Source organism: Manduca sexta, chromosome 11 (assembly GCF_014839805.1).
Source record: "Manduca sexta isolate Smith_Timp_Sample1 chromosome 11, JHU_Msex_v1.0, whole genome shotgun sequence".
NCBI classification, from domain to species: domain Eukaryota; kingdom Metazoa; phylum Arthropoda; class Insecta; order Lepidoptera; family Sphingidae; genus Manduca; species Manduca sexta.
The window spans coordinates 12,771,357-12,905,450 of record NC_051125.1 but is presented as its reverse complement, the minus strand read 5'-3'; the positions used below and the strand labels follow the sequence as shown (position 1 = coordinate 12,905,450).

The 134,094-nt window shown below is 35.6% G+C and overlaps 7 protein-coding genes across 9 annotated transcripts in view; 6 read left to right on the top strand and 1 right to left on the bottom strand.

Annotated features, from left to right (window-relative positions):
• Positions 1-14,757: 14,757 nt before the first annotated feature.
• LOC115445874 (neuroglobin) lies at positions 14,758-47,175 on the top strand. Its single transcript, XM_037437467.1, has 3 exons — positions 14,758-15,152; positions 43,217-43,448; positions 43,736-47,175. The coding sequence occupies exons 1-3, from the start codon at positions 14,959-14,961 to the stop codon at positions 43,889-43,891; spliced, it is 582 nt and encodes a 193-aa protein (XP_037293364.1). The 5' UTR covers positions 14,758-14,958; the 3' UTR covers positions 43,892-47,175.
• A 3,539-nt stretch (positions 47,176-50,714) lies between these two features.
• LOC115445877 (neuroglobin) lies at positions 50,715-71,241 on the top strand. Its single transcript, XM_030172358.2, has 4 exons — positions 50,715-50,944; positions 51,341-51,592; positions 68,099-68,330; positions 69,875-71,241. The coding sequence occupies exons 2-4, from the start codon at positions 51,414-51,416 to the stop codon at positions 70,037-70,039; spliced, it is 576 nt and encodes a 191-aa protein (XP_030028218.1). The 5' UTR covers positions 50,715-50,944; positions 51,341-51,413; the 3' UTR covers positions 70,040-71,241.
• Positions 71,242-71,761: 520 nt separating this feature from the next.
• Positions 71,762-72,492, top strand: LOC119189045 (plexin-B2-like). Its single transcript, XM_037437692.1, has 2 exons — positions 71,762-71,781; positions 72,129-72,492. Exons 1-2 carry the CDS (start codon positions 71,762-71,764, stop codon positions 72,490-72,492), a joined length of 384 nt encoding a protein of 127 aa, XP_037293589.1.
• On the top strand, positions 72,089-80,197 carry LOC115445873 (plexin A3). The gene is made up of 2 exons (XM_030172352.2): positions 72,089-72,487; positions 78,044-80,197. The coding sequence occupies exon 2, from the start codon at positions 78,061-78,063 to the stop codon at positions 80,056-80,058; it is 1,998 nt and encodes a 665-aa protein (XP_030028212.2). The 5' UTR covers positions 72,089-72,487; positions 78,044-78,060; the 3' UTR covers positions 80,059-80,197.
• Positions 80,198-87,476: 7,279 nt separating this feature from the next.
• LOC115445879 (RUN domain-containing protein 1) lies at positions 87,477-88,831 on the top strand. Its single transcript, XM_030172359.2, has one exon. The coding sequence runs from the start codon at positions 87,613-87,615 to the stop codon at positions 88,408-88,410; it is 798 nt and encodes a 265-aa protein (XP_030028219.2). The 5' UTR covers positions 87,477-87,612; the 3' UTR covers positions 88,411-88,831.
• A 2,190-nt stretch (positions 88,832-91,021) lies between these two features.
• On the bottom strand, positions 91,022-122,954 carry LOC115445880 (fumarate hydratase, mitochondrial). 2 transcript variants are annotated; one of them, XM_030172360.2, is made up of 10 exons: positions 122,719-122,954; positions 113,807-113,923; positions 110,795-110,876; positions 110,159-110,280; positions 109,413-109,645; positions 107,925-108,130; positions 107,308-107,511; positions 106,658-106,819; positions 105,456-105,586; positions 91,022-92,081 (listed from the first exon to the last, which is right to left on the bottom strand). In XM_030172360.2, the coding sequence occupies exons 1-10, from the start codon at positions 122,830-122,832 to the stop codon at positions 91,950-91,952; spliced, it is 1,503 nt and encodes a 500-aa protein (XP_030028220.2). In that variant the 5' UTR covers positions 122,833-122,954; the 3' UTR covers positions 91,022-91,949. The 2 variants fall into 2 exon arrangements, with proteins under 2 accessions (XP_030028220.2, XP_030028221.2); XM_030172361.2 differs by lacking the exon at positions 122,719-122,954 and adding an exon at positions 117,513-117,860.
• A 5,401-nt stretch (positions 122,955-128,355) lies between these two features.
• Positions 128,356-134,094, top strand: part of LOC115445871 (acyl-CoA:lysophosphatidylglycerol acyltransferase 1-like) — a 292,070-nt gene continuing 286,331 nt past the window's right edge. For both annotated transcript variants that reach the window (XM_037437404.1, XM_030172348.2), the window contains exon 1: positions 128,356-128,692. The gene's annotated coding sequence lies outside the window, so the exon portion shown is untranslated. The remainder of the gene's footprint in view (positions 128,693-134,094) is intronic.

Genomic DNA, 134,094 nt, shown 5'->3' with positions numbered 1-134,094 from the left:
CCTGGAAATAAATTATCCAGCGGTACAAATATTTGTAAGAACGCAATCATCGCTTGTTATAAATCTGTCAAGATATATACGTTATTTTAATTTAAAACGAAACACGAACATTAAAATATAGTATACAGTATGGATTTGGGATTTTAGTATTGTTTGGCGTTGAAGATAATACGTTAATTCGAGCGAAGCCACGAGCAAAAGCTAGTAACAAGCTAAACTAAGCAAAACTAGTAGTTCAAACGTAACTTCAAGCTGGTCATTTAAGATTGTCTATATCCAATTGAATACTCTACCAAGACTTGTTGGTAGATAGAAATTACAACGATACAAATATCCAAACCATAAACTATTTTGGTGGTGGTAGGGTATTTTTATATCCGCCCGTTATATATAGCTCCAAAATAGAGACTACAGTACACAAGGTGTTATAACCCGCCATAGTGGCCCACGTAAGTGTGTCGCGTTTTGAAACCAGCCTGTGTATATTCGGTTCCAACAGGCCGGCATAATTGTGTCGACTGCTGAGGTATAATCTCTCGTCAGTCGACATTCTATTGGACTCCACCCATTTACCTTCAGGTGTAGTGGGATCACATTGTCGTGATCATATATAAAAAACTTAAAGTTAAAATAAAGAATATGTCTTTGTTTCATATCACCTAACACGTAGTTATTTTAACAGTTTCCCTGAAATGTTTGCTTGGGTATCGCGAGGGCCCGCTTAAATAAACTCGTAATGTTATGTGTTGAGAGGTAAATGTACTATAAGGTTTAAAAGAAAGTACGATTTAATTTCAGGAAATGTAAATCCTACTAGTACTATAAATGCGAAAGTTTGTGAGGATGGATGTATGTTTGTTCTTCTTTCACGAAAAAACTACTGAACGGATATGGATGAAACTTTACAGTAATATTGCTTATAAATCAGAATAAATACATAGGCTACAATTTATAATGATTTTGTGCAATTTGGTCATAATATAACGGTAAATATCCTTAACAAGGGGCGAAGCCGCGAGCAAAAAGCTAGTCAAACATAATGCCATCCTGCCAAGCAACATTGTGCAAACATTGTTAAGTCCCGGTAAGGATATAGCCGATGTTATTACTAAGCTCTATGAGACTTAACATCTCATGTCTCAGGGTGACGAGAACAGGGTTAATTAAATGTTCTGACTTGGAGTGGCTGTACAAATTGTTTTTTCACTCAAGCTAGGGATATTCTTGTTCATCATTAAATTTAAAATATATCTCTATTTATTTCTTTATCTACAGCTTAGTTTTCACAAAGCTATCTCACACTAGACTTGGTCTGTATCGAGAGATCTTTACAAAATATATCTTAATCAATTGTAATAACGAGTTATTTAAAGCGTTCATTATGTGCAATCGTGTCTATAAATCTTTCAAACATTTAATAAGTTGGTAAAATCAGGCATTATTAAAATCTACAAATAAATCCAATTAGTTTCAACAAATTTTCAAAGTTATTTTCGCCATCTTAAACACGTTAATAAATTGACTCCATTAATCTTGTTATACTATTTGTCATCAACAAAAAGGCACATTATTCCTTCGAGTAATTAAGGCAAGTTTAATTGTCTGTTGTCATGGCGACGGGTCCTTCAGACGTCGAACCCTTGTATTAATATATTTCGGAAGCCATTAACATTTGATATAAGATCCATACGAAATCTGCTTTGACTTGGAATTATGGGTTATTGTTTGGGCATGTGTATATAATTGTTTTTCCTTGTTAACAAATTCGACGTGTATTTTTGGTTATGTTTCTTCAGAACTTGGTTATTTGTGAACCGATTTGGAAAATTGATTTTTTATTCGAAAGAATATACTTCCAGATTGGTCCCACAGAATATTTTTCAAAATAGATTTAATAGTATGGTTTAATTTTTTTTTGTGTATGCTACTAATTAAGGCAGCCATTCGCTCATCTGATGGTATGCACCACGGCTTCCCTTACAATGTACATTACTTCTGGTAAACTACGTTTCTACTATATAAATAGCATTAAAATGTTTTTTATTACAATTTAGTGATAGAATAATATCACCAGAGATAAGGATGAAATCCTGTGTTAATTAATTAGTACTTTTTGAGGAGTTTATTTTTTAGAAGACCTATGTTTAACAGCGGACTGTCAAAGACTAAAGAAGAGGAAGAAAAAAAAGGATCTTCTTTTACCTCTTTGGTTAAATAATTTCATCGTAAAGAAATTATAGGAAATAATTTCGTTAAAATGTTAACAGAAATTTCTTCCGCCTTTTCCCAATTATCTCCAACCGGTTCAAACGTAATTACTCTTCATTAAAACCATTTTAATTATAATTAATGAAGTCGGTAATGCTTGAATATTATCACAGCGACAGATAACGAACCATTCAAAGCCTTTTTTATCAATAAAGCACTACATTAATTTACTAAGCCGACAATTATATGTTCATTTGCTAACGGTAGGATATATGTATCCACCGTGATAGTTCTCGATTTATATATGTCGCGTTCCGGCTTCAGCCTGTGTATATCCGGTTTCAGACAGGCCAGCACAATTATGTCGACTGGCGAGCGGTAATTTTTCGTCAGTCGACCCTCTATCTAGATCCTACTCCACTTACCATCAGCTGTAGTGGGGTAATGTTGCCGAGCCAAAGCCCGAGCCCTGCATATTTTCGATCCATTTGACCGGAGACGAATTATTAACTGTGAACCAAACGTCTACAAAAACTGAATCCCATCAAAGCCCTCACATTAAAAACAAAAATAAAACAACTGCTATTAAAAATGACGTTACTTCATTAAATTCTACAGGAGATGAATAATCTAATCGCATTACTCCACTCTATTTGATTGGCCGTAATACAATGCGCGTTATGTATGGTACGGTTAACGGGGCGTGTGTGTTGCACAATCAGTGAAACGGCTTACAGAACGTAATCTCATAAGTAGGTACGTACATAGTATCGATTTAACGCCCTGCCGTATGGTAATCCCGATTCTACCTCTACTATCGATTGTCACTTCGTTCAAAATAGTTTTATATTTTTATCTAAAATTAAATATTGGTGCGGCAAGTGACATAAATTATGCCAAGTTTTTACCAACATGCTTAAAGAAGTATGATGCTTCGACAGCACATGATTTGCTTACTGTCCCATGATGTGAACAATGGCAGAAACTTTTCCATATGCGATACAATTTCCAATCTTAGGCATCTTGAATGAATTTATTCGAATCAAAAATGTTACAGATTTGGCTTGATAAGAGAACAAAACTGACGGTTCACTCCAGCTATATATCGAGATTTACATTATCGAAATTATATTGCCTAAAACCAAAACTATCAAATCAAACTACACTTAATACTATCGAGTGCTATAAACACGAGTTCAAATCGAGTTCCACTAGGTTTCAAGTGGGGTGCGATACGTGTGAAGGGGTGAGCACTATTATAAGTTGATAGTATGTTATCGCGCGGCGCAGTCGGCTCCCGCCGCCCAACTTCGATTAAACGGTACAACTGCGCTTCATTACGGCAAACACTGCATGCTTACCAAAGTTTACTACTAATTGGATAGGCTTGTGGTATTCTAAATTGAAATTATTAATAGACCGTATGTGAGGAGAGAGAAGCCGCTGTTCACTTGCTAGCAAATTGCAGAATGTAGACATTTTGTATAGAGAATTCTTAGGTATGCAGGTTTTCTTAAGTTTTTTTTAAGTAAAAACTCACTTATCTTTGAATTAAAGTATAATTAAGTGTTCAAACTGAGGCTGTTTTACGATTATTCATATGAAAAAAAAATTCAACCACTGAATTGAGAATAAATATTATAAAACAACGTCCCCTTTTCTGTCTGTCTGTATGTTATCCATTTTCTCAACATCTACTAAGCGGGTTTTTATAAAATTTGGTATGGAGATAGTTTAAGACTGGGAAGGTTATAGGCTTTTATCCCGGAAAACTCTTTCACGCTGGGGAAACCGCGAGCAAAAGTAAGCTGAAAATAATTTCATGCTGAAACGTTAATAACATTGAATGGTAAGTATGCTGAAGACCAAATATAATGTTGGGTTCTCAGATACCCTCCGGCGGTACTTCCTTAATTACTACCGACATCGACCGTAAAAATACGTAGCTTTATAATATGCGTAGACTACAAGCAAATAAGGCAATATCCGATAAGAGATATCTTCAGAATACAAGATAAGGTCAAACAGAGAGATAAAAACCTAGTATAAATTTAGATTTCGTTTCCCAAGTTCTACTTTTAGATATTATTTTTTAATTGACCAACCCATTGGTTTGGTTAGGATTACACAAATTATGTTATTTTTTGTTTTTATAATTTGAGAATGAAAGAGAATAATAACTAGATACTGTTATAATAGGTATTATTTCATAACTTAATTTAAGTTAATAATTATATAAAGCTGAAGAGATTGTTGTTTATTTGAACAAGCTAATAGCAGGAAATACTTGTGCGAATTGAAAATATCTTTTAGAGTTACATAGCTCGTTTATCGAGGAAAGCCATAGGCTTTATAACATCATGCTATAACCAATAAAAGCGGAGTATCAATGAAAAATGTTGCAAAAACACGGAAAAGTTATTTTAGAGAACATTCGATGCGTGCACTGCGTAAACGGTAAAAGTTACGCAACAATCATGTACGACGGAATGTTTTAAAAAAATATATTTTGTAACAAACTCCCCCGTCGCATCTGTCTGCTTGTCTGAACGCAATAAAGTCAAAAACTATCCAACGAATTTCGATAGAAATTGGTATAGAGATAGTTTGACACCCTGGGAAGGTCATAGGCTACTTTCTATCCCGGAAAAATAAATGCCAGAACTATTATCCCGAAAAACTCAGACGCAGGGAACCCGCAAGCAAAGATCAAATATTAATGGAAATTTATATTAAAATAATACCTTTAATACAAATACGTGACCTTCTTGCTTCTTAATAATGCAACAATTTTTTTTTTGTCATTTACACCAGTTTACCATTGCAACATTAGGCCGAAGGACCCCTGCTCAAGTAACCTTACGAATAAAACATCTGGTACTAAAACGCAACCCGACGACGTGATAAATTAAGGAATAATTACAGTGACCCTTAGGAGATGTTTATGCTTGTTTGTGTAGTTTTTTCATTACGCTGTAGGTATCCTTCTTTACTTTAAGTGTGACATAACTTAAAAAGTAAAAAAACAGTGTAAGTATTAATTGAAAAGAAAATAAACTTAAATTGCGAGTAACAGGGTTATTTAATGTTGCCTTATTAAATGAAACGACATATTTGTCTTCAAAAATAACACGTATACCATATTCGCATTAAACTACAAAGTGATGAAAATATTAGAAAACTCAAACCGGTATTTTTGGTGGAAATATTCTTTATTCATGGATCATTTTTGACAGTGTTAGCAGAAATAAAGACGATTATGTAGTTTCATTTATAAATGCACTGTCATAATGACCCTGTATATGCAGACCCCGACTGAATATCCATTTTAAAATTTAAACTTATTTTATAACTAGCTTCCGCTCGCAGCTTCGCCCGCGTGGATTTCGGATTTCAAAAATGGAGCCAGTCGCGAACGTTCGAGAATGTTCGTTTTACGAAGCTACTCGCTAGGTGATTCGCTAGCCTCTAGGTGCCAAGCAAGCCGCCTGCCTGTGCGTTCGCGACCTTATATATATACAAAAATAATCTTTATAGCATGATTCAGTATTCACGCATGATGGCTTATTATTAGCGTATTTCATGGATAACTTTGGTGTTTCTATACCGATTTCTATGATTCTTTTTAAGGAATATTTAATAATGTTAACTTTTTAATTAGGGATGACTGAGAGTGTTATAAACGTAAGAGTAGACAAATATAATGAGAAAGCTTCGAACTGCTAAGCTATCGGGAGTTACACGTGTTATTGTGAGTCAACCATAAAAGATAGACATATGCTGTCGTGGGATATTTTTACATAATTTTAAGGAGAACATTTCCGTCATACATGATTTCTGTGTAGCTTTAACCTTTAAGGTTGCACACGCGATGGAAGCTTAAAAAATGGTGTAACTTCTTCCGTTTTCCCAACATTTCCCTTCACTGCTCTGCTCCTATTAATTGTAGCGTGATGAAAAGTATACTATAACCCGCACAGGAGTATGACAAATAATTGTACCAAGTTTCGTTAAAATCCGTCGAGTAGCTTTTGTTTCTATAACGGTTATACAGACAGACAGACAGACAGACAGACAAAAATTTTACTAATTGCATTTTTGGCATCAGTATCGATCCCTAATCACCCCCTGATAGTTATTTTGGAAATATATTTCATGTACAGAATTGACCTCTCTACAGATTTATTATAAGTATAGAAGATAGTGAACCTTTTAAGATACAATTCATCATGTTTCTGTATTTTTTGCTCTTTTGTCTTATTCTCTCCGTTACATACAATTTTATGCTTTGTTATCTTGGTCGGTGCCCAAGGATACGCTACAGCTCTTACATCAAATAGACCCCAAATCCTAAAAAAGGCTAAGGAAAAAGCCTTTATCAATTTTCTAATCAATTCTATAACATCACAATCCATGAAAAAATCCATCATCACACATGAAGTTCGCGAAAGCATTAATTAATACAAGAGTAAAGAAAATGATCTTAGTAAGTGAACTCCAAGTGAAAATTAAGTGAAGACTTAGTTACGATAAAACTCAACTTGGTGCCGAGTTTGTGTCGTAATTTGAAACTTTGCCTTCATAAAGTAACGGCAAGTTATTTCTTAGGTACTTAGTGCGTGGAGAGGGTTAGTTTTACCAAGTTCCTGTTCTTTTATGCGAGTTTATTCTTATAGTAGTCCAACAAAGGCTATTATGCTAGTATCATCTTTCTTCCCTTATTTTGCTTCATTAGTTATACGTATGTAGGATAACACAAAACACCGCAATACTTATGTAGTTTTAATTATGCATTTTTAATTTACATTTATGGTTTATCGTCTTCCGCGTCTTAACTACCAAACTACTTAGTCTGAGAATTGTCATCTCGCATTTCCTGCCTTCCTTTCTCATACGCTCTATCATTCATATTTCCAGTCCGTTCAGCCCTTTTTCTTTTTACCATATGTATGGTCTCTGTCCAGTCAGATCCAAGGCTTCTTCGCCCTATACAATTTCAACAAATTACGACCTTTAAACGTTTACAACACAATTCATTCTTTACCCTTCATGTTCCATCACGTCTAAAACGTCTAAGATCCCATATATCCATACTAAGTTTCCAGACAGAAACTCAAGTTCTAAACATTACACGTGATCGATTGAATTATTCATCCTCGGTAATGGCTAGAGTGGCGTGTCTGACGGCCAGAATGGATCCGCTCTATGTTAAAGGCTTGTTAAAGGCGCTCTATGTTAAAAAGCGACGATAGCCTAGTTGGGTGTGGAACGGACTGCCGAGACGAATGTCCGCAGGTTCAAATCCCAAGGGCATACACCTCTGACTTTTCTGAATAATCATGTGTGTATTCTTTGTGAATTTATCGTTCGCTTTAACGGTGAAGGAAAACATCGTGAGGAAACCTGCACATCTGAGAAGTTCTCTATAGGAATTTCGAAGGTGTGTGAAGTCTACCAATCCGCACTAGGCCAGCGTGGTGGACTAAGGCCTAACCCCTCTCAGTAGTAGAGGAGGCCCGTGCTCAGCAGTGGGCAAGTATATAATACAGGGCTGATATTATTATTATTTATTATTATGTTAAAGGCTAGTGTTTTAACATTTTGTCTTTTTATAATGTTGCTTCGGCGTTTTCTTTAGCGGATAAAAAATTCATTGTCGCTTACATCACTTGTGAGGTGAGTGGAACGGTTATGTTGGTTTCACTGGTCTTACGGACCAATGTCGACATTCAGGATTATAAATCTCGACGCAGTTGTAGGCTTTAGACTGGGTGGTTTTTCGTTTCGAAACAAAACCCTGCAACAATTTGCGAGGATTTTGTAGAATAGATCCCTACATGAGGTTGGCTTTAGTCGGCCATGTATCAGAATTAAACTGAATCGCTTCGTTGCATTACAACAGCCACAAACAATATAATTTTGAATTACAAACTATTGTAAAGCGTTGCACTGCACTCGTCACTTTGAGACAGATCTTATTTTATGTATAAGCAACTGTACAATATATCTTATTTTATTTTATTTTGGGATATTCGGGGAGCTTACGGCTAATTTTACAAAATAAGTTGTAACTTAAATAACTATACGCCAATTACAAGCTTCCACATGCAGAAAAGAAAATAAATAAATAATAATAACAATTACAATCTAAATTAAGTTTAATTAGTTACATATGCAATTCAATTTGGACAATAGGCTTGGCTCAGTATATAATTTGTTTTTTAGTTTGCGTGTGCTACCAAAAAACAAATCTATGTCATTACTATGATTTAATTCATTAAATAAACGTAAAACTCTTGGCAAGTAGCCATTGGAGCGATAAACACTGTGGCAGAATGGAACGTGGAGTAGACTGCAGTGGTTGGAACGCATGCTTCTAATGGGGGTGATAAGTTTGACACTGCTGAGAAGTTCCGGACAATCTAATTTGTTCTGTGCTATATTCCTAGCATTGCTTATAAATCTAATAACTTGTTAATCTATATTAATATATAAAGGTATAGAGTTTGTTTGTTTGAACGCGCAAATCTCAGGAATTACTAAGCCGATTTTGATATGTTTCATTGATAGAAAGCTACATTACTTCCGAGTGATATAGGTTACTTTTTATCCTGAAAAAATACAAAGGGACTTTAACTCGGAAAAACTTTTACACATGGGCGGAGACGCGAATTATTATTAAATAACCAATCATTATTGTACAATCCACACTATAGTCCACATATAAATTGCAAAAGAAACTATGATCCATAAATTCACTTTTAGATTCTAAGCAATCTTAAATGCGCAGTATATTTTAAGTAACTAGTGAGCCAAGTAATTATGAATTGATATTAAATCAAATCCCGTATTTGATGTTGTGGTCATCATGATGAAGATGATGATGACCGCATTTGCTGGTGGTAGGATATATTTTATAGCCGCTCGGCTAGCGACCACCGTACATTAAAACACACCGTTAAAACCCGCCATAGTGGCCCACGAAGAGACGTAGGTGTGCCGCGTTCCGGGATCAGCTTATGTATATCCGTTTCCAACAAGCTACCATAATTGTGTCAACTGCCGAGGGATAATCATCTCTCGTCAATCGACATTCTATTGGACCCCACTCCTTACCATCAGGTGCAGTGGGGTCACTTTGCCTTGCAAATACAAAAAAGTCTGGTTTAAAAACTGTGCTTATTCGAGTTCAGACATATATCAACAGACAACTCTGAATATATAAGTAGACGAAACAAAACGATTTTAAATTCAATGTCACTGAATACTCGTTTTGTTAGTACAATGCTATTTAGATGTTGACTGTGAACCAACGCATTGTCAAATGTTAAAATAAACCTACAGTCTCTGACATAACTGCTAAGTCAAATATTTTATTAGAGAAGGTTACGCAATGTGCTACCACATAAATATATATACTAATAAACATACCGCGTATTTCGGGAAATTTGAGAATATTTCTGTACATATTAGGACTACAAAAATAGTTCTTATACAAGAGTGTAAATTTACTATATTCATGTATACACTTGTGTGCAAATATTAGTCTGTTGTGAATTTAACGTCATAAATAAAACCAACACTCACATAAGTCCATAACTACGCTACATAGTTTCTGTTTGCAAATCGGCGCCATGCAGGCGACGTCAACCCGTACGAGACACGATCAAAAATGGCGGATAGAACTGTCAATATTCAGTTTACAATTGCTTTGAAACCGAGTTGTTTCAGCTAATTGGTAAACAAGTCCACTCTTGCGTCACCCTACTCATTTTTATGGTATATACCTAATTCCTACATCAAAATGTATGAAGAGAACTATAAATGTGGGAGAGGTAAAAGATATATGGCAAGATGAGAGCATGTGGCGTTAAGTAATGTGTAAAAGAATATACAACATAAAACATAACATATTTCACATACTTTCCTATGGAGTGAACTGGACAGTTAATATTTCCAATTCCTCCCTCTCTTTCTATTTGATTAATTTCGTTGCGGGATAAAGACAAATGAGTATCCCAGAGACTAGAACTTCACCGCTCGGTGTCATAAAATGCGTGCCACTGCTGATCCTGGTGTACAGGAGTTGTAGGGGTGAGTGTGAAGGCAGGAAAGTCTAATATTTCACATATTCAGACACAGGATCGAAAATACTAAGCAAGGCTCGCTGAGCTTCATCGCTCGCTGTTAGAACATGGGATGCCACTGCTGATTCTGGCTTACAGGAGTTGTAGTGGTGGGTGTGAGGATGGGAAAGTCTAATGTTCCACATATTCGTATATACGATTGAAAATAAACGACAATTTTGCCACAAATTACCTAGTTACGGCAAAACCTATTACAATCAAATGCATTATGTAGTTGACGGTACGTTCTCTTCACGGCTGTCACAGCATCACGTTACCACAAACAAATGGTAAATTTCAGTTGCTGTCCACAGTATTACGTGGCGAGTCCGCTGGAACAAGCGTTCTGTCCACGACGTGTTTGCAGTTGTATCTAGGCCATGATTATTTATATTTAACCATTGCAAATGTACTGATGTTTATTGGGAAAAGACTTGACTGCCGAAATGTAGGTTTTAATTCGATCCTGGCGTGACTTCTTTTGAAATATGTGTGTTTTTGTTATAAATTATAGCATTTTTTTATAACTTACACTAACAACATACATAAAATTATCCTAAGCCTAGAGAACACATGAAGTAATAAATTCAGAGTTCTATAACTAGATGTATAGTTTAATGTCTTTGAATGAATTAAACACAACACTCATTCGTGTCTCAGCAGGAGACCATGACTAACAGTTGTACATAAGAATTTCAAAAATATAGTTTTATAAAATTCTGCCAACCAACCTTCTGCGATAAACGAAACCCTCCTTTAAATCATAAAGATTACTGTCCAACAACAAGACAACACACACATAAATATACACCGCTCGGAACTAATATGTGTACAAATCTGAGCTAATCTCTTTATTCGTGCCGAACAGCGGCTAAAGACTCGCTTGACAGCCGAAGATCAAGTAGATGGATGAGGCAGCTCAACGGGCTTAGCAAATGGCATTGCATGACTTGGATAAATGGTGCCTACCATATATCAAATGGTAAAAAAATGGATGGCAATTTATTCATTTTAGTGTGTTAGGGACATTTGTAGCGGACAACCATTTTTCTATGCATGAAGCCGCGAGCAAAACCTAGTAGATTATAATTTATTCACACAACACATAAAAATTAAACGAATTCCGATGCAAACTTCACCATTATTAACGAAACTAGTAAACATAGGCTAAAAAAGGGTAAATAATGCAAATAAAAGTCCACGCGAACTCACTGGCACGGCTTCTAAGAAATAAAAAACTGAAAAACTCCAGCTACGCCGAGGCTCGGAAACAAGGTCCGCAAGCTAGCTCAGTTTAAGTCTATAGAGGTCAAATTATATATCAGTCACTGGCGCGAAGTTTATTCTATTTCTATGTAGTCAAATGGGCAAGGGGATCATTTCACAGGACACAGGAATATCTATGAGTTGATATGGAGTACTCTCCACGGTACATATCCCACAATTCCAGAACAATGGAAGTTCTGTCGGAAAAAAAGATACTAAACAGGAGAGGAGGTAGTTTGAGTCTTAGGAAATATCTTTCCAGTAGAGATCAACGGCAACCGTCTGGGTCTCGCGAATACCCGAAGTAACTCGCGCGGAACGTTAGAATCTTTAGGTACCTATCCTTCAAATTAACAAAGCATCTTATCTACAAAAAGTTGACCATTTTTGGTCCTCATCTGGAGAATCATATCTGCTAAGGTAGCCAATGTCTCACTCATCATTCGAAACAAAACAGTAAGCTGTCACGCCACTTTAATTTTCTGAGTCCGACGCAATATGGCGGTCGAGGCGGTCCTATCATGCTGTAGACAACTTGGTCTACAGTGTAACTCTACCACTTTTAAAATCTTATTTTTTACTACGTTCGTGAAATTATTTGTATGTATGGACGTTTAGAAAAAAAGCGACGATAGCCTAGTTTGGTGTGGAACGGACTGGCAAGACAATGTCCGCAGGTTCAAATCCCAAGGGCACACACCTCTGACTTTTCTAAAAAAAATCATGTGTGTATTCTTTGTGAATTTATCGTTCGCTTTAACGGTGAAGGAAAACATCGTGAGGAAACCTGCACATCTGAGAAGTTCTCTATAGGAATTTCCAAGGTGTGTGAAGTCTACCAATCCGCACTAGGCCACCGTGGTGGACTAAGGCCTAATTTCTCTCAGTAGTAGAGGAGGCCCGTAGTCAGCAGTGGGCAAGTATATAATACAGGGCTGATATTATTATTATTATGTTGTATCTTTCCTGCGGGAAATCACGGCATAAAGGCCGGTCCTTTTGGAAGGCTTGCGTGGGGACATGGATCCAACACGTAGAGGCCCCTTTAAGATACATTACTCTAGTTAGGGGTTTATACACCTTGCGAGTACTCTCTCTGTCTATACTTATGGAGGAAATACAGCCAAAGACAGCGCTTGCAAGGTGCAGGGACTATTGCAGAAAAGATGGGAATTATACTGGGTCTATGGATGGGATCTAGCTGGACTGGTTGCTGGGCTATTGATTGAGACAACGGGACGCCTGCCAAGTAAAATGTCTCAATCTTATGTATTCAAGGCAGGCGGTGACTTGCCCCCCAATAGATGGGCATCCCATAAGTGGCGTAAGCCAAGGACGCAACACCGGTGTGGGTGGCTTAAGGGTGTCGAGAGGTGTGCACCGATTTCACCATCGCGGGTCGCTATCGCGTCCCGGAGCGGGTTTCCTCGCTATTACGCAGATTGAGCACTTCCACCCTGGAGCTGAGGTTCTTAGCTCTTGCGACTTCCACCCCCTAGCCGGCCAGTTAAGGCAAGCCAAGGGTCAGGGGGTCTCATTTAGCCCCCACGGAATCAGGGAACGCGGTGTCGCCACTCACCGTCGGCTCGCCACAAAGCCGCCCCTGCGGGCGTCCATATAATAATAATAATATTATTATTATTATATGGACGTTTAGATGATTGTTAGAAGTTAACGCAGAAATAGCCGAAAGTATTTAAAAGAAATTTAGCACACAGATAGGCAGAAATATGCCATAAATACATAACACATAGGCTACTTTTTTCTCCGGTAATTTGCTCCAATGGGAATTAATGGAATCTTTAATTTGATTTTTTTAATACGACGTTTGTAGCAAGAAAGGCTTTACACGTGGACGAAGCTGCGAGCAACAGATGACAAATAAATTTAAATTCGCTATACAAATCAACAGGAATTGCGCAGAACGTAATAAAAGCCGCTTTAAAAAAGTTTTGAATATTTCGCCAGCTCGGATTGTATAATTTTCACTAATAAATACATTTTTTGATTTGTCTTTCCTTTGTCCACTAATGCGTGAACATTGTTTTATATATAATCTCTAGACGGTTAAGGTGCGATTGGTCTAGGAGTTTGACTTAGAATGCGATATAATTATTATTATACCTTTTATCCTAAAACATACGACAAACTTGGATCCTCATTTAAAAAGGCTTTTACAAAGGCGGAACTACGTGCATAAGCTAGCCAAAATTCATTAAAATGTAAAATAAATATCAAATAAAAATAACATTGTTCCCAAAATCAACAATTTAATGAATATTATTTTGGTTAGTATTTTCAATTTTCGCTTTCATAATCCTCTTACATTTAAGTCGTTATTTCATTTTCCACGGTTGACCTCATTTTCATACGTTTTTTAATTACGTTTACTCTAGAGTTAAACAAGCAGCGTGGGTCTAGCGGGGAGTGAAACTGTCCGAATGCGGAGGTCGGGGGTTCGACCCCAGTACACAACTGTGTTACGTGCGTATACATTGTTAATTATCGCTCTAAGTATAGTGGGGAGTGAAACGGTCTATTAAACCGGAGGTCGAGGGTTCAACCCTTATGGTACGCAACCCTGGTTTTTCAGTTGCGTGTGTAATGTGTATGCTTGGTAATTATCGTTCCCTTTTATAGTGAAAGAAAATATCGAGAGGAAACCTTGAGTTGAAGGTTCTGGAAAGAACCATGAAGATGTGGAAGTAAATTAAATAGATATCACATGGTCACCATCGTGTTCACGGGGTGTAGGCACCTTACAGCCATAAAGGATTAAGCCTTCGAGGACTGGAGTATATAAACAAATTTGTTGCGGAAAATCCATTAAATCTTTTATTCGATTGTCCAACATTCGTGTAAACATAAGAAATATTTTTTTACCTTGAGTTTTACTTTTACTGACTTCTATAAGTACCTGTAATTATATAAGAAATATAGATCTTATAATTCAAATTTAATAAAATTATTCGTTTCTTATCCAAAGATTAAAAATAATAATGATATTACAGATATTTGTACAAGGCTTTACTGAATAAAGATTCAGAGGAATGAATAATTTTATATAAAATGTCTTTTAACAAATCTTTACCAATTTGTCACGCGAATGAAATCATATGAAATGCCGAGATTTAATTATATAAAATTCTCCTTACAGGTAGCGCAGCGCGGATCAGATAAGATAAGCCGGCACAAGGCCGTCGGCTTCGAATAAATCATCATAATGTATCCGAAATACCGTGAAAACGTGAGATAAGCCAGATATAAAATGATCAGTTCTAGTGATATGACAAATGTGAATGAAGTGAAACTGAGTGAAACGGCTTGAGTTTTGTGTGATGGTGTGTTAGCTGCCGCGATGGGTTGCCAGTTGGGAAAGTTGGCGGCTTCGGAGAGGCGCGCCAACATTGCAGCGGCGGCGCTGAGTGACGGACCTCCTCCGGCGACCGATCCACGTCTGCCGCTCACCGCCAAGCAGAAGTACTCCATGCTCGCGTCATGGAAGGGCATCTCCAGAGCCATGGAGAAGACCGGCATTTGTATGTTTATAAAGTGAGTAATTAGAATTATGTTTATCTAATAAACTAGTTTCGCTCGGAAATATGATCAGCTGAGACGTTATGAAATTAAAGTCAGCATCTTAAGATATAGGCTATTTAATAAACCTATATGAACGTCAGCTCAAATAATATCTTAAGTCATGATATGTGACGAGTTTTGACAGTTGTTTTGTTTATTTATCAGTTCCAACTCAGCTGAAAACAAGCTCTTGAATAGCAGCTTAAGCTTAGTTTATTTATCATATTAAATATGTACTTGATATTTATTCAAACTTCGAAATTGGTAGACTAAGAACTAAACCCTCTCAGCAGTACTTACTTAGTTACTGGACTGGAATTATTATTATTATTTAAAGTCCTAAACATCGATTATAATAAATGCTGAATTAAGTTACAATCCCATCCTGTCTATTTACACCTTGATATTCCTCTCACGACGCAATATTGCTTCACAACATCCAAACAAGAAACAAATATTTCCGGAGCAAACATTTGTTGTTGCACGGAGATCGATCGTGGCCTCTCCAACTGCTGGCCAACTGCGCCACAAACTTTTAGAGCTACAAATATAAAATACTTGATCTGTACAACGTCTGACAAGGCAGCCTTTTCTTGCAGATTCAGGGTTGATTGTTTTTGATAATACATGATGATATAACTAAAATGTTTACTTTCATTCAATCAGGTTACTATAACCATTTAATAATTATAGTTTAATAATTATAAAGTTATATCGACTATGGTTTGATGGGCAAATAATTTTGGAAAAACGCGAGCACATACCGAAAAATTAGAGGAACATAAATCAAGAGATCGATTACACATACGCGATAAAAGATTCGGTATAACGGCTTGTTCTGGAGCGTCGCAGTCAAGGATCAAGTATTCAGGATAGTATTAACTATACTTAAGGTTATAGCTTAAGGTCCATTTTTCATACATTTTGTTTCACCTTTAATCTGGGTAACTAAACAAGTATTGTCAAGTAAAGAATTTAAATTCACGTCTAGTTAGTGATTAGTGAAATTTCGTCGTATTAAATTTTGAAGGCCGAAATATCCATGCATATTAATTATTTTTACGTTTTTCTTTCAATTGCGAGAACTAATCACTAACTAGACGTGAATTTAAATTCTTTACTTGTCAATACTTGTTTAGTTACCCAGATTAAAGGTGAAACAAAATGTATGAAAAATGGACCTTAAGCTATAACCTTAAACAGGATATTTCAATAAAATTCGTAATATATCAAAAGACATGGAAAAAAATACATAGATTCCATGGACAATTGATGACAAAAAAAAAGCGATTCTTTCTGCCTTTCTTCTTCGGGTAGTCATCACTTAGGTAGTTAGTAAAAGGCTGGTAGGTTAGCTAGGCTAGGGCTTTTATCATCCTCACCGGTGTGGATCGCGACACGTTCCTCCCTGTATCTTTATTAAGATTATATACATCTTTTTTATTTCTTTCCTGCCAGCCCAAGTGTCTTCTTTGTTCACTTTATAGTCTTTCATTTATTTTATGTCTAATATAAAATATATTTAGATATATAAACGACTTTATTTAAAACATAATTAAATATTCTCACGTACCTTGACTTATTATAAGGGCAACTATTTTCGCCTACGTGATGAATAAAGCATTTTATTTTAATGCAGTTTGTAGTTCAGGATAAACCGCAATTAAATTAACCAAATCCAAAATGCCAAAAAGATCTGCTTGAAATTCGCCTCAAATTCTGCAATTATATCTAAACTAAACGCTAAAGCTAACCGTGGTACAGACAGACTAACCGCAAATGTAATATGCATATAAACCACAGCAGCAGACCTTCGGGAAATATTGTGTGGCTCCAGGGAAATCACATAGTCAAAGACAAACGGACAATTAGTGTTGTGTTTAGGTGTTTGTAGTTTCGCTTGCCAAGGATGTGATGAATGAACTCTCCTTTATAAAAATGCCAGAGGAATTGATCTTTATGTAGGTTTTTTTTATTGCTTTAAATGATGAGATGAGCTTGCCATTCGCCTGGTGGTTAGCGATACGACCGCCCATAAATAGTAGAAATACCATCCAACATCTTGAATTACAAAGTATTGTTTGGTATTCCATTACGCTCGCTATCCTGAGACATGAGATGTTAAGTCTTATTATGTCCATTAGTTATACTGGCTATAACGTTCTTCTAACCAGAACACATCAGTGACTACACACAGTTGCTTGGCGGCAGAAATAAACATTGCGGTGGTACCTACCCAGGCAGACTCTCACATATGAGAGACCTACCACCAGTTCAGAGCCTCGCTGAGCTTCTACGCTTGGTGACATAAAATGCGGGCTACTGCCAATCTTGCTGTATAGGAGTTGCAGTGGTGGATGTGAGGGCTTGATAGTCTCTTAAAAAACTCTATACCACGATAAAGCAGATAATGTAGTTATTAAAACAACTATAATTTTACAGTATTGTTCATCGGAAACAAATGAAAACCGTCTATGCAACGTCTCAGTTAGATATGTCCCATTATCAAAACCAAATCATGCTACAAATAACTGAAATGAATTAAAACGCACCGACAATTCTAAACAAACAACCAATTTAAACTTTAATGCTCTCAGGTTTGAATACTCGAACTAAAACTAACACGGATAACCGGGCACGGATTCCGACTTATAAACAAGTATTTACTCTGAAGTTGTTTTCCACTTATTATGAACTTGGCTTAGGATTGTGGTTAAAAAGTTAAGCCTTTAACTTTACTAAGTTAAACAGGTCATGGTGGCGAAGGAATATAACTCGATTCCAGCCGGCTTCCTTTTATGTAGAATCTAATTATCACCAAACGATTTGGATACCGCGTTGAAGCGATAGCATACTCTTTGAGTATGCTAGCTCCTATCTAGGAGGATACAAAGTATCACCAGCTAATATTTCCAAGTCTAATGGTACTTTAAAAATACAAATACAAATAATTTATTCGCACACCATTACACGAACAAATTACAAACAAAATAAGGAAATTATAAAAAAAAAACAAATATTATATGAGCATGAGTACACATAAAAGAAATAACAATTAAAAACTAAATTAAAAATAAAAACAGGAATTGTAAAGTTATTAGTGTATCTTTGCAAACGTCATGGTACTTTAGCCGAATTAGTTTTATAATATTTTTAGTATCGTGAATTAAACGAGATTCGAATTTGTATACCATGAGCATTGAGCATATAACAAATAGCGAACAGTAAGTATTCAACAGACCCCTACACTTCCCTCTAATGATAAATAAACATACTCATAACTATTTTAGACGCGGCGTGTTACACTTTATCGCAAACTCTCACCTGCTTCTCGGTATTTCAAATATTCCCCTTTAATATAGCTGGGAAAATGACGTGCGGTTCTAAAACTTGGTGCTCGTTTATAGCCCCCGGGAAATATAATACGTTCAACCGGGACAGGTTGTCGCATTAGAGATCTAGAGGCTATGATATGATAAAATGGGTGGCCCGAGATTTAATATTATTAATACATTTTTAGACGTCAGAGAAATAATATTTGAGTGAAAGGCGCCGTACAGATGTTAACTTGTTATACCACAATATACGCAAACTAATTGTCAATCTAGTTAACTCAATATTAGATAACAGTTTCTTTAATTTAAACAGTTTATACTATTGCAGTTATTATGATTACTATGGTGTAATATTGTAAACTTGTTACTTTTCTAAATAAATAATGATCATTTTCTATTAAAATTATTAGATTAGCAATGTAAAGGCTTAAGATATCCCCGCAGGATATTAGAACACATCGATGATATTCTTAAGATTTAAAAGTACTAAACCTTAAGGATTAAATTAATTTTAAACATTACGAAATTAACGATGAATTATAAAACATCATTCCAAAAATATCTTGATATAATGCACTCATTTTGAACTGGGACATATATTGTGGAGTAGATATTACTTATATATTAAATTTTTATATGTTAGTATTAGTATCCTGTCGTAACACAGTATTAACTAGCACGGAGGGTAAGATTTTTAAAATTTATACGTACCGTTTTAATTATGTGAACTAATTTAACACACAAATTTCTTTGTTTTGTACTTTACCGTCAAACGCAGTGAACCATTGTACGAAAAACTGTTTCAATAAATTTCTTTCTTTCTTTCTTCTTTCTAGTAATTGCAACTCAGTTTCGCTCTAAAGGGCGATATCAGCTAAGACACTGTCGAATTAAAGTTAACATTTTAAGGTTCTCGCTATTTAATAAACAGATATCAACATCTTACATGATATCTTAAGTCACATTTGACGGCTTTAAAAGCTGAGTTTTATTTATTAGGCAACGCCGACTCAGATGAGAGCAAGCTCTCAAGTGACGTCTTAAGCTATGTTTGTTCATAGTTCAATACATTAAAATTCTACATGAGATCGTACTCAAAGATGAGATTAATTTATTAAGAGGGCCCATACAGCGGTAAGCAAAGAATAAACTTGAGATTTATTTTATTATAAAGCAACAAGTAGTGAATATCAAATTATGATACTGAGAAATTTGAAACTCTACAGTGCTAGCAGTCTGTGTAATTTTATTTGCGTTATGAAACTCTTTGATAAAGTAATCGAATTCTCATATGCTTTTAATCGTATCAATAAACGTTAATCAATTTAATCAATGAATTACTTAATCAGGCTCTGGATGCTTAGTAACATTTCACCGCCAAATTTATTGGAAGCTTATGGAATGGCAATGAATATTATTCATTAATCTAATCAATGTTTGGTCACAAAATGTTCAAAATTCTAATAATTTGAGAACATTGCAATTGTTCTCTTTATATGTATAAATGCATATTATTATTCTCCATTAAATTGTTTTTAGGCAAACTTTCAGATAAGCAAATAGCGTTCCAACTTACATAGAATAATATTATTTATACCTTTCATAAAAAAAAATATACATTATCTCATGAAAACTTTCCCCGTAAAGGGTAAAGAAAAACTTATCCGATTGACAAGAAAATAATTTTGTTTCTTGGGAAAATTCGTAAACATTTTCATCTTCCAGCGGCTGTTATTTCTATCTTCAACGGAAAATTAACTTTCCAACTGGCTGTCAGTATTCGATTTTTATATTTTTTCTAACTTTTAATGGAAAAAGACAGTCTTCAATGTCTTATAAAGTTTAATACGCAACTTCTGAGTAATTTACTTGGATTTAATATTTTATACTATATATTTTTTTATATAGTTGTACAACCACACAAAATTAAGTGCATATGACGACTTAAATCAATATAGAATTATGTAATTATCATAAAGTATTGATCTTAAAAAAAAATATATATAACATCGCTTTCTTAAAGCCTCTTTAATCCTCTTAAGAGTACATAATATATTTAACAAAACTCCAACATAAACAAATACATTCATTCACAATATTTCAAATTTCAAAACACAATCCCATTGTCTTTAATCATTCAAATGTTTTAATAAAATATTGAATTCCTTGAGGTTTCTGGAAGGCCTCTCTTCACACCGGACGCAGCCCGGCCCTTTTTCGTATAATTGAAACTCCAGATTACTTTTAAATAATAACCAGGGAAATCGAATTTATATTTCTGATTTGAACGCTGGCTTTTGTCTGTTTATTTAGTACGGTCGTCATCTTTTGAGTTGTCATCGCTTTGCCTTTTAGGCAAGACACAGACCTCGTTAACTTGTTGCATAACAACAACATCAAAAAGGACTTCAATGAGTTTTTATATGTAATTTTTATGCATAAAAACAGACAGTTCAGAAAATTGCGCATTGTTTGCGCGAAGCCTTTTAGTTGTAATCAGGCGCTTGATGGTAGTCAATTACCACCGCCTATAAATAAGCAAAATCTTACTTTTCAATCTAAGAAGTCACACCTCTTGTTCCTCAACTGTGTTCCAGTATCGTTCTCTTTATTTTAGGTTATGTAATAATATTTAATAACAATAAAAAATACTGGGCATTTGATGATGGGTAAGATTTGGCATTTGATGTATTAGGAAAATGAACGAAGCTGCGGCGGTTTTGGACGCCAATTAGCCTCGCCTAAGATATTCGGAGCCGCCGCTTAGTCGGAGAGGACTAGAATACTCTATGCCATGTTTATATCGACAAGACTATTTGACTCCACTGCACCTGATGTTAAGCGGAGTGGGATGTCTAGAATGCCTTCTGATGTTAGATGATCACCGTTCGCCAGTCGACAGAATCATGCCGCCTAGAATGCATAGGCTGATATTGAAACGCAAGATACTTAGATGCGCCACTATGGCGGGCTTTGCACTATGTGTTGAATTTGAGTACTATCTAGTCTGGCGAGAATGCTGTCAAACGAGGGATATAACCAACTCGTTATTCATGTATGAATCCCTCTTAGCCGAATTTCGGCGACGGGGGCCAATCTCAATGGAGATCAGCCAGGTACGCAGGAGATTATAGTTCACAAGTGTGTGCGCAATACACAGGCATTCTCAGTTCCTTTACTCTCATAGTTGGGTGAGAGGGCAATCCGACATTACCGGAGAGAGTTCCAACGGCTTTATTCGTGTATACCACATACATTTAAACATTTCATATTGAGGGAAGGCTATGCGTCTATATCTCCTTCAAATTTCCTTCTGTTAATTGTTTCAATTGTTAGCGTTTAAAACTCGTAATCTCCCCTTTTTCAATGCTCAGTTTTTTGTGGGTGAAAATCTTCGCAGAATTTAGTAGGAATTAGAAACTATTTTTTTCGTTAGTAAGAAATATTGGCTCAAAGAAATAGAATTGATCAAGATTCAGTACTTACCTTAGAGATTTTTAAATAACCGGATTTTGTTCGCACCTGCTATATCCCGGAAATACTGTCCAACATAAAAATTCACGTATTTTGGGCGGATGAAATTGAATCTTAAAAATTAAAATTATTAATGTATTTTTTGGGAATGTCGATCTGTTTCCCTTATTCATTCAAATCCAAAAATTTATGCGTGATTGACTAACATTGAAATATTTTAGCAATACTTCATAGGATTCCTTGTTTCGAAAACGCGGGGAATCCATGCCGGTTGCCAAACTTATAATCCAAGAAATTGAGTTGTTGAGTTGAGTATAATCCAAGAAAAACCCCCGCCGAGCCACTCTAATTATCGCACAATTTGTGTACAGTAACTGAGCAAAACTTCCTGATTACATTTGTTCAAAGAACATGAAACGTATCTTAAAAATTGTTAGATTCAAAGAAACGAGATCGCGCTGTTTGCTATTTACTTACAAGCGTTTCGTAAATAGGGTGTGTTCAGACTGGCGAACGCGTTTCATAAAGGCAACATTAAATATAAGTACAGGTAAATAAATTATACTTTGTATTTTTACTTATTGATATTTGTACGCTACACAGGCCAAAAATGATGGGACGGTAGATTTAAATTTGAACAACTTGCGTATTATCTTATATGTATACTCTTTTTTTGACAAATAAAGAATTTGAAATTGAAGAAAACAAAATATTCTCCGACACTCCTATACACTGAATCACAGAAATTAAACTATAATAGAAAGTTAATGTCGCTGTATCTTTGGTAACGCATTGATTTAAAAATTTTATACATCACACATATATTCCCGAAAAGATAGGTATGCATAGGCGCAACCATGGTACCCACTTTTCGCCAAGTGTGTTCCGTCGCAAAATATTATAGGCGGGCTTATCGTCATATCAGGCACATATTTCAGACTGCTGGGCTGATACTGAACAGAAAACCCAAATATCACCTTGCCCGACCCGGGATTCCAGACCTCAGTGCGCTGCCGTACCACGCATGCAGTACAACTACGCAACCGAGATAGTATAAGTTTCATGGATAAAAGAAAAAAGCAATCGATTTCATTATTCTTACATAATGTAAGGAATATCGGAGCGATATACAAACGATGCTTAATTATCATCACTTTTGCCAGATATTGTGCTAACAAAGTACGAAAAGCGCCAGTAACTGGCAAAGGAGTAATTAATGCCAGTCATTTTCGATGCTATTCAGATTCGTAGTTTTACATTTCCCGCATTAATAAAGCCTTGGTTTGATCGCACCAGTTTGAACACACCCTTACATGATATTGCGAGCGTATTATTCGTAATTTCGTTTCCGAGTACGCCAATTACATGCTCCCTATATATAAAGTGGGCGTCTGTTTGTTTGTAAACCGTAACGATTGCTTCAAGATGTTTATCCAAACAACGCAACGGCAAGAGCCTAGTTGGAGTTGGACTGCCAAGACGAATGTCGGCGGATTCAAAACCCAAGGACACGCACCTCTGACTGCTAAAATTATGTGTACTTTGTGAATTATCGCTTGCTTTAACGGTGAAGGAAAACATCGTGGAAATCTGCATACCTGAGAAGTTCCGTGCCTAGCAATTAGACAATATATAATATAGGGTTGATATTGTAATTATATTATATAGGTATATATATCTTGAGCCAATGGATTCAATTACGTAGATACGCTGTATGATTTCAATAAACTACACCAACCGGTAATTACAAGTTAGTGCTAATCATAAACCAATTGATAGGTTATTGGAAATTAATAATTTATAAATATGTCAAACTTCATTTTGATTGGTAATTTTTATAATGGTAGCGGTTAAGATCGCTGAAATCGGTCATAGACGAGTAGAAGGAACTAATAACTATTAAGATCATAGTAGGTAATCATTTATAATCATACCAGCTCTGTATTACATACTGTCCATTGCCGGGTACGGGCCTCCTCTGAGAGGGTTTTGGCCTTAGTCCACCACGCTAATCTAGTACGGGTTGGCAGACTTCACATACATTCGAAAATCTTATGACAATTTTTCCGGTAGATATGTAGGTTCTTACGATGTTTTCGTTCACCGTTAAAACGAGCGATAAATGTCAATCAAAAGACACGTAACTTCGCAAAGTCAGAATTTGTGCCTTGGATTTTGATCCTTTTTTATAACACGGGGTAATCCGATTACGGATTTCTGCCGAAATTCGCCGGTATAAACTGTCCTACGGACTAAAACCCCTACATTCAACTCTCTCTCTCCAATATCGAAGATTGCAGGGTGCGCAAGTGCATGCAACCGCACCCTCGCAGGAGTCGGCTTTTGGGCACAGCCTCTCGCCGCGGCCTTCGGCTCGGCAGACCGTTTCATTGCCTTGCCTTTTAAATAGGTTAAATAAGAGTATCGTACAACTTGTTCTAAGTATCTGAGCAACGCCTAAAGATCTTTAAATTGCTTTCAGGTAATTAAAATATGACAAAAACCATCATAAACACCTTCCAAGTTATATATATCTAGAACTTTCTTCACGCCCGAAGAATACTCAAAGAACTGGACGAGAAACATTCTGAACGGTTTAAAATCCAATCTGTGGAACTTGAAGCGGTAAAGTTAACCAATTTGGCGCCGATCCAAACAATGGACAAATATTAGATCAACACTTTGTGTATTGAGCGAAGAATATTAACGTAGAACGTACGGACAAATTTGTTGGTAGGATATAAATTATATCCAGCCAGATAACCACCACCGTACACGGTACACATGGTTATTAAAACCCGCGATAGTGGCCTACGTAATGATTCCGCCTGGGTAGGTACCACTACAATGTCTATTTTTACCGCCAAGCAGCAGTGTGTAGTCACTGTTATGTTCCGGTTTGACGCACATTGTAGCCAGTGTAACTACTGGAGATAATGAAACTTAACATCTCACGTCTCAGGATGGCCGTAGAATACCAAACCAGCGCAGTAGAATACCAAACAATACTTTGTATTTCAAGGTGTTGGATGATGTTTCTACTGTTTATGGGCGATCGTATCGCTTACCATCAGGCGAACGGCAAGCGTGTCTCGTCATTCGAAGCAATAAAAAAAACCCTATAACTCAGGTATAGACAAAAATATTGTATTATTTAAAACGAACCCAGAATCTCACAAATGTCACATTCAACACTATGGAGCAGGAAAGATATTACTCTCGTAAAGTGCACGCATTACTGCAAGATGTAATGGCAATTCAGCTAAGATTAGAGCTTTATTGTTGTGAGGGTACGGACCGCCACAGATGATACAAATACTGCAGACCCGTCCAAACGTTCATTCATTTAACTCGATTACCGTACAAAGGTATTAAAATCTATCATAGTCACTCACGTAAGCGCGTCGCGTTCGCGATCAGCCTGTGTACTAACGCAGCTTAGTTTGGGTGCCACTAGCAAATACTATATGAAAGAAAGAAATGTGTATACATATTGTCTCTATGTTTCAAATAAATAAATAAACTTATAATATGAATGAGAAAGTTTGAAAAGGTTTGGATTTCGAAATAAACGCAGAAACCGTTGAGCAGGTTTGTATAAAATTTAACACAAGGCTATCGGTTATTAAGACATGGTCTATGCCACGTCTTGGAGTAACACATAGGCTACTTTTTATCTCAGCAATTTGCTCCTGTAGGAAATGCTTGGATTTTAACACCTGATTACCAAATAGGTGGCACTATGAATTGTTATACAGATTTAGAAACTTTTGTAGCGGGAAATGCATTTCACACCGTCAAAACCGCAAGCAACACCTAGTAAAATATATTGTAAAAAATAGAAAAAAATCTATTTCATATAGTTAATTGTTTATTAGCAATACAAAGTTTTGTTTTCGACTCTATTCCCCCATGTTACAACAAAGCAAACGAGTGACTCGAGCAGCGCGTGTGGCACGTCTTGTACACGAGATTAAATTGTTGTGGGGCAGCGTAACCCGAGGAACAAACATAAAGAGCCGGAACACCGCTCTGAGTTGATTACAGACCTTGGCATTTGACTATAAACAGAACGAGCTACTGCATTTAACGTGAAATAGTTGTATTATGTTAGGACCAGGACGTTTATTCATTTCTCAGCAGAATTCCGTATGTACCGGAAAGGGAATAGTAAATGTATAATATTATTAATAAGCTTTATTCTGCAGCTCATTAGGCGTGAATTTTTTTCCGGAATAAAAGTCATCCTTTACATTTTCCAGGAATAAAAAGTATCTACCTTATAGAATTCTGGAGTAATGTAGTCCTTTTAATAAAAGAATTTTTAAATTTCGGTTTGCTTATTCCAGAGATTAGCCCTTATAAACCTACAAACAAAAAAACAAACTCAAACTTTTCCTCTTCATAATATTAATATAGATTATTAAACCTACCTACATTGCTCTATCTCTGCATCACCCGAAGATGGACTGGTTTAGAATGCCTTAGACATTAAATCCACCTTTATACATTAATGTGTATAAATAAATTAATTATTCAAAAAGACAAAATACATCCGAATAGTTAATACATCCTTCATTTCTGAACCTATTATTTTACCCGTCATATAGTCCGCCATAGTGGCCCACGTAAATGTGTTGCGTTCCGGGATCAGCATGCGTACATCCGGTTCCAACAGGCCGGCATAATTGTGTCGACTGTCGAGGGTTAATCAATAATCATCTCTCGTCAGTCGACATTCTATTGGACCCCACTCCCCTCCAATCAGGTGCAGTCGGATCACTTCACAGTGCCCGTACAACAAAGTCTAGTAAAAATGGCCACCTTTAGAAAACTAAATATAAACGGACACAAAAAACCCTCTGCGAATTACAACCCTCCACCCCCAATGTGTAAAACCCGTCCATTATGCAAGTGAAACGTGCATTGAATAGTACCCATCAAACGACAATGAGTTATGTCTGCGGAGGCCTCTTATTGTTCCTTTTGAAAATGCTATCTGCACCAGCAGGCAACATTGTATTGTACTTGTTGTTAATTAAAAACTAGTGATTGTTATTTTGCAACTGAAGGGAACAAGTCGCTTGCAAGCGCCACGATCACCTATATATGTACAAAAATAATATGAACATCTGCTTGCCATTGAAATGCTCTTGACACTCATAAACTTGATACGAAACTTCATAACCATTAAATTATAGTAATTAAAAGGTTATGTACATACATAGCATCATCCCTCGATCCCATAGTGGCAAGCAGAGACTATGGATTGCCACTTTGCAAGTTATGTACTCTGTTATTAAAATTCTATTAATTTTTTTAGATGATGGCTCCATGGTTGACGATGATTTTACCCTACTATGAGCATTATAATCTGACGCATAAAACGCTTTTTGTGACGAGTTTTCTAGCGACATAATTACGTTACTTTCCACTCTAGAGTCTTAACTTTATATTTAGCTAAGTAACGTACTAATGACTGCAATCCATTTGGAAAGAAGAAAGACATGATATACGACTTAAGATTCCCGCGGGCGGTCTAATGAGGACGCTTGTTCCAGACATTTTTCATAGGAGGGCGTGGGAGGGACGTAATCACTGTTATCCAAGATATTTTGTCTGTGCTTACGACCTGCAAACATAAATTTTGAAATAACAATTAAATATCCTAAGAAATAAATGGGACTTTGTTAGAAAACGACGATGATTATTCTGTTTTAATATTAATAATATCTGCCCTGTATTGTATACTGTCCCACTGCTGAGCATGGGCCTCCTCTGAGAGGGATTAGGCCTTAAACCACCACGGTTGCCTAGTGCGTATTGGCAAAATTGAGATACCTTCAAAATTCTTATAGAAAACTTCTCATGTATGCACGTTTCTTCATGATGACTCGTTACCATTGCAGCAAGATAATTCATAATGAATACAAACAAAACTTGAGAAAAGTCGGACTTGCGTGCCCTTGGGTTTTCACCGCAGACATTTGTGTCGGCAATTTTTTTCGTCCGTTGTTTTGTTTCATTCGTTTCGTTTTCCCTCGTCCGTTCGACTGCCAACTAGGCTATAGCCGCTAAAACGTTTAATGCCTAGCAGTTACAATAGCAATGTTCTTCAAACTAGCATAAAAAGTATAAACAAACTATTCCTTGTTGACAGAAGTACGCAATTCAATAGTACCTATCCAGGCTTTTTAAACAATGAACAAATAAGTTAGATTGACATTATGCAGTTGTGAAAGCATTAAAATAAAGTGAGTAAAATAATGTGTGGATACTAAAGAACCTCGACAAACATCTTCTGAAGCTCTCAATTGGCTGTTTGGTTAAAAGCCAAATGCAGAGAGCAGTATTGCTGGAGAGGAAGAGAGCAGTATTGCTTGACACGGAACGCATCATGAAGAGATTTCTAACTTTGAATCTCTATCCACCGGTGGTATGGGCCTTGAGCCGCACCATTGGAGTGTAATTATTTTTTAAAATATTTTTATATGCATCGATAATTTCAAAATAAATATAGAAATTACAAAAAAATACTTTACTTTCAAAATAATAATATAATTATTTACTTCTATGGATGAAAACATTTCGCTTAAAATAACAAATGATATGAAACTTTGCGCCGAGATTCGGGCAGACCTTGACGACTTTTGTTATAAAAACATTTGCAGCCGAATTTAGAAGGGTAAGGAATTTTTTCTTAAGGTTTAAATTATAAACGCGTAATTAGAACAGCGTTTCTTTTAATTAAACCCGTAAGATAAAAGGAAATTATTTAATAAAAACCTTATCTGCTGAAGCGTGCTTAATTTGTTGCTGCAATATTTTAGGTAGATCTGACGTATTATTCAGAGTTTGCTTGCAGCTGTGCTCATGTTATATATACTTCATATTATAAGAAGGAAAAGTTTGTGACTTTGTTTGTAATTTTGTAAGGCCTAATCTCTAAATCTACTGAACCTTTTTAAGAAATTCTTTCACTAATAGAAAGCTACATTACTCCAAAGTGTTGTAAGCTGCTTTAGCTAGCTGTAATTTTGTGTAAATACGGTTTGTGGGTGAGTGTATTTCTGACTGCAACTGGGATTGTGACGAATTGTATTCATTACTCTATTTCTAAGTAGTACCATTAAGGCGCGTAAATATAAAAAGAATACTTTAATTTAATATTTATTTGTTTCGAAATTTACACTTTGTTATTTTCCACGAACGCCTTGAGTGACGAGTTGTAATTTTTTTATTTTCAAGAATACTAGTATACGTATACGTATAATATGCATATGTAAGCAGTGTTGTTTGAATTTGAAATATATTTTAGACTGTGTAATCGTGCATCAAACGGAACGTGATGGGCTCTCTGTAGGGCCACGCAGTATTCTGTACTATAAATATAGGTGCAGCTTTGAAGAGGCAATCTGCGCTTAAAGTAAAACCAGGGTCTTGCCGTTTAACCAATGGTTGGTAAAAATATTGGTTGAAAATTGATAATTGGAAATTTAGTAAGGTATTCTTGGAAGAATTGGTATCGGATATATCGTGTACTCCACTGTGCAAATACTTTTGCATGATAATTGGATTGCAGTGCATGTTATTCTGGTTTTATTTGGTGTAAATGCCAATCAGATAAACCTTTAATTCTGGCGATGGTTATAGACGCAACGTCACTCGTTAGGCAAATTACATTGGGAGTGCACTGCCCATCAACACTAACCTTGCTGAGCGAAAAAAAGTGTGCAATTGAAACGCGGCAGAATTGAAACTTCTAAAAATATCCTACGAGAGATTGAGATGTTTGTAGACTATAGAGTGTCAGGAGTTACGAGAGATTGAAATGGATATAGAGTATCCGGAATATTAAGGTACTAAAACATACTTGCAAGATTTATTTATTTGTAGGTGTTGGCGACGCAAATACTTTTTGGTGAATTTGATTTTGTTTTTTAATTATTTAAATTCCGATCCTTCGATATAATGTTTTTAAGTACTGGCTTGTCACTTGAGAGTTTTTCGTCGTATGTGAATAAATATTTCTCTTATAATGCCTATTTTTAATTTTACGTGGTTGAGTACTGGCTGATCGTCAACAGGAGGATTAAAATATTCCAATAAATAAAAATACATAAATAATACACGCTTGCTTTATACTAGAGCTTTACACAAGCGCAATCATGTATTAAATATTTACTAACAAAAGAATAGGATACAAAAATGTAGCATGCAAACTGATTAAACGCTGTTCCTTTTCAAATATCGTGGTGATTTTTCGTTTCATCGATTTTCAAAGCACTACGAGTATAAAGAAGTGTCACTTCAAAAATCACCGAAGTCAAGTAAATGGAGGTGTACAAGAACTATTATATGACAGCAACCATCTCGAAATTAAAAATACCAATACAAATAATTTATATAAAACTTAATTTACTGGAACAACTATAGAATGCTGGTAACGTATCACACACGCTTTACGGAAGTATGGCCTTTAAAAGGATTATAATAAACCTTAATTTTGCATATATTTCATCACGATATTCCGCAATTTTCCGCCAAAGAGTACGGTTATTATTTCAGTGGCCAGTTCAGGCAATATTCGATAAAGCAAATATTAGCTTGCCGGTGCAAAATTAATATCGAGCTTCACAGCACACGGCTTGTTTTAAATATGAATTGTGTAAAATTATATACATTTAAGTTGCATAATAAATAATAATATCAGCTCTGTATTATATACTGTCTCACTGCTGCACGAGCCTCCTCTACTACTAAGAGGGATTAGGCCTTTGTCCAACACGCTGGCCTAGTGCGGGCAGACTTCACATACCTTAAAACTTTTTTAAGTTGTATTCGGTTCTTTTCTAAGTTGTATGCGGTTGAGTAAATAGCCTTTAATGATCGTTTTTCCGAAGAGCTCGTTAAGATTGTTGTTAGTTTTTAAAAGAAATCGGTAAAAAATGTAGATTGAAAAGAGTGCTTAACGTTCTAGCAAACTTACTGACAGCATGGAAGGCCTGGGATAAGTCTCTTGGAAACTAGTAAAATAACTATTTTGTGGTTAAGTTTCTTTTATGTACAGCCTACCACAAAAATAAAATTGCTTTTATACTTTTATGTCGTTGCAACACTCTTTGTTTCCTTTAGTAAAATAAATTTAAAAGGGTCGGCTTCATCTTAAATTAAATGTTTTGGTTGAAGTTAATGTGCAAGCGTTTAGAAGTTTTGAATTTGTTCTACTTTTGTGGATGACTATACGTTAACAGCTGGCCTACGAAATCGTTTTTGTAGAATTTTATTGAATTTATTCACCTATCCTTCTTAAAAGTTAAATTAATAGCCAACATATTATCATTCACTAGTTATATTGGCAACACTGATCAGTGTTTATTGTATATGTGTCAACATAGTTACGTTGGACTTGTCAAAATGTAAGAAAGAAATATAGACGTCGATTGCATTATTATATGGTTTTATTAATACAATCCAACAAGAATGTAACAATTAGTTATAACACTTAATTATCTCATGCAATTTACGTAAAAATTCAGCCATATTCAAATCAAATAAGCAGAGGCCTAATGTTCCATTGTAATCTTTATTTTAGCTTTATTAGCTAACTTTGTCTATGAAATTGGGCCCCTACAAACACTTTCATACCAAAATTACGTTAGAGATTTTTTTACGAGCGGCAGGCGCTGCTAACCTAGTTTCTTCTAATTACTAAGCTATCTGAAAATACGCACATTTCCTCAGATTTGGTCTATTTTTAACCCACGTTTGGGAAAGTCTGGAGTTTTTCAATCAATCAAATCGTAAAATTCATTGCCAACTCTTTGTACGTCGCACTTAATAACATTTTTATTAAATGTGCCAAAAACGACAGCTGCTAATTCTATCGACTTGTTATTCAATGCAAAAACCCATCTAAACGGATACTTACTCTGCCCGCCTATTTGTAGTATCTGAGTTAAAATTCGTTTCATCCCGTCCTCGCTAATCACTAGGCATTGAAATAAAACTAGCCGCCAGCAAAAAGTAATTATTCAATAATAGTGTTTATAAATCAATTTAAACAAATTTCTAAACAAGGGGAGGAGATGCTCAATTCGCACTTAGTACTTTTTTAACTATTATAATAATAATATCAGCCCTGTATTATATACTGTCCCACTGCTGGGCACAGGCCTCCTCTTCTACTGAGAGGGAAACTATTACTTCGCTACAAACTCTACTTTAGTTAGATGAATTGACTACAGAAAACACATTACAAATTTACGATTTCGTTCCAGATCCACTTATCTCAACGAGTATTAAAGATTAGGTCACGATATGCATTAAGAGTTGATGTGCGATAAATTTTATACGGGTCGTTTCTATATCCCGGAGGGATGGGGTTGAATATTTTACGGTTTGATCCCATTTTAAGGGATATGTGACCGAGGCTTTATTCAAATGGTGTGGCTGTTTCAGTAATGAGTTTATGGATAGGAAACTTAATAATTTTTTCTTTAATTCAATATTTATCAAAAACCATTTGTGTGTTTACAAGTTACAAATCTTTCAAAAAATTATCCTTTGCGTTATCCTATGTTTCTAAAGAAAACGACACTAATAATAGAAAAAAGGTATTCAAAACATTGACAGAGAGTTTTATTATAACCCATTATCTATTTAAAATCCTATTTAAATATGAAAAATAATTAAATTATTATTTGTATATGTATATTATTTATTTATAAATTTATTTGTACACATCTTACATATTTAATAATAATGTAATAATTTAACTAATGACTAGCTAATTTCATGGTTTCGGTTTTACCTGACGGTGTGCGCGCGCATCGTCAAAAATTATCCTAACGCGCCCAAAAAAGTATAACTTCAAAAATAGAGTCATTATACATTAAACCTCACATTTCTCGAAACTATCCACTAGTTTTATCCCGAGATACGTCATTCACGTGGACGAATCGCGAGCAAAACCTAGTAGCTAATATAATTTAACTCCCCCTGAGGCAATTCTTGTGCGTTTGGTCCATACACCAAATGTAGTGCAGGTGCAGTGTGTTTACCTCTTGTTTGTATCACATTGAGGCCTATATAGGGCACGCGATCATTTCCCTTCCCTTTCCGCTCCGCCCATCCCAGTATGGTTCCTCTTCCTTCCCTTTTCTTCCTCTCCCACTTTCCTCTAGGACCCTGCAGTCACAAAGCCGGGAGAATCTAGTATGCCATTCAACGTTTTCCCCCGGTATTGAATGTGGGGTCTGTATCGAAAATAAATACAATTTAACTTACCTATTTTGTACAAACTGTTATAGTTAGAGAGGTGAATAAATACGAGCTTACTAAGGGTTGGGTATCTTTGCCGCTAAACTAAGAGCCTATATATTTGCCCGGCCAGATGTAGGTCAAGAACGCTCTGTGGTCGCCACAAGGCTGTATTTTGGAGGACGGTTTGTTAATTACTCATCCGTTTCGTGGAAGTGTAAAAGTGATATTGCTTTAAAAGTTGAATTTTCGTTATGTCTAATACGTAGATTATGATATGGAATGGGTAATATTTTTTTAAATTTCTAGGTCCATTTATTAAATATTGAATAATCGTATTTGTTATCTAAGTGTGTAAATAGTAGCGGCGAAAGGTCAAATTGTCTAAAAGGGAATCCGACACAAAATCTAGTTACTAATATGCATAAATGCGGTCTGAAAATCGTTCTAAAGATAATTAGATTTGACATAAATTCTATATAAAGGAAAGCCGGCAGGAATACGAACCGTCCGGCACTATAAGGTAGATTTTATTAATAAAAAAATGTTGAAATATCAAAGTAAATACAATTTAAAATGTTTTAATTTAATTGATTATCATTTACACCTTATAATCATTTATTTCCGTCTTTATAACTCTAAATATTTACGTTCAATAAGAACTTAGATAACATCTACTTGGTATCTTTCCATAGAATTTGAATTATATCATTAAGTAGGGTTATTGACACCTATTTAACATAAAACTATAGTTATGCATACGAAAATATTAAAAAAAAAAAATTTACAATATTTGTCTCCCATTTCTCTAAATAAGCAGCACTCTACACTCCGCTTCGTAGCACAGGTAGAGTCGCAAATTATCGGCTACGTAAAAGTAGCCCGAAAAGGACTCGTAGCAAGCGGCCCGTCCGTAGCGCAGGTAGCGATTGTGAGCCGGAAGTTGGAAAATGAGGCTTTGTTTACGAATCCAGTAGGTGGAAAAATACGTTGTTCAGTGTAGCTAAATGTGGGTAGATTTACAATTATTTATTGTTTGTACCTTAAACGACAGAGGTCTTATATGTAGTTTTGTTTTGAAAGTATTTGTTTCAGCGACTTTCAAAGGAAAGAGGAGTATCTTACTCGTATTTATTTATGTATATTATATAATTTCTCGTCTACAAAAATGTTATAGAGATACCATGTCTGTCAGTAACTTTATTTTAAAGGACCAGGATATAAATTTCTACGAGGACTGAATAGACTTATTTCTTTATGCAATAGTAAGTTGTTAAATACATTATTCCTGACTTTCTAAGTTCGTTTTTATTATTGTTAATGCAATCTTAGCTTACGTTTATTGTTATAAAATGAAAATCCTAGAGAATTCGTGGGTGCTTTGCTAATTGGAAGAGGAATAAGTTTTAGGAACGAGCGTATTCATAGATTTTTGGGGCGTTTGGGCTTTGTTTAAGATATCTCACTAACCAATCATATAAAAGCCACAGCCTTACTGTCACTTTTTTCGTTATTTTAATTTTTTAATCTATTAACTGTTGTCTCATATATTTTTACTATGTATAGTTTGTGTTGTATTTAGGTGTCTGAACTCTAACGTGAAATTTAACTCCAATACTAGATGATAATAGTAACAAACCAGACGAAGTTAACAAAGGCGCACGTCGCTTTTGTATGGCAGGCATGGTGTGACAGTTCCCGCACAATGTACGTGCACTTACATAGCTGCGCAAATGTGTGTCCCTACATCATAGATTTCAGCGATCTTTAATTCAGTATATCCTTAATAAAAATTGTTTTATTATACCAAAATTTACTATACTATTATGAATAAACGTATTAATAAACTCCAAAAACACTATGATATTAAATAAATATTACTGGCCACGTAATAAGTGCGTCGTAAAACCGTGTCGTGGGAGTTTGTACAATGAGCTATTACGTAAAACGCCTAGGAGGTTCGGACTGTTTATTATATAGCCTAGTTTTATAAGTTATGTCAACTTATATAATTTATCGAGCAGTGGCGAGGGATGAAAGTTTCTGAAAGGGATTTTGATACAAAATATAAGGACTAAAACTTGACACAATATAAGTAATAATAGTATGTATAAAGGCGGTCTCCAATCGGCCTAATGTTTAAATTTTATATAAATTACGAAAGGGAAGCCGACAGGAATGCTCTTGATACTGTATATCCATCTCAATCTCTCGTAGACTATTTTCCAGAATTTTTACTTCTACCGTGTTTGAATTACACATACAGACTTTTTCTTAATCATTCTTTCCTGTTTCACACACACAACATCACGCATTTATCCCCGAAGGGGTATGCAGAGGCACAACCAAGGCACCCACTTTTTGCCAAGTGTGTTCCCTCTCATAATGTGATAGGGGGCGAATCTATCACCATTTCGGGCACAAATTCCAGACTCCAAGCTGATACTGAGCAGAATACCCAAATATCACTTTACCCGACCTAGGATTCGAATCCAAGACGTCAGAGCGCTGTTGTACCGCGCATGCAGTATAACTACGCCACCGAGGCAGTAATTTCATGTTTCATTGGTTATATTCATTACTCTTAACCACACATCCAGTAAACTCTCCGCCTTACAAGTAAAATCCAGATATCTAATATAGTTATACTGAATTTCAGCACATATATTGAGCACTCGACGAACGCCTTGTAACCAATTTAACCTTGTTAGAAGGCTAAGCCGGAACTCTCAAGAAATTCGCTTTGATCCAATTCCACTGAAAACCAACTTCGATAAAGTTCATTGGACTAACAAGCTGAGGGTATAAGTATTTATTTACCCTAATAGATGTAAGATGGAGGTTCGTTATGTATAGGATTGTAAATTTCGAAAACAGGTTTTATCTATTGCTTTGGCCAAGCAACAGTGCCGCGGTATTTTCCAGTTTGAAGATCATTTTTTGCTATGTAAATTTGTATTTAAAGTGCTGGATGCTATTGTTACTAATACTAATACTTTAGGAGCAGTAAACTCGTCATTCAGTCGTATTGATGAAGGTATTAAACAGACGACTATATTTAAGTTTTTCGTCAGTAGATAATACAAATAACATGAATTAATTTAGTTGACCAGGAAATAGAGACTATAATGTAAATGAACGACAAGAAATTCAGCGAAATATTTTTATTTTATTTTTCACTTTATATGTACGGTATGCAGGCGGACTTAATGCCATGGGCATTCTCTTCCAGTCAACCTTGGGGTGGTGTAGATAACGGAGGCAGGTGTATAATAAAAAAGAAAAACACAAAATAAGAGTAGGAATAAAACAAATATTGTGTAACATAATTATAAAATGATGTCCATATATTTGTTTATATGCATGTATTATAAAATATGCGCGTACTTATTGCATTTCTGCCTACCCATCCGGTGCAAAGAACGAATGATTACCAATCAAACCGATTAAACCATATCCTATATTTGGACAGAATAGACGTTTAAATAAACAAACAGTTCTGCATTGAACATTGACCAAGAGTAAACTGTGCTTCAAACGCTCCAGTACCTTTGTATTTGGATCGAATACACGAGACTAGTAATTATGAAACTTTTGCCAGCGGCCTGTGTTGATTAATTGGCAGTTTTTGCGACTTCATTGCCGAACTAATAAATCAAGTTGAAGCAACGCTGAACTTCTTACCTATAATTTAGCAATTAATTTAAGACTCGTATGAAAATAAAATATTGTCAGTTCCTTGCGTGTTACTTCGTATGTCGTTTGTTTTGTGCAGTTAACAATATTTGTGCAGCACCTTATGTTCCTCATTTCATTTTGTTGGTGGTATATTTTATATCCGCCCAGATAGCGGCCACCGTGCACAAGGTGATAAAACTCGCTACAGTAGCCCACGTATGTAGCATTCCGTGATCAACCTGTGTATATCCTGTTCCAACAGGCCGGCATAATTGTGTCGACTGCCGAGGGGTAATCATCTCTCGTTAGTCGACATTCTATTGGACCACACTCCACTTACCATCAGGTGCATTGGGGTTACAATTCCGTGCACGTAAAAAAAAGTACCTCTGAAGTTATCAGAGAAGTATAAATTGAAGCGTTAACAATATTTGCAGGAGTTGGCCGTAATTCCCCCTGAAGCAATACACATGGATGAGTGCACTTTATTGGCCCACGCTCTGGTAATTCCCGACTTTTCTCCGCGTGTTCTTTCCGATAAAAAGTTTTGTTCACGAAACTCGTATTTTACTTGGCATTTGACTTCGGACTAGACATCGCCTGCGGGTACGTTCGCAATACTTTCCTTCTATCAAATATAGTTAAAATAAATAAAATATAGTCTATGTTACTTAGATCTTAAGACTTGCTTCTTTTTCTTCAGCCTTTAGAGTCCGCTACTGAACATAAGTACCCCTAAAGATTTCGAGACTAACTTGTCAGAAGCGGCCTACGACATACGGGTTCTTCAACCTTTATGTGGACGTCCAGAAATAGCTTTACTAGTTTAAAAAGATCACTCTTCATACACTCCGAAAATGTAACTTTAGTTTGATAAAACTCATCGTTGAATACGTATATATTGCTTCTGTTCTTTGTCTACTATCAATTCTGCCTATACATTAATGATCACGCAACAAAAGAACCTCAAATAATACGAACCACTCAATATTTTCACTTATAACGACCCGTGAATTCGTAATGAGAGATAAATTCTCATCTAAGATCTCGGAACCTTCATTGGAAAACTCTTGACATTTGTGAATTTTTATGATTTCATTTTATAATTGGATGCGTTAGAATTAAGAAATGTTTTGTTTAATTTTAATTCGTTAATAATAAAATAATTGTTTAATGTTAATTTTAATTCGTATCAAAAGCGTTCCAATACATGTTAATAAACCACGTCTGGGGTATTTTGTTTCTAAATGATACTTACCATTTTGTCATTCTAACTAGGTTCCAACAACAACCAAATATACAAACCTAAATAACTACAAGTGCAATTTTTCTTTGTTTGAATTACCAAAAACAAATCCAGAGAACATAACACCAACTAAACGAAGATAAATGGAAGCCATTCAAACTTTACAATAAATTACGGACGCGCAAAATTTCCCCTAATTGCTGTATCAATAGAGATCACAATAGAATTGTTTGAACACACGGAAAGGCAAACAAACTGTTAATAGTTGAATGGCTCCCAGATAGTTCAGTTCTCTCGTATGTACGTCATTCATTAGAATCAGACTTCAGAAGTTAATGTTCGTTTTAGACATTATTCGTCTCTCTATAGGATATATTGTTCTATGAATTAAATTATTCAATTTTAATGTTCCCCGTAAACGCTGTCACTTGCACGAAATAACGTCTTATAGCTGCATGTCAATATTTTGGTTATTACACTTGCATCAAGCTGCAATTGTTTACAATATTGTTAGTCTTATTAATAGATGATCACTAATTAGTTTGAATAACTATAATCAACGTCTTCAGTCTTTGAAAGTATATTGACTTCCGCTAAATATTTTCAGACCAACTTGTTAGCAACCTGCATTCATCGAGTTCCTGCGATCTTGATATTAGCATAATATTGTAGTAGTACCAAACTTTAAACATATGTACATACGGCCTTTAATAGATATAAGAAACTTAAGAGAGATGAAGTTTCAGGTACAGCTTTCTTTAGACCTTTATTCAATTAATTTGATTTGAAAGCTTTTCTGACGCGTTTCATGCTTTTAGCGAGATTGCGGGAAAACCATTGAACTAAATCTCCATTCCTTTTCATTAATATCGACAATGCAACCAATATTCCGTTGAAGTTTTGATCATTTGTTCTCTGTAGAGCTAGCCATTGGTAGAGTTACACATACATTTTATAATAGAATGGACACTGCCGTATATAATATATGGTGAAAATTATAGTGTTTTGTCCCGACTAGCCACGATCTTCAACCAGTAGACATAAATTAGTAGAGTGGTATAAATAAAATAAGTCGAGCGCTGTTCAGCCTGGTAACCCCTCAGGGATATAACACCTCGTCAGTAACCTACCAATATTATAAATGTGGAAAATTATTAATATATTTTGTTAAGTCTAAACTGATAGTGGCGATAGCCTAGTTGGGTGTGGAACGGATTGCCGAGATGAATGTCAATGACACATATATTTAACTGTTTTTAAATTATGTATGTATTCTTTGTAAATTATCGCTTACTTTATTGTGAAAAAAACACTATAAGGGAAACCTGCATACCTGAGAAATTCTCAATAGGAATTTCAAGGATGTGTAAAGTCTACCAATCCGCACTAGGCCAGCGTGGTGAACTAGGCCCTAGTCCCTCTCAGTAGCAGAGGAGGCCCGTGTCCGTAATGTACTTGACTGTTTATCCCAGATAAAAGCATTATGAGACTTTCATTCCGCGTAGAAACCCTTATAATATATTGTACATAAATATCATTTTTCTACGAGGTTTAATATAATGCTAATATATTACCAACTCATAACTTTGTAACTTTCTACTAAAAAGAAAACGTATGCACTTAAACCTCAAAGCTTGTGACATTTCCTTCGCTATTTGCAATGAATACGCTTCATTCGAACACACGTGCAGAGCAAATCGCTCGTGGCCCATTAAACGCCCCATTGAATCTATATTGATTTCATCCACTTTCCGCTGTTTTACTATAAAATGAGATATATTTTTGAACGGATTTGTTTGAATTTGTCATTTATTTATAACCTACTAGCTTTTGCTCGCGACTCCGCCAGCGTGAAGAAGTTTTCCGGGATATTTTTTTACTCACTTGATTTGTATCGCTGTATTATGACCAAATTACACAGAATCATTATAAATAATAGCTTATTTGGTATTTTGATGTATAACCAATATTACTCTAAAGGTTCATCCAAATCCGTTCTGTAGTTTTTTCGTGAAAGAGAAACAAACATCTATACATCCATCCTCACAAACTTACGCATTTATAATATTAGTTTATAACCTACATAAACGAATAGTAATGACTGCCTCGGTGGCGTAGTTGTATAACTGCAGTGCTGAGAACTCGGGTTTGAACCAGAATAGGACAGTGATATTGAGTTTCTCTACTCAGCATCAGCGCGGAGTCTGGAATTTGTGCCCGATATAGTGATATGCTCGCCCCTTATTACATCATGGGACGGAATACACATGGCAGAAAGAGGGTGCTCCAGTTGCGCTTTTGCCTACCCCTTCGGGGATAAAAAGTAAGAGCAAGTGTAAACGAATACTACGAGATCATTAACATTCGATAATATATTAACATTTGATATATAACAGCTCTGTTAATTTCCCTGCCCTGTACGACAAATTAATTATATTATATTATCCTTACTTATTGTAGAGCAAAGTCTTTCGCCGCTTCTCTGTCTGAACGCGTAATACTCAAAAATTACTGTACAGATTTCGATGAAATTTGGTATGGAGATAGTTTAAGACCCTGGAAAATATATAGACTATTTGCATCTCAGGAAATTATAGCGGGACTTCTACCCCGGAAAGGTCTTTCTCGTAAGCGAAAGCTAGTTACGAATAAATTATGCATCGAATAGTCTTCAAGAACATAACACGTTAAGTACTTACTTCCAAAAGTTGAAAATCACATTTCTTTATCCTCTACTCTTGGACCTCGAACCAACAAACCAACCCTTCTACTTTCTAGTTCTATTCCAAGTACAGTGCTATTTAGACAAATAAAGCGATAATAAATTTAGACGTGCAATGCAATTGATTCAATGCTCTTTGTGGTTGAGATGCGGTTTACAGGTGTCAAGAAAAATCTCAGGCGCGAGAATACGTCTAATATTACCAGCTTAACCACAAATATAAACAATTTAGATCTGGGATCGCGGGCTAGTGGCACGCGTGCCAGAGGTGGTACGTGACAAAATAATTCGGGCACGCGAGTAATATGCTAAACATTGGATATTAATCTGTCTTTGGGCATCACTTCGCTTAACATTAGGTGCATGAAAAAGTTAATCTTCTAGGAACTTTATTAGACGGAAAACAAAAAATTATATTTCATTTTAATTAATGTGTAGAAGCGTCTTAAAATATTGATTTTGTTCAGGTATTTTTGTGGTTATCAGTATGTTTTGAAGTTATAAACAAATAAAATAAAGCTTTTATAAAACTATGAAAATCTATTAGATTCTAGTTTCATTTCGATTATCATAATTTAAAATATGTAACATACATATTAATTAAATAAATAAAATACATTTGCGGTGCCTAGGGTAGTCTTACCCTAATTGCCTACACATCCACCAACCCTTGTAGAATACAGCCGTAAAATCATTTAGTTTTCTAAAACAAATGCAAACATAGTAACACAGAGTGTAAAAAGCGCCATCTGTTATCAAAATAAAAATACTACCAAACAGTGACACGTTTCAAAGAAATAAATCCTTTTACATTTTCTTTGCCGCTATGCAACTAGGCGACGGAACAATAACCACCGCGGAGATTACGTCACGGATTATTGTTACACAATTAACCGGGAGTAATTGTTGAACCCTAAGCCTCTGAACGGAACTAGCTATCTGTCGATATAGCTTTTGTTTGAATTGCATTATTGCGGGATAATACTGTCTACTGTCGACTTGGCTGTATGTTATATGATTTCATTATAATATTATATCTATGTCCGTCTTGGTCGGCATCAAAAGTTAATGTTATTCAAAAATAAGCAATGCGATGGTACATTTTAATATTTCTTTATGTAGCACGTCAGTATTGTTTTAAGACAAACACTGCGTAGTTCCTCTCTTTTAGACTTGTTACTAATAAAATGTATATAGGCATTATGGAATAATTAAGGGTCAAGATTGTTTTAAAATAAATCCAAACTGCAATAAACAGATTCATAAACACGTAAAAGCGTTCGGGTTATTTATTACATAAATAATGGGATGTATTGATAAGCTAAACAATGTAAAATACTATAAACATGCAAGAAGTTTATATTAAGCGTATTCGCTGTTACCATGGTATTAATAAAAATATTATCATAAACTTTAGATCAATAGATGGCGTCACTGACGCACATGAAGATTTCGTAATAAACTAAAAATTTATGAATACAAATAAATTGGTCTATGCCTCTAAGATGCTATTATTAGTTGCACCAGACAAAGAATACAAAATGACTTGACAGTATCTTTTTTTTTGGTTACCGGACCCCGCAGTCAACACCGGGCTATACTCGCGAATGGGTTACTGGAATCACCCAGCTCAGCCAGTCCTGAAGAAAAGTTGGGAGGGGATAGCTGGGAAGAAAGAGTGGGGGAAGGATGAGGAACCTATTAGGATGGGAGGAGGGGAGAAGGCTAGGAATTGTTCGTGAGCCTTCATAGGCCTCAATGTGAATTGGCAGCCATGAGGTATACAAACTTAACCACGTGCCTAGGGCTGCGACAAATGAGCCCCGTGTATGGACGTGCATTCGGTGTTGAGACCGAACTCACAAGGGGGGAGGACAATAGTATCTCGAGCCTTAACACCCCCCACTTCTGTCGTTTCAATCAGGTTCGGCAGTCAGATACCATTTATTTGTTATGATAATAACCAGTGAAGCTAAGCAAGTCTTCGGAAGTATGACAAGTCTCAAAGAGCATAAATCCGTCTTTTACCTGAAACGCATTTAATCTATACTTATATATAAAGCTTTAGAGTTTGATCGTTTGTTCGAATGCGCTAATCTCAAGAACTACTAAAATGTTTTTTTTTTTCACTAATAGGAAGCTAAATTATTCCTGAGTGCAAGGGAAAATATTTATATTTATCGCCGCAGGTAAAAGCTATGTATAAATATATGCAAGCATCGGAAACATAATGTTATGAAATGCTAGCGACGAGCTCTTAATATTTTATTTCGTAATCTAAGATACTAGAGATACATATTAACTATCGTCTCTCCCACAGGTTATTCGAAGAAAACCAAGACCTTCTGAACATGTTCGAGAAATTTCGTCAATGTCGGACGAAAGAGGAGCAGATCAACTCCATGGAGCTGGCGGAGCACGCCAACAACGTGATGAACACCCTGGACGAAGGCATCAAGGGCCTCGACGATCTGGACAACTTCTTCGAGTACATACACCAGATCGGGGCCAGCCATAGGAGAATACCTGGCTTCAAAGTGGAATATTTTTGGGTAAGTACACATCTATGAATAACGAAGCTTGTAAAATTTATCTTACGACTAAGTATTAAATGTGGAATAAGTTTTAAATAACCTAGTTGTATAAAAACCAGAAAACCTTGCGGCTTCAGGCAGCCTGACATCTGAAAATGAAACCGTTTGTATGTGCGCAATACAACGTAATATCAAGTTATGTCTCGTCCGTATACAGACGTGACAAGCTTGCCGAGACGCCATATTGGGTTACCAATATCTTGATTGTGTGCTAAATACGTGATACGTTTAAAATTGTATTTCAGAAAATCGAGGCGCCATTCCTCGCGGCGGTGGAGTCAACACTCGGCGACCGCTACACGCCAAACGTGGAGAATATATACAAGATAACAATTAAATTTATACTAGAAACACTCATTGAAGGATACGAAATGGCCGGCAACAAACCGAACGCCACGTGAGCATCACACCACGAAACATAACACAACGGGAACCATACAAATTCGAAACGCAAGAACAGAGAATCAAGCGTGAAACCGGAACAAATCGATTTATCCTAGAGTCGTCGCCAGTGTTGGTTTGAATAAATGATGTCAATTGAATGAGTGCGGTACAGACGTTCGTAAATGCATCATGAAACTTTTGTGTGTATAATGTGAATATTTTAACGTATAGTTGTGTCGGTTCATTTCGCACGTCCGTATTTCGGGCACGCGTTTCCGAAATGGAGCTATTTCTTTAGAATGCTTGTTAGTTAACTATTATTTTAGCGTCAAATGTAGATATAGTTCATGAAATTGTGAATGTGTATTTATGGATTAAGCGATAAGTTTTTAATGTCACAAAGCTTGTTAACTAATTCATTCCTTGCTTCTTATTATATTGGCTGGTCCTCATAAAATTTTGGCAATTAAAATATATTGCGTCTTCCGTGTAAATATTTGTTGATGCTAAACTATTAATACTTATTATAATATTTAATTTCCCGTGAGCACAAATGTGTTAGATATAGCGTTACGAACTGAATCTTTTAGCTTTTCTCGAAATAAAATATTTTTCTTACTGGCAACATTTTCTAACGTCAAAATTATTGTAATGTAGTATCTGTCATTCATCGCACAAGGCGAGTGCATTTATTTTTCTGCATATATGAAACCAAAGAGGGTAGAGGTAATATTTTTAAAGGGATATTTTTAACTATACAAGTCTTAAGTGTCAATTCCTATTATAGAACATTTGTCAAGAATCTATTTTGTGTTCCTTTTAGAAAGTTTTACCTGTTCTTACAACAATGGGTGTCGAGTTTCTTTCTCGGACGTAAATTTAATTAAAAGACGTGAGTTTCCATTCAAACTTCTCACTTAGACCTCTGGGAACTACTTTGAAAAGTTCAATTTCATGTAGAGGGGGTGTTTTTGTTTCAATTAACCTCAGACGATGGGTTCTGCAATTTTAATATAAAGCAATACCGAGTAGGGAGTTTGCAGGGTTTGCTTTAAACACTTAATGTTATTAAAAGATCGCGTAGCTTCAACCTCCGCATAGTAAAAGGCGATAAACCTTCAAGTCACGCTGGCCTAATTCGCGTTGGTAAACACATACCTCCGGAATTCTGATAATGCAGTCAGAGATGCAGTCTTCTTTCATAAAATTTTTAAAACATCCTGGCACGGCAAAAAATACTAAATTTGATAGTTTTTAACATGTTATAGAATAATAATATCAATCAACTTGATAGTTCCTATTTCCGAAATTTCTATATGAATGCTGACTGACCCCGGAATACTGCTCGTTGGTCGAACTATCTGGGTTTCATCATGTGTTAGATATACTGTCTAGTCAGCTGTATAATAATTCAACACTCTTACCAGTAACTCGTTTGTTACACACAATCTGTAAACTTTGTATCAATAATTCGTTCACTCCACAAATATTTGCTTTAGTACTGACAAGTGACAACCAACGGGGAGTTTTCGGTGAACTGAGCTCGTACTATTCAGTTAAAACACGTGCAATGGATATAATAAACAAAATGATATACAGACCGCCCACGGTCGTGATTCAACCCAGAGTTTTATATAAATAAATACTTTGCCGTACTTTATGCGGCAATTGAAACTGGGAAAACAAAATATTATTCATGTATTACAGGCTGAGTGGTGAATGTATCCAGATGTTTGGCGATGTCTACGAAGCTAGCTTATTTGCCGCATGGAAAACATCAAAGCTTACTTGATATTATTTTTCTTTGCGGTAATTTTGTACTCGCATAGTAACTACAGCGTCGTTTGACTAACGAGAATACTTCACTACATGGTTGCAGGATTATGCTCTATAATTATACACAGTGATTTTATAGTCATTATAGAACCAAAATATGGTTACTTAGAACAATTTTTAGGACCAAAAAAATAGTAAATTAATCAGACTTTTGATAATATTATTTTTCACTCGTTCGAGTTTGACAATGATAGTAACGATGCGATAATTATTGATATGAATGGCACCAATCGTAGTAGTACGTGAGATTTAGTTGCATTACCACGAGTTCTCATTTATTATTCGTAAACATTAATTTTAGCGTTTATAAAAAAATATTTTTATTTTATTACATTGGTATCTTTTTTAAAATCTATTATTGTTAAATAATTTTAAAAAAATACGATTCATAACGACTATTAAATCATGTTGTATTGTGTCTGGAACAAGCCGGGATTTCCACTACATGTACAATAGTTCAAAATACATTAGACCTTTAGTAAGGTGGAGATTTTGTAAAGAACAGATAATGTCTGAACTGTACACTCTTAACTTTAAATATGCTCCTTATCTTCACCAAACTATCCTTCCGTGAAGTATTGGAAGTTGTTACCCGACTAGCATAAAACGTTTTATGGGACATAAACTGTCGATCACATCAACAAATAAGTGCCACATTAAAGATACATTGGAGCTACACAGATTTACGGACTACGTTCATGAGTTAACCGGAATGACGCGGCATTGGATTGAAAAGTGTTATTTGTTTGCCAATAGTAAGCCCAAATCACCTTAACAGTGACTGCAATTCTTTTTTTCGCATCCAAAAACGCGTTATGACTACTATCATTTGGGTGAGTGGAACGGTTATGTTGGTTTCAACACTTAAAGCATCGCAATGTTTGCCGGCAAACATGACATTACGCGTGTCACGGAAAAATAACCTTATTCTGTAGTATATAAGTTTATATTCCCGTGACACAAGTAAATGTCATGTAGCTGTCATGTTTGCCGGCAAACATTCCGATGCTTCATGGAATAATACTAGTACAACTAGAGTATAGTTTTGTTTTTTAATTTAAAAAACTGATTGCTTCCAGAAAATTAAACTAAAACAGCAAATATGTCTATCGTCTACGTGTCCGTGCCAGCAATCCGTTTTATACGTAGTCGAGGTGTTTTGATTTTTTTTTGTTATGGCACCTGCGTCGTCCATATTTATTTCCGTGTCACCTACAGTATGGTAAACGAACCAAAAGTCTCATATAGTTTAAAAGTGTTTTTCTACCATATATATACTTAACCCATATGTCGTCATCGGGTAAAATTGAAACAAAATAACTTCCCAGTATCAAATATACCTAACCAAAAGTACGTTAAAAGTTTGTAACAAAAACATGTTAAATTAACAATGTATTTATATAAATAATTTTATTATAAGCGATGGATGTGTTATACGTAAAATAAATAAGATCTGTGTAATGAATTGGGTATTTATTATTTCTTCCTTACGGTGCCAGCAAGTCGCCATTGTTGTTTATTTAGATAATGCACCACTCCTTCGATTACATATTAAGTTTGCTACAGTTTCACATAATATAACTGAATATTATGTCTGTCATACATATATTGCTAAAGAATTAGGGTATCAACAATATTATGGGTTCTAAATACACAAGATGTTACAGTATAAAGGCATCATAAGCATATTATTTACTAATCCGTAAAAGTAAACATGAGTAATTTACCAATAGAATAACATTTATTTAATTTCCAAATCGTAGTTTCACTTCACAATATAAGTTAATAATAGTAAACCACATGTCACACCAGGTAATGTTTCGTGTCAAATATAATTAATATTGTGTATTATTGCATTACCAGTAATGACAATCGGCCAATGTTGTTGCATTCAAACTATATTAAATTTAATAACTGCCGACTCGCGTGCATGCTATTAATGTTAACAAAACCGATAAATGCATGCAGTTATGCTGTGATGTTGTATATCGGGGATTTCGGGTTAGATTCTCAAATACAACGAAACAGTGAGAGTTTTTGAGTATTGAATTCTCGTAATGTATTTAATATTTGTTGACAAGAAGACTGCCAATCTTTATAGTTTCCGGAAATACATTCTATTTGAGTTGTAACTACTGGATATAATGAGACTTAACATCTCATGTCTCAGGATGGCAAGCTCAGTGGAATACCAAACAATACTTTGTAATTCAAGGTGTTGGGTGGTGTTTCTACTATAAATGGGCGGTCGTATTGCGTACCATCAGGTGAACGGCAAGTTCGTCTCGTCATTCAGATCTATAAAAAAAGTCCGTCTGAATGGACTACTTTATTGATTAAATTGACTTAAAATTCTACCTATCCTTTTAGTGAATATGCGCGACTTCCTGACAACGAATTCCACCTTTCAAAATACTGTTAACTGGGTCACCGAACCAAACATTCAAACATCATATCCGGGTAGAACGGTTCTTAAAATTATTACTCCCCCATTAACCATCACAATAATGGTTAAATATACATTTGGATGACGTATTCTACCCATAATTTCATAAAAGGCTTCCATATTATCATACAATTGGTACAAGCGCTCTAGTGACGCGCAAACGGTAACACCGTTATAACAGTAACGACTTTAGTAACCGATAAACGGTTATTGTTATTTATAAGCGTTTTATGTTACCGTTATCGAATAACGTTGTGAGAAAAGTGATTATATTGGATTGTGATAGACAATAAAATTATTGTCGGTAAATACTGAACAAGCAATTTATAGTTACGATCAAAATACGGAATGCAGATGCGGTTAATAAAAAAATACACCTTAAACACGATCACCAAATCCTATTTATATTTAAAGTTATAAAGAATAGTTTGTAAATGTTTTTTTCATTACTTTGAATGACGAGACGAGCTTACCGTTCACCTGATGGTAACCGTTACGACCGCCCATAAACACTACAAACACCATCAAATACCTTGAATTACAAAGTATTGTTTGGTATATCGGCGCACATAATACCGAGACATGAAATGTTAAGTCTGATTATGTTTACTAGTTACACTGTCTACAATGTTCATCAAAATGGAACACAACAATGACTACACAGTGCTGCTTGGCAGCAGGAATAGACATTGCGGTGATACCTACCACCAGTAATTATGATGAATGTATGTATAACCAACAATATGATGTGATTAGATAATCTTTTTACGGTAACTCATATATAGGAGTTGGACATGAGACCAATAAATGAGCCCCAAAAAATCAATCAGCCTATCCGCTGCTATTCTTGCTGCATAATGGACCCACGACTTGAAGAAGGCGTGTAGCGTATGAATGCGGGCTGTTTAAAACTAAGGTGGTTGGCGCTTACTTAGAGAGATCTAAGTTCACCAATGGATATCTCATTCGTAATACTCGATTCCCTATTTCTTGTTAGATGTTATTAAAATTCTTCGAGTAGGACAGCCTCAGTAGCATAGCTTGTGTTACAGTACGATCTCCTTCTTTTAGAGGGAGGCAGAGACGTAACTAGTGCACTAACTATCCGCCGTGTGCATTCCTTCCAATGATATGGTAGGTAGCGATTATAAATTCGAAACTACAGGCTGATACTGACTAGAAAAACCCTATATATCTGCCCGACGCGGGATCGAAAACAAGATCTGAACACTCCAGTCGAAAAATACAAATATGCCAACGAGACAGCTGGCAGTTGAATATTATCGTAAACAGTAATAAAATTAACATTTATTACAGTAAACTACTTCCATTTTTTAAATGGTTATTATTACGTGATTATACCTTTATTTCGAAGTAATGACACAGTTTGTAGCCAATGCTTTTATGAAATTATATTTGGGAAGGCCAACGACCGGCTGGCGGTCCACGAAAACAAAATGTCATTGTCACAAAACATTCGTAGAACAGATGGGGAAGATAGATGGTGGTATAACATTATTTCAAAATGTAAAATATAACGCTCAAATTCACTTAAATATATAATAATTTCGTTTTTGCTTTTACTTATATTTTGTGTAAATTACTATTTTGAGTAGTTGTATTTAAGTCGTAAAAGTTGCAAATAAGGACGCTCATATCAGCATCCGATACGTACATAATATCTATGTACATTACTCCTATAATCATAAAGCTATATTTTTCTTAATTTGGATTTATATTTCGCCAAACCACCTGGATTTTATTGCGAACAGGTTCTCTAGTAGATAATTAACTAGACTCATTTACGAAACGAAAAAATACTATTAGTGAAAGTACTTTCGTGTAAATAACGGCCGACAATTTTATTTGAAACTGTTTATTTCTTAATATCTACATTCATAAATATTTTAAGGCTTTACCGACCCGCAAAGTAGGCTAGAAACCTAATAAAATAAACGGTTAAATTATACAATTCATTAGTAATTTGGCCAAACAAATAGTTCTTTCATTATCATTCCAACTGAGATGGCATCTCATAACTTCTTGTATAATATTCATGTTTGAGTTACGAAGGAGAATATTGTAATAAAGGATATTATTTCAAGACAAGGCGTTCACGAACCCCGTTTATTTTAATGCTTGCGGTTACCGTCTTAGAATTGTTAACAAAAATAATAGCGGTGGTTGATTGTTATGAATCAGTACGAATAATGAAAAACATTAATATAAGATTTTAAATTAACATTCATTAACTCACAATGGAAATAATAAAGCCTAAGGTTGACAATCTTTGACACATTGTCTTCTAATCATTCTAATAAATAATGAATATAAAATACTGACGTATGTAAAATTGTATACATTTACAGCACGTACAGGTTTGACGATCTAGAATTTGGAATAAATCATTATAATTTTATTTATAATCTCATATATTTTCGCACCAAAACCGTTACATTTATAACTGCTATTAAAATAACTGTTAAAAAACTGCTACAATAAGCGTTATAACCCTTTCTACTAGCATACTGCGTTGTGTCATTGTCATTCAATCAGTAACGAAACTTTAATCGATCGATTCACTTGTGAAAAAAAACTGACAGAAACTTAATTAAATTAACATAATAACTGCAGTGAATAACTAAACAGTGTTATTTGTTAAATAATGTGCTTTAGTAATTATAATATTAACAGCGCCATCTAGTCTTGTTTCCGAATATTGCAAATTAGCGCTAATTTCAAAATATTTATATTACGTTCTGTGAACTTAAGACATAATAATTTAAAGGTAATTGAAATATTTTTAACAGATTTAAAATTTAATAACAAAATAATTTTAATTGTGGAAACTATTATTATAAATTGATAAGTATATTTATAAAATTCAATTTTTAATATCTACAATAAATTGAGCCTAATAAAATTTACTTTTTTCCTTTACTAATATTAATATAGTTTCACAATGGTTGCTTCGTCAATACTCTGCTAAATATTTAATATTGACCCGCTCTGCATCAGCGGAGATTATTTTTGTCTAATAATAGACCAGAAGATAGATTTATTGGTTTGATTTTTAACTCGCGGTTTTCAATATTGCGTGCGGTAGTATGCGCCACTTATTTTAGCAGACAGTCGCTTAATCAACAAATTCAGTTCTGCAATGTAAATATTAAAATTGTTTTAGGAGTGAAAATACGAGGTATATTCAAAAAAGTGTGTGTAATTTTTTCCTACAATTGGGTTCTGGACCACCCATAATGGGGTGCGAGCTGACCAAGCTGGCAGCGTCGGAGTTCAACCACGACCTGCTGGATCGTCCGCCACCGCCTGCCGACCCACGATCACCGCTCACCACCAAGCAACAGTACTGCATGCTGGCGTCATGGAAAGGAATCTTCAGACAGATCGAAAAGACCGGAATATTATTGTTTATTAAGTAAGTATTTAGTTTAAACACATATATTATTTTAAAACCACCGTTTGTTTATGTAATGTAAAGGTACAACTAAACTTAAAGCAATAAGAGTTGCCTCATAACCAATGTCAAAATATATTTATTTACTAGCTTTTGCTCGCGGCTTCGCCCGCGTGATAGAGTTTTCCGGGATAAAAGTCCCGCTATATATTTTCCCGGGACAGAAAGTAGCCTATAACCTTCCCAAGGTCAACTAGCTCCTTTCATCCAAATCCGTTCAGTAGTTTTTTCGTGAAAGAGGAACAGACATACATCCATACAGCCATCCTCACAAACTTTCGCATTGATACTATCAGTAGAATTTCGGGAATAACAAATAACTGCTTAAAAAAATCACGAACGATAGTATTTGTATCAACATTCATTAATTCGCTTTTTTTTACTTCGTTGTTTGGTATTTGTTTCATGCATGTTCAGGTTTTTTATCGAATTCCTTCGATACGGTGACGCGCGTGCACCAGCTTATATAAGTAATGGTACCAAAAACAAAGACAATTAATGACAAAAGATTAAGACTGGAGTTTCTTTCTTCTTCGGGTAGTCATACCTTAGGTAGCTAGGGAAAAGTTGGTAGAATATCTAGGCTAGGGCTCATATCGTCCTCATCGGTGTGGATCGTGACGCGTTATCTTTTTATTTCCCCTGTCAGTCTGAACTGGCTTCTTTGATGTCCCTTGTACTTTTATCATTAATGTTAAACCTAATTTAAAATGTCCGAAGTTAAATAGGTTTAAATGTAATTAAGTAACAATAACTATTCCTATAACTTGTTTTGATGTATCATTAGTGGAATTTTGTTCGCTTACGTAATTAAGAAAGATATTATATTTTCATTTATATAAGAATAATCTAGGCAAAAGTAAAAATTACTGTTTTGTTAATGAAGCGACTGAGTGTTAGTCGCTTGTAAGTGGGTGTAATCTAGCAATTTTACCAGTTATAATTTTCAAAAAAACAGTGACATTTGTTATTACGCTTCGTACGTCAATGAAATTTCCCGGATCGGTACAATATTTCAAAACAGACTTTCCGGCGAGAAAGGAAATCCCAAAATCTATTTTTATACCTAGCATAAGATATTTTTATATACTGTTTAATGAATAACATTATAATATACTACATGCGACAACTATAATGTTCAAGTACAAAATGGAAAGCAATCCTGACAATACTAATCGTATTATTAGAATATGAGTATGAGCGAAGTAAATGATTCATATTTTTACGAAACAAAACTTCATTACAATAATATATTTATTTCAAACTTTTCAAATTTTAAACTCGATGAGTCCATAGAATTTTAATGAGTTAGTAACAATTTTTTTATTAATAATATTTATTGAGGAGTACCGATATATGTGTACTACATACTAGATCTGGCGTTCCGTACACTCATTGTGTTCAACTCAACTGTACTGCAATCCGTACACCTGACATTAGTATATCTTCAACATTGACAGCGTATGGTTATGTATGCAGTGGATGTGAATAAAAAATATTAGTCAAATAAGTAAAATTATTTGTTGTTCAAGTGAGTAAATAGGTTATAACAGTGACGTTTTGGTTGCCATTTTAATTCAGATTTTAAATAAATAGTTTATGTGGACGTTCGTCTCTAGAATATACGTTAATGTTGCGGAACGAACATGGAATAACCTACGTCATATTTAATATAATATAAAGAATGAGGATAAGTGACAGAATAATCTCAGTATACACGTAAAGATTTGTGATATTAAAAATCATATTACATTTTAAAGCATTATGTTCGTCTGCGGTTTCGCCCGGTGAGTGTTTCAGACAGGAATGCGGTTTATTTACGGATATACCATTCAAGTGTCTAGTGGCGAATCTAGTGATATTTTTAAGATCAGATATAAAAAAATATACGACGGAACAAGTCGAATGCTAGATATTAAACGCCCCTACTATCCATAAATAGTCGGAACAGCACTCAGAACTTTGAACTACAAAGTTTTGTAAGACAGTGAATAATATGTTTACTTGGAGGTATGAATTATTAACGCCCGAATACTCAAACGCCACTTAAATATTTAAGATGGCCTCACGGATTTAAGCATTCGTTATCTTTGAAATTGGTATACTGAAACGTCACTTATTTCCTAACCTGAAATTTAAGGCGACGAAGGTTTAAGGTCCGCTTATTGATTCAAACGGTATTCACAAACCCTGCTTAAAGTTTGACAGCTATTTAAGGCCGCCTTATATGGCTGTTAATTGAGATTAATTTAAGAGTGCTTGCGACTACTCTCAAATCTTTACGCTAAAATATTTATTGTTGTGTTAGTTGTTATTATATTCTCTTTCGATTTAATAAAATGTCTTTTTCTTCACTATCATCACTGTCTGAAGAAGAATATAGGGTCAATCGAAGAAATCGAGAGATATTAGACACTTTCGAAGAGTATTTAGGTTCATTAATTCAGGAATTGTCCTAAATTATGCTTTTTAATTCAGGAATTGTCATTTCAGCAATGTTCATTCATCATATCGATTTAAACTGGATATTGATCCAGCCTAGCCGGTCATAAAAAGAAATACCAGATATTTATTGCCCTTTGTTTCTTTACCACAGGCACCTATCAAAGGGTCATCTGGGATATTTTTCATGTGTAGGAACCTACGGTACATCATGGTGTACTCATATCATGGCACTAGTTGTGCCTGTGCTTATATCATAGAACTAGTTGTGCCTGTGCCTACCCCTTCTGGGATGATTAGCTTTATTATGTGTGTATGTAACAGTTTTAAGGGAAATAAATTTTATTGAAAGTCAACATGTCTGAATGAAGAAATAATTATTAGAGAAGCAAGAAGAAACTTTATTGTAATTATTATATTTTTTAATTGTAATTCTTATATATCAGAGATATAAACATTACATTACAGACATTTTGCTACACATAGTACATATATATAGAAGATGCTAGCAGAAGTCTATTTCTTGAATAAATTATTGATTGATTGATTGATTATATATATCATACAAGAGAACCCACGGCCTCTCACTTCACAGCCGGCTACTCGCCCTCAGCTCACTGCTTGTGTTCCTCACGAGAGCTGCCAATAAAACAAATATATTTTTAAAAATTATTTAACAAAAAAAAAACATTATCAGCCACATGATATCCATTGCTGAACAAAGGCCTCCCGCAAAAATTTCCAGATTGAATGTCGGAAGCAGCCCGCATCGAGCAATGCCCTTTTTTCTTAAGTCGATGGGCCTCCAAATAAATCCAATACTTACTTTTTCACTATATCCAGCAGTTCTTGTTTTTCTATTTAGGTATCATTTCAACCAATTTTTTGGGTTTTGTTATTTGCAGACTGCATTGATTATATAATTACAAAATAGAAACTTCTGTGGTAAGACACGAAATAAGAATTATGTTGTTAACAAAGAGAAAATAATCACTACGATTTACTTAATTGTTGACGAAAATTTGACAGATACAGAAGTTTTTTTTTCTAAAGTGACTAATGTCAATACTGATCATGCTGCCAAATGGCAAGTATAAATAAGTTGGAATGTATTTACTACATCAATGTTGAGAATTTAATAATTAGAAATCATTTTTAATTAAACTGCGTATTACGTTATTTGATTTTTTTTTATGTTTCATAAATTATGCTGCGTGAAACGACACATAAATATCATTTTATTAAAATTATGTAAACGAAAACAAACTTTTTATAATCTATAGCAAATTAACTGCTCCTCAACTGAGTTTTCCGTAAAATCTTTTAATGTACGTTTGAGAATGCCATTTAAATTAAGTAGCCTGTTAAATTTAAGTAGGCCTCAGACAAGTTGGTTGGTTGAGTAGCGTTTCAGTATTCGGGCGTAAGTCGCATAATATCTTAATCACACGGGTACAAGTTCCTTCCATTTAGAACATAAGAACGCTTGCATGTTTTCATATATGCACAGCAAAAAAAAACATCTGCACCTGCTGGTAAGTGGAATGGGGTCCAACAGAACGTCGACTAACGAGAGATTACTCCTCGGCAGTCGACACAATTATGCCGGCCTGTTGGAACCGGACATACACAGGCTGATCCCGGAACGCGACACATTTGTGGGTCATTATGTCGTGGTTTAACACTTTGTGTACGGTGGTCACTATCTGGGCAGACATAAAATATATCCTACCACCAGGATATTCTCACTTGACAGCAGTACTAGTAAATAGGTTAGCCTATCATAAAGCAATGATTTTTTAAATAAAATTTGTATAAGTATGCGTTGCAAAGAGTATGAAATCAATGAGATAATGTTGTTATTTAGCACATTTATTCCCACTGCTCCGTGCGCGCAATATGATAAATAAGGGGTAGGTACAACTGTTTCTCTACACGTATTAATATACAGGTTCATTTGTCATTATGTTACTAAATATAACCACATACTTATCTTCTTGAAAATAACACTTTACAATAAGTTATTCGAACTGTAACAGTAAAATAAAATAGAGTAAATTTCGATCAATATAAATATCAATAAAAATAACATTTTAATTTTACACACCCCAATACCATTACTACTTACTCTTCAAATACTCTAAGAGAATTCGTCGCAGTGGCAACATCACACTATCAGTCAGAAATACCAAGTGTATTCTGTATTTGCACTGAACTACAAAATAATCAAAAGATCGATATCGGCCAGGAGTTTTGGTTAAAATATTCGTTATTCCTGAATGATTTTTGGCACAATGTTAGAAGAGAGAGTTAGAAGAGAGACGAACTTATGTGGTTTAATTCTTTAACGCAAAAACGTTAAAATGACCCTCAATAGATAGTTGCTATGTGTGATGCGCCTTTATCACCCATTGTAGTGTGTTACAGATATTAAATTAGCCGTGTGTCCGATATCGCAATATCGCGCAGTTTTTGAAAGCCGAGTGCAGTATAGCTTTATCTATACCTTTTTATATAAAATATCATTCCCATTATGTATACATATTCTCGAAATAATTTTGCTATACACGGGCCTTCTCTAGTACTAAGAGGGATTAGGCCTTAGTCCTCTTACCCTAGCCCCGTGGAGATAGAAATAACACATCCTCAAAATTCCTATAGACATCTCGGGTCGCAGGTTTCCTAACGATGTTTTTTTTCCTTCACCTTTAGAAAAAAGTCATGAAAACAAATAGTTTATTACAGCAAAACACATAAAATATTACAGACAAAGAAAATTAAATTTTAAAATAGTATAAAAATGTTTTTGCTGATCACAATATATCTGTGATCTACCTCCTTCGATTTTTTTATTAGGCAAGCATGTATCGAAGACGAGAATACAATTTGTGTTCAGATAGCACTACAAACCTATATTAAAAGGAATAAATTAAAGCAAGTGATAATTCACTAGCCTGTTGCCACTTGCTATTTGCAATATTTTCAAATTACTTAAACTGGATCATAACTACACAGCTTGTCGCGAACTTTAATTAAACACTAACAGCAAGGGAATAAAATTATATCGGACGGAATAATTAAAGCCATTTTGACGAAAGCCTCTCAGACACAGCGTACAAGATGGCGGCCGGCTGAAAAATTTTGTTTTTACTTTGGTATATAAGTATTTTTTTTTATAAGTAATTTACGCGAAAATGAGGCCCTTGTGAGATTGTTCATTTATAGCTACCCATAAACACGATGTTCCTGTTAATGTCTTAGTAATGTTTTAAACACCCACATAGCCTCATTTCTGCGTTAACCAAAGCAGACTGATAGAAATTGATGGCATAAAGTCTCCTTATACATAAAACAACTACATTACAAACCTCTATATAATAACTTATTCTAAGGCAAGAGTTAGTCAATAATAAAATGATTCCTTATTATAGAATCTCGGGAAAGTACGCAGTACGTCATACTCTGTTCATAGCGTACGAACTCTGCAATCGATGTGCAAGTCTGCACGTTTGCAGTCAACGGAATTAATTGTAAGAGCGTTTGTATGCAAATTCTGTTTTCTCATGTAAATAAGAGCGAAACAAAGCTTTGAGTTATACAGATTATTTATCGTTAAATATTTGTGAATTATTGCTTGCTTTACGGTGAAGGAAAACATCGTGAAGAAACCTACATACCTAAGTTTAGGAATTTTGAGGTTATATGAAGTCTATCAATCGGCACTAGGCCAGCGTGATGAACTAAGGCCTAATCCCTTTTAGAAGTAGAGGAGGCCCGTGCCCAACAGTGGGACGGGATATTATTATTATAAACTTTACGTAATCTGATTTATACAATAGAATATCATTGAATCTATGTTTACGAAATAAAGGTTATTTTATAGATTTACTAGCTTTTGCCCGCGGCTCCGCCCGCGTTATAAAGTTTTTCGGGCTAAAGTTTTCCGTTATAAAAGTCACGCTATATATTTTCCCGGGAGCCTATGTTCTTCCCAGGATCTCAAACTGTCTCCATACCAAATTTTATCCTAATACGTTGGGTAGTTTTTAAGTTTAACACGTTCGGGCAGACCGATGCAGCGGGGGACTTTTGTTTTATGATATTTTTGTAGAACTTTTTAAGAGGAACAATCCCGTCATACATTATTGTTGCATAACTTTAACCGTTTACGCAGCGCACGCAACAGAAGCTCTCAAAACTAATAAATTGTCCCCGTTTTTGCATCATGTTTCATTACTGCTCCGCTCCTATTGGTCATAGCGTGACGATATATAACCTATAGCACTCCAGGAACAAAGGGCTATCCAACACAAAAATATTTTTTCAGTTCGAACCGGTAGTTCCTGAGATTAGCGATTACTGCTCCGCTCCTATAGGGCATAGCGTGATGATATATATAGCCTATAGCATTCCAGGAACAAAGGGCTATCCAACACAAAAAGAATTATTCAGTTCAAACTCCTAGTTTCTGAGATTAGCCGTTACTGCTCTGCTCCTATTGGTCATAGCGTGATGATATATAGCCTATAGCACTTCACGAACAAAAGGCTATCCAACGCAAAAAGAATTTTTCAGTTTGGACCGGTAGTTCCTGAGATTAGCCATTACTGCTCCGCTCCTATTGGGTATAGCGTGATGATATATAGCCTATAGCACTCCACGAACAAAGGGCTATCCAACGCAAAAAGAATTTTTCAGTTCGGACCGATAGTTCCTGAGATTAGGCATTACTGCTCCGCTCCTATTGGGTATAGCGTGATGATATATAGCCTATAGCACTCCACGAACATAGGGCTATCCAACTCAAAAAGAATTTTTCAGTTTGGACCAGTAGTTCCTGAGATTAGCGCGTTCAAACAAACAAACAAACAAACAAACAAACAAACTCTTCAGCTTTATATAATAGTATAGATATAGATATATGCGCAACTAAGACCGAAAAGGCATTCTAGTTGTTTGGTATGTTTGTTAACATTAGAAATTTTGGATCTTCCACATAGCTGAACCAATATTGATGGATTGCCTTACAGGGTCCTCTGTTATGTAATTGACTACACTATACCAATGTAACAGCTTGTTATTAAAAATAATTGTGGTCTGCAATAAGTTCAAATTGGAACTTAATTAGCTTGTAATGGAATTTAAAAAAATAGTCTGGGCTACATTTTATCACGGAAAAATTATATGTTCTTTGATAAATGGGACTACATACATGATACTTAGGATCATCTGTATCATACAAAGTATAATTGTGGCCAAGGGTCCGTACAATCAGATTCCTGTCGGCTTCCCTATATTTTTATATTTATTTTAATGGGTTCACAAACAATTGTTACACTAATCAAAATACATTTGCAGTTATTTTACTAAGTGTACAATATAAAAGAATTATATAAATTAATTTATGTAGAATGTAATTATCGTTAAAACAATTTGCAAACTGCATTCACGCATATTAGTACCTATATGTTACGTCGGGTTCCCCTTCGGAAAATTTCACCTTTCGCCACTGAAGTGTACTGATATTTACTGTGGAATATTTGAATAAATACAGTGAATGCTTTAGGTAATTGGGTAGGTATTATAAACAATAATATATAACTAAAATCTGTTTTACGTACTCCGTCAAATTCTTGAAATATGTTATTATTTTAACCATTTACATAACGATCTATGTTGTTAATCGCAATTAAAATGCCATTCTAAATACATTACAAATATTACTATTTCAACAATGTTTTATTTATTTACGTTTAACCTCTATCACCTGCAAGATACGCACACGGTATACACATAAGTGTGTATTTACGTCGGCTACAAAAGTAGCTGAACAAATTAAAAACTTCAAAACGCTAGAACACATTTACTTCAATCTATATATTCTTTTTACTTTATTTAAAAGAGAGTAAAGCCCTGTGAAGTTTATTTCAGTAAGGAGGCGATTTGAATTTTTTAATGTGTGTCGCTATTTTTGTTTCTGACTGTAAACACACTTTACACTTACTACTTTTATCTTCGAAGGGATAGGCAGCAGCGCAACTCGCCCTTCCATTTTTCTCCGTGTATATTCTGAAGCATATTATAGGGGGAGGGGCGAAAATTGATAGGAATGCCTACAACGTTTCGAGTATTCGTTTTGGGTATTGGACCCCGCAGTCAACACCAGGGGATACCTGTGAATGGGATACTAGAATCCCCCGGCCTAGTGACTGTAAGACCCTGGAGGAAAGTTGGGAGGGGATAACTGAGAAGGAAGTGTGAGGGAAGGATAAGGAAACCTATTAGGATGGGAGGAGGGGAGAAGGTCTGGAAATGTTTGCGAGTCCTCATAGGCCTCAATGTTATTTGGCAACCATGATACATACTTAACTGTGCCTAGGGCCGCGACAAATATACCCGTGCATGGGCGTGCATTCGGTGTGGAGACAGAGCGCATAAGTATTGCCTCGGGGGGCGTGGGGGGAGGCTTAGTTTGACAGCATCCCATCTGATGACGCACTTGAGAGCGTCACTAAGTTACATTTATTATTACGGCCTGTAGAATTCGTTGGTGCGTTTGTTTGTTGATCTACAATTATGCGTGCTATGGTTGATGTTGTCGAAGTTTCTATTGCTTATGAAAACTAATAAGTGGGTCTATAACACAAGAATAGTCATGGCAAATGAAAGTAATAAAGGAAAGGAAGGATTAATATGTGGCTCTAGAAATCTTCTGTATCAAGATGTAAGCACTTATTTAATGTTTATGAGTGCCCACAAAAGAAATTTTTATTTCAATGGTGTGTACCAACTATTAATTTGTACTTACTTATTTTGTAGGTCATTGACATGTTAGAGTGCGTTTGTGTGGGTAATAAACACACACTAGTAAAAAAGGAATTTATAGTTGTATTTACCTATTTGTTTATGCTCGCGTCATGCTCTCTATTTCCAGTAACCGATGGCCTATAATGTCCAGAACGCTTGACTCACTCACCAAGGAAATGCCGATGGTAAGACATGAATGCCTTTCTCAAAACAAGCGAAATGATTCAGCAAAACCGTAACGTTAAAAATAAATTGTAATATATGTTAACAACGAAAAAAATGGTGAGCCGAAACAACGCGCGTTTAGCAGAAATGCGCGTAAACCGCCCGTGTAAACACACACTTAATCCACTTAGCTAGTGTGTGCGGACGATAAATATTCCTCCATAAGCGTGCGGTTTTGTGGTTAATTTCCTCTGAAATAAATCTTAGATTCTATTGGACAATATTTTACAGAAGGGTAATAAATTTGGTATTGAGACTCAAAATGTAGTATACGGATTGTGTGTAGAAGAACAAAGCTGTAGCGTGTTTTTAAGTCGGTATGACTGAGATATCGCTGTTTCGTATGTGATAACTGGTATCTTTACTAATGCTTCAAGAGTTAAGTATTGAAATAAAACTATTTACGGATTTTATCGCGGTAATTATTATTTACTCCCGACGTTTCGGCGCCTTTGCAGCTTTCATGGTTACTGGGCGAACTGTGAATAGTTTAATTTCAATTTTTAACATTCGCGTAAACATAAGAAATCATTAATCGTACTTTAAAAATCCAATTAGGTACATTACAACTTAAATTATACCTAATTTATATAGTAAATGTTTCAAAAATATTTCATCTGCTATGTTTTCAATACTTTTTCATTACACTAAGTGTATTACTTCTAGTAGTTTTGTAGCAATAAATCTGAAGTGTAGTTAACCAGCTCCAACATATTAAGGTCAACATTTTTAACGTGGGTTTTTCATTTATTTTTAACCTATAACTGTTTTCTTACTCGGCGGTCTAATTTTGTCAAAGATTCACGATGCGGCGGCTTGAGTCAACAAACGCGCCTTTGATCTGCCGAACAGCTGAAATATTACCTTTAATGATCGTTTGTTTTAATATTCAACATTTTTGATGGAAATAATCTAATTCTTGAAAAAATCATATACTAACTTATGCTCGCAATTCTACTCGCGTATAAATGTTATAATAATAATATCAGCCCTGTATTATATACTGTCCCACTGCTGAGCACGGGCCTCTTCTACTACTGAGAGGGATTAGGCATTAGTTTACCACGCTGGCCTAGTGCGGATTGGTAGACCTCACACACCTTCGAAATTCCTATAGAGAACTTCTCAGGTGTGCAGGTTTCCTCACGATGTTTTCCTTCGCCATTAAAGCGAACGATAATTCACAAAGAATACACACATTATTTTCTAAAAGTCAGAGGTATGTGCCCTTGGGATTTGAACCTGCGGACATTCATCTTGGCAGTCCGTTCCACACCCAACTAGGCTATCGCAGCTTTTTAGTTCAGTATAAATGTTATTCGGGAATAAATCTATTCTCTGCACCACCCTAAGGTTGATTGGTAGAGAATGCTTATGCTATTAAGTCCGCCTGTTTATTTTGTATATGATGAGCTAAATAAATAAATGTCCCACAGTTTATTTGAGCCTTTATCAATCGTATATTGTTAGAATATCTACAATACTAATTTTATTGTAACTAATAAAACTCATACCAACCGTGGATCACCTTTATGTTTCAACTGTGTGCAACGAATACATCATGAACCCCCTTTTCATAAGTAATTGTTATTTTTCCACTATTTCAGAGACGAAATAACCAGGTTTTACGTAGGTATAAGATTCACCATTATTATGTCAGCTCTGAGAGTATTGTTTTCAGACCAAACGGTAGACTGTTGGGAAAATGCTTTGTTCTGTGCTATTTAGAAAAGTTTGGGGCCCAAAGACACTAACAAAGTGTCTAAATATTATAGTGTAAGAGGTCAGTGTCCAGCAACAAGACTGTATATTTATTTAATTAATACAGAGTCGATGATTATATTTGTTTTTAATTATATTAAATTAAAGTCAAGATATTGTATAGGTCCAAAGATGTCAATATTTACAAGTTTGTTTACCTGCTCCTACCTTCCGGTTATATTTGTTAATTATTAAGTTTCGTCATGGGTTTAACTTTTAGTTTTGTTATTCTATGTCACGTGATAATTCTGGTATTGACTCCAAAATCATCATTCAATCATATCGCCGGCAGAATTCAAATTTACGAATATTTAGGCTAATTATAATTAAAAGCTATTACAATAAAATATGAAATATATTGTATCTATAAAGTAAAGTATGCTCAATCAATAATTATACAGTATTTATTACATACAGATAAATTGCAATATTTTATTTTCAAATAATATAAAGGCATTTTTTATCTGTTGATTATTAACAAGAACCGAAACGCGACGTCCATGATTGAGACGCGTTTGATGTCACATTTTACATTTTACGTAAAATTTTCCGTCGATCGACGTGGTATACTTTGTTTTCATTAATAAATATGGCGTCACAACTCAAATGTCACGTGACCGGACATTTGCGCGATATTCCAAATCAAGAAAATAAAATTTGTTACTTTTATTTATTTATTTATTTAAGAACCTCCAACGAAGTATATATTAAATGTAGCATTTTTACAATTAACAATGTGACGTGCTTCTTCAATTATAGGAGACCACAGCATGCAAATTTATATATTGGTACACCGGCAAAAATTTAATATTTGTTATTAATATTACTTAGACATATAAGAATTTATAAAAGTTATAGTAATTTGTATAATATTATACCCATTAAGGTATTTCGAGAAAAAGATAATTACGTGTCAAGGGTATAAAATAAGCGTGTGTAATTTGTAAAATACTTTTCCGAAAACTGTCAACTCGCTAATTATGGCGTCTCTCGCTCACAAATTAATGTTTTCCTGCTATTCGATAGCGGGCGATTGATCACAAAGTATGTAATTTGCATACGGACAGAGTTTTCGATTATTTTATAGCCATAAATCACCGTCAAAACGGAACCTTAATAAATTAGTTAAGTCTCCACTACCAATCTCGACTGCCTCGGTGGCGTAGTTGTACTGCATGCGCGGTACGGCAACGCTCTGAGGTCCTGGGTTCCAATCCCGGGTCGGGCAAAGTGATATTTGGGTTTTTTTGCTCAATACCAGCCCGGCGTCTGTAATTTGTGCCCGATATGGCGATAGGTTCGCCCTCTATCACATCCTGGGACGGAACACACTTGGCGAAAAGTAGGTGCCCTGGTTGCACCTCTACATACCCCTTCGGGGATAAATTCGTGATGGTGTGTGCGTGTGTCCACTAACAATAAATCCTCGCCATGGATAGTTTAATTGGAATATTGCAGTAAACAACTTAATTCTAATTTGCGCGTAAAAGTGATCTGTTCATATTTTACTTAGTAAAAAAGAGTTGAAATATTTAAACTGCATTACAAACGCATTAAAATTAGAAAATTTGGGATGAAAACGCTACCAAATAAAAAATGTGGTAAGCTATACTAAATCGCATTTAATGTTATATTCAAGTATATAAATACTTTAAGACTTTGAGCCTACCTCACAAGTTTTAGGTAAATTATATTTAAGAGTTATCGTATTAAACAGCTAATGTAGACAGTATTTATTTATTAAGTACCATTTATTTAGAAGCATAAATTAGTCTGACTTTTGTATTTAGTTGGCTTATAAATACTCAGGAGTTGTGAAACAGTCCCATAGTATTTTGTCCTGCTTTACGAATTTCTATTTGAGTTCGTGCGAAACAAATTAATATTATAAGCAACGCACAAATTTTAAGCGGTCATTACTTGACCCGTTTCAGTGCTGACAGTTTAGGGTCACACCCCCCGGGCCATATCCTCACTCCGCCCTTGCTCGATGCTACCCCATTACCGGAAACAGTTGATGCGTAAACGTCCAATTCAATCGGTACGTCATTTTATATAAAATATATTCCTTGTTCATAATTGAGTAAATCAAATCCAATCCAACATTTAGACAAGGTCAGAAAGGAAAAGTAATTACACTGGACAATTTCCAAATTGGGCAACACTTATATTTAATTTGTTACAATTTACCTAAGATTATATCTGCCAAAGGGAATTAACGTAAAGTGACCGGTCATAAAAATCCGGCCCAAATCCACATTGGATAGAATAAGCAGAACACAGCAATATAATTAATTACAAAGGAACGTAGTAATAAATATATATACTTATGCGTTTGGCCTACAGCCCACTTGTTCTTCTTTGGATACGTCCCTTGTTTTCTTAAGAACGAAGGTCGTGGTTGGTTTCCTTAGTCTTGAACCTACATGGCTTAACCGTCTTACAAGTGTTTAACACGAGGACTCAGATTTTAAAAATCTTGTATATTATTTTTTACAAAAGTATGACTAACGATGTGGTGGGTCTGCTAATGGTAAATAAGGATGAGCTAATCTTAACGAATAGGAATGGGGATTAAGAAGAAGTATTTATTGAATTTCGATATTACACTGATCAAAATGTGCCATGTTGTGCTGGTTACAGTCAGATAGTTACGTTTCTAGTTGGGATTTTCACAGTGCAAATAAATAACAGCTTAGTTCTATCACGCTATTTCCTAAGATTTAATGAGAAACTTTGTGAAGGTGTTTTACATCTGGAAGAAAGGATGCTTTTAGAAGTTAAGGCATAAACTGGTTCAAAGGATTTCTATGGAAATTGACATATTTCCAAATTGAGCTGAATGAATAAGTATAATTTTATATATTATTAAAGTATTAAGACTCTTTTTATACTAGAGAAGTGCACGTAGCGCCTTTTTTATCCAAGAAAATGCTTTAGTCGAGAATGCGTGCAAAAAGTAGCTTATTAACGTTCCGGTATCAGCCTGTATATATCCGGTTCAACAGGCCAGCATAATTATATCGACTACCGAGAGGTAATCATCTCTTGTCAGTCGCCATTCTATTGGACTCCACTACACTTACCATCAAGTTCAGTGGGATTACTTTACCGTGGCCGTATAAGAAAGTAAATCAAAGATTTTATATCTACTGTAACCATTAGGTTCCTATAAAACGTTCTTTGTATTCAAGTTTTTCATTAGTATTCTCACTAATATTATTATATAGTATTCTTTCTTCTTCTTTCTCAAAATTTTATAACTCAACTACGACCTAAAAATGTTTTGTAAACAAGATATAGTACAGTTACTGTGCAATGCCCTCGCCATCGGGCGAAGAACGCGTCATTCACTTGTTCAAATGTATCAAGTCTTACATAGTAACACAAAGAATTAATTAACATAAAAATGTTGGGCCTTGCTGAAGCTATGACGGCATACTTCCAAATGTCGAGTACAATGGTGTTCCGACGATTGTCTGCCCATAAGTGGGCAGTGGACATACGTGACGCGCTGGCAAATGACGCCAGTCTTGCAATACGATATACTTACTAAACTGTCAAAGAATACAAGGAGTCAAGGCTTAACACTGCTACTCGTGATAGTCACCATCTTAAATGGATGTCTTATTACCGATATTGTAGGTACCACCCGAGCCTTATCGATTTTGTAAAATAAAGGTCAAATAGTTTGGCTGGAATGAATCGAAACTTTTTCCTTATCTATTTACATAACATAACATAACATCACGCATTTTATCCCCGAAGGGGTATGCAGAGGCGCAACTAGGGCACCCACTTTTCGCCAAGTATGTTCCGTCCCATGATGTGATAGGGGGCGTGCCTATCGCCATATCGGGCACAAATTCCAGACTCCGGGCTGATACTGAGCAGAAAAACCCAAATATCACTTTGCCCGACCCGGGATATTTATTTACATAAAGTTGTTATATGTCAATACCACTCTACGATTAAAACTATATCATAAATTTGCTTCCCATACAAATAAATTATCGACCTTGTTTTCCCTGATTGATTTATACTATTGGATTTTATTATTTAATATACTTTGTGAGTAAGAATGAAAAGTAAAATATAATAATAGAAACCATCAAAAACTACATGCCAGTAGGCCGTCTACAAATTAATATCATTCTGTAATCGAACGATAGTAGAAAACTAAAAATAATTATATTCAACGAGGACCTAAACATGCCTACTTTATAAGGTACTCGATCAAATTGCCAGTTACTATAATATATGGGCATAAGTACTACAAATATAACAATTTATTGAATCATATTTACCATAAGAACACGCCCTTACACTAACTACTCAAGCATTTCGAGGTATCTTAAAAACAAGCGCCATCTAATAAGGCGTAAGACATTCTAAACATCAATAAAAGACCCTTACGGATTCTCTGTGAAGAAACTAATTTTGTTAGTCCGCCGGCCGTCCCTACCCACGCGTTGATCTTTTATTCCCGCACAAAGCTACTGAACTCATTCATTTTCTGTAATTTCCTGTAAGAAACCATTTTCTTTATTTACTACTGGGTTTCGTTCATCTTCGCTCTGTGGTTATTGTTAAAACCCTTTTTGCATTTGTCGCAAATAAGCTGGTTCTCTGTGGTATTCTAGAAAGGTTGGTCGTGAGACAGGTGGATGGCTTTGAAGACTCCACCAAATGCGATGTATGCTTCAAAAAGTGAAACGAGGGCATGTACAAGAATAAAGCAGTTTAGTGAAATATCTAGAACATTATCGGTGCTTCGAAAATATAATAAAGCTGCAAATAACTTGATGTAGTTTTTTACGATACTACCAAAATTAATACTGCCATATATTTTTGTTCTAGTATTTTAGACGTAAAAGTAGGTGCGATGAAGTTGGTTGTACTCAGTTTTTAAAAATGTTTCGTTCTGCCTCTAAAAGTGGTCCTTCACGCCAACAGCATAGGAGCAAAAAAATAAAACGTAAGAATCATGACTGGTGAACAGCGACTTTTTAATAACCACGTCGAGAAATTATAAATTATATATTATAGTCTGCTTGGCGATAAATGATCATATTACCCTAGAATAGAAAAAGGTATAGGACTTGCTGCCTAAAGTAAATATGGCTGCTGTCTTCTCAAAAATAAATCCTAGGCCTTTCGCTCATAAATATAAATCTATACCAGTATATTTCACGAAAAACACTTGAAGACTAAAGTACTGTCGATTTCCAGATTATTCGAAGAGAACGAGGAATTGCTACACTTGTTCGACAAGTTCAGTGAGCTACGCACCATAGAAGACCAGGCACAATCTGAAGAGTTAGCAGAACATGCAACTAAAGTGATGCACACGCTGGACGAGGGCATCAAGGGTCTGGGCGACGTGGACAGTTTCTTCGCTTACATCAGGCATGTCGGTGCCACGCACCACCAGGTGCCGGGCTTCAAGGCAGAGAATTTTTGGGTAAGGTTGTTGTTGACTATCTTGAAGTTACGAATTTGCTGGTGATAGGCTAGTCACATCCACACCGATAGCGGCCATCGCTATTTTATTCTATTGATTGTACATAAGGTGTAAAACCGGCCATAAAGGTCTACGTAAATGTGTCGCGTTTCGAGATCAGCCTGTGTTTAATGAGTTTCAAAACTGACTGTATTCACTGAGAAAGAATCTCTTTTCAGTCGACACTCTATCTCTACCCACTATTAAATTAGGTTGCGTCACTTTGGCATGCTTGATTAAAAAATACTTTAACCACAAACCTCCTTTTTGAAATATAAACATAGACAAAGCCGTTTGTTAAAGGTTATCAAATAGCAAACATAGTTTTTAAAGTAGATATCTATACTATTATATAAAGCTGAAGAGTTTGTTTGTTTGTTTGTTTGAACGCGCTAATCTCAGGAACTACCGGTCTAAACCGAAAAATTCTTTTTGCGTTGTATAGCCCTTTGTTCGTGGAGTGCTATAGGCTATATATCATCACGCTATACCCAATAGGGGCGGATCAGTAATGGCTAATCTCAGGAACTACTGGTTCAAACTGAAAAATTCTTTTTGCGTTGGATAGCTCTTTGTTCGTGGAGTGCTAAAGGCTATATATCATCACGCTATACCCAATAGGAGCGGAGCAGTAACGGCTAATCTCAGGAACTACCGGTCCAAACTGAAAAAATCTTTTTGCGTTGGATAGCCCTTTGTTCGTGGAATGCTATAAGCTATATATCATCACGCTATATTCAATAGGAGCGGAGCAGTAATGGCTAATCTCAGGAACTACCGATTCGAACTGAAAAATTCTTTTTGGGTTGAATAGTCCTTTGTTTGTGGAGTGCTTAAAGTCATATATCATCACGCTATGACCAATAGGAGCGGAGCAGTAATGGCTAATCTCCGGAACTACCGATTTCAACTGAAAAAATCGTTTTGTGTTGGATAGCCCTTTATTTGTGGACCGCTATAAGCTATATATCATCACGCTATGACCAATAGAAGCGGAGCAGTAATGGCTAATCTCAGGAACTACCGGTTTGAACTGAAAAAATCTTTTTGTGTTGGATAGCCCTTTATTCCTGGAGTGCTATAGGCTATATATCATCACGCTATGACCAATAGGAGCGGAGCAGTAATGAAACATGTTACAAAAACGGGGAAAATTATAAGTTTTGAGAGCTTCCGTTGCCTGCACTGCGTAAACGGTTAAAGTTATGCAATAATGATGTATGACGGGATTGTTCCACTTTAAAAGTTCTAAAACATATTTTATAAAACAAAGTCCCCCGCTGCATCTGTCTGTCTGAACGTGTTAAACTCAAAAACTACCCAACGTATTAAAATGAAATTTGGTATGGAGACAGTTTGAGACCCTGGGAAGAACATAGGCTCCCGGGAAACTACTACTTTTATAACGGGAAACTTTAGCCTGAAAAACTTTATAACGCGGGCGGAGCCGCGGGCAAAAGCTAGTCTTTCATAACACTAAATTGCAAATATTTTTTTCGTTTCAGAAAATCGAACAGCCGTTCCTCCAGGCAGCCAAAACTACGCTAGGCGACAGATACACTCCAAACATAGAAAACATATACAAACTAACCATTAGATTCATATTAGAGAACCTCGTCAAAGGCTACGAAGACTCGGCAGGAAAAGAGAATGGGGATACACAAACTTGACACGAAGTGGAAAACAATAAACATATAACGAATGACTTGAATTTTATTTTAAGTTAGGTCGATTATGCTTTGTGAAAATTATTTCCATTTTCCAAACTATAGTCAGCCTCATATGAGTGTATTGTAGGATAGTATAAATAGATGCTAATTAATATTGCTCTGAAGTGCAATATTAGCCAAGACATTATCAATTTACAGTCAGCATTTTAATATGCTATTTTATAAACAGATATTAACAGCATCTCAAATGATATCTTAAGTCAAAGCATACGACGGATTTGGACAGCCGAATTTTATTTACATTTTGTTTATAAACCTCACCGACTCAACGGACAGGCGCTTAAATGTCAGCTTAAGTATTTTTTATTAAATACATACAATGTCTTAAATGATAACAAAACGTTTTCCTTTCAACAGACATACGTTTGAGGCTGACCGTACTGAAGGAAGAGTTATCTCTTATAATTTCCAAAGGTTTAAGATACTAGTGTCAAATCAATACATCCACGCAAATTCCTTATGACAGCTAGAGTTTTGTTATAAATTTAATATTATGACATTGTTTGAAAATTATACAAATACTGCAATCATTTTTATAGAAAGTATGCTCCCTGAAGATTTTACTCCCCCAATTTATTACGCTTCCAAACTGCAAATATGTAATATACAACATTTAGGTATTACTTTACATTTTATTATGAAATTTAGGAATAATTAAACACTGCTCACGAATACAAAGTTATGAGTTATAGTTTTTGGATAAATTGAATTGCACATATCACATAGTTCCATGTCCTTTTAAGTTAAAATATCCAATAATCATAGAAGATAAATAAGAAACCATGAATTATTCTCTTTTCTAATTATTACCCACATGAAATTTTCAAATAAAATTTTTCTAACAATGATAAAATCAACTCGGAACGCTGTAATAGTGAGCCAGCGAAATGTAGCTTTAGTATATTATCATATATCACTTCACAATATTGTCTGGGCTATGGGAGCGTACTGTACACAAATAATATTAAATTCTTAAAATAATATTTAAGACTTTATAGTTTTTCATTTAGTTAAGATTTTTAAAAATTAAAAAATAATAAAAATACTGTACATTTGATACATAATATATCTGATGACTGGTTTCTATGTTATACATATACGTAGAACTTAATTATTCAGTAATTAAATATTGTTGCCTATTATTGTTGTTTTTTTACTCAAAAAACAATGAAAAAGTCACACATAAATCTAAGATCACCTTTAGATAAATGTATAGTACTCGGCAGTAGTTTACATCGATGTTAAGAAGAGATAGTACTCGCCAATACAACTCAAACAATACAGCAGACCCGGCGAAATATCTTAACAATAACATACAAAATATAGGTTTATTTTGTTTATAATATAGTCAATCCAGTTACCTTACGCAAACGCTTTTCGGAACTCGAAATAGCGTGTACTTGTACAATATTGTCATGTTTTTTAATCACAATAGTTATTGATGTGTATGTTTTAATATAGGGGTTTGGAAAAGGATCGTCCAATAAAAAATGCAAAGTATTGAACCCATAAAATGTTTTAATATTTCGGATTCGTAAAATTAATGTCTTCTTTGTCTTTTTTTATTGTTTTATCAAACATGACCGAACAAGAAACTTTCAATTCAAACTTGATACACGGCATAAACTGAAAAGTGTAGTACATCAATACCATGAAAACAATATGACGGTAATCCACTTCTGGTAACTAGTAACTCTTTTCTTAACATCAGACATTCGCGAATTCACACATCGAAACACAAAATGACGCGATTATGAGCGTCAGCTGAAAAAACCAGAATGAAGTTTTAAATGATGTTAAGAAGATCGTTAGTTTGTTTAGGACGAGGAGTCTCAAGACTAAGACTAAGACGCATGTTCTGCGTGTTTTCTTTGTTAAGTGAATTTTTAAAGGCACTCAGTTATTTCTTGGTTTCTTGTATCATTACGTCAATGGGGCTATGAGAGCTTGAGTGAGTCATGCCGATTCACATAGAATAGAAACATGAAAGTTTGTTGCGGTCATTCAACGACTCCATTTCGGCGCCAAGGTTCAATCACCTCGTTGTAGATCGCAACACGGGCCGCGTGTACGTCGGCGCAGTCAACAGGATCTACCAGCTGTCGCCCGATCTGGAGGTCGCTCAGTGGATCGTCACGGGCCCCGTCAACGACTCTGCTCTATGTGCCTTCGATTGCCCTTCGAACTATATTAAGAAACCCACGGACAATGTGAACAAGGCTTTGGTGATCGATTACGCGAGTAGTCGTCTCATCACGTGCGGTTCTGTGCTTCAAGGTCTTTGTTCCGTACGAAATCTAAACAACATCTCGGATGATGTGCGCGAAGTCGGTAAGCCCGTCGTGGCAAACGATGCGACAGCTTCGACAGTGGCATTCATCGCCCCAGGTTAGTGTTGCCCAAATGCAAGAACAAGACGAGACTTAGCCAGTCTTGGTCTTGGTCTTGCGCCAATACACCTGATCTTGGTCTTGGTCTTGGTCTTGCGCTCCCAGTCTTGGTCTTGGTCTTGGTCTTGCAGCAAGAGTCTTGCAAGTCTTGCAATTACCTATTAGTCTATTACTATTTATTAAAGTTTACTTTAAATCTTAGAAAAACGTATTAGAATTGGAACATTGTGAGCTTGAATTAACATAGCCATAGTAAAGATCAAGCAGATTAATAAATAACTGAAGATTTGATAAGAAATTCGAAAAATCAACTGACCTATATGTCGTTTTCCATGGAAGTAACTGTTTCTTAATAAACATTTATGATTTATAAGCTTACATTTGCTAAAAACATGTAAAAAAACAAATTAATTACAATAACTTGACTGTATTTTAAAGAACAATACTTATCTGTCTAGAAAGAGATTGAACCTTCAACTTATAAGAAATTTAATAAAAGAGTTTTACGATTTATCATTTATTTGAATAAAAAATAAAATACAACACTAATCAACAGCTTTATCATTAGGTTATGATACTTTATATCAATTTTTATGAACAAGAATTAATACAAAGTAACTATCTGGCTGACTCATCACTTAACCTATTTCTATGTTTTCTAATTACTAATGATGCTTTAGAAAATAACCTCTCAGCAGGTACTGAAGTTGCAGGTATTGAGAGAAAATCACGGGCCATTTTCGATAAAATCGGATACTCTGTCTCATGCGTCCTCCACCAATCTAAAATGTCTTCCGAGCTGGCAGTTCTTGGTTTTCTCAGGTACTCCTCCAACTCGTCTATCACTAAGCCTTGAAGACAAGATCCAGATGACGTCGAGGGACATTCATAGAGTTTATCAAAGTCTATTACGTCTTCATCTTCATCACATACTTGATTTTCTTTTTCTGGTAATTCCAGAGATTTGTTCACTGAGTGTAGACTTTTATATTCTTCATAAAGTTCATTGAACTTGCGCAGACTTTCTGTTTTAAGTTGCTTCCCCACATTGTCAGGTCAAAAGTCTGAGCCTTATGCCTTGGGTCTAAAATTAAAGAAGTACAATAAATCCAGTTGCTCTTCTTGTAATGTTTAAGCATTTTGTCTCGAGCTGCTTGGAAAGCTAGAATGAGCCTTTCATCCACTTCAGATCGATTAGGTTTCTCATCTAACTGTTTTACCATAGATTCAATTTTATCTAGCAAGAGATTGAATGATACAATGACTAGCGGTAATGTAACATATTTGTCTCCACCAAGTTTTGTACTTAAAAGTTTAAAGTTTATTAGAAATTTATGTAATTTTTCGAGTACCTGCCATTCATTAGCTGTGATTTGAAAATCATTTAATTCGGTGACAGAACTGCACAATATGTCAATGCCCGCTCTCACTTTTAAACCAAATCCAATCATATCATGTGTGGAATTCCATCTCGTTGGACAGTCAAGAATGGCATTTAGATTTGATGGCACGCCAGCTGCTTCACAAGCAGACTGAAACTTCTTCTTCACTATCTCACTTCTTTTTATTTTACTGGAAATACTGCGTAACTTTGTTATAGATGTACGCGAGTCAGCAATATTTGGTGCAGATTCTTCATCTTCCTCATCCTCAGTTTCGTCTGCATAGTCTTCGTACTGCTGATCTTGCGCGTTAGTGTCAGACTCACAGTGTAATGCTAAGGTCTTTAATAAATCTTGTACACCAAGGTTTAAAATGTGAGCAAAGCACCGGAAATGTTGATTGTCTGAATCAAAGTGTAGCGGCAGCTGTTTGCCCAGTTCATACATAAATTTGGTATTTGCAGTTGCGTTGTCGACCGTGATACCTTGTATTTTATCAATTATGCCATATTCCAATAAACATTCATGGAAAATCGTTGCAATATCTTCCCCAGTATGTCGACCGCGTGATGGTATAAAATCAAGAACTACAGATTGATACTTCCATTCGTTGTCTATATAATGAATAGTAACCCCGTAGTAACTCCTACCATCAATTGACGTCCACCCATCAATGGTAAAAGACATTTTAGATGATAATTGTTGAAGTCGTTCCTTGAGATTCAACTGGAGCTCTTCAAATCGCTCTTTGACTTTCCTTCTAAGTGTAGACCTTTTAGGAAACACCATATTAGGGCAAATACGTCGAAAATATACTTGTGTAGCTTCGTCATCGAAAAATGAGAAGGGAAGATATTTTTTCACCACCCAATCAACTGTAGCTGTCGTGATGTTGTCACTGCTGTTTTCCGACTGAAACAAAACAATAAATCTTGTGTTATTATTTAAAACATACTAGGTTTGAGCGTTTAAGAGGAGGAGGTTTGTTGTTGTTAAATCGAGAAAATCGTTAAATTGATATTTGTTATATTAAGGTTGCACTGTATACTGTAATTTACCAAAAAAAGTACTTAGTTGTTACTGGCCGATTAAATGAAAATATGGGTGTTTATTTAAGACGATAATTACATACTTAATATGTCGCACCCCTAGATGAAAACACCACTAACTCAAAAATACTTACGTAAGTTAATGGCGTTTTTGAAAGTATCGCATGAATAGCTACGCAGAGTTAAAATTCTTTTAACTGTTAAAAAAATATTCTTACCTGTCCACTTCTTCCAGCGGTTACTAAAAAGCTTGTGATATCTCCACTTAATTTTGGTTTAACAGGAAGAAATATTTCTGATTCCTTTTTGTGGAAAGATATTAGATGTTTCCTTAAGCCTGAAGTGTTTCTGTTTTTCATTTTTATTTCAATCTTTTTATTTTGGCACAATTTACAAAAGGCAGTTTGGGATGCATGAATTATTTCGAAAAACTCCTCAAATTTGCTTTTGGGTCTTTTAGATCTGTGACTCAAACTCTCGTTACTCGGACTAGAATAATTTGAATCTTCGTCACTCATATTAAATTGTACACATGATACGTTTTTAGAAAACGACGAGAATTAGTAAAAACAATTATTAAGTTAGACTCGAAGCACAGCTCAATTGGAAATGACTGGAATTAAAATAATTCCTTTATTTATAGTACGTTTCTTTGCTTTCTACCGCGCCGCCTCGCCACGTGCCGGCTCTATGAAAAGGATGCCGCCGCAAATCAAACAATGCCGCGTGCGGCGTACAAACACACACTAAATATTACCTACTTGTACAGACGCGACGCGTGAATAAAATATATGTAAAGAATTAGTGCCAATCACTATTCTTTACATATAAGTGAATGTTTTGGCGTACATCTATACTAATATTATAAAGCTGAAGAGTTCGTTTGTATGTTTGATGACAGAAGTTTTAAAATAAATAAATAAGTCCTGAACGTCACTATACCTCCAAAGTTACTATTCCTCGTGGACGAAGTCGCGGGCACAGCTAGTAAATACTTACTCTCATCATTTCTCTCAGAGATATTCGGGCTGGTAAGTAATACAAAACTCTTATCGCAGGCTTTTTATTTTATTAGTAGGTAAGTACCTACGCTTTTTATATTATTTTATTAGTTTTGTAGAATTTTTTTACACGTTTCAAGTATATTTAAAAGTGGCTACAATATTTATTAAACGGGTGCGGGGTGATATTTGAACACTTTTTTGCCATTTTTTCTTGTAAAAACTTAAGAAATATAATGACTAAATGTACAATAATAGTACCTAAGTAATTAGTTTAAAACCATATAAGTAATCAATATTATAATATATACTTACTAGAATGAATTAATATGACATCTACTACCTCCCGACTAGAAATTACTTTGGGATTGCCCAGTGTACCCATCTGGCCCAAGTGGGCCCCAAAGGGCATTCCCAATAGGGAATGCCCCATTGGGGCCCGAGTGGGGCCAAAGTGGGAAATCCCAAAGTAAAAATAAAAAATTATTATTAATATTTCCCTATTGGGGCCCGTGCGGGGCCAAAGTGGGAAATCCCAAAGTAAAAATAAAAAATTATTGTTAATATTTCCCAATTGGGGCCCGAGTGGGGCCAAAGTGGGAAATCCCAAAAGTAAAAATGAAAAATTATTGTTAATATTTCCCAAGTGGGGCCCGAGTGGGGCCAAAGTGGGAAAATCCCAAAGTAAAAATAAAAAATTATTATTAATATTTCCCAATTGGGGCCCGAGTGGGAAATCCCAAAGTAAAAATGAAAAATTATTATTAATATTTCCCAATTGGGACCCGAGTGGGGACAAAGTGGGAAATCCCAAAGTAAAAATGAAAAATTATTGTTAACATTTCCTAATTGGGGCTTGAGTGGGATTTAAGTGGGAAATCCCAACGTTGAAATAGTAAATTATTGCTAATAGTTTCGCTTGAATAAATCTAACTAAGATAAACGAAAAACAGAAACAAATATTAAACATTTAACCGCAATATTAGTAATATCATCTAGTTGATTCGATGTACATCAAATAAAGCGACGAATGTAATATTCCCGCTTGGACCAGTGGTAACGTGAACGACTGATGATCAAGAGGACCCGAGTTCGAGCCCAACTGACGACAAGGATGCATTCAACCAATAGTTCACTTTCTAATCGAAATATAAAGTTATAGTACCATCAGAGTCCGTAATTCAAAATTATTTTTGATTTTTGAAATTTTAGATTTTTATAAATTTAGATTGGGATCTGATGGGGATTTCCCAATTGGGCCCCATTTGGGATTTCCCAATGGGGGCCCATTTGGGATTTCCCAATGGGGGCCCAAGAGGGCTTTGCGTGACATCCCAAAGTGGGCCCCAAGAGGGAAGCCCAAGAGGGGCTCCATTGGTCGCACTTTTAAATTTCTAGTCGGGCTATCCTTACCATTTTATCCCAATCATAATACTACTTGCGTGATCAGTATAATGTATTCATTTTCATTCTAAGCACTCTGAAACTTATTTATTCTTTGGAACACCTGTAGGTACTCTTAAAATTCGAAATTATTTTGCATGAGTATACCTACGCCCTATGGCGGCAATCAAATAGTGTCAAATGTTATGATTTCGGCGTGGCGGCAACGATTGTTTTAGATTTCAAAAGAAGCCGCCGGCGCGTGTATCATAACCATGTACTTCCGAAAAGCGGCAAATTTCTTTGAGAAGTAAGTACAAAACCTTTGATACCGCATTATCAAAGTGCCGATGGTTAAAACATAGCTATGCATGCACTTAGTTTGATTTTAATAGATATTTTTTTATTCGCTATGTTTATGGTATTAGTCGTAAAGCGCATAGGTCCAGTTTTTCATATTCTTTGATACAGTTTTTGCGTCTCATAGAATTCCTAAGCGTACCTACCTATACACCGAACTGTTACACCTAACTACTCAGTGAAATAGCGCTAAGTCCTAGCTGCAAGACGCAAGAGTCTTGCAGGCTATGTCTTGTTCTTGCTCAAGTCTTGCACGGTCAGTCTTGGTCTTGGTCTTGCTAAAAATACGCGGTCTTGTTCTTGGTCTTGGTCTTGCAAAAACGCAAGAACAAGACCAAGACTGCAAGACCAAGACTGAATTTGGGCAACACTACCCCAGGTCCCCCTAATCCTCCAATGACACAAGTTATGTACGTGGGGGTCACCTTCACGAACAACTCACCATATCGCTCCGAAGTTCCTATAGTGAGCAGTCGTTCCCTCGATGATGATCGTCTGTTCATGATAGCCCGGAGTGAAGTAGATACAGGTACTCAAATGTTCGTCAATTCTCTATCTCGGGAGCGATACCTTATAAATTATGTATATGGGTTTAGCTCGGACGGATTCAGCTACTTTTTGACGACTCAATTAAGGGGTGTGGGATCAGAGACATTCTACAGCAAATTAGTTCGAGTATGTCAAGACGATGAGGATTACTACTCTTATACCGAGATTCCCATATTCTGCACCGGGGAAGGCGAGGCAGGCGGCAATTTTGAATACAATCTAGTTCAAGCAGCATTTGTAGGAAAAGCAGGTTCCGTACTCGCCGCAGAGTTGGGAATAACCGCTCAGCATGATGTGCTTTTTGCTGCATTCAGCCAAAGTGAGTCTATAAACACGAACACGCCATCTAATCTCTCTGCGCTCTGTGTGTATTCGCTCAAAGCTATTCGGCGTAAGTTTATGCTTAACATAAAAAATTGCTTCAGTGGTAATGGCCCTCGAGGCTTAGATTTTATATCGCCATCCTACCACTGTATTTCTACAAGAATGCGGGCTATTAGTGAAGAATTTTGTGGGTTACCTGTTAATACACCGCTGGGAGGCGAAAATCCAGTGGAAACGAAGGCTGTAGTTATATTCAAGAAGAGGCTGACCGCAGTCACCGCAACTGCCATCGTTGACAACACGGTGGTATTTGCGGGTACGGCGCAAGGCCATCTCAAAAAATTTTTAGTAAAGGACGCCTTCTCCGCCATCGAATACGGTGACATTATAGTCGATGAAGGCTTCCCAATTAACAAGGACTTGGTCTTTGATACCCAGCAGATGCATTTATACGTAATGACTGAACGCAAAGTGTCTAAAGTAAAAGTTCATCAATGCAGCGAGCACAAAAATTGTATTTCATGCGTCGCAGTCAGAGACCCTTATTGTGAATGGTGCGAGAACGAAAAGAAGTGCGGTCCACGAACACAATGTATATTATTTGACGTCAATAACACACACTGCAGTTATAATGTTCACGATACACCAGTAGGACGCACTACTGAATCACCTCTTCGTCTAATGGTCGAGAACATACCGAGCGGTGAAGTCGAACTGTTGTGTGTGTACACACTGCCAACCCTCACTATAGTACTGAACGCAACACGACATGAATACGGCGTGGATTGCCTCACGCCTGACTCGGAGAAGCTGCCTCGGGCCCCCGTCGGCCTACATGAATACACTGTCAAGTTATCACTGGCCACTATTAAAGGCTCTGAGCTCGCAGCGACCAAAATCACGATTTTTGCTTGCAGCTCATATGTTTCTTGCACCCAATGTACTAACTCTCCCTATAACTGTAACTGGGACTTAGTTGATTCCATTTGCATCGATGCTGCTGGTCAGGATAACACCATGATTGTTTCTAACACAGTTTCAATCGAACAAGATAAAAAAATGACTGTCGTATGTCCGAAATTATTAGCTCCCCAACGAATATGGGTACCAGCAGGGATCAAAGTAAATGTAAAAGTTAAAGTTCAAGGCATAAGGCCGAACATGACTGGCAAGTTATATTGTTTATTTAAAGTTGAAGCTAGGACGATGGCAGTTGCGGGGAATTTCCACGACAATGTCGTACGCTGCGACGATGCAATATTGAATTACGAAAGCAGTGCGCCAATGATGAGCGCTTCTCTCACTATCGCGTGGGATGAGTGGAAACGGTTAGACAACCCTCAAGGAGTGCATCTCAAGATATACAAATGTGCGGTAATGGCGTCCGACGAACGTTCGTGCCATTTATTACCTAAGACATATAAGTGCAAATGGACCACGAAAGGGACCTGCGAGCATCAAATAACTCGAGTGAATGACTCTGAAACACTTACAACTATTGACAGTGTCGAATTGCGGTGAAAAGCAAACAAAATGAAATTTGAGGATCATGTTTAGTTTTAAGATATTAAATTAATATAATATATGATATATAGCTTTTTATCTTTAATGACGCGACAGTGTCTACCGACGGACTATATTATATCTAGGCTAAATCAATCAATAAAGGTTCTGTGTCGATACCGTGATGACTGTTTTTTATACCATAATCCCGCACACTGACAAAATATGGATTATAAAAAAATATACCTTCCCTCGAAATCACCACTTTAATAAATCTCTTATCACTTTCAATTAACTCACAATAGGGTATGTGACTTATTTTTATTTATAACTTTTATAAAATAAGTACGTCGTATAAATTTTAAAACAGAACAAATCATTGAAATACGGTAAAAATATATAAGCCACTGTAATTAGGTAGTACGGGTTAGTGTCAAAAAACAGTAAAGGGACGAAATACTTGCGTGTGATGTCATCTGGAATTACGATGCACGCGAAAGAAAGAGACCGAGCGATATCCCCACTGCGAGTCCACTCCTGCACATAGCAATATTTGAAATATGAATTACTGCCTCATTTCTTATCGAATTTTAATTCTGTTTTCACAGCAGGACTTCTTTTTTGTACTAATTACTGTTACATATTATAATACACACAAATATATAGCGGGACTTTTATCCCGGAATACTCCTTCACGCGGGTGAAACCGCGAGCAATAGCTAGTACAGTCATAAAGTTTTAAGTGATTTCTTGTACCTACTGAAATATCAGTTTAAATCTATTTATAATGAAGAATACTCCATTATCCAAAGAATTCAACTCTTGATTTTATTCTGAACAGCATGTCAAGTACACGTTAGTTAATTGTGATTGAGGGGCCCTACTCCGAGCAAGCCAGGTTGGTTCGGTTATCTAATGTATTTGTTTGATTTACACAGACCTAGATGTTATGGAACAAAAAGTTGACGACGTATTCCATTTCAGAGGCTTATAACTCCAAGTTCGAAATTGTGTTGACGAAATTAATAATATAGTAAGCTCTCTTGTAAACCCTAGCCATCTAGATAAGTTTCTTGTCAATTGCAATTCCTAAAATGGCTTACAAAAAATTCAAATCATTCATAGGAGGAAATGAAATGAAAAACTATCGAAACAAATAATTGCTGAATTTTTGGGCACATTTGTATATTTGTGCGCCATTATCTGAAACTGGTATAGTGGCCACAGCGTTGGCTAATGGCTTCCCCGTCAGTACTGTGGTACAAATAATTGGCAATGTTTCTGGAGGTCACATAAACCCTGCAGTAACTACTGGTGCGACTGTGTGTGGGGACACTTGAAGGCACTTTGTTATATTGTAGCGCAAGTGTTGGGAGCTATTGCAGGTAATTGAGGATGTTTATAAGTCATGATTAAACTTCTTCGTTTTCTAGAACGTAATCTTAAAAGGCCAGTAGCCCTAGGTTAAAAGCATAATAGGCTACAGTTGGATCTACTATTTCGACCTGGATAGATCCTGCCATTGTCTCACAAAAACCAAAGTAAAGTGACACTTTACTGTTACATAGTAAACGAGGTTTTGGAGGATCTCCATTTGTATGTAGTTACCACAGACTTCACGGGAGACAGTTCGGGCGACCACCCAGGGCGCTCAATCCAAGGGAAAGAGCTCGGAAAAGAATCTGCCAAGGAGCCCGAGTAGCTATGGTCGTCCAATACCTACTTTATAGCTGGTGCGATCACTTAATATCAGACGAAACACTTTCTAACTTACCGGCATATACTTAATAAGGTAGTAAAATATACTTTTGCATGCAAGTATCACCGCTACGTATTCTTAGCTATAATATACAATCAAACCAAACTACTAGGAACTATTTCTCTAACATTGATAAGATACGATTTCCGTCTAGTTTTAAGGACTTTCGTTAAACCAAATTCAGCATCGGCTGTATCATTCCACGTCACCTCAAGAGGCCAGATCAGCACCACCACATCTCACTACCAAATGAGAGTGGATCAAGTCGTCGCACTAGAGTTTATCATGACTTTCCTGTTGGTTGCAGTCTTCGTTAGCGTTGTGGATGTGAGTAGAGGAGCTCGAGGTCTTGGCTCAGCACCTCTAGCTGTTGGATTGAGTATAACAGCTTGTCAGTGTGCCTGCCTGCCATATTCTGGATCGTTAAATCCAGTCCGCAGTCTCGGTCCTGCTGTGATTATGGATGAATGGTCTTACCACTGGGTTTACTGGGTAGCGACGATGTCCGGCGGCGCGGTCGCTGGGATGGTATACAGGTTTATATTTATGGAATTAAATGAATAATTATTGAAATAATTAAATTATTCATTGCGCGGTACGTTCACTTAATTAAACTCATCCAGGTTTCCTTCTTTTAATAACAGTACTTATAGAAGAATAAATATTAATTAACAATCATATGGCGCCCCCAACTTATTTTTAAATTCATTCACTAGTTTTGGGTCACAAGAAAATAATCAATGTTTACAAGTAAGTCTTTAACCCTTCTGAACTTAATCAACCCACTTTAGAACAAAAAATTTCTACAAAACAAAAAATTTAAAGTTCTGAGTTGTTTGTTTCTTATTATCAAACATATATTTAGAAAATCTTATTTCTGCAGCTTACCTACTTATTGTCTGCCTATCATATTTAATAAACGATCCTTATCCATTTTTTCCATCTATGTCAAAAATTGATTATCAAAATAAAGTTTTTTTTTGTTTTCAAATAAGTGATTTTGATCAGTTTACTTTCAAAATCGGATTGAATGTTGAAATTGGCATTGTTTATTGAAAACGGCTGCCGTAATGTAGATTACAATCTGCCTGAAATATTTTCGCAGTTCAGCCCTATTAAATTCATTTACTAAAACGCAATTCAAAAAGTTCCGCCATTTTATTAATATTTTCACGTCACCCGAATGCTAAAGAACAAATCCCTTAAATAGACAACGGATGGCGACCCTGCGGAAGTGGAAAATGTATTGCATTTCCTACGGAAACGCTTTTCTATTGAAACCAGTTGAGCTGCACAGTAATTAATGTACACTTAATTGGAAATCGGCAGCAGTATTGAAAGCAATTAGTTTTAGTGCAAAATATATATGTAATTACGTTACGGTACGTTATTGACGAACAAAAAGATAAGCTCACGCTTTTATCCCCAAAGGGATGGGTAGATGGAAAAACCGGTAGGGGTCGACCGCACCGAATCTTCGAATCTCAGATATCTGATATTCTTGTCTGTAATGCTTAGTCAACATTTTGAAAACTCAATTGAAACAACCACTAATTTATATTCATAATATAATCACGCCTTTGTTCCCGAAGGCGTGCATAGAGAACACGGTCATTGGTTGTATCACCACGTATTTATAAATTTGTTTTTATTCAATGAGCGAGAAAAACTCACCAAGTATCGTGAAACTAATGATATGAGAAGAATCAACAAAATATACAAACAAACAATATGAATATCATAAATAACAGCTAATAATTAATAATAATAATAATAATAATATCAGCCCTGTATTATATACTTGCCCACTGCTGAGCACGGGCCTCCTCTACTACTGAGAGGGATTAGGCCTTAGTCCTAATAATTAATATAATGAAGTAACTAGATGAGTAAAAGGGGCCTAGAGGGGAGGCGAACCAAGCAACCGACCTGGGCTTCGCGCGTTGTTTTGGAACATCTTTTTTACGATCTTACCGATGAAACTGTTAAAACTGGGGAACTTTTTTACTTTCGCCTGGGGCCTTGCTTCGATTAAGGCCGCCACTGTAGATTAGCTTAGGCACCGTATTCCAATTGAAAAGTCAAAAAAATCCCTTTTAACTATACGGCTATCAAACGCCCCTATACACGAAATATGGCCCCTGAGTCCTGACCTTATAGATTTATTTTATCATAGGCGTAATATTTTTATTTATTTATTTGCACTTTACTTTCGCCAACCATTGAAGTGATCACGGCTGGCAGCAAAAGATCTCCTCCGACGACTGACCGGAGAGCGCTGCGCTCTTCGTCCCAAGCTGGGCAAAACTCCAACGTGTGTTGAGCCGTATCATGCGGGCAGTTGTCAGACACCTCCGTACCTACGATCCGGTACAGATACTCCTCGAAGCAGCCATGCTCCAAAGGTAGCTACATCAAAGATTTAAGATATTGATATAGAGCGGACATTGAGAACATTTTCGTGCAAAAATATTGCGCACATGCGATGGTTACTCAATCTACCATGTTATAGCAAAACGGCTGTCAAAAAAATAGAAAAAGATGTAAGTAACTATTGCACGGTAGATAGCGTCAGTTTTTACCATTGCCATTGATTTGTTTTTTACCATTGGTTTTACCATTGACAATTCTAAAGATATTGATAATTTGCTTTAAATGATATTTAACAATAAGCCGTACATATATTATGTATTAAGTATTTATGTGAGTAGGTATTTCTAAAATTTCAAAAAGACACTAATTTATGAAACTCATGAGCCACAAATAATTTTAACAAAGTTTATGTCGGGTGTATCATTCAAAAGCTATTAAAGCGAATAACTCCTATTTTATGTCTATTTCATGCTTGTTGAAAGCTTTTTTAAATTAAATGTATAATCATGTTTACTTTTTATTTTATTCTAGCTTTTACCCGCGGCTCCGCCCGCGTTATAAAGTTTTTCAGGCTAAAGTGTTCCGTTATAAAAGTCACGCTATATATTTTCCCGGAAGCCTGTGTTCTTTCCAGGGTCTCAAACTGTCTCCATATCAAATTTTATCCTAATACGTTGGGTAGTTTTTGAGTTTAACACGTTCAGGCAGACAAATTCAGCGGGGGACTTTGTTTTGTAATAACTTTTTGTATAACTTTTTAAGATGAACAATCCCGTCATTCATCATTGTTGCATAACTTTAACCGTTTACGCAGCGCACGCAACAGAAGCTCTCAAAAATAATATATTTTCCCCGTTTTTGCAACATGTTGAAACTGTTACTGCTCTGCTCCTATTGGTCATAGCGTGATGATATATAGCCTATAGCACTCCAGGAACAAAGGGCTATCCAACATAAAAATATTTTTTCAGTTCGAACCGATAGTTCCTGAGATTAGCCATTACTAAACCGCTCCTATTGGGTAAAGCGTGATGATACGCAGTACTCCACAAACAAAGGACTATCCAACACAAAAAGAATTTTTCAGTTCGAACCGGTAGTTCCTGAGATTAGCCATTACTGCTCCGCTCCTATTGGGTATAGCATGATGATATATAACCTATAGCACTCCACGAACAAAGGGCTATCCAACATAAAAAGATTTTTTCAGTTCGAACCGGCAGTTCCTGAGATTAGCCATTACTGCTCCGCTCCTATTGGGTATAGCGTGATGATATATAACCTATAGCACTTCACGAATAAAGGGCTATCGAACACAAAAATATTTTTTTAGTTCGAACCGGTAGTTCCTGAAATTATCCATTACTGCTCCGCTCCTATTGGGTATAGCGTGATGATATATAACCTATAGCACTTCACGAATAAAGGGCTATCGAACACAAAAATATTGTTTTAGTTCGAACCGATAGTTCCTGAGATTAGCCATTTCTGCTCCGCTCCTATTGGGTGTAGCGTGATGATATATAGCCTATAGCACTCCATACACAAAGGGCTATCCAACACAAAAAGAATTTTTCAGTTTGAACCAGTAGTTCCTGAGATTAGAGCGTTCAAACAAACAAACATACAAACTCTTCAGCTTTATATAATAGAGTAGTATAGAGTATAGATGTCGCAGTAGTCAAAGTTGCGTTAATGATGAGATGTCTATACGTCTGCCAAGTTTGAATTTCCCGCCCTCTAAATTCGCCGCCCGGGGCACGGGCCCTGGCTTGCCCCCCCCTCCCCCCAGATCCGGGGCTGACTGCGAGTGTTATAAACGTAAGAGTAGACAAATATAATGAGAAAGCTTCGAACTGCTATGCTATCGGGAGCTACACGTGTTATTGTGAGTCAACCATAAAAGATAGACATATACTGTCGTGGGATATTTTTTATATAATTTTAAGGCGAACATTTCCGTCATACATGATTTCTGTGTAGCTTTAACCATTAAGGTTGCACACGCGGCGGAAACTTAAAAAATGGAGTAACTTCTCCTGTTTTCCCAACATTTTCCTTCACTGCTCTGCTCCTATTAATTGTAGCGTGATGAAAAGTATACTGTAACCAGCACAGGAGTATGACAAATAATTGTACCAAGTTTCGTCAAAATCCGTCGAGTAGTTTCTGTTTCTATAACGGTTATACAGACAGACAGACAAAAATTTTACTAATTGCATTTTTGGCATCAGTATCGATCCCTAATCACCCCCTGATAGTTATTTTGGAAATATATTTCATGTACAGAATTGACCTCTCTACAGATTTATTATAAGTATTATAAGTATAGAAGATTTATTATAAGTGTAGATTATAGACAAAGTCTACGACTTAGTGTTTCACTTACAGATCGAAATAACATAAGAATGAATTCCAGAAAGTCGTTTTCTAAAATATTAAATTAACATAAAAGGTGTAAAAACAACTACAGTTGGTTTTGTTCTTGTTTCTATAAAGCTTAAGTGGTACTGACACGCTGCAGATAATTTTGTCAATAGAGTAAGTGGTTCGGCCAAGCAAACCCATTTTTTATGAACGAATATACTTACTTATTAAAAGTAGCAGAAATCTATAGTAATACCTACTACACATACTTAAGTACATATATCATTTTTTAAATTATATTAGTGTGAAAATTATATTCGTAATTGGTAGATTTAAAATAAAAACAGTAGACTCTTGTAGGCCCTTATTGTAACATTAGAAAAAAAATATCGATAACTTAAATTGATTAATTTCACAACAAATCGCTACTCAGAAATAGTAAAACTTTTCGGAAACAGATGACACGTTTTTTATAATGTATGCAAATTTTTTGAATAATTATCTAAGACAAACATTACGACATCTTGTTTCAAATATGACAGCGACTTATTACCAATTGGTAATAACTTTTAGATCACACATTTGGCCCTGATGTCCTAATAAAATATTAAATTACCGATATTCTTAAAATGGCAATGGTAAACCTTACTATAAACTAGTGCTATCTAGCGTGCAAAATATAAAGCATTATCAAATTTATTTTACATGTGTATTTGCTACTTCACGGTAGATTGAGTAACTATCGCATAAGCGCAATATTTTTGTATGACAATCTTCCCAATGTTTGCTCACAACAATGACAAGCATAATTTTAGAACTCTTTGAATATAAGAATAATATTTTTCCGTCAATTATTGTGACAAAGTAAGATTTATTATAATTTGCCGATCTATAATTTAGTGTAAGTCCAGCAAAAAAGAGTTGGCAATACTGAAGCCCAGTGTCCAAGAGCCATGACGTCAAAGGAAATGTCATTTACCATGACGTCTATAGTTCTGCAGATTTTTGTGTGTGCTTTATGAAAATCGATGAGACAATGTTTTGTTTGGCGCTAACATAGCTTAATTTATAAAATGGAATCAATAGGTGAATTTGTAAACGAAATACCTATTTGGCAAGAACCCCGTTGCGAGCCTTTAGGCGCGCCCAAAGAGACACTATGCGACGAAAATGTTCCAGATCCTGTTCCTGGCGACAGAATACACGCCTTAGAGGAAGAACAAGAGCTTCTTTCATCTTCGGTATTTTCATTGACGTCCCATCTCGCACAGGTGGAGTTTCGTCTACGACAAATACTAAAAGCACCAGCCGAAGAAAAGGATTCAATGTTAAAGGCGCTGGAAGAATTCACTTCGCGCGGAGTCCTTGACTCTCGTGCCGCGCCACAAGGCAGCTCCGGGGAGGTTTCCTGTAGTGAATGTGCCGAACTAGAGCGCAAGATACGGCGACAGCGTACGAGGCAGGCGCATTTTATAGAGAGACTGAAGACTCAGTTGAAAGAACTGGAGAAATTCGCGTCTAATCCGACTCCACACGTCGACGGGAAACACAGAACGCTTATAGAGCACTTGCGCCATGAAATAGACCAAAGCTTAGAAGAAGGCTGCCACCAACCCCTCACTGCTGAAGAGCTGAGACATCAAATCAACTGCGCCGTCCGTCAGTACGCCGATAGACAACTATCCAAGGATGAAATCATCAGCAAACTGCAAACACACATAGAGGATATGCAAAAGTTTATACAGTTGATGAAAAATGAGGATTTAAATAATAGCAAAAGTAAACCAGAGGCAAAAATATCAAGTCAGAGAAGTTTGAGAAAACATTTAACAAAAGCAAAAATAATGATGATTTGCGAGCAGAAACTATAAACCTTATGCGAAAAGCTTCTACACTGATACAGATATTTACTGTGTCTCAGTTTGGCTGCTCTGCGAATACAAACAAGAGATTCGAGAGGAAGTCATCAACAATAGTCACTCACTGGGGTAATTTGCGTGCTAAACTGGAGATGTCTATAGATGCAGTGTTACATTTAGTATCCAGAGAAAGGTCATCACAGGCTATCATTGACAGTTATGACAGTGAGTCTGAAGAAGGTGGTGTTGTTATAAACGATGCTCCGCTCACAACTGCGGTGCGTCGCCATCTTGCTGTTAATCTCCGAGATCTGTTACAGCATGGCCTAACTGGCCCTGAGTCAAGCTCTCTAGTACCTATTATAGGTTGTTTCCCTGTCAGAAGATCTTCCACATCTCGCTCATTACATATTTGGGAACTCATTCTGAGATACTATGATCTGAACGATGGAGACCATTTTAACTCAACCCCTGCTAGGAAGTTAAGTCAAAGTTTTAATTTAGACATTGTTGGAGGCACTGCAATAACTAATAAGCAGAGTTTGCTCAGTGCAATTGGAAGTATATTGGCATCACACACACCTTATAAAAGAAGCTATGATGCACATTTTAAAGCTTTTGTATGTGCTGCATTAAATGCACACAAACTTGTAATTTGGCTGAACATAATGTTGAAGTGTCGTTCACTGATAGATTCATATTATTCTGCCACAAGTTACATTGTGAACACAGGTTTTCAAGATGCATTGCAGAGTCTTGATCGCCTTACGCCATACAACTTTGACTTACCTGTGGATCTTGCCGTTAAACAGTTCCAGAATATCAAAGATGTGTTTATGTAATAAGGATACTGTTTTATACATAATCAAAATTTTATAATGCCTTCCATGTTAGGTCATGCTATTATATGCTATGGTATTGTAAATCTAGTCTAGTCAATGTATCAGGGCCATGTTTCTTTATGAGCAACTTTAATTTCATAAAATCTACAAGGTATTGTTGATAGTTTCTAAAAGCTAGGATGCTACACTTAAATTATATAAAAATAGCATTTTGTTTATGTAAATTATTTCATATATGATATTCCTTATTTCAACTTTTTTATGAAATAAAAATTGTCTTAGAAGATGCTGTCCCTGATCTAGGTAATGCTGGGTGGGATTAGGATGTGGCAGCTTCCTGTTACAAATAGATGCTTTAAGGGAGTGTCATTATGTTTCAGTTACACTGACACAAGGACACTGTTGCTAAATAAGGATGGCCTAAAGTTGTTTTTTGCAAGAATGAGTAAGCTTTTTTAAATGTGGCCAAACAAGGAAGCCCATAATTTTATGGTCAGTGAACACCCCACAACACACCCAGATTTACAGAAGCTATCAGTATTTTTCATTGAATTTATTGGCATTTGAAGAAGAAAGTAATCTCTATAATAAATAAGGCAAATTTAAAAATTATGCTTTATTAAAAAAAATAATTTGCTTTAATATAATAAAATTGAGTAACAGTTTCCATGACAACAAATGGTTTATAATTAATTCTTGCATTGTTGCACTAAATGTACTCATTAACGCCACTGAACAAAGGCCTTCCATCTTAGGAAAAGTGTTAATGCTACACATTGCCATTTCAATGTCTTTTACCTAACTGCTGAAGGAGTTGTTTTTGCCAGAGTAAATTATTTTCACCCAGCTTAAGTAGTCTTATAATGCAATCTACTTAAGGTCCTACATTTATTGTACAAATACATTCCAGCATATTCAAAGTATTATTTTAACTTATGTGATAAATTGTTTTACCAAAGATCAACCAAAAATTGTATAGCTAAATCAATGCTGAATATAATGTAGTTAATGCATAATAGATTCGATTTATTTTTTACCTTTTTTCATTCATCACTCCCCTTTCCTGGCAAAATTGGTGTTTTGAATGAGAATTTGGATGATGAAGCATTGCATGGCACTGTATTGTATTAGAAAACTGGCAACATTGTCAGTCAAAATTGAATCATATAACAATCAACAGTGCATTCACACTGTAGAGGCAGTAGATTGAATTGTCTACTTTAATCGCACCACAGTTTTAGTGAAATATGTGATCAAACTGATCAATTATAATTCCATAATGTGATCACTTTGTAAATTCAGATGAATGAAATGGAATTATTAATTCTGTATTGACTGGTTTCTAAAGCTTTATTTTTATGATTGTTAAAAATATTTCTTGGTAAAATTTTATAGTTAGCGTATCTGAATTATCTAATTTAGGATTCAATTGATTATAAAACATTGCAATGTTCACAGATACATTATTTGAATGATGTATCATATGGGTAGTGGTCATGTCTTCTCTAGAGACTGACAACAGTTTTACATTCTAAAGTTCGATTACCCTCTATAATAGAAATGTTAAGAAATTTATTTCTCCTGATTTCAAAAATAATTGAATATCGCCTATCAATTCCTCTCCCTAATTACCCGAATTACAATATGGAATAAAACATCAGCAAACTTGCTCATTATTGCTAACTACTGAGATAATTGTTTACATTCAAGCTAGGTTTAGGACTGTACAAAACAACTCAAACAACGACTGTAACAAAGATATGACAACAAAAAAAAACACATCTTCATATAATAATTTATTTATATAACGTACATTAAAATGTAAATTGTACATGAGACAATACCAACGATCTTACACAGTGGAGGCGTTGTACATGTTGACTTGGCTGAATATTAAATACATGGAATTTACATGAGAACTTAATGGTAGATTATAATTGCATAATTGCAACCAGTATCTGGTACACCGTAAGTTATCAGGAACTATATTTTTGTATCAGCATTATGACAAATGAAGACATAAAATAAATTTGATCATACACATTCCTACAGATACCAGTGCCAAAGATACTGTTTTTGTTAAGTACAGAAGAATTTTAATAAATATATCTGGGGTTCTCGAAGATTCTATCCGATGTTTGCAATTACAATAAGGCTTAGACTTCAAGTAAAGTTGGACTGACGGTTTTAACTACCTCAAAGATAACAGAGATTTACCTTACATGTATGAAGGCATTTAATTATATAACTGACTAATTTAAATATTATAAAACAAAATGCATTGGTCAGCTGACGCCGAGAGTTTCTATCACATACTAACAAATCATTTTGTTAGGCTATGAAATAAACAGATAATTTTATATTTGTACATTATTCTCATAAGCTTGGTTTCAAATAACAAATCTACAAGACTATTGCCATCCACTCTACAAGCAATATCATTAAAAAAATAATGTATAACTATACAAAAAGGACATCATTACAGTTTTATTAAATAGTTCAACAATACTTTCGAATCAGTTTTGTGTAGGGCAGTGTTTGTGAAAACTCCATTGATAAAATATATGATGAATAATTCCATTTTAAATTGGCGCACAATAGTTTGCCGAGATACCAGCATTTTACGGGTCTATTTAGCGGTTCCAATAGTTTGATGGGAGTTTTCTGTTGGCAATCACCGCCTCATGGCTAACAACGTCTGTGGCGCGTTTACTTGGGTCCCAGCATTTCCTCCGGCCTGACCCACTGGTCGAACTGCTCAGCGGTGAGAATGCCTAGCTTGATAGCAGTGTCCTTCAGCGTGCCACCTTCCTTGTGGGCGGTCTTGGCAATTAACGCCGCCTGGAAATAATTAAAAATGTACATTAAAATTGTTTTATGATATTGTGGTAATAGGTAATCGAGGTTCTTCTTCTTAATTTAACGAATACAATTTTTTGTTAAAATGTTCGGATATTTGTTATAAATAACCACAAAAACAAATGAACGGATTTGGATGAAATTTTGCACACAATTGGGCCAAGTCTTGGATTAACATATAGGCTACTTTTTATCCCTGTAAATTGCACTCATTAGAAATAATGAAATTTCCTAATTTTTTTTTAAGATGGCACTGGCATGGCGTCTCAGTTTCGCTATGAATCGCTACATTGTGTTAATGACTTTTGCAACAGTAAAGGCTTTTAACGCGGGCAAAGCCGCAACCAAACACCTAGTTAGAGGGTAGTTTAATTACTTTTTCTAGAAAAAGTAAAAGAGGTGCAATCAGAGCATATTTAACCTTTATATTTTATTCATGCATGACAGTGACTACACTACGTCAAATTAGAAGTATAATGAAGTCCAAATGTGTATAATTAAGTCCAACGAGAGGCGTTGTGACTACAATTGCCAAAATAATTATTTATCATAAAAATTACAATTTCTAGAGTTATGAACTTTGTAAGTGTTTTAACACTGTGTTTTTAGTAACAAATAAACAATTTATAGTATAGATCGATTATAATCGAAAGCCGGCGTGTATAACAATTGATGGTGTGTGTAGTGTCGGTGAATAAATGTACGCCAGTCGTCATGGCAACGCAATGCTCACGCGCACAAAGTAATAAATATAGTTTTGTTTGCATCTACGTATATTTTCCCTCCGTTTAAATTATTTGAAACAATTTTTACACACTGTGTAATAGTATTAGTGCGAGTATTAGGAATATAATGATTTCTTACGTTTACGCGAGTGTATACCTACATGGAAATAAAGCAATTTTTCGATTTTATCGCATTCTTCATATTGGGAATATATCACAAACATTTTCCAATGGAATTAACACGCTACTTCGGGTGTCAGTCGACTTATCGTCCCGTACAAGAGGTCAATGATTGTAACGAGATAAACAATGTTTATTGAAATATTCAATCCACTGGTCAGATAGCGAAAATTACGTAACTGCGCATTTAAAACACGAGATAAGTACTAGTGATGGCCATTAATGATATTTCGAATTAATTTAATTAGCATACTCATCGTCATGTTTTAGCATGCTAAATAACAATGCTAATGCTAATTGCTATTTTTGAGATTCTCTATCTAAAGGGTAAACTGTTCAGATGAACAACAGACAATAAAAACCAGGGGCAGTTTAGATCGGGCTTATTTCCTTACAGAACCAACGACCAGAAACACAAATAATGACACTTATATCAAACTTGGCACGACAGTGTATTTGGTGCAATGTAATACCGTAAAAGGTTGACAAACGAGAAAATATGTATTGCTTGGTCATAGGAATGGGAGCGCTTTTCCCCAATAAATCCGACACAGTAACAGTATTTTTAGAAGTTATCTATGAGAAATCTATAATAAATATTATAGTAAAAGAAAATAAGATCAAATTACTTACTAAATAACATCATGTTACCTTTACTTTAGTAGCATCTTTTTTTTAAATGTGAATATCGTTTCATTAATTTACAATGAAAATTTCACTTTAAATGTTGATGCCGTATATCTCCTACTAAAGTAGATATTATTTTAATTTACAAAATTCACTATTAAATAGACGAGATCATGAGGAATATTTTATTAGTTTAAAATTTACAAAAAGTCATAAAATTGCCTCTTTAAAAAAAATATTGTAAGTAAAGCTTTGCATATTCCCACCCTTAATTCGTGCACCGGAAATATGTATATAGAACGAATGTTTAGGGTCGTTTGCTCGGGGAAGGGTCATTTCTTAAGATTTTTTTACGAATTAAAACTGTGAAAAGAAAATTGTAGTATTGATACTATACTCATTTTTCTTAACATAATATTTTAATGAAATAATTTCTCGCGTGACAAAGGCGATAATATGAAATTTGCTAAAATACAGGTCATAATAGTTTTATTACACTATTAGTGCATCTATGTCAGTCAATACAATTGTAGATACATGAAATACATACATACATACATACAGATCTCTACACTTAATGTTGAATATTGTATTTACACCTCAAGACATTATGAAAATTGCATTATACATTATAATTGCGCACGCTTCTTAAATCGTTTTAAACCGAACATAGATAAATCGATAGGATATTTTTCACCGCGTGCGAACGCCGCGGTCATTTCGCCAAGAGCAGGTATGAATTTAAACCCGTGCCCGCTGAAGCCGGCCATGATGAGCACATCCTCGCTCCCTGGCAGCGTGTCGATGATGAAGTCCTCGTCTGGACTCATGTCGTACATGCACGTTTCCCCGCGCTTTATCTCACCCACGCCAGGCATGAATTTACTCAAATACTTCAGGGTTTCTGTTTTATCTTCAGGCCATGCACCAAAGGGAACGTATTCTTCAACGGAATTCATCGACCGCCCGTTGTTGTTGTGTTTTCCTACTTTAAGAAGTCCGTTTTTATCCGCTGGTATTCCGTAATAAATATCGCCATCCATTTCGATGATGAACGACGGTATATTCTGATATGCTTCATCAGCCTCGTGCCACATGAAAACCTTGCGTAATATGTTCACCGGTAGGTCGGGCAGTATTTTTTTGGCCCAACTTCCTGCTGAGACCAAGACTTTCCGCGCTCTGTACTTGCCGGCACTCGTGGTGACTTCCACGCCGTTCTCAATCGGCTCCACTGCGGTGACCGTGACATTGAACAGCTGTTCCGCTCCCTCCTTTTTAGACAGCTTGACAAAAGTGTCCACTGCTATTTGACATCTCAGTAATCCTATATTAGACTCGTACACGGCCACATAATCATCAGGAGCTGTGAAGACTGGCCACCTCTTCTGCACTTCCTTAGCGGTCAAAATCTCTGTATCTAGATTAAATATATTAGCACTAGCTTGAGCGTTTTTGATGAACGGTGAATCTTTTGGGCCCATATTGAGTACGCCGCAAGGTTTCATGATTTCGTAATCACACATCCGAGCTAATTCGCCCCAGAGCTGTTGAGATCGGAGGCCTAGCGGCAAATATTTTGATCCTTCACCGTAAGCGCGCCTGTTGATCCTCGTAATGCCATGGTGGGCACCGTTAGTGTGCGGCGGTGTATGACTATCTATCATTAACACTTTGACACCAGCTTTGGCCGCGTAGTATCCGGCGGCAGACCCCACGGACCCGCTGCCAACTATTATTAAATCGTATTCCATAATGATATCGACTGACGCAATTTAAACCAAATACTCTCGCTCTTCACATTATGATGCTTATATATACTCTTAAACGACATGATACAGATACGAATTCAGAAACAAGTGAACGCGGACTCGCATCAGAAGCATTCACGTTTAAATTAAATAATTGCGATCTTGTCAACAAAGTGATACCCTGTATTTATTTTAATATTCTTTTTTAAGGAGATTTACTGCATGTTACAAGTTACAACACGCTATTAAATTCTTATGTATTATTGCCTAGAATATGAGGTGTACTCTGTATACACCCCGTCAAATTATGGTGAGTCATCTCTCACTCTACACTCGGCGCAGTTTGGCATGTATTTCAGTGAAACTTTAACGAGTAATAATGTACCGAAAATAATAAAAAAAAATCCATAACAGACAATTAAATATGTATTATAGTTTAGAGGACTCATATTGGTATATTATTGCCAAAACCTTTATAAACATTCATGTTATTATAAAAACGAAAATAAAATATACTCTACTTTTTTAGACTTTTAAATTCTGTATGTATGTATGAAGCTTAACTGCTCTTAATACGTATCTGTCGGTTTTAACATAAACTGTATTTAATCAGTATCATAATATTACGTTTGACAAATTATATTTACTGCCTAAAGATTAATATTTTTATTCCAGTCAAATTAAAATTTAAGTTAGGAAAAATTCTCATAGAGCTGAAAATTGGTATAGACGTTCAATATGTCATTACCAATAAAATGTCAAAAGTCCCCATCGATCCTATGTGTGCAAAAATTTTATTCAAGGTCAAAGGTAAAATATTACGGTTTTTACCATTTTTCTCCGAAACTGGGGGTATTGTCGAAAAATAGGTCAGAAAAAAGTTGTAGAACATACAATTCTCCACAACAATTGTATTTTTTTTTTTGTGCGAATCACCGTTCGCGATATATCGAGAAAAAAGAACAATTACAACGATAATGTATTTAACGTCCATACCAATTTTTAGCTCTATGCGAATTTTTGCTAATTCACAGGTTTTTTTGTCGATTTTGACTGGATTTTTGGTAATTATCTTCGTAATAGCATTAATGAGGTATACTTATGTCAACAAAAATTGTACGTATAACTCTGAATAGTATAAAACATGGTGGCCAGCCGCGTTTGTCTGTTGCTTTCTACGATTTCCATTATCATATGTTAGAGACATTTTTAAAGTTTTTAATATATAGGTAAGTCTTTATATAATAGGTAACACAAGTTAATAGTTGGATATGAAGTACAAAAATCTGGTTTTGAGCGTTCAAATGGCCTACAAAGTAGCCTACGTAACATCCAAACCACGGGTTCCCAAAGTATTTTATGCCACGCCACCCCATACTGCCTAAAATACATTAACCACGCTCCCCTTCTATTTAATGCAAGGAAGAGGAAGCCAAAAGGCTCTCCAAGTTTACTAGTAGTATAAAATTAGTTTATATATTTTTTACGCCTTAACGCCTTTGCTACTCAAACTGGCTATCATGAAATTTTTCATGCATTGCCGGAAACCAGAAGGGCATATACTTTTCATCCAGAAGAAAGTAGTGTTCCCCAGGGATAGAAATTTATGGCAAAAATATACAATAACAACACCCTTTAAAATAAGTTCCCACGCCTCACGCGGGGCGCGCACCCCCCACTTGACCCATGATCTAAACTAATTCCATGTAAAAGTAAAAGCTAGCAAGTGGTATTTCGTAAATGTTTGCTATGAATCCTTGGTATTAAAAAAGGGATTTTTATACGGGTTCGGCCATATGAGCCCCTTAGACCTGAAGGTAGGTGAAGTGGCGTCCAGATAGAATGTCAGGCAGTAAGGTAGTCACAATTCTGCTGGCATTATGGATAAAAGATATATACAGGCTGGCACACAGCTGATCCCGGAACGCGACGCATTTACCTGGGCCACTATAGCGAGTTTATACTTGTATACGGTGGTCGCTATCCGAGCAGATACAAATATCGTATCACCGCAGTTTATATAATTTTCAAGAGGTTGTCAAAATTGAATTTTCTCTGCTGACATTTTTGTTTTTCTGAGTCGGTCAAGCGGTCTTTTTTGTTTTTTTTTCCTGAGTTTTATTTTGGAATGAGTGATAAGAGTTGCTGTAGTGTTGAGTTTATGTATGTGTGTGTGGCCGGCAAAGGGAAGGGTCTCGCTGTTTGACACGATGGCCGATAAGCATCTTTTTCTAACCGTGCGCATGTTGTGGTTGCCTGTTATTAGAACTGCAATTAGTCCAGATGTTTTTTTTGTTTGTTTTAGTTATTCGTATGTAATATTGTAAATTCTGTTGGTGATCCCTAATAAATAAAATAAAAAATAAGTTAAGGTGGATATCTCGACAAATTGAATATTGCAAGCGCAAAATTTCTAGAAGTCAGCTTGACGTGATTGTCTACACGGAAAAAAAAACGATTTCTTAAGTCAACGTCTGTAGGTTTCCTTGGTAACCTAAAATTCGCTTAATATAAAAACAATATAAGGCAAACGAGTCATACTTAAGGTGGTAGCAGGTTTTTAGGTTAATTAATATTGGCAGTAAAAATTTAAGGCGTAAAAATAATTAATAATCATGGATATTTCGGCCTTTAAAATTTAATATGACGAAATTTTAAAGGCCGAAATATCCATGATTATTAATTATTTTTACGTTTTTCTTTCAACTGCGAGAACTAATCACTAACTAGACGTGAATTTAAATTCTTTACTTGCCAATACTTGTTTTGTTACCCAGATTAAAGCCGAAACAAAATGTATGAAAATGGACCTTGAGCTACCACCTTAAATGAAGCATTAAATTATTGTTTATACAAGATAAGAATATCATCAGGCAACGAAATTAACAAAATATTGGAGACTAGCTGATTAGGTGTTGCTCGCAGTTCCGCCCGCGAGATTACTATTTTCGGAAAAGTACAGCTATGTGTGAAACTTTTCAGGCATACAAAGTATATTATTATAGTAGGTATGTCAACTAAGAATTGTAAATTGTATATCTGTATGCCAGTTTCTATTTAAATTAGTTTCTATTTTTTTTAAATCTGATTTATAAATACAAATACTTCCTAAGGCAGGAAATTACTGAGAAAAAAATGTTTATACATAATGTTATGGAGAACTACTATCTGCACTGATATTGTAAACAAGTTGCATTTGTAAATTCGGGTGCAGCGCGAGGTAATCAACCCAGTTACCAAGAGGAAGCTACGTTCACATTATCAACCCATTTACCAAGAGGAAGCTATGTTCATATTATCTTACAGCAATTACCTCATTTTTAACACAGGAACGCAATTTGACGCGGATATAGTTAAGAATAAAATGTATAGTGCATACCATTCTTATATATTCAGACTTTCTATTAGACATACATTATATGCTGGTTGTAGTATATTTGTATACGCCTGGATAGCAAACACCGTATATCTATATAGATAGATAATACATATAGATATATGTAAAAATGAATCCCTATTTCCCCTGGTCACGCCATCACGCGTGAATGGCTGAACCGATTTCACTATTTTTTGTTGTAAGGAGTTTAGTTTGTTAGTGTTAGTTTAGTTAGTTGTTGTTTGTTATTGTAAGGAGGATCTTATGAAAGAAAAAATTATGGAAGTTGAACGAAACGTTGGAAAATTTAAGAAAAGTTAATTTCAGCGAATGACAGAATGCGTGTTACAAATTCATAGTTAAGACGGGACAACGTCTGTCGGGTCAGCTAGTAAAATACAAAGACCACCATGGCGCCGTTAGTGTGTCGCGTTCCCGGATAAGCCTGTGTATAGCCGGTTCAATCAGGTCGGCACAATTAAGTAGACTGGCGAGTGGTTTCACCTCTCGTCAGTCAACTCCCTATTTGGATCTCGCACCACCTATCAGGTGTAGTGCAGTCACTTCACCGTGACCGAAACAAAAAATAAGTTTTTTTTTAGCAATATTTTTTTATTCTACTGAGGCTATAATTAAGGATACTTGTTAATAAACTTATTACTATTAAAGAAATCTTTAAATATAATATGATAGAGAAATGTTCAATTTCAAGTATACTAATATTTGATATCGTTAATTTTATTGCATTTAATGACAATATTGCCCATGGACATCGCATAACAGTCAATCGAAATTTTAATACATCTCTGACTACTACATTGTTTTTCAAAGTGAGGGGTTGACTAATCCCATTTTCAAAGTAGGGGGGCAAGTCCCTCCTAGGGAGGCGTGACAGGATATAAAGGAGAGCGTTAATGTAGATTTTGGCATCAATTTCTAGCCTGTGGGATTGTTTTTTTCTACATGAAAGATAGCCTATGTCCTTCTGTACCCTTGACAACGTAAGTCTATGGAAAATTGACCATCTGACAAAGTAACAAAAGTATGCAGACGTAAAAAATAAACTCACTTTCATAATATTGGTTAGGATACTTACTGAGCCCCCTGGATTTCTGGCATTAATGAGAAGAGGGGCATGGTCATTTTTATTTTAGGCAGCAGGGAGGCGTAGGATACATACTTTGGGAAACCCTGGACTAACAAATCAAGCGTAGTTTATGGTATAATATTTTTCTGTCAGTTGCAGCTACAACTGTAAAACTGTTATTTAGACGGAGCAATTATCGTCTTTTGGATATTTGTGAAAAAGCTCATATGCGTCAACACGGGCGATAATTGCGTTACTATTGCGTATGTATGTTCAGACAGGGTTCAATAATTGCGTACGATTATTGCTGTCATATTGTATGTTGTATTGTTGAGACTGTTCATAAATTCTTCACTATCCGTCACTTCATTTTTATACCGAGCCTTTACAAAAACAGTATCCTATGTCTAAAATTGAATTTACTGACAATTGTAAATAAATTTCGCGATGAAATAACGCTAATGCCATCATGCGAGTCTACGATAAATATATCAGCAACTAGTTAATTATAATTAAATCGTTTCAAACTGAATGGTGTAAGATCGAGCGGGTATCGTTCCCCGCGTGCGAACATCGCGGCCGCTTCACCGAGAGCCGACGTGAATTTGAACCCGTGACCACTGAGCCCGATAATGAGGAGCACATCTTCACAACCAGGCAACGTGTCCACTATGAAGTCCTCGTCAGGCGTCATGTCGTACATGCACGTCGCGCCCTCCAGCCGCTCGCCTACGCTTGGCATGAACTTGTCCAAAAAATCTGAGATTTCCGTGTTGTCTTCGGGCACTTCGCCGAAGGGCACGTAGTCTTTAACAGAGTTCATGAGCTGCCCGCCGAAGTTGTGCTTACCAACTTTGAACCCTTTGTCTTCAGCTGGGAGACCGTAGTAGTGATCGCCGTTCATTTCGATGATGAACGATGGTATGTTCCTGTACCCTTCATCAGCCTCATGCCACATGAACACCTTGCGTAGTGTGGTAATCGGCATGTCCGGGAGTATTTTCTTCACCCAACAACCAGCGGAGATCAGCACTTTGCGCGCTCTGTACTTGCCGGAGCTGGTGGTGACTTCCACGCCATTCTCAATAGGTTCCACTGCGGTGACCGTGGTATTGAAGAGATGTTCCGCGCCGGCTTCAAGAGACAGTTTGACGTACGTCTCGACCGCTAGTTCACTCCGCAGCAGCCCCGAGTCCGGCTCGTATACGGCCACGTAATCGTCAGGCGCGGTGAATTCCGGCCATCTGCTCTGTACTTCCTTGGCTGATAGAAACTCAGCATTCAGATTAAAGTTTTTGGCACAAGCTTGCACATTAATCATGAACCCTGTATCTCTGGGGCCCATGTTTATAGTACCGCAGGCGTTCATGACTTCTTGTCCAGACTCCCGGCCCAGATCCTTCCACAGTTCCCTGGAGCGGAGGACCAGAGGCACGTATTTAGCTCCTTCGCCGTAAGCGCATCTGATGATCCTGGTGGAGCCGTGGTGACTGCCGTTCTCGTGCGGCGGTGTGTCGCTGTCTATCATGAGCACTTTGGTGCCGGCCTTGGCTGAGTAGTATCCTGCAGCAGACCCCACAGACCCGGTGCCAACTATTATCAAGTCGTATTCCATAATGGCTAAAATTCTAATACTATTTTAGCTGACTTGTAACTGTGAGGATGTTTATATTCAGTTTGGTCTTGAGCACTCGAATTATTAGGTGATGAATGCAATCTTAACAGAGACAAAGTGAAGACTGAATTGTTTTTAAATCTCACGAGTTTAAAAAGTATACCTTATCATCAATGATCCTAAAGCGTAAGCACCTAAAAACATGTTTGTCGCGTTTTTGTACCCTATAAAATTAAACTTATCAGCATGTTTCATGTATCGCCATCATAGCGTATTACACAAATCAATGACCTTGCCAAATTAGAATAATTACCTCATTTGATAACACTGTTAATATGCGTACAATCAGCACCAAAAGGGCATAATTTAGCCAAAATTATGTGTAATCATAAATATTACGATTAAGTAAGCTGATCAAAAAGCTGGAATCATTTGTGGAGTAGAATCCCGATTATAAATTAAAATATCATTTAGAAATATAATATTACACAGAGAGTTATATTTAATACTAGCTTTTGCCCGCGGCTCCGCCCGCGTTATAAAGTTTGTCGGGCTAAAGTTTTCCGTTATAAAAGTCACGCTATATATTTTCCCTATGTTCTTCCCAGGGTCTCAAACTGTCTCCATACCAAATTGTATCCTAATACGTTGGGTAGTTTTTGAGTTTAACACGTTCGGGCAGACCGATGCAGCGGGGGACTTTGTTTTATGATATAATTTTGTAGAACTTTTAAGAGGAACAATCCCGTCATACATTATTGTTGCATAACTTTAACCGTTTACGCAGCGCACGCAACAGAAGCTCTCAAAACTAATAAATTGTCCCCGTTTTTGCATCATGTTTCATTACTGCTCCGCTCCTATTGGTTATAGCGTGACGATATATAGCCTATAGCACTTCACGAACAAAGGGCTATCCAACACAAAAATATTTTTTCAGTTCGAACCGGTAGTTCCTGAGATTAGCGATTACTGCTCCGCTCCTATTGGGCATAGCGTGATGATATAAGTATGTAGCCTATAGCATTCCAGGAACAAAGGGCTATCCAACACAAAAATAATTATTCAGTTCAAACTCCTAGTTTCTGAGATTAGCCATTACTGCTCTGCTCCTATTGGTCATAGCGTGATGATATATAGCCTATAGCACTTCACGAACAAAGGGCTATCCAATACAAAATGATTTTTTTAGTTCGAACCGGTAGTTCCTGAGATAAGCCATTACTGCTCTGCTCCTATTGGGTATAGCGTGATGATATATAGCCTATAGCACTCCACGAATAAAAGGCTATCCAACGCAAAAAGAATTTTTCAGTTCGGACCGGTAGTTCCTGAGATTAGGCATTACTGCTCCGCTCCTATTGGGTATAGCGTGATGATATATAGCCTATAGCACTCCACGAACATAGGGCTATCCAACGCAAAAAGAATTTTTCAGTTTGGACCGGTAGTTCCTGAGATTAGCGCGTTCAAACAAACAAACAAACAAACAAACTCTTCAGCTTTATATAATAGTATAGAAGTATAGATAGATTTTTCAGTTGGGGCCGTAAGAGCATCTCTGCCTGCGTTTTGTTTTTTTTATTGCTTTGAATGGCGAGATGAGCTTGCTGTTCGCCTGATGGTAAACAACACGACCGCCCATAAACAGCCGAAACACTATCCTACGCCTTGAATTACGAAGTATTGTTTGGTATTTCACTGCGTTCGCCATCCTGAGACATGAGATGTTAAGTCTCATTACGTCCAGTACTTGGCTACAATGTCCTTCAAACCCGAACACAACAGTGACTACAAACTGCTGCTTGGCGGCAGAAATAAACATTACGGTGGTACCTACCCAGGCGGACTCTCTAATATGAGAGACCTACCACCAGTAAACCGCGTTAGCGATGAGTTACACTAACTATCACAATAAGCGAAATTGTCGCAACCATTGTCATCCTTCAATAAGTTTTTTGGAAACCTTTCTAGAAATACTAAGTGACGTGACTTTCGGGACATTTTTTTCTACATTGTTTCGATTGTAATGATTTTTCCATAATGTTCTCTATAATCTTTGGAAAGAAAAGAGAGTGTCTGCTAAAAGTGTTCACCAACAACTACATGGATTGGCTTATATAGGGTGTGGCGTAATGCGTGGATAATCTTGCACGTAGCTATCAAAAAAGGGGCCGTTCATAAATTAACAAATTCATACGAATTTCTTGTCACACATAATCACATTTGCGGAACCCTCCACCCCTTGGTGTGACGTCACACATTTTGCACTTTTACTCACCCCTTAAATGTTTAACCCAAGATAGATTTTTTTTTTTAAAAGGCGCGGATATGTGTTTATGTAATTGAAATTTAAAAAGAAAATCGTGATCGGTCTTTCAGTCCAAGCCCCCAACCCCCACCCTCTAAATACCTATAGGATTATCCACTCATTATGGAACAACCTGTATAACTTGTAATAGCTTGTATTTTTGCAGTACTTCGCCGGCATGTTATATTTGATAAGTAGAAACCTTTGTGGTAATAATTCAACGGCAACATAGAAACAGCTAAACGGTTTTTAATGAAGATTTGCACCCAAAGAGATATTATAAACATGAGAGAATTTTAGTCGGGGTAAGGTATTATAAGCAAGCAAAGCCTGGTCTATAATATTAGTAAGATATCATACCAAGCCATTTTTAGAATAAACAACATGTTATCAGTTACACATTATGTGCCATGCGTAGATATTGTAATATATTTTTGATAACCGTTGTCCTCATCATAAAAATAATGAGTTACCAAATATAAACAAGCAATTAAGATTCGTGAACAGGCTCGAATTTAAAGGTTTCGATATCTCGGAGGGAGACAAAGTGGGCCCCGATCATGGTCATAGTGAGACTTTTGTTCAGGGGAAGAGTTTTTATGCCGTCACAAAAAATTTACTTCCTTGTCCTAGTAATTGCAGATTAGATATTTTTAATGGTTCTAAAAATTATTAGAACTAGGCTGTCTCAACATCCTGCGACGGAATCAGACTCTACAGTGGGCACCGACATAGCAATATCTATGCTCATGGCTATTAAGTACCACTACTATTCTATTGTTGTAGAATGTAACCGTTGTTGTGACTATTATTTTTTATGTGTTCTATTTCTATAGATATTTGAATGTTGTTTTGTTTGCTTAGTTACCGACTCTGAAATAAACACACATATTAATAGAACATTTTTTTACTAAATTTTATAAATAACTCAGAACATAATATACCAATTACTTACAACACTTACATATGTTCTGGTTTCAATTGAATATAAAGGTTGAAAAGCTAATTGGCTTCAGCGACATTTTCTTTTTATTTTTTCTAAACATAGTTTTCTATGTTTCCTTAACCTAGTTAAAATTTTTCGAAAAGCCTTTCAACCGTTGAATAATTATTTTGTAGTTAATATGTTATCGGTATGTACGTATTATTCTTCGATGCTATGAAGGTTTGTAGTCGCATTACCTACCTAATAGGTACATTATTAATTGTTGATTTCATGGTTAAGACTAATCTGCTTGTAATGTTTTAGTGTTAAATCGATCTATACCGTGAACAGCGTGTTATATGTTAAGTATAGCCAAAAAATATTTTCCTTGGGTCCCCTTTTGAAAAATTTCACCGTTCGCCAATGCTGCCGTGGCCGAAAATCGGATAAGACGGATTCAAATGATGGTGATGGTAGTGTAGATGTACGAGATGATTCTTTTGATTCTTTTTATAGTACGTGTGTTTCTGTAAAGTGGCGAAGGGAGGGCAAAACCCACTATTTGAAACGTAGCTAGCCCTTTTAATTATTGTTGTGTTTGTGGTGTACCTCCGAGGTGGACGACAATGCGGGAAGTCAGTCTCCCGATGTCGTAGACGCCAAAGGCGTCCTTTAACGTACTGGGGCATCTTAGCCATGTCAATTAGTTATTTCCACGCGAAAAAAAAAAGAGTTGTTTGTGTTTGTGGTGACGCGTACCTTGTCGTATCCGATGTGTGGGTTGAGCGCGGTGACGAGCATGAGTGACTCGCGCATGATCTTGGCGATCTGCGCCTCGTTGGCCTGGATGCCCACTGCACAGTTCTTGTTGAACGCCTGGCACCCATCGCCTGAAGAATAATACAACTTTACTATAAATCATATTAATAACATTCTTATACTACAGGTCATCCTCAGGGGCGAGTGCTAAGAGGACGTCGCGTCGCGGAGGCCTCTCGAGGTCGCCCCTGAGGATGACCTACTTAATAGGTCGAAACTGGTCGGCGATTCCGACTACTTTTATACGTGAGTAAAACCGTGTTGTTTTGACTAATTTAATATGTCTCGCGTAAGTTTTAATAATATTAATAACATTCTTATTAATAATTAAATAACGATATATAATAATCGACTGCCTCGGTGGCGTAGTTGTACTGCATGCGCGGTACGGCAGCGCTCTTAGGTCCTGGGTTCGAATCCCGGGTCGGGCAAAGTGATAATTGAGTTTTTCTGCTCAGTATCAGCCCGGAGTCTGGATTTGTGCCCGATATGGCGATAGGCTCGCCCCCTATCACATCATGGGACGGAACACACTTGGCGAAGAGTGGGTGCCCTGGTTGCACCTCTGCATACCCCTTCGGGGATAAAATGCGTGATGGTGTGTGTGTGTGTGTGTGTGTATAATAATATAATAATATCAACCCGTATCATATACTCTCTCACTGTTGGGCACGGACCTCCTCTACTACTGCGAGGGATTAAGGTCTTTTTTAGAAAAGTCAGAGGTATGTGCCCTGGTAATTAAATTACGAAACCAGCTCTGTATTATATACTGTCCCAGTGCTGGGCAGATGCCTTCTCTATTATAAAAGGGGAATTCGCGGAAGGCCACCACGCTGGCTTAGTGCTGAATGTTGTCAGACTTCACATATCTTCGAAAATGTTATGGAAAATTTTTAGCTATTTTCCTTAACAGTTAGTAGGTTCCCTGGTTACATATCTGCCTATCCCTTCAGGGATAAAGGGATGATGCGTGTGCACAATTTTTAATGATCTTTCCGAAAACTGTCAAGTAGCTAATTTTAGTACTCAGTAGGTTCCCTGGTACACCTCTAGGGCCTATCCCTTTAGGGATAAAGGGGTGATGTGTGTACAATTTTTTTTTAATCTGTCAAATATCTAATTGTATATTTCACACTAACCGATAAGCCGTATGGAGCGCAGTACGTTGGCGACGATCATGGGCTTGAACACGTTAAGCTCGAAGTGTCCGTTGCTGCCGCCGACGGTGCAGGCCACGTGGTTGCCCATCACCTGCGCTGCGATCATCGTCAGCGACTCGCACTGCGTCGGGTTCACTTTACCTAGAAGGGGAGTCGGAATGTTGGGTTAATTTTTATTTAATGTGGTCCTAGCAACTTGACTTCACTAGATCTGATGGTAAATGGAATAAGGTCTATAATGTAAATTTTAGATTGTAGACTGGTGAAAGATGGCTATCTTTCATCAGTTGACACAATTTTGTCGGCATGTGTTGTAATGTGAAAGTAAAAAAATAGTTGTTTTTTTTTTTATAACAATTTTGTAATTATAAATCACATCTTACTAATATTGTAAATGTTTGCGAATATGTTTAGATATTTCTAAGAAATAAACATAGTAACCGCTGGACAGGCTTGCATAAGATTTGCTCTAGTGGAAAATACATCAATTTTGTATTTGATTCTGACCTAATTTTTTACTATCACTGATGTCGTAGATATAGCGCTATGAATGGCTACAGTAATTTTGAAATTTTTGTAACGAGAAGGGTTTTTGCAATAATAACTTTTTTTTTAAAAGTGTAACAGACCGGGCATGATGGAGGAGCCGGGCTCGTTCTCGGGCAGCTGCAGCTCGGCGAGGCCGCAGCGCGGGCCGGACGCCAGGAAGCGGATGTCGTTGGCGATCTTCATGAGCGACACGGCGATGGTGTTGAGCGCGCCGTGCACCTCCACCATGGTGTCGTGCGACGCCAGCGCCTCGAACTTGTTCGGCGCCGTCTCGAACGGGATGCCTGCCGCGCATGCACATTAACCATTACAGGAACGGAACACTGCTCGCACACATTATACAAACATGTATGAGATTACTGTCTGTTAATTTTATCATTTAACTAATTTAATTCTTACTAGTTGTTAATAATTGAAATTTTGTAAAAACACTGCGTTTGTGTACACATACCGCCACGATCGCCACACAGATTTTTGGGTTTTCTAATATTGAGCAACACCTAATGTCTATGCAAAAAAGTGAGCGACTAACACCCGCCTCCAATAAATGATCCCAAACTCAATCTTAAATCCGATTCGGGGAAATAAAAAAAAAAAATTATCGTGTCAAAACAATATTTTTTCCGATCGGTAAACTTTGAGATAGATCTAAAAAAGCGATCGGGATCGTATACTGATGACGTCGGTCGAGGATTACCGGTGAGCGAGGCGATCTCGGCGGCGCACTTCTCCGCGAAGCCGATGCGCGTGTTGAGCCCCGTGCCCACGGCCGTGCCGCCCAGCGCCAGCAGGTGCAGGCGCGGCAGCACGCCGCACACGCGCTCGATGCCGAACGACAGCTGCGCCACGTAGCCGCTGAACTCCTGCCCCAGCGTCAGCGGCACCGCGTCCATCAGGTGCGTCCTGTACACACACGGTTCGAATCATTTGCGTACAATCTTATTTCATTTGCGTACAATCTTATTTCATTTGTGTAAAATCTTTTTTCATTTGTGTAGAATCTTTTTTCATTTGTGTAGAATGTTTTTTCATTTATGTAGAATTTTTCATTTGTATAAAATCTTTTTTCATTTGTGTAAAATCTTTTTTCATTTGTGTAATATCTTTTTTCATTTGTGTACAATGTTTTTTTATTTGTGTAGAATCTTCTTTCATTTGTGTAAAATCTTTTTTTATATTATAGGGGTAAACGAGCAAACGGAAAGTGATCATCGTCGCCCACGAACATGTGCAATACCAGGGGGCATAGAGATATCTCCTATGATATATCAGAGATATCATCTCAATTATAAATTAAAATATCATGTAGAAATATAATATTACACAGAAAGTTAATACAGATTTTTCAGGTGGGGCCGTAACAGCATCTCTGTCCGCGTTTTTTTTTTTTGTTGCTTTAAATAACGACACGAGCTTGTTTTTCGCCTGATGGTAAGCGATACGACCACTCATAAACAGCTGAAATACCATCCAACACCTTGAATTATAAAGTATTGTTTAATTTAACACTGCGCTGGCCATCTTGAGACATGAAATGTTAAGTAAACATACTGTTAAAAGTCTAAAAAAAGATTAACCCTTCCCCAATCACAGCAATTATAACATGTTCATAACCGGATTTATACAGATAGGTCCCAGAATGCATTCCGGGACTGTAAGAGGATTTATTATCTTATATGCTATGATCACCAACCAAGAAAACATAAGTATCCTACTACCAACCATGTCACTGATTCAAAAACTCAACTGGACAACAACCACCATTAGAAACCCTACAAAGTCATTCTTATTACATTAATTATTTGAAAGGGGGGGGGGAGTTTGGAAATAATATCACAAAAGGAGGGGGGGGGGGTAATGAGATATCACGTGTAATCACTTTTCTTTGATCGCGTGATTTAATCTAAAAATTTTAATATACTTTGTACCAAAAAAGATACACGTAATTTTGACTAGAGGGGGGAATGATAGTCTAAAACCTCACCACATAATATCACCAGAGTGGGGTTAAAGTCACTAAAAACATCACGTGATTAATGGACGACCCCTTAACACTCACCAAACCCAACCAAAACACCAAACCCCTCACCTTGGAAGGGATTGAAGTCTCCAAAAACATGACATGATTAATGGACCTCTAAGCACTGTACTCACGAAACCCAACCAAAACCATCAAACCGCTCACCTGCCAATCTTGATGATCTTGTCGAACGCCTTGGCCTTGGCGTCGAGCGTGTCCCGGAGAGCGCAGAGTCCCGGCATGAGCCGGTCGCGCAGCTCCATGGCCACGGCGATGTGCATGGCCGTGGGGTACGTGTCGTTGGAGCTCTGCGACTTGTTGACGTGGTCGTTGGGGTGCACGGGGTCCTTGCTGCCGAGCGTGCCGCCCAGGATCTGGATCGCGCGGTTCGAGATCACCTGGCGACGTTCGGGTTTTGAGTTTTATTATTTGTGACGTAAAATTGATTTTAACGTGCACGGGGTCCTTGCTGCCGAGCGTGCCGCTCAGGATCTGGATCGCGCGGTTCGAGATCACCTGGCGACGTTTGGGTTTTGAGTTTTATTGTTTGTGACGTAAAATTGATTTTAACAATTATAAATGCAAAAGTTACTGAAGGTTTTGTGGTTGTTTGTTAAAAGTGAACGCAAAAATATCGTAACGCATTTGGATACTTTTTACTTTGGTTTTTGCTCCCATAGGAATAAGCTAGATTTTTAACCATTTTTTTTTTGTCCCAGTTTAGTTTTTAGTTTTAAGACCGGCATAATTCTGCTAACGTGCGAGGGATAATCTCTCATTGGACACTGTCCACCCCACTTACCATCTGGTGCAATGGGGTCCCTAATCGGAGCTTATCTCCTAAAGGATTAAACAGAGACGCGATAAGTTTGTCCAGTTATCATCAAGTATTATTTGAGCAAACAACATACCTCGTTGGCGTTCATGTTGGACTGAGTGCCGGATCCTGTTTGCCAGATGACCAGCGGGAAGTGACCCTCGCGGTACAGCTTGCCGGATATGACGTCATCGCACGCCTGGATGATGGCGTCGGCTAAGGACGTATACACATAGAATGTATAGATTTAAAAATCTCCGAAAATCAGTAAATATTTGGCGGTATGCGATCAGTTGTCTTTGCGTCACACTATTTTAAGATAACATGTAAATATCTTCCAATCATATATACTAAGGAACAGGAATCAGGACAATCACATTTGTAAGGTGTACTGGCTTTCGCTCGCGTCTTCATTAGCGTGAAAAAGTTTTTCCAGGATAAAATGGAGCCTAAATATTAAGTAAGAACTAGATCAATACATTCGTAAAAATTGCATTTAATTCCATGCAGTAGTTATTGCGTGATGCGTGTCCAAACAAACAGACAATTCTAAAAACTGTTGTTTGGCTTGTATTGCTTTAACAAAGACTCTCCATATTACTTTTCTTCTTTTTTTATGTACAGACATAGTCTTGTTCCAACTTTATTATATGTGTGGATGTTACACAAACTAGGCGTTTTATAAGGCAAGCTGTGTTCATCAATTCTTGCACCATCACATTACACTTACCAATCTTCTTGTCCAGCCCATACTCAATGTTCACCTTAGCGGCTGCCTTCTTCAGGATTCCGAAAGCAACGATCACTGGGTACTAGAAAAAAATCGTAATCCTCGTCAGAGCTAGTAAATGAGACGATTTTTTCACCATATTGTAAGTCTACAGTATGGTAAACAAGTCCTCTTGCAGACCATGTAGATAGAGCGAGTACATCATTTTTACGATATTTCCCAACAGTTACAAATAGATAAAAAAAAAAAAAATTAAGAAGGAATTTAGGAATACAATCTAGTTTTTATGCTTGTATATTTTATAATTAGCTTTAATTTTGATTGTAATCTGTTTTGCGTCTTAAGTTTATTAAAATAAAATAAAAAATTAAAATTTGGGCGGAGACCGTGACCACGAAGGCTGCAGTCTTCAAAACGTCGAGAGAAAATTATAATATAAAAACCGATAAATTCCGCAAAATTTTAATATCTAACATTCGCGTAAACATGAGAAATCATTATTAATAAAATAACACAAAAATCAATCATGAATGTGCTGATTAATAATCCTTTGAAACTCCCCATTCAATACCTTTCGCACAACAATATAATACCTAGCGTTAAGCATTTAAGAATTCATGGGTTAATGTAATCCTCTCTAACAGGTGTCCCACAATCCTTACCCAACCTTTTAGCAAAAACATTACGCCAAGAAAATACGAGAAAACCAATGCACAATCAATGCTGTGCGCAGAATATGAAACGATTATCCCCTACATTGAGCCGCGAGCGATCGAAACATGCTTGTATGTAGGTCTTGGTTGTAAGTGCCGTAAGGGTCTTGGCGGAGGTCAGTTGAATGTCAAACTTTCGCACATAAATATACGAAGGGTCCATATAACGTGGTTCCTGCCGACTTCCCTTTCGTATTTTATGTAAAATCTCATTATCATTTAAACGATTTGCAGACAACACTTATGCATATTACCTAGTACTTAAATTATGTTGTGTCGGGTTCCCTTTTGGAAAATTCCAACCCTCGCCACAGTTACTGGGCAGCATTTAATTCACTGCTCCCAACATTGAACTCAAGCTAGATTCTTAAAATGAAAACTTTTTTTTGATAAGTTCAATGAGACGAGACGAGCACTCCGCTCCTAGGAAGCGATACGTCATACGACTGTCCATAAACAGCAGCATCACTATCCAGAAATTTGCATTTAACAAAGTTGAAAAGAGAAAATATTACGTCTCATAATCCCTAGTAATTAATGTGCATGCACTCTGCTTCTTTGCACTAGCAAGGAGCTCATCTACTCTGATAATACTGACATTTATCGCCCATAAAATCCCACATCATCTTTGTGCTCAGCGCTTAAAGGAAAGAAAAATAATTGGATTTGGGCATATGCTCAATAAATTGCTCATGTCATGTCAAAAATAAAACTTAACTTCGAAAGTGTGCATATGACGAGCGTATTACACTGGCAACTAATATTTTTTTTCAATGCAACGTTCTGAGCGATGTGGTTTATAGACAACCGTGCCGAATGCCGGTTACCATCAAGCGCGTGATAACATAAATCATAGACAAATACATAATCATACCCTTATTTATGTGCATTATTCTTAATTCCCTCACGCGAAATCTCAAGTAAATCTACCTTTGCCGGAGTATTAAGGTCGTCGGCGGATAAACACACACATTTACACAGAACGGTTGAGCAATTATTGATTTGCAAGTGGACAAGGTCAGTTTATAAGAATTTAGCGGATTATAAACCATCGATACATTTTATGGACTATGCAGCGGTATTTTACGAAATTAGCAATCACACGTTATGCTATTTCAATTACGAATCAAGTATGTTATCCATTACAATTGTTTCAGATTCTTGGGCAAATTGCCAATTTACATTATCCAAGTAAGTAAGTTATCTTATTATATATTTACGAAATGGAAAAAGTATCAATAATAGACTAGTTGATTACTTTTTTTAACACTCTTATCAAATTTGTATGTCATCCAAAATGTCCCAGAAAAAGAAATTTTCTAAATCCACGCAATATTAAATAGTTATACCTACCTTGGTATAGGGTGTGATTGTCAAATAACAGTAAGTAATCGTAAACTGTGACGTCATAGAGTGTCATAGGCCATATCGCTGCGTGCGTGAAAAAGAGATAGCGCGATAACCTGACCACGCTCCTACTTTGGCTCACAACAATATTTCAAATATAAATAACTGCTTCATTTTTCTATCAATTTTGATGTGTTTACACAAAATAAATTATTTTTCGTATTAGTTTCAGTTACATATAAATAATGTACAAAATAAAACATAAGAAACTGCCCCATTCATATCAGCAAACTCGAAAATGTGATCATTGCGAGCCATGGCTACAGGTTTTCCTTAACACACCAAACCCAAGTATACCAGTATTAACGCTTCTCGTTCTAGCCGTCAATTATAAACACGCCGCGCCGTGTTGTTAGTGCAAATCCGACCATTGTCCACTTTCCATTGTGTAACAACAAGAATTGTAACTATGATGTCGTTCACAAGAGAAAACAACAATTATGTTGATAACATTTGTCACTTTCGCTCGTAACCTACAGATCGATGGCTTATTTTATCTATGTATGTAATAAGTGCAATTGAAGTCGCTGTGATTTACAATAAAAGGCATCTTTTAAGCTCACATACAAGAGAAAACCTAAATGTTTGAAATTGTTTTGTCTGTTTGTGTGTACTAATTTTAAAATTAAATTCGCTGAACAGATTTCAGAATTTTGAAATATAACTATTTAATTAACGGCTTTCTTCAATCATCCTTGTACACGAAGCCGTTGCTATGAGCAAAAGATATTGCAATACAAATTAATATAAACTTTTAATTGGTCATCGAAGACATTACAAACACAAACAATTACACTGATTTCTTTTTATCCAATTCGACTAATTAAACAGAAACCTGGTACTAAATAATCTACAACCTAATTAATTTTGTGCAATTTGAAGGGATACTCACAGGCATGCGCTCCTCAATGCCACCGATGGGGAAGTTCATTACCGACCTGACAGTCTGCGCTCCATACAGCCTGTCATCGGGCACGTCCAGCTCGCCGAAGGTGTCGCGTTCTTTTCTCTGGGGAAAAAATACAGAAAATTATTAGAGAACGTATAAAGCACAACACCTCCCTTTTGGCAACAAGGCACACGTGAGAATCTGTGCCTTGTGAGAAGCCCCACATTTTGATAGTGTTTTTTAATAGGTGTCCCTGCAGTCAACACCGGAGTAAACCTAAAACGGGATACTGTAATCCCCCGGCTTTGCGACTGCAGAGGCCTTCCTTCTTCCTAACTTCCTAGAATGGGTAGAGTGGAAGAGTAGTGCCTTTTAAGCTTCAATGTGATTTTGCAGCCAAGAGGTATACACACTGAACTGTATGCTTCGGATCGCGACACATGTTCCCCGTGTATGAGTGTGCAATGTGCATTCAATGTGAAGAGCGAGCGCACAAGAATGGCCTCGGGGAGTTGGAGGAATATGACATTTTCAAGTGATAGGGGGCAGCATATAGCTCTAAATCCTTTTAGGGATAAAAGGTATCACGGTTGTATAATGTATAGGTTAGACCCCATGTTATAGCAAGCAAGTCTATTTCCATTAATCAAGCATGATTCATAATTCGGATGCTGGGTAGAAAAACTCCAATATCTCTTTACTGGACTTGGGGAATAAAACTTTATGATGTCAATTAACACACCAATCATATTTATTTATGTTTTCAATACTCCTAATTACCGCATCATCAATGATTCAACCATGTCAAGGCTTCCTAATCATGGTGTAAAGATACGGTCAAAGAACGAGCGGAGGATAAATAGATAGTATTATAAGTAATTAAACTGTATAGGGTGTAGTTTGTTTGCGGATTATAAAAATGATGACTAAATGTAGTATGCAAGTTTCACTATTTGCGGCAAAGAATTCTAAGATTACATAGAGCGGACAATAAAAGTTCTAGTTTATCGTTTTATAGCACCCTAAAATGAAAAAACCTTATGTTGAAACCACTTGCGCTGTACTCATTAAGCTATACTATAGCATTTATTGCAATATACGATTATCAAACAAGACAAACACGTATTTTTTGGATTTTTTGCTGATATATAGTATGTCAATACTAAAGATAATGTTAACACGTTTTTAACTTTATATGTGACCATCATGGGTATCATTATCCCTATAAAATACCTTTATAAATTTCTATGTTATTATATGGTGAATAAAATTTTACCAGCCGAAGGAATCAGTATAAAAACAGGATTACAAGTAGGGAAATTAATTAATCATTCATGTAATTAAATCACAACAATCGAAACATAATAGGATTTTCGATTTAGAATATACGGACGAACACGCCGAAAGCTCTTCAGGCCGTATCTTTGAACCTATCAATACTTAGCCCTGTCTTAAAATAATGATATTAAAATAAGTGAAAAATAACATTTAATTTGTTGACCATGTTGTATATCTTCTATGTAAAATATTTGAAGTGAAAAATAATCTCAATATTTGTTGTGTCAATAACAGCCAAAAACTGGCTCCTATTTAATAATACACTTATTATAAACAAATAGGTCGTGAAAGTTCATTTTTTTATCCACATTGTGGCTCATGTATCGGTTTTGAGTCATCCATAATTCGTTTACGTTCTCTACAGAGCCCTGTAGCTATAACAACGCGCTAAAAGGATGATCACGAGTTCAACATAAGACCATACTGGCTTGCGGCTTCAAAGTATCTAATGATAGAGGCACGTTTTGCCGAAATTCCTGCAGCTGAGCGACCAAGCTAATTGGTCATAGCTTTAAACGATTCTAGTTTTACATTCATTATAAGTTATAACAATAAAGATTTGGTGAAGTAAAATTAGTAGCTAGAGTTGGTTTTTAAAGACAGGATCATAAACAAATGCGTAGGAGGTGATAATGTGACTTAGTACCTAACCATGAAAGGCAAAAGTTCATTGAAACATGGGAAAAAACAGAATAAGACTCATTCATAAAACTACTAAACATATTATAGACTCAAAACTTTAACTTGAAACAAATGTTTGGTGACACAAACTATTGCGTTACTGCAAACAGAATCACAATCGCTGCCATATAAATAATTATCTTCGATTTATACAATATTAAAATAAAATATACCCTGGTAAAAATATATCAATTCAGACTACAAATTTGGACTTTGATTTTACTAACGAATCGAAAGAAAATGGCACCAAAATAAATGTAAAAAAAACGTAAAAAAAAATATTTTCACGTCGCAATACAAAAACCGCAGAGCGTTTACCGCACTTGGTCAACACCAGTTGTCGGCGGTCGGTGTTGTAACTGATATGTGAAATGTATGATAGTTGTTAACGATTCAAACACCGCAGTGAGGTAAACAACATTGGTTATAACTCCTACGTAACAATATTATATATCAGTAGTATATTGCTATAATTCTCTCTAAGATTTAAAAAAAAAATTAGAAACAGAAATGAGGTAACAGACAAGTTATTATTGCATTATATCTTTGCAAATGATGTTCCTTCTTTTCCACTTATAGAATAACTGCTGGTTATTGGGTAAAAATGTTAAAAAGGACTGTTAGGTGCAAAAAACCGGACAAATGCCAATTGGACTCGCGCACCGAGAATTTCGTATAGACTTGTAGTAAGCGCAAAGTATCCGATAGGTTTTAACTCTCTTATGAAATCGCAAGATATGCGTCATAGAATGTTTGAAATTTTCACAGATGAAAGAAAGTCCCGAGTATTTAATTTTGAACTTGATAGCTCTACACGTTACTGAGAAGAAGGATGTTGACAGACAGAGAGATGGACAAAAAGTAATCCTCTAAAGATTCCTTTTGTTGTACGAAATCTTCATAAATTAATTCAATGAAGTACAACACAGTCGCCAAAACGTAGATAAATGTTGCCAAAACAAACGGAATCCAAATACCGATAAGGTCCCATGAAACGGGAGTAACAATTACAAAAGCCAAAGAGGTTACGTATGTACACAATATCTCGTAAATTATAAATGATAAACGACACTGTTTATATCATTTGACAAAGCAAAACATGGCAATGAAATTAACAACTTACGTACAAGATATTTATTATGCGCTCTTGGGCTTATAATACAACTTGAGTTAAATATTCTTGTGAAATTCGGACGTTATCTTGCACATACGCACGAAACGCACCAATGATTCAGTGAATATCTTCTCTGCTCTTATTTCAAGGTATTAGATCGGGTTCAGTGTAATTTAAATCGGAGTTGATGTATACTTCCACTAGATATTTTTTCCTTGAGGTATAAATAGTAGTTTCGCACAAAATACCTTCCGTAGCATAACCTATAATTCTAATGCTTACAGAGAATGATTTTTTTTTATTTATATTTCAACACATTACGTGAACTAAGTCTTAACGAGGTAGACCCGTCCATCTCAAAACACTTTTCAAAACACAAGATTTTAATGCGTGAAAATTACTTCTATTAGCACGGCAGGTGAAAAAAATCATGTTTTAAAGCGGCATACCTCGTCACAATAATGTTATGTACGACATGCGGTGTTCAGAACGAAAATAACAAACAAGTTCCTAGCAAAAACTAGTTAGGGTTTATTATTGTAGGTTTACGTAATACAGTGTTATGATCTAACTCACCATTTTCACGGGCTTGCCCTCTGGGTTCATACACACTGTGCACGCCATATCGACAATAATAACTTTAAAAACGATAACTATAAAATACGCAAAGGAAAAATTTCAAAACGTCAACGGCGCTCCCGCCAAACTCGATTTTATATTTTTTAAATTCTTTTTTTACAAACAGCCAGTGACAATTGCAAAAAGGCTGGATGCAAACAGTTACACGCCAATATAATCGGCAACTTCGCGGGGTACCGCTATTTAGGAACGAAACGAACGAGCCACGTCGTGAATTCAAACGCAATGCAACTAATGAAACCGGTCGCTTCCCCTCCACGGAATGATTGCGTACGGTTCAAGAGCAAAAAATTTATACTTCTCAGTTTATCAAACGTTGCCACCGCTGTGGGTGTAGTTTTGTAATGTGGTTTACTGCCACAGATACGCTTATCAATTAACAAACACAACTTAAGATACAAGGCGTATAATTAATAGTCGATTTTCAAACTGCCATGCGCGAAAATTACCCGCATGGCATAAAATTCTGGAGCCTCCGTTATTTAGAAAGACTAATATTTGGGGAATAATACATACAAAGATTTCACTTTTTTACCACCTTTAATATTGGACAATTACGTCATGAAAAACAAGCCAACGTCCAATATTTTATTAATACTTAAATGCACGTTGGTTTGAGGGAGTTCCGTGATTTTAGTCTAAAGGAGGTACCTACGAAAATGACGTATCAGATTATTTTTTTATTGCAACTGCGATTTTTCTTATATTTTTTCAGTCGCGCCATGACATACGGATGTTTTTGCTAATATTATCATATCATCATACGATCCTACTCCTAGCTTCGGTAGATCTTATCACTGAGCAGCATGCCCCTCTCGTCATTCAAATGAAATAAAAAAAAAATAATATAAAAAATATATACTACTACTTATCAGGATCACTCTAGTAAGTATCCAATCACAGGATAGAAAAGGCTTCAATAAAACAAAGTGCCTTTGCTTACATCATACTTCTAAGTGTAAAATGGAGTGACAAATAAAAATTGCTATGAGAAATTTATAAGGCTTTATAGCAGCAGCAAATGTATTGAAGACACATAATTATTACTTAAGGCGATACCTCAAGGTCCATTTTCATACATTTTGTTTCACCTTTAATCTGGGTAACTAAACAAGTATTGGCAAGTAAAGAATTTAAATTCACGTCTAGTTAGTGATTAGTTTCGCGGTTGAAGAAAAACGTAAAATAATTAATAATCATGGATATTTCGGCCTTTAAAATTTAATATGACGAAATTTTAAAGGCAGAAATATCCATGATTATTAATTATTTTACGTTTTTCTTCAACTGCGAAAACTAATCACTAACTAGACGTGAATTTAAATTCTTTACTTGCCAATACTTGTTTAGTTACCCAGATTAAAGGTGAAACAAAATGTATGAAAATGGACCTTGAGGTATCGCCTTAAACTATGTTCTTATGTTAAATAACTAGAGCTACATTGGTATTAACGTAAGTGACTGCATACAAGTGGAATTTGAAATAAGTATTCAAACCTTTCAGTACACCAGTGGCGAAGCGTCCATACAACCCGATTCCTATCGGCTTCCCTTATAGGTTTATTAATAATGATTTCTTATGTTTACGCGAATGTTAGACATTGAAATTAAACTAATTTTCGGATTCTATCGCGGTGTTAGTATTTTATTTTCTCCCGACGTTTCGAAGACTTTGCAGCCTTCATGGTCACGGGGGGGACTCATGAGTCCAAATAAAATACTAACACCGCGATAGAATCCGAAAATTAGTTTAATTTCAAGGTTTATTATTGTCTTAGTTTTTATTTTCTGTTAAATTGGCGGCAATATGTTAGTTAAGTCTTTTTTTTTCTCGGGTTACCTTTTGATTTTTTTTACCCTTCGCCACTGCAGTACACTCAATTTATATACATTTAAGTTGACTGGTATATGGATGGTTCTTGATTCTACAAATTCATAATATAACTTGGAAATTTATTGGTGCAGTGTAGAACTTGTTAACACTAATACACCCCTATCAATAGATTGTGAAATGGTATATCATGGTAAAAAAAAATAATTAACTGGTGACCTAGTTTAGACTAACAGCATTATCACACCATAAATATTGTCTAAAATGAGATTATATATATGAAAGCCCACATGCTATATATTATTTGTTTTCACTATACAAATAGTACACCTGTACTATAAATTGGTATCTTCCAATTGATTTGCTACAGTCGCGGTGGAGGTTACTTGCTAAGCTAAGCCCATTGTAAATATAAAAATTATGTATTTTTAGTTATTGTGATATAAATAAGCTTTATATCTGATTCTTTAGTATAGAACATAGGGCATACAAGTATCACTTAAAATAGAATTTAGTGAACATATTTTGTAACAATTATTAGCAAAAAAATATGCAATCAAATTATAAAGTATTATTTTATAGATTACAGGTATATTTCTTGTACACTACATTGCTTTAGTACTGTAATTGTAATGTTATATATGTATTCATAACAAATTTAAATGATATTCAACAAGGAATAATGATATTGGGAGGGATTAACTTTGATGGATCACATGAAATTCTTCAAATTATAAAGTCCCTAGGTTTTGCCTATAGCTCTGTCTGCGTGAAAAAGTGTTTTGCAGAATAAATATTTAGAATTCAGTATTAATGTAGCTTTCTACTATTGAAAAAAAAATAGTTTAGTACTTCCTGAGATTTGCGCGTTCAAACAAACAAATAATTTCTTCAGCTTCATAATATTTGTATAGATTTGTAACAAAGTGGCTCTATTAAATAGCCTTAGAACAAACAAAATGATGAGTTAACTGATGATCCAACGAAATATACGTGAAAAACAAACTTTATCTTACAGCATATAACACAGGCTGCCAAGAAACATAACAAAGGGGGTTAGTACAATACTGCATAAACTAACATTAGTAAATACTGTGTAATAAATTATTCCTTCCTAAACGAATTTTGGCCAAACACAAATAAGGAGATTAGCCATGCACAAGTTATTATAGTGCAAAAGTGTGTGCGAAATACACAGGTGCACTCTGTGTTCCTTCAATCTCATAGCCCTGTGAGATGACAATCCAACATGACCGGAGAGAGATAAGGTGCAGCACCAACGGCTTTACGTCATTTCATGGGAGTATCACACTGCCAACTTTCTGACTCTGAGCTGCAGCTGGGTAATTAAGCTGGAAAAACCCAGTCCGCGCTAAGGTCCTGGATTCGAACCCAGGACGTTAGTACGGTAGTTGTATTTATATTGTGTACAATTACACCACTGAGGCAGTGCAAAATAAGGTAATCGACCAATGCTAGTTCCACAGTACTGTGCTATTCCGATGATAATATTTAATTTTGTACATATTTTTATAAGTCCTTGAAAGATTTCATTTTGAGAAATTTTATAGCAAGTGGCACTGACAAATAGATAAAATGGTCAGGACCATGAAATATACCATGATTTGTATGTCTTCTATTTTGAGATTAGGGAAAATTTGTTATGGGTATACAAAATTCAAGCAAATTCATTTATTACTCAGAAAACTACTAATAAATGGTTGTTATTACAAAATATTTATACAGCACCCTTGAGAATTCTTATTGTATGGTCTTTCTTTGCACCTAATATAAGGCCATTTTTGAAAAAAAATATTGGATTTTTATGTTTCATATCTACTGAGAACAGTTTCATAGTCTGGGTTGATACTGAGCAGAAAACCCTAATATCACATTCACCAACCCACAATACTAATTATAGATCCCAGCACAGTAGTCATATGACGCCAACACTACTATGTAACTGAGACACTATTTTTCTAGTACTGTACATTAGTCCTCTAATTTCTATGGGTCAAATAGAATCAAAAGCAGTGAAATAGATAATATTTTCACAAAGTGAAGAGTAGTCACTCTCGCTTTATTTGCCTTGCTTGTGACTTCAGAAAAGCCAGCATATATAAAGGACAATCCTTAAGCAATAACAAAGTATTGCATGCAGACATACTCTGTATAATTCTGTTCATGCAAACATAGACTGGCTTGCCCATCAACTTACTATACATGATTAGCACTAAACACATTTAAAGTTTTCTGCTGTTTCTGTCATTCATTAAGAGTTGAAGATAGCATTATGATTAAAATATATTCAGCATTTATCATAATTGGTGCGAGCTTATGCAAGTGAGCCTTAAAGTGTTTTACTAATTGTTAGTTCAAGGGGTAATTTTCATACATTCTCATAGGAAGAGATATATATAAAAATAATAAAAACAACACTACTACAATTAAGTATGACAAGCAATCATTAATTTTAAGCAGTTAAAGGTATTTCATATTGACATCAGAATATATATAACTCAAAGGTGACTAACTGACTGACATAGTAATTTATCAACGCACAGCCCAAACCACTGGACGGATCGGGCTGAAATTTGGCATGCATGTAGATGTTATGACGTAGGCATCTACTAGGAAAGGGTTTTGATTAATTCTACCCTCACGGGGATAGAATAGGGGATAAAAGTTTGTATAAATCTTAGATTTTCGACTGATTGAACTGAAATTAAAAATTGGAGCTACTATGATGAAGACATTCGCTTGAATAGGATTTTGATAAATTCCACCCCTAAGGGCATAAAATAGGGGATGAAAGTTTGTATAAATCTTAGATTTTCGACTGATTGAACTAAAATTAAAGATTGGAGCTACTATGTTGAAGACATTCGCTTGAATAGGATTTTGATAAATTCAACCTCCATGGGGATAAAATTAGTTTGAATTTATCATACAGTGGACTTTTATCCAGGAAAACTTCACGCGGGCGAAGCCGCGAGCAAAAGCTAGTTGATATTATAAAGGTACTTTCATGAATTAAAATGACATTTACTGTCACTAATCTATTAGAATAAATCGCTTAACATGATAGGGGAATTTTGTTGTAATTTCTAGATTCAGTGAATTTTATCTTACAAATAAAATAGTACTTTTTTTTCTTCTACAACCTCATTTAATGTTTTTAATAAGTAGCAATAAAATTACCACCGCTATTTAAGGTAATATTTTTTTATACTTATTTAATCAGGGAATAGATGTAAAATGTAATGCTACTTAGAAATAATAAATATTACATAGACCGGTTATGCAACTTACCGCTGTCACGTTAGTCGTCGAAATATTGCATTTGTTTACTAGGCGAACGACACAACGAGCATTCTTCGATGTATGAATAATCGCAGAAGACAATTTGAACATGGATGTAGCCATGATTTACGTAAATTATCTTCTATTGTGTATAATTTTTAAATCCAATAAGATAAAATTAAATTCGGTCGTTGCCTCTTTCTTTTCGCTGTCAGATAATGACAGCCATGACAGCGTCAACTAAAGAACATGTAACAACTGTCAAATCTAAAATGTGATCAAAATTAAACTCGGATTGTCTATGGATTTAACATTATGGAATATGTGCCTGAATCACAGACTGAATGACCGTTAGCCCGTAGGTATTACCTATTTTGTAAATAGCATCCTATATTGCTTGATATCTATTTTATAATAGAGTAACAGGTTTTTTAAACTACAAATGAACTATCGTCGGCACGCGAGCTACGACAAATCCTGGGTTGAAGAATGAGGCGAGTGCAGCGGGGCTATTGTGTATCTCAGTTGACAACGAAAATTGATAAGCACTAGTCAAGGTGTTCATCAATTAACTGTCAAACTACTGATTTCGTATTGACTAACACCGGTGGACAACTCGCGATGCCCATGAACGTTGATAGACACCGGTGACGTCACGGTGGATATCGATAGCGGCGATTGCTGTGTAAATTTGTATCCATCGGTATTGTCTAAGCAAAGTTGACATCAAATCGTTAGACACTCTATCTGTCAACATTTTTCTGAAAGCCACGAATCAAGAGCAGTGTTTTTGCCTCGGAAAGTGATTAACACTATTACTCGGCCATGTAGCATAGCGAAGTAGTTAAATAGAAATGTTATAAGAATTGAGATTTTTAATTTGACAATATTATAATTGCAAGTTTTACTTTATTTATACGTGAGTGCGAGTATTTGTTGATTTTTTATATATTAGGTACTTAGTTATGTCTCCGCTATTGCAAATTTTTTGCGTTTTACTTAAGAAAAAAATAGACTATTTTTAGACAGCCGCCGACGCCGTTTTTAATATCCTTACATATTACAAAACAAAGTCCCCGTGCCCATCGGGTGTCTGTCTGTATGTTCGTGTGAACGCAACAAACTTAAAAACTACCGAAGAGATTTCGATTAGAGTTGGGTAGGACATGACATGAAAAAGAGTTTGTAAGAGTAGCCTCTTTTAGCATTGAGTCGGTACAACGTCCTACTTCAAATGAGGCGAGGCGTAGTGAGGCTCGGCGTTTCAATGCGTATCTTACAGTATTTTGTAATGTTAACCCTCAAAATAATTCCCTCTCGCTCGCGACTTGAAACGCAGTAATGTAATGTCCATTGTAAAATAACGTTCTATTGTAATTTGTAGCATGCGGTTCTCTACCTCACTGTCCTCGTCCTACAGTTTATCAGAGACGGAGAATAAGTAACGCGACTGCCGCGACATAAAATTTGAAGTAGTACAACATATAATTTTGAGCCACTCTTACATTTTGACGTCATGTCCCGGACAAATGTACCGCCTCTTGTATGTCCTACTCAACATTAATTTCGATGAAATTTGGTATACAGAGATCGGAAGGATTTACTTTTATCACGAGGAAATATATAGCGGGATATTTATCCCGGAAAAACTCTTGTATGCGACCGAAGCCGCGAGCAACAGCGACTAATCTATAAATATTTAGTTTTAGTAGGTAATACATACTGTATTACCTACCAATATATAATTGTTAATTTTGTCTCTAAAAACAGCGTAAATTGTTTTTAATTATTGTTAGCTGGAACACAATGTATTACACTGACATTGTTATTGTTTGATACTTCATAATATTATCCCATGTACCTACCCAATATGGCATTGCAAATATAATTTTAAAATTAAAGATAAATAATTTTAAATATTTTTATTAATTCATGTTTTTATTAATATTTTTTTCTCCGACATTGATATTTTCTCAGAATCACTTCCTCGATTTAAGAAGGCAATTATGTCTAAGGATTGTAATGCAAGTTGATTTATAGTTTAATTAAATAGATTTTACTTTATATAATTTATTTTTTCATTATTTTAATGTATAGTGTTTTGGCTCAATTAATCTTGTTCTTGTGAAATTGTGATTATTTAAGGTCAGTCGGGGGAAGTGCGCCATAAAATTTTCATAGCTGGATTCAATGCAAAATAATTTCTTTTTGTGCTGACTTAAGAATGTAATTTTATTAATTTAAGAATATTTGGTATTTTGTGATAACAACCTATAGCCATTCAAGGAAATCGGACCATAAATTAATAATATTTTGCTCAAAGTAAAAAAATGGTAGTAGGCGCACTTGCCTCCGGAAATGGGGTAAGTGCGCCTGTGTAAAAAAAAAACACCAATATGAAACATTATAAAAAAACACTCACTTTAGTCCATAGAGAAATGAGTTTTACTCGCATTGCTCTTGGATAATTTTTAATCACTCAATATTATAATAAACTATGGCTGTCAAATCAAATTCGGGGTAAGTGCGCCATATATATATGTAAATCAGGGCTTGAAAACATTTTAGTTTTTTTTTTATAATTTTTTGCTATGTTAGAGTTTTGTGTGCGGATATGTTGGAATAAAAAAATGGTAGCCCTAATATAAAATCCATTTTAATTCTAAAAACTAAAAAAAACATACAAAAATGTAGGAATTAACAATTTTGAATGCGTTATAACTCAATTACTTAGAATATGGCCTTATGACATTTGATATGTTTTAGCTGCATTATATCCAGATAACGTGCCTCATCGAACAGTTGCAACCTATTCACGTAAAAGTTGCTCTAGACCAAGGTATTTCAGTTTTTCTTTTGTAAAAACGAATTAACTAATACGCCCTTTTATTTAAGTCGGCTCAAAACAACATACCTTGAGTACAAAAATTCTGCTGTTAAGTATAACATTTTAATAATAATAATTCATATTAGTAAAACTTATTCTCAAAAAGGTTGGCTATATATGGATCAGGGGCAAGTGCGCCATACGACTATTAACTGTGGCGCACTTGCCCTACTCGACAATTTTAGGTACATTTTTCGCATTGCTAAAAAATCCTTCATTTTAGTATATATAAATAAAATTCAGGCAGGAAGTTAAAATAAAAGGTTTAAACTATGTATTCACCTTACTGGTTTACAGAAATATGTTAAATATCTTGAAATATTTGATGTTATCTTTCACGGGGTCATCTCGGTTTACAGGTCTAAATGACACCTAAAATAAAATGGCGAATAAATCGTATTAAAATGAACATAGCCATTTATGTTTTTAGTGGAACTGTATTTCAGTTAGTAGCATAGATGTAAGATTGCGGTAATTGTATAACATCAATAGTTCTCGATTTTTTAGGGTAGGTGCACTTACCCCGTCGGCGCACTTGCCCCACCTGACCTTAGTTATTTTTTGTTATCTTGTATTTATTACGATTTGTTTCCGTTCACTATCTCCTAATCTGTTTTAGCTTTTGGTGGAAACTTTGCTGGATTTTGTTTTATATTTATGTATTTATGTTCAGATGTAATTGTTCTGTGTGTTTCCCGAATACTAAATAAATAAATCAATAAATAATTTAATAAAATAAATGAAAATCTCTTGAATCTCGATTAAATGATGTAAATGATGTAAGTAAACATAATTCTTTAATAATGTTTATTAAAAAAACACTCAATACATATTGTATTATCATTATAAGGTAATGTAAAAAATTACAATTCATTTACTTCTCAATATCGAGACAGGCTTATATCGAGGCTTCTCCTTCAACTCGACACTCTGAAAATTATAAAAATTAACAATATTATATACCTACATATTGTGTACAATGCCACAATATTTATCGCAACAAAAATCAAATCTGTTCTTTATAATTCAGTATGGCACTCAGCACGTACTTATACAACTATAGGTTTGATAGGTTCTCAAAAGGAATAGTTAGTTGGTCAAGAGCTTTCACCCTTTTTATTACTAGGTGCATATGGTACAATTATTTATAATGTTATTCCTTCAAGAATTAATTGTATTACGCATAAGTAATATTTACACTTACCTCATTGGCCTAAGGTTCTTAAGACGTCATCTTCTACTCGATTAAACTTAACAGCGAATGATTCCCAAGTTTGTCTAGTATATTGACTAGATTGGTGGCCCATTGAAAAGCGATCCAAAGTTTTGGGCCTCCACCAATTCTAGAAACAAGTAGCAACTCTGTCCTTGGGAGTTTTTTCTTCCATCAAACATCTCGAGTGTAAATAAATCGTAACTTAAAAAGAATTTAACCACACGAGCACCAACACTTATCGTATTTATAACAAACTACACAATTGAAAGTTAATAATAATATTATGGTTCCCAGTCCACAAAGTTATTATCCAGTTTTTAACGCGTAGTTAACCCGCTAAACGAAGATGGCCAATTCTTCCAATTAGTTTTTACGTGTCATAGGTGTGTATAACTTAGTCGCATAATGTCGATAAAAAAGTAGAGGTGTCAAGTGGTCCGCTGATAGGCACTCGTGCGGGTTATGGCTACAATGTCATACGCAATACCGATGGATACAAAATTTCAGTTGACATCAAAGTTCGGTTGACATCGATGTTTCGTTGGTCACTCGAGACGTCAAAATTAGCCGATAACCCTGCAGGCCGTGCCCGAATATCGAATATCTAAATCGTAAATTAATAAATCATCACATAAATACATACTTGACCCGAAACCAAAATAGTATACCTATTAAATTTGATTAACAACAAATTAATTAAAAAAAATAACATGGCACACTTTCGAGTTGATTTTTAGTTTAATAAAATTGTTTTAAAAATATATAATTTATTTTCCATACCTTTGTAATAGTAATCAGTATAAATAGTAATCAGTAAGTTACTTTTGTTATGTATGTTTCCCAGATACTAAATAAATAATTAATTTTTCGATAGCAGACAGTTAGGACCTATTCGTGAAATCAATATAAATTCTTTAAAGTAATAATTTAATTATTGGCATTGTCTGGCACTGTTTTGCCCTAACAAAGAGATAAAGTCCTAAAACCCGAGTACAGCATATTTGGGTGAGTAGTGAATCTAAATTATCCAGAAGCCCACCTAAAAACACAAAAATTTTCACCAAAATCTGTCCAACGGTTTTGAAAGAGTTTTATGATATACAAAGTAATATATTATTATATATTTTTATTAGTCCAAAAATAATGGAAGACACAGTTTTCTCCTAAATTGATATTGATCATACGCGTGATTTATCAAAAAGGTGAAAATACTTAGTCATTATGTTTTTTTAAATATTCTAATGTCCGCTCTACTTCTTAATTTTTTTTTCATAAGAACCTTCTTCCGAAAGTAATTGACAGCAAAAAATGAAGTAGGGAAATTATTCCACATGCTCACGCGTGATGCAATGCCCAAGAGAATTAGAGGTTCATTTTTATGTATATAGATAGATAAAAGATAAATATGCTTACGAAATAAAAAAAAAATTAATTGCATTTCGCTAAATGTGAATGAATTCAAAGCATTAAATTATAATTTATGAACGCATCATAAACACAGTACTGCCTCTGGTGACAAAATTGTTAACTAGCTCTGTGAATCGGCTGCATTCGGCTTTTGTCGGGTCAGTCACGCCTAGACTCGTTCGAAAAGCGAAACCGAAATCATTCCACGGCGATGTACGAAGACTGATGCTCTTGTCGTGGACTTTAGTGCAAACGTGCTATTTTACTCATTGAACGGGCTTTGATATTCGTAAAAGTTATTTTTTTAATATAATGTTGTGATTTTAACCGTCGCTTGTGGTGATAAGTGTTTCAATTACATATAAGTGGAAAATTATACAAAGATTGTGTGTGGTGCATTTGTGTTCAACATTTAACTTATTCTGGATTCCAAAGGATTGTTTTCGTACAACAGAGAGCTAATCAATAAAAAGGTACGTTTTGCATATCAGTATTTGTTCGAATCATTCGATAATAGTAACGCGTGGCGTTTGGAATGGCTTCCTTTTATCGACTCGCGTGCGCGGTAATGGCTGACTTTCTTTTCTTTTCGTGGGATAAGGCAGTATTGGGGAGCTTACCTGCACAAGATCAAACAAGACGGCAACATTATAGTACTCTCATAATGATTTTTTATGTCCATCGGATGTGGGTGGTAGATTTCATGAGTGGGTGTCTGCATAGAATGTTGAATGTAATCAAATGTTGCGGTATACTCATGCTGTCCGACCGGTCGCGCGGTCATGCCCCGAACACTAGGCCTATTATTCTATTCAGTTTATTTTTTTTTATCCGCCCCTCAGGAACGATTGTACTCTGTAGGTACACCTTGTTCATTATTCTGTTCATGATAAAATGTTAGATCTCGAATTTTCTTGGTCATTCAAACTACACCAAATAGTTTCTTGCCTCATTATTTTTTCGTGATAAATGTATGACCGTGTTTGAGATATAATATGGATGAACTTTGACCTGAATTTACGAATTAACCGTCGTTAATTTGTTGCATATCGCTGATGTAACGCAGTAAGTAGATCAAGGCTTGGTAATAGCGAATAAAATTGTTTTTATTGGTTTTTATTTCATTTCTGTAAATGGATGTCAGCACTCAATGTTTTTTTATAAATTAAAATTGCATGATGTTAAATTAAAGATAAATATTTTTAGCTTTTTATGTGTAATCGATGTTGTCGTAGGTTGAGAAAATATATTTATGTATACATACAATAAATGTAAGAGTAAAAATAACTAAGATATTTGTAAGTTTCAGTTCCATTAAACATATGTTGGATTTATCATGTATAAAATATTTTCTTAAATCCATTTCTAATAGCAATTTTACAATTTTAAGCTGATTACAAAAAGAAAAACCTACATCAAGATACTACAAATTGTTATAGATAAAATCTAGTCATACATTTTGTAAAGAACAATTCAATATAATGACTCATTTTTATGAGATGTTTGTAATTTTAAAGGAATGACTCAGCATTTTGTGTTAACCTTTTATGAAATCAATATCAATAAGTGTACAATATCTTTCTCATGTCATAAAAAGAAATAGATTTTAAAACTTCATCAATTTGCAAAGCAAGAATTAATTGTTATTTTTAAGTATTTTTAGTTTATAACATTGTCTCAGAATTTGTCATTCAATTATCTTCTATTTTAATATTTATAAGGAAAATGAAAAGTATGATAGCAAGTAGAAGATAACAAGAATTATTAATCTGTTTCCTAAAGTTTGCCTATAACGTAACTATTTGACAATTGGTGCTAATTTTATGGTAGGAAATTGTTATTTATTATCTCTGCACCACCCTAAGAATGAGTGGTAGAGAATGCCTATGGCATTAAGTCCGCCTGTATACATTTGTATATTTAGTGCAATAAATAAATAAATAAATTAAGTAATATAAATTGAAATTTGTGTTAAATTATATTTCCTATATTTTTTGTTGTATGGGTTAAGTGACCCCACTGCACTTGAAGATAGGTGGAGTTGGGTCCAGTTAGTATCAACTGAAAGACTGTCCCTAATGTTAACTTCTATTATTTCTATATACATTTGTAAAGTGTATAATAAATCTGTACATATGTTAAACTTGATCTTTTGAAATCACTACTGTATTGTATATTTCTTAAAGTTCTAATTAAGTTATTGAGTGTTAAAATTGTGTAAAGTAACAAAAAACTGTCCATAATGTTTACAGATAATTATTATTAGTTAAAAAGCTTCACTTAATGCTGTATAATTTACTGAGATATCAGACGTTGGGGTAATCTGAAAAAATGTCCTGTTAACAATTAATTTTAATATAATTTGTCAATTATAGCTAAGTTTTCTGTAATTAATTTATTGAAAATAAATTACAGTGATAACTAGGTAAATGGGAATTATATGGTTGGTATAAATATATTTTGTAAATAAAACAGAGAAGTTCAAAAATGATCAGTAGTCTGACTGGATATAAAATTTTCCTAGGTGATCCGTTATGAAAATAATATGTTGATGTATTTGAAGTTCCATACCTCATAAAATAAAGTGAATATGTACTTACACAGCCTATTTTGATTTTATTAAAATTGTTTTTGTGGTTTTAATTGTGAACAAACAATTACACAAATTACTAAAAATATATTAAAGCAATTAATTACAAAATGTTTGTGTAATTAACTGTTTCACAATACTAATACAGTTATTGTAAACATTAATTATAAACTTAACTAATATTATGTATTGTTAATTAATTATAACATTATCAATATCCTTTTATAATTTAGTTAATGTTATTTTAAAGTGATGATCAAAACATGTAATTAAATTATTAAATAGAATGTTGGGTAATCACATAGAATTGATTACATAATCAATTTTAGCATCACAGCTGTTATTGGGTTTTCTTATAGTATTAACACTATCCATGTGAAGAAGATGGTACTGTCCCCTTGTCTGTGTAAATTTTATGTTTAATTAATTTAAATTATAAAAAAAATGGTAGGTTAATGGGATAAATAGTTATCATTAGTAGATTTTTATAATGTATAATGTCTGATAAGGTGATTTTAGTGTTTGTTTGTGTATTTTTGGGCATATTTAAATGCCCTATAATTTGTATAATATTACTACAATACCATAGGAAAAAAAATATGATTGATAGGTATTTTAAGAAATTCCAACTTAAACATGGGAAACAAAAAATATTCTAACAATAATATTTATTGGTTTCCATTATTGTAAGCAATGCTAGAGGTATGGAGCAGTCATCTGTGGATCATCTCAGGAGAAGAAAGAAGTTGCAAGCCCAGAACAAATGTAACCCGATTTAGACTTTATGGTTATGATACAAGGTTGTAAGTTACCAAGCCTTTTAAATATAAAGAATATTTTACTTCTTGATATTAATCAGTCTTGTTGAATAACAAAGCTGAGGTTTTTTAGAGGCTGACATATTAAATTACTAAACTTACTACTTAATCCATTATTATTTAAGTGATTATAATTTAATTGATTTGGTGGTTTAAATTTGAAAACAGCTTCAAGAATTTTTTTTTAATGAAAAATCTGTTTTTTCATAAAATTATATTCACAGTTTGCGATAGTTAATTAAATTAATGAATTATCATGAACTGTTGAACGAGTTTTTGTTTATACATAAACTTGCATGAATGGGAATATTTTGAATTAAACTATTTTTCAGTTAAAACACACATTGATAATAAAAGTAAATATTGTAAGTAAACTTTTAATTTCTACAACTTGAGGTGGTGCCCCCAGCAAAATTGCGCGCTAACTCCATTATACATAGTTTCGAAATTTATTTTACATAATATACCTATGTAGAAAAAAATTACATATTTCTGCTAGTTCTATTTACTTTGGTTGTTTTAATTTTTATAAGATGAATATTGTTTCATTAATATCATGATAAAAAAAAGGCACAAAAATTCTTATTCTGTGCATCTCCTAAAGTACACATATTAATTTGCAACCATCATTATTAACTAGTCAATTGAATATGAAACATTTCACTAGTTTATAATTTTCAAAAAGACATAAAACTGATTATTTAAAGCAATTATTCGTAAATCTTTTTATATTTCCACCCAATACTAGTATGCCATAAGGGTATGGAACGAATGCTATATATCTTTAGCTCAGGAAGGGGTCGAGGGGGAGGATCTTAATATTAGTATGCAACAATGTTTTCTGTAGTCCTAATATTAGTTACTGTTTATCTAAGATTCCTTTTGTTTGTAGGATAGGGCCCTTCCTTTCCTAAATAAACATTGTACATAATTTCTCAGAATTTATATCGGAAGTAAGGCAGACAAGCAACTGGTTTCATTGATAAATAATGTTATATCGTCACTTAGTCTGAATGTCAGCTTAGCAAGAAGAGTGTTGGGTTTTTATAAGACGTATAGGAATTCGAAATAGATTAAAAAAATGGGAAATGAGGAAAATTTATTCTTTATCAGTCTCGTATGAAATGCAATATCAAGATTACCACTACATACCAAAACCATACCAGTAAGGTTGTTTCATGATGTGGACTTAACTGTTCGACTCTCCTAGTTATTTATTCATATAGATAGTACCTAATAGTGTTTATTTTGCCCTGGCACGTTATCAATATTCAGCACGGTAACGAATGCCCATCCATCCCACTCTAATCTAAGGTCGATCCAACACATGGTTTTCACACAGGTTGCAGAATGTATTTGATATAGGTCTTACGATCGCTTTGATAAGAACATGATATTTGCTGATAATACTGATAGAGCAATACTCATGGTATAAATTAAACCAATAAGATGTTTGAAGTTTTGTATTATAACAGGCTTATAAATTTTAAAAAAATGTAAAATGTAGGTAGATTTCCTAATTTTGACATTTCGGATGACCAACACCTTAGTCCGTCCCGTGACGTCGAAGACTGCAGTCTACGAAACGTCGGGAGAAAATTATAATATAAGGAAACTAGATAAAAACCGCAAAATAGTTTTATTTTAATGTATAATATTCGCGTAAACATAAGATATCATTATACTACAGTGTTAACTGTCGTGGTGCCGAGCCACGAATTTAACTCACATATCAGTACTTCAATATCGAACGGTCGTCGGTCATAAAATGTCGATTGATTAAGTAGAAAGCCGTCAGCGCCTGACTAAATAACCGCCCAAATATATCCTAGCACATTAATTATTGCATCTAGCAAAATTGTGCTAGTAGAAAAGGTCTAGTGGGCAGTAATAAAACATGAAATAGTATTGTCGCGAAGTATTTAGCGACTTGCGGGTAGTGATTCTCAAAACGGTGTTATACTAAGTTACTGCACTGCAGTCTGAATTTAGTCCGACTTGCGTTTACAAGCCATACTTTTATAGATGTTAAGGGAAAAGCGTAGCAAATCTTTAGAATTAGACCCATAACATTAATTAATATTATGAAAAAGATATTCACCAACATTTAAACCCCAGAAGGTTAGCTAAAGGAGCAACTAGCGTATACAGAAAGTCATGGCACGAGATAATTGCTATATTGGCAAGAAAATTCAATTCAGTCTGCAAAATTGAGTATTTTTTCGAGTCGAAGAAAGCAGATTTTTTTTTTTTATTTCATCTATCGATTAAAGAAGCTACTGTATTCTGCACTAATTATTCTGCAATTAGCGGTGTACTCACTACAGCCTCATACGAACACTTAGCACTTACCTCGCACAAAGAGACGCTACGGATTGTCCTTTGTAGCAGTAATTGGTAAGCCTTTAAGATACAAAATACAGACTTGAAACAAATATGTTCTCACCAAAAACAATATCATTTTGTA

Bases quoted from the DNA above. Each gene is read 5' to 3' on its own strand.
- LOC115445874 (XM_037437467.1), top strand. From the start codon at position 14,959: ATGGGTTGCCAGTTGGGAAAGTTGGCGGCTTCGGAGAGGCGCGCCAAC. The intron at 15,153-43,216 runs GTGAGTAATTAG...TCTCTCCCACAG, and splicing joins GGCATTTGTATGTTTATAAA to GTTATTCGAAGAAAACCAAG. The intron at 43,449-43,735 runs GTAAGTACACAT...ATTGTATTTCAG, and splicing joins TCAAAGTGGAATATTTTTGG to AAAATCGAGGCGCCATTCCT.
- LOC115445877 (XM_030172358.2), top strand. From the start codon at position 51,414: ATGGGGTGCGAGCTGACCAAGCTGGCAGCGTCGGAGTTCAACCACGAC. The intron at 51,593-68,098 runs GTAAGTATTTAG...GTCGATTTCCAG, and splicing joins GGAATATTATTGTTTATTAA to ATTATTCGAAGAGAACGAGG. The intron at 68,331-69,874 runs GTAAGGTTGTTG...TTTTCGTTTCAG, and splicing joins TCAAGGCAGAGAATTTTTGG to AAAATCGAACAGCCGTTCCT.
- LOC119189045 (XM_037437692.1), top strand. From the start codon at position 71,762: ATGACGGTAATCCACTTCTG. The intron at 71,782-72,128 runs GTAACTAGTAAC...TTCGGCGCCAAG, and splicing joins ATGACGGTAATCCACTTCTG to GTTCAATCACCTCGTTGTAG.
- LOC115445873 (XM_030172352.2), top strand. From the start codon at position 78,061: ATGACACAAGTTATGTACGTGGGGGTCACCTTCACGAACAACTCACCA.
- LOC115445879 (XM_030172359.2), top strand. From the start codon at position 87,613: ATGGAATCAATAGGTGAATTTGTAAACGAAATACCTATTTGGCAAGAA.
- LOC115445880 (XM_030172360.2), bottom strand. From the start codon at position 122,832: ATGGCTACATCCATGTTCAAATTGTCTTCTGCGATTATTCATACATCG. The intron at 113,924-122,718 runs GTAAGTTGCATA...TTTTTTCCCCAG, and splicing joins CGACGACTAACGTGACAGCG to AGAAAAGAACGCGACACCTT. The intron at 109,646-110,158 runs GTATGTTGTTTG...GAACGTCGCCAG, and splicing joins CCAACATGAACGCCAACGAG to GTGATCTCGAACCGCGCGAT.